Source organism: Thermobia domestica, chromosome 14 (assembly GCF_964235325.1).
Source record: "Thermobia domestica chromosome 14, izTheDome1.hap1.1, whole genome shotgun sequence".
Taxonomy (NCBI): Eukaryota; Metazoa; Arthropoda; class Insecta; order Zygentoma; family Lepismatidae; genus Thermobia; species Thermobia domestica.
In genome coordinates, this window is record NC_137467.1 from 35018712 (window position 1) to 35162890 (window position 144179).

The 144179-nt window shown below is 37.8% G+C and overlaps 1 protein-coding gene and 1 long non-coding RNA gene across 2 annotated transcripts; both read right to left on the minus strand.

Annotated features, from left to right (window-relative positions):
- Positions 1-16400: 16400 nt before the first annotated feature.
- LOC145670589 (uncharacterized) lies at positions 16401-23618 on the minus strand. The gene is made up of 3 exons (XR_014128349.1): positions 23319-23618; positions 19312-19480; positions 16401-17437 (listed from the first exon to the last, which is right to left on the minus strand). It is a non-coding gene; the product is annotated as an uncharacterized LOC145670589 (long non-coding RNA).
- A 12690-nt stretch (positions 23619-36308) lies between these two features.
- LOC145669624 (uncharacterized) lies at positions 36309-65501 on the minus strand. Its single transcript, XM_081737861.1, has 2 exons — positions 64942-65501; positions 36309-39414 (listed from the first exon to the last, which is right to left on the minus strand). The coding sequence occupies exons 1-2, from the start codon at positions 65292-65294 to the stop codon at positions 38328-38330; spliced, it is 1440 nt and encodes a 479-aa protein (XP_081593987.1). The 5' UTR covers positions 65295-65501; the 3' UTR covers positions 36309-38327.
- Positions 65502-144179: the final 78678 nt, after the last annotated feature.

The window sequence follows — 144179 nt, forward strand, 5'->3', positions numbered from 1 at the left end:
TTTAAATCTGCCCCCCCTGGTGAATCTAGTATGACCTTGAAGTTGAATTGGTTTAAAACTATGAATGAAAACTCATCGCCGAAATTTTGTGACAAAGCATCATATTATTTAGAACACAGGGGCGCACAGGTCTAACCCTGGAAAAATAACATGTTCAAAAAGTTACGTTAAAGCTTACGTATCGTAAAATTTACGACTGGTTACAAAAACTTAACTACATATATATCTTTTTACTAACTGGGATTTTCATGATTACAGTTGGTAAGAATACATATGAGTGAACATTTTTGCCGCCAGTTTGGTTGTTCAAACTTTTTCCGCGCAGTACACACAGCATTTCCCGCGATGTTCTCCGCAGATCGGCCTGTTGCAGCGGCAGCAATACATTGACGTCATTCTCGTCTTGGCTGATGGGCAAATGCCACAAATTTTGCGAGGCTGGTTTTTGGACTGGACGACACTCTTCTCTGGCACCGGTATTTTCAGGATATCAGCAATGGATTGCCGGAGTTCCCGGGGCAAATTTGAGTATTGAATCCGTTCTTTGGAGTCATGGCTCAATAAGACTGCCGTGAATTTTCATGGCGAATTTTCTTCTAGAAAGAGGCTTTTGACCCATTTTCATAACGTTGTGAACAGAAATTAAGTAGGCATTAACCAAGGTTATGTTTATCATCCCAAAGAAGGCACACAAGGCCGATCGTTTCGTCTTACGGCTGCACGACACATTTGGTCAAGTGCATCAATGCCTCCTTTCGTTGCATTGTAAGTCTTGATAAGGTCACTGTCACTAATACTTGTTCGATTCATTTTTTTAACTTTCCTTGAATAAATACTATAAAATAAAACCTACACTTGCACTAGAATGTATCTGTAAGTACACTCAAGAAGTAGAAAATAATAGTAAACAATATTAAAAATCCAAGCGTTATTCCTAATGTATCGTAAATCTTACGACCGGCTAACGATTCCATATAGAAATACAGCCGGAAACTAAGCAAAGTAAATACTGCCCAACAATGCAGGCTTAGTAGAAAACGGAACTCAGTGGATTAGTCAATTTTCGCCGGGCGAGGGGGAAGGAACGTCAAAATAACACAACTCGCTCGTAAAATTTACGACACGTTAGCTTTCTCGGGCTAATACGGGTGCGATGAACGCCGTGTACTACTTGGGGTATTTCTTACTTAAGAATCCGAGGACAGCGAGTGTGGTTTCCTGTCTCCCGAAATCTGTGAATGAGGTTTCTCACACCATTGTAGGAATATTGGCTCCCTTTCGAGGTGTAGCGAATTAAACTCCGCAGCCACCACTCGCGTTCAGCGATTTCCACACATCGGGATGATTTCAATACTTTCCTGGATCGTTAGCACCATTCTCCAGTCACTGGAATCTGCAACGATAAAACAGGCCATAATTCATCAACGTTTAGTGATATTAAAAAAACATTGACAGTAGCATTGCATTTCTGATCGAAAAACGGCCTTAAAACATGTGTCGCCTCCCTATCATCCGATTTTTAAAAATAGTGGTATTCAAAGTGATGTACTTTAAAATGGTGGTCACGTTGCTTTATCGGCTCCCCCAACCCTACTTGTCATCTATGACCAACATGGATGACTTTTCTGTTACAAGACGGTCACCTGACTTTTTGACCAATCTGTACATTAGAAGTATTCACAGTTTTGTTTATACACTTCGTCAATTGTCGACTTCATTATTTTAGTTTATTTACTATTTATTCATTTACTTGTGAACGTACACCAGGTTGCCTACATTTGGACGCCATTTTCACTAGATAACAAAGGGAACAAACAAAAACAAAGGGAATGAATTTCGGACGGTATAGACCAGTGCCTGTATGCTAAGTAGCATCCCGATATTTGCCTAGTATGACTGATGGAATCCCTGGAAAACATTGAGGGTAGTCGGCCGCGAGACATGAACCCACGACGACCTCCCAAATGCCAACCGAACTCGTTCTCTAGTCTACATAAACCACCACGAAGACAGTGCATACGTTACTGTTCGAGATTTAAATCAGTTACGTTTCATACAACTCCCACATACCTTGCAGTAAAAAGGTGTAATGTATGTGACATTTACAATATGATAGGGTCATCATGCGTGGAAGTATAGAAGTTCCTACAAGCTATCAGAATTGTGCTACAGTGTTGACAAACTACGTATGTTTTTTGTTCTTTTTGCTTTTTTCACATTTTCATTGTTGCATTACAACAAGTTATAGGTTTACTCTTTTATTATTATCTTGTTTTAAAGTCGGCAAGGTGGTGTATCCAATGACTGGTAGAGGTTTTCCCCACCCACTTTCTTTTTCCCGTTTCGTTATTTGTTCTGGTTTGGAATGAATGTCAGCCAGAATTGTTGATGGAAACTAACTCTTTTGCTGTTAGTACAAACTTCGTGTTTAGGGCTGTAAATCCTGCAAATTTTACTTTGATGTCATTCATAATGAGGAAGTTCTGAGACTCTGAAAACGTGCCGCGGGCAACATTGCTCATTTCGGCAAATATTGGACCTACGCACTGTGGTGCATATCTTATAACTTTGGTTTTATTTACAGGAATGCATTCAAAATTGGTATTTTATCTCTTGATACTACCAAGCTTATGTGTACAACTTTTCATAAAAATCCATGATGGTCACTTGGAAGGGGTGGTTAAATTGAGATGGAATGACTCCATGGCTGCTGGAAATACGAATCTGGCGCCTAACTAATTTAACTCCAAACCATGTACGCCTAAGTACCAAATTTGCCACCACGTTGGAATTTTCGATCGTCAGGTGAAGATAGACATTTCCATAAACTATATCTTGCAATACAACTCTATGATCTTGTTACTGGATTCAGACTTTAGGTTTGGTAGTCTGCCTATAATATATAGCACAGCAATATATAGAAGTCGATACATATACCGGCCTGAAAAGGTCAAAAATATTGCGTTTGAAGCAGTATTCGTAATGGAAAATAAGAAGAGGCGGTATGTTTTATTACGATTTTGACTCGACATACCTGCTCTCTAAATGTTGAAATACAGTGATGGTATGTTGCTTAAAGAATGTATTTCTATTTACATAATGACTCAAAACCATGGAAGAACTATTCGTAGTTACGGATGGGGTTGGGAGAGACTGTGCACCCCGTCCCAACTTTCTATGAATAATAATAAAAACATCCATTATGTTGTATTATAGACAATTATTCACGGAAATGGAATATGGATCAAATTTGTTCATAATACAGTTTTTAAACAATTTCTCGTAGGTAAACTCCGGAACTCCCCACTCGACTGAGAGGTATTCCGGACCCCCAGAAAATTGTTACCTTATTATTGCAAAGACGCAAAAATACGTCTTAATGGAGTTATGTAATCTCTGGCAATTTAATCTTAACATACCGCACAATAAGTGAAGACTTAAGTAAAATATCAGATTTTTTTGATTGCGTTAACTATATTTTTTCTCATAAATATCGGACTCAGTTACGTATTTTTTATCATCATTGACAACTAAAACAAAAGATAAGAATAATATAACCAAATGTTGGTGTTGTCAAATTAGAAATTATTTTTACATAAGAAATAGAATCTTTGATGTGTAGAGCAATTCGTCAATTACCGTGCATAAAAGTGGATTTATTAAACGTATATTAGAATCCACTTTCTAATGACGGTATGTCTTGATAGCTGAAAATTCAGAGGCGGTATGTCTTCATCACTGAAAAATCGGAGGGGATATGGCATACCACCTCATACCGTCTCACTTCGATCACTGGTTTGAACCGAATAACTGACCATATATAGGGCCAAATCAAAACATTGTCGCACCCAAGACTATACTTCAGTCCCTCCCCCTTCCGTCAAAGAAAATATATTCATAGTTATTGTGTTGCAAATTGCACTGATGAAGTTGTTGGAACAACGAATTAACTTTTTAGTCGCTACTACAGAAAATTTCACCTTGAATACATGTTTATAGGTATGATCACTCTATAAGATAACAGAGAATTAGAATGTAATACAGAAACGTCTACACAGGAAATTTCTAGTAAAATTTATCAATGTATTTCGTAATGCATAAGGCGAAGGACAAGGAGTGATATATGTGGCCATATGTTGGAGCCTAGGGCACAAATTAAGCCTGACCACTAACACATGTACTTATATGCACCATATGACTGGCTAGAGTAATATTATTTTCAGTCTTATTTAGTTGCATGATGTTGAGAAACTGATGAAACGAGCAGGTGGAGCGAAGTTGTGAACTTCCTTTCGCTAGAGCCCGTAAAAATCTTTGGCCATCCTAATGGCGCTCTTTCTACTCGGTGATGCGTAATTAGCCCATCACCGCCCAGACGCTATTATGTTTGACTTCGTGGACTGGAGTTTGATAGTTCTTTATTCAGATAGCATCCCAATTGCCTCATTATACTGAATTAACACTGAATAATTTTAGTGCTACCACTAGGAATAATGGACCCTTCACATCAAAGTAGCGCACACAAACAATTCGGCTAAACTCGAGCTCAGCAATCTAAAAAAAAAAAAAGCATACATTTAATTTTAACATACTTTTTTCGTTTAATGCTATTTGCCATCCAAGTTAATGAATTTCGATACATATGTCACAGAAAAAGGAATCGAAAAGATTGAAGGACACGAAATATAATAATGTGTTGAAATCTTATGAAGGGCTAAATACAGTGGTGTACTCAGCCGGTTCGCTAGATATTTCGAGCTCTCATAACCGTTTGTTATACCCGAAAAAAAAAGCACACACACTGTTTTTGTGTTGTAATAAAATGATATACAGGGGAAGAAGTTTCAAAGCAAATAAAAGGCCAAGGAGCAAATATGTCGAATGATTTTTTTTTTAAAAAATTATTAGCATACTCGACTTCGCTGCGAAACATCTGAGTTTGAATTTGAAAGTAAATCCGGGTTCTGAATCTGAAAACGCATATGGTTTATTATGAAGGAAGATATTTTATTGGGAATTTTCTAGAGGAGGAAGACCAATTCACTTATATGTAGCGCTTACCAAGTGTAACACTCGATTTTGATAAAATTTAGGAGGTAGACACTACACATGAACGAATACGTGTTTTTTTCTTTTACTTTCTGCGGAACAATGGTTTTAGAGGGCAAAATCCCCCATCCAACGTTTTGAAATTTAACGCCCGAAAGGCAATAAGAAGTCGACCGAAGTGAATGAAATTATGCACAGATATTGTAGGCGTAAAATGAGGGAATAAGTATTCTGTATTTTCATGACAGCGCCTCCGAAATTTTACAGTAGACTTGAAATTCTAGAGAGACATGCCATTCGTCTTGCATTTAGGATCAAACTTCCGTATCATAATAATGACTTGTTTGACAAAATTACCTTTCCTCCGCTTGTTCAACACAAAGCACAATTCATAACTATCAGTCTCCATGATCGTAAAGATATCTTTCTTGACACCATATTTACTGATTTACAACAAGCATCTCAATCTACGTACTGCTATACACCTCTCAGAGTTTTGCTTTTCATATACATCCGCACTCTTCCAGCAGATCACCACCATGCCACCTTCTTCGGTGACCAACTCATCCGTCAACATCTTCTACATCTATTTCCATCATAGCACTTGCTTCTCTACAACACTAATCTGGGCTTACCCCATGTTTCTCATCAGTCCTGAGACGCCCCAGGACAGAAGATTAATCTTCATTTGTTTGTACTAACATCTATATGTTGTGTTGTGGCGTTACGAGCACCTCACTCATCATCATTTATCCATTTTTTTAATTTTCTACGTTATTCATTAGTTTCAGAGGTTCTTCCGCACCTTTTGTTATCTTTTTGACACTAAATAACATTCAATATCTCGCCGTATTACTCGTTTTTGGTGTGGAAAAAAGACTATGCCACACTTATTTTTTTTAAAAAAATATTATAACTGGTTATTCTGCTCTCTCTCTCACACACACATATATGATTTACGGAGCACTTACGAGGAAACGGTCTTAAGTGTAACAACCGATTTGGCTGGGGTCGGGATATGTGTTACGGGAGACCAAAGTAGGAGACACGTATTTTGGCGTTTGGGCCCATACGCAGAAATTTCAGAAATACGGGGCCCCAAATTGGCCCTACATGCTATAACTAGGAAGCGAATGACGTTACTTGTACACAACCGATTTGGCTGGGGTCCGGATATGTGTTACGGGAGACCAAAGTAGGAGACACGTATTTTGGCGTCTGGGCCCATACGCAATTTCAGAAATACGGGGCCCCAAAGTGGCCCTACATGCTATAACTAGGAAGCGAATGACGTTACTTGTACACAACCGATTTGGCTGGAGTCGGGATATGTGTTACGGGAGACCAACGTAGGAGACACGTATTTTGGCGTTTGGGCTCATACGCAGAAATTTCCGAAATACGGGGCCGCAAAGTGGCACTACATGCTATAACTAGGAAGCGAAAGACGTTACTTGTACACAACCGATTTGGCTGGGGTCCGGATATGTGTTACGGGAGACCAAAGTAGGAGGACCCCAGCCAAATCGGTTGTTTACACTTAAGTTCGTTTTCTCGTTAGTGTCATATATACAGTTTCGATTCATGTGTCAGTTCCGGTTCCGATTGAGCACAGGAGCAGACTACGCAACGAGTTGCCTTTTAAGAGCACTTTTTTCAACCCCTAAAACAGCTGAAATGGTTCAGTGGTTCGTTCTCAGCTCGCGTGTGGTGGATAAACCATTCTTATTTAGCTTATTCGGCATAAATGTGAAGCGTAAAGCTTTAAAATTGCATTTTAGTTGACACACATACACACACACACATGCTTAACGAGGTACTTAGTGACGTGTGTTCAGTTCCAAAGTCAATTTCAGTGTCAGTTCCGGTTCCGAATACACAGGAGCAGACTACGATCATATCCAACATATCAAAAATTATAAGAGACTATTACTAAAAGATCATGCCTATAAAACAAACTATTACTATAACTATTACGTCCCTACAACCTTCTATGTAGAGATTTTTATAAGGTTATGGCATATGTTTCTAATTCCTATTTAACATACCAGAAATTACATAACCGTGGCCGCAAACTTTTTCCAGCTAGAAGCGGGTTTTGTGCTACAACAGGGGAACTGATATTTGTGCTGTATTGTGGATCTTTTTGTATTCTGTACGTAAAGATAGAGGACATACATAATTTCGATTTAATCAATTTTGTAGTTTTTGTGGTGCTGCGCGGAGCATACCCTCATTCTGCAGTTTAAGACTATCGCATTTTGGGACTACTGCAGCGTCCCCGAGGAAGTACAGGGTTGTTACAAAGCCCCTTTCTATAGACTACTGCATGCGAATTGGGAGAATGAGCTGAGTAATAGAGCGCTCAGCGATAAAGAACCTTGGAACTACTACTACAGGTAGCATAAACGTACCACCAACTACGCAAAAAACTATATCTGTAACCAGGAGGCTACTCCACCATGCATATGGTCGCTGTGGCTGGTAGAGCGTTCATCTCAGGTGCATGGTGTCCTGGGTTCAGTCCCAGCTCCCGCCAAGTGAAGTTTGTGGTTGACAAACACCGTGTGCGTGGATTTCCTCGGAGTTCTCCCGTTTTCTCCCAGTTTCTACATTCCATCATTTCATTCATTTATCAACATCACCGTTATCTTTAGCCTAGCCGGCATAATCGTGGTACGTAAAACTCAAAGATTTCATTTCATTTTCCACCATACATGATTTTCCTATATTTCATATGCGTAAACTTGATATAAATCTTTGTAAAATTTTAAGCTTGGATATCCTAATAGCAAATAGAGATGGGTCGTTCGTGAATGATTCGATCCAAAAGATGGAATCTTTTAGGTGAACGAAATGAATGAATCTCAAAAAGGAACTGATTGATTTGGCTGAAACGATTCGTAGTTGAAAGTGTTGAGGTCGTTAAGGAATGAAAAGATCGAGTTTTCACAAGCAATAGAATGGAATGAGAAACGGAAATTTTCGGGCATGCGTATAAACCAGAAGAAAGCATAGCAAATGGTACTCACTTCATGTGTTTTCCTCCGGTAAGTCTTTGTTCAGTGTCCTCTTGCAAACTCCGTTTGGACATTTTTCCGGCTTATTGGGGGTCAAGGCTCCAGGAGTGGCGGATGTCGCGAAATATCACTACAGTGATGCATCATGCCAGTAGCGTAGCCAGGGTGTGCGTTTGGGGGGGGCAAGTGCTGTTATAGGTACATATAGGAAAATTACAATTAAAAATATATAAAAAATTACAAACATCAAAGTACCAAAGTACATTGTCGGACCTGTTTGGGAAGCCCGACTCCTCCGGGCCCCCCTTTCCTTCGCCACTGCATCATGCCCAATGAATGAAACATTCCGCATTGTTTTGCTTTTAACACCTTTTAGAAAAAAAAATACTTAAAAATGAGTAAAATGACAGGTCGTAATGACCAGTATTGTCTTGTGGCTTTTACATAAAAATAAAAAATACGTTTCAATTTCTAATATATATATATATATATATATATATATATATATATATATATATATATATATATATATATAATGGGACAATTGTTTAACAGAATTACGATGTGCAAATCACGCACAAGCTATAATGTTTTACAAATTTGAATTTAGAAAAAGGATCTACCTAACTTTGTTTGAAATTAACCGGCTTCTTCTTTTTCTTATTATTTGTCCTTCCTTAGAAAAAGAGTCTTTCACAGGGTAGAGACGTAGGTAATGAATATAATCAGGCCCGTATCCAGGGGGTATAGGGGGGCCGGGCCTCCCTAAATTTTCACTGCCTCCCTAAAATTTTGACGGTAGAATTGTCAATGAACTATAATATGGTGATGAACTATATTATGGTTGGATCGGGCTACCCCCTAACTTCTGCAGGGACCCCCTAAATTTTTGGGTTGGCTACCAGCCTGAATATAATTAAACTAATTATTGTAAACTTGGAGGAAATTAAAATATTGCAGCATAGCTCTCGATGTGTTGATACGTCTTTGAGGCTATGGAAGGCAGAAAAGAAAATTTATGCGGTGAAATTATTCGTAACATAGGGCCCCCTTAAAATAGACGTCTCCAGGGCCCCAAATGCCTTAATCCGCCTCTGAGTATTGAATGTAATGGTATATATATATATATATATATATATATATATATATATATATATATATATATATATATATATATATATATATATGCTATATACCGTAGTGGGAGTGCCATTGACTGCTCTGCTCTCAAACTCTAGTATGGTTCTGATCCGATCTTACGTAAATGGTATGTCTCGTGCTTAAAACTTCCTCCATTCGGATCACAAATGAAACTCCAATTTTAGTTCGACTTACATTCAATAGACTGTCTACAATTTGAGATCGAGTTAGTTGTCAATACATTCCCCAAAATTGATTCAATACAACGATACGAACATTGAGTATGAATGAATACGGTATTTAATAAGTAAAAGGTTGGGTCACGAGCATTATTAGCTATTTAATTCTGGGGATGTCAGATGGGTTTAAAAAATCTGATAACTAAAACACATATTTGATTCTCCCTTTCCAGCACCAAGATATTTTCAGAGCCGATTGATCGATTAAGCAATCGATCGGAGTATGTTTATGCACATTTTTTTTTGCTAGCCGACTACGACTAGCGCCCGTCCAAAGGGTACCGCCCTTTATATCGGGAAGTGGGTTACAGGGAATAGCTAGGAGTGGAGAACGATGGGTGGGTTTCTAGAGTTTCATTCAACTTTATTAAATCTTATATTTTACATAGCAAATTATAACTTGGTAGCAGTTATTTATTCATTCATCATAGAAGTGGGGAAATAATTACAGCGTGGAGAGTTTGTGGACATTATGGCCATTAACCATAATCATTATTGAGGTAGGATGATAGGGATATTGGTGAGGTGCACTAGACATCACAGCATCGGGTTGTGTTAGTAAAACAAATCCAGGTTATCTTCTGATTCGGGGGCAGCTCCGAATCTGATGAAGACAGTGGGAAGCCCTTGTAGAACAGTAGGACTACTGTGCAAATGATGGAATGATGTATGGTGGGGCTGGATCGGTGATAAAATCATTGATGAGAATGAGATCGGGGTTATCAGGGAAGAGAGTATAGCGGTAGAGTGTAAAAAGTAGTGAGAGGGGAGAGTGACGGAGTGGAGTGTGGGGTCGGATGAGAGCGCACTGATGCATTGTATCGAAAAGCAGAGGGTGGTGAAATTGATATCGTTGTGAGATGTAGCGAAGACGTAATGTTTCGAGGTGGTATAGGATGTGCGGAAAAGGTGTTTGATTGTAAAAATCTCGGGTAGGAATGGGAAGGCGAATGCGAAAAGCAAGACGAAGAGCATGTCTTTCAAGGATTTGCAATCGAGCGTAGAATGATGGGGCGGCCGATATCCAGGCAAGAAAGCCATAGGTGAGGACGGGGCGTAAGAACATTTTATATGTAGTAAGAAGTGTGTGGGCAGTGAGTCCCCAGGTAGTTCCGGTTAGGCGGCGCAGGAGGTTAATTCGATTATAGGCTTTCTTACAGATGGTCTTCAGATGAGGCGACCATTTGAGATGCCGGTCGAAGGTGATGCCAAGATAGGGAGCTGTATTCTGTGGTTGCAAGGGAACATGATCGACATGAACGTGAAAGTTAGCTGGATTGCGGTACACTTTAGTTCGTGTGCCAGGCGGAAGGAAAATGATGGTTTGTGTTTTAGCGGCATTGAGTTTGAGGCGCCAGTATCTGCACCAAGAAAGAAAAGTATCGATAGCTGTTTGTAATGTACGGTTAATCTGATGAATGGTTGGGGCAACAGCAAGAAACGCCGTATCGTCAGCATATTGATAGAGATTGATGTTGGGAGGAAGATTGGGAAAATCAGCCACATAGAGCAGATAGAGGAGGGGAGAGAGTGATGAACCTTGAGGAACGCCGGAATGAAGAAAAACGGGATGCGATAAATGGTTGTTGATGGAAACATAGCTAAGGCGACAAGTGAGAAAATGAAAAATAAAACGGATATAGCAGAGTGGAAGATCAAAGGAAAACAGTTTATAGATAAGACCAAGATGCCAAACTTTGTCAAAGGCTTTTTCTAAATCAAATAGAACTAAACAGGACGGTTGATTGGAGTTAAACTGATTTGTAATGTGAGTGGTTAGGCGAAGGAGTTGGTCATTAATACTGAATTGGGGACGGAAGCCTGCTTGGTGAAGTGGGATGAGATTACGTACGGAAAGATGGAGGTGAAGACGGGAGACGAGGATACGTTCAAGTAGTTTACTGAAAACAAGTGTAAGCTGTATTGGGCGATAGGAAGAGACTGCATGAGGTGGTTTGCTAGGTTTCAAGAACATTAACGTGATAGAGGTTTTCCAGGGTGTTGGTAGGAATCCAGTACGTAGTATAAACGTGTAGATAGTAGCCAGAAGGTAAAAGAGGACATAAGGTGCTTCTTTAATATGGCAATAGGATATGCGGTCGGAACTTGGTGCAGAGTTTCGTTTGCCACGGAGACTATGTTGAATATCTTCGACGGTAATAGGTGATGTAAGGGCAGAATCTGCAGGGAGAGTGTGAGTTGAATGGGGTTGGAGTGCAGGAGAAGAAAGCTGTAACATATCTGTAGGGTGACGACGCAAGGTAGGATCAGGAGGGAGAGGAGTAAAGATGTCTTGCAGATAAGTGGCGAAAGCGTTAGCTTTGCTGAGATCATCTTAGAGTGGCTGGTTGTGATCAAGAAGTGGATAGGAAGTACAAGAGCTTTTGCCTGTTAGTCGGTGAAATCGCTTCCAGAATTTGAAAGGATGAGATGTGGTACTAAGTTGGTTGCAGGATTTAATCCACTGACGGCGTTTATAGGCGACAAGGTAGTTATGCAGTATCCGTTGATATTGGCGATGGAGGCGGAATGCTTCGAGGTTGCCAGTACGAGTGAAATCTCTAAAATGTTCGCGAGCGCGATGGATGAGATGAAGATACTGTGGGGGAAAAGGTGGACGAAAGGAATGAAGAGTGCTCTGAGGAATATACTGTGCAGAAGCAGAATGAATGGCGGCAGTTATAGAATCAAGAGAGTGATACATTTCGTCTTCTGTTGTAGGAGGGACCATACAATCTAACTTTGTTTGTAGGGAAGTACGGTAGGCAGACCAGTTAGCTTTGTCAAAGCGAAGTACAGTGCGAACTAATGGTGCTGGACTAGGAGTGCGTTGCGGAGTAGGTGTCAGAGTGAGAAGAATAGGGACGTGGTCACTGCCTAGGGGATCTAACACTGTAAGAGTATGCCGGGTGAGTAGATTGGAGGACGTTATGACGATATCGGGTGTTGTGCCACTTTCAGGGCGTGTGGGTTGTGGTAGATCGTGAAAGAAACCTGTAGTATGGGTAGTGAGGTAAGTTCGAAAATGTTCCTGTTCACGGGCAGTACGACTGTGAAAATTAATATCAGCTAAAATGACATAAGTACGAAAATTATCAGAGATATATTGAAATAAAGGATATGGTATGGGGTGACCAGGGCGAACATAAATTGTAGCAACGGTGATGTTAAGGGTTTTGAAATACAACGTAGTGATGAGATGTTCGGGAAGAGGAGCCAGATAAGTAGAATGCTGTCGATATGGAATGGATGGTGAACTGTGTATAGAATGAAGTGGAAAATTGTGAGTAACCTGAAAACCACAGGTAATTAATTGATTCTGACCAAATGAGTAGCAACCCCGACTTTATATATAGCCTGAGATTGGTGTCCCGGTTTTTCATTTACAAAATCTGGGTAAATTTGGAGAAAGGAAAATTTAGTGAGGGGGCAAAGTTATAAATTTGGAGAACAGAATTCCAATTGGAGAGGAGAGTAATAAATTTCGAAGGTGAATGTTAAATTTGAGTGTGAATAATTTGTTGTGCTCTGGCCTTTGGAGAAATAGTCGTCCCTATACTGACTTCTAGGTTAGTTGGAGAATACCTTCACAGCTGAACCAGTCCAAGTTAGTTTTTGATTGATTTTGTTCGTAGGTTTACGTCAATTTCTTCACCGAACTTATACCAGGTGTGTCCCTAATGTCATTTTCACACCAAGACACTGAGTGGCACGTGGCTGTGGAGCACCACGAAGCAACTTCAGTTGCCGTCACTGACCGCTCTCGCGCAACTATATTGAGCAACTCTGTGTCCATCACTCGAGGAAAACATTACTTTAAATTGTGGCTTTCGAATGGGGACACTGCAGGGATTGTGAATATATATAACGAAACATGTACGCTTGATTTAGTCGCGGGTCTTTTACCGCTCCCCAAAAGCGGAAATTTTTAACACAGTAGACAATAATAATGATAAGAGAAGCTTATTTTATGCATACCTTTATTTCGTATTTGTATAAATTTTAATGAATTTTAATTTTGCATATGCTGTGAAAGAAGACCTCAATTTCTACAAATTCTTGATCTTTTTTGTTGTTTTAAATAAAGTTACAGAGAATGATGAGTTTGAGTTTTACAATATGCGTTGGTACAATAATAAAAGAAATTCGTTCTGAATTTTCATCTGTAATTGTTTATAATTCAAACACTAAGAACTTCATTAAGATGAATAAAATAATCGGATTGTTGAAATTTATCTAGACTGATGTTATGACAAGGTGTTGAGGGGCACATCCGCAGAAGGGGTGCGGAGGAAGTGTATGTAGTACACGATACTCAACCGACTCTTCGATACTGTCTACTGTAAGTACAACGTTAAAATTATATTTATCTTCGACGACCAATGATTGAAGCCAATAGACTTACTAAATCAATTATTATTTTGAGACTGTTTAATTTGACTTCAGTTATTATTGTTATTATTATTCAACTTTTGCACTTTTCTTCGTCTTGCTTATTAAATTTTCGTTCAAAGTGCGCCGCAATCCCGGGTCTAGTGGTAAACCCAACATTGCCTAGTCGTTTATTATATTTTGCTATTTTGATATTAGTCACTTATATTGATCATCAGGTTTTCAGCCAGACCTCTAATGCCAAATGAATCATTTCCGGATCTATTATTATTATTATTATTATTATTATTATTATTATTATCACGTACCGGAACTTATAATATTGTACTATTAGTACGTCCGTCCGTCACTCGCACGATAAATCTTGAACAAATGCCATTTTTTTATATTCTGTTTTTGCAACAGATATGTTGAGCTATCCCAAGCAGCACACCGACGTCGAAAAGACGTGGTTTTTTTGGTGTAAAACACCGTAAAATACACCGAACATGACGTGATTTACACGTCTTTTCCCACGTGGAAATGTCCGGGAATATGACGTGATTTTTATGACGTCTTTTTCACGTCATAGAATATGACGTGATTTTTATGACGTCTTTTACACGTCATAGAAATGACGTGTAAATCACGTCTTTTTTACGTGATTTCCACGTGTAAATCACGTCTTTTTCACACCCTTCATGTGAATTGGGGGGGGGGGCGTTCTCGAAATGAGGCAGCGAGAAGCAAAGGGGTGTAAGTGATATTTGCAATAAAGTATGGATGTCTCAAAAATGGATTCTGCACAGCTAAATATACAAACTGGATGGTGAAGCTCGTCGCAGTCCAATAGAAAGTCTACCCATGAATGCTCTACGCCGAACTTCATTATGCAGTTTGTATATTTTGCAATGCAGAATCCATTTTAGAGACATACATACTCTATTGAAAATGTCACTTACACCCCTTTGCTTCTCGCTACCTCAAATGTCATGGAAGTCTGACAGAATTGTTCAGTTCCAAATGTCAAAACCATTAGAAATTGATGTGCATCCGCAGTTTTGATATTAGGAATTTCAATCCATGTACTACCTCGATTATTCGCCACACTTTTGAGGCTATTTATCAGCCCCTATTCAACCGTTTTGCACCAAAGTTAGGGGTTAGGCTACTAGAGCTACCTAGTTTTGGCCCCGTAAATTTTGAAATAGATCGGTTGAATAGTGGTTGAAACAAATAACCCTGAAACTGTGTCGAATAATCGAGATCCTACTATACATAGATTGAGATTCCTAATGTCAACACTGGATACACATCAATTTATGATTATTTGGACATATGGAACTGAATAATAATAATAATAATAATAATAATAATAATAATAATAATAATAATAATAATAATAATAATAATATCTATTCTAAAACACACAGCTTACAACACATTTTTTTAAAAAAATGATAAAAAAGAAAAAAATCATACTTTTTTTTTCTTAACTGCGTTTTTTTTCTTGACAGTTCTGAACTGATCTCTGGCCGCAACACTTTTCGTGGGTAAAAAAAAAGTCTACGAATAACAACTGGACAACGATTATTATAAGTAAAAACAATAATGAAAATAAATTTATCCTTGTGGCTACTGCTTGATTTTTCACCATTGTGTTGTAATTTGCATAATAATTTACAAGCTCCTATACCAGATAAGTAAGACCACTAGGTTATTGTAATAAATAACAGATCAGGATAGACCCTAAGAACCCTAGATCTTGCCACAGCGAAATACATCACCACCCTCTCTCGGAAGCACACATTGGGGAACGTCAAAGTATTGTGGTCTATTTGATTGGTCTGTACCAAGAATTTGGAAATTTCGCTTCTCCGAAGGTTCGTATTATCTATGGATTGGGGATTTCCATATCCAATTGACCACCTCTAGTGTTGTTGATTTATATTTTTTTAGTATTTGGATAGTAACCTATTGAAGAGTATATATTCGCCTCTTAATGTGTGGTATATTTACCTACACATTAAGAAGCGAATATACAATAGCTGTCAAGGAATAATTATATACGTAGTGCTACAGAAAAGAAACGGCAGCGCTTGCTCCACGAAAGGATAAATTTAAAGCCATACATTAAACAGAAAACCGAGACGCATTGGATCGACTTGAAAAACATAAAAAAAAGCCCTCGAATGTAAGACTCACCCTTGGTGGAAAAAAAACCTACATAACTTTTAAGAATGAGAAAAGACGAATAAACATTGTAAAAACAAAGAATGAAATGGAAAAATAAAGGAACATTGTACGTCCTAAGAAAATGAAATGAAATCTTATCTTTAAGTTTTACGTCCCACGCTTATATCGGTTAGGCTAAAGGAGACGGTGATAATGAGAAATGAATGAAATGGTGGAATGAAGAAAGTGGGAGGAAACGGGAGAACCCCGAGAAAACCCACGCACACGGTTTGTCTACTACGAAGTTCACTTGGCGGGGGCTTGGATCGAACCCGGAACCCCAAGCACCAGAGATGAACGCTCTACCACTGAGCCACCGCGGCCCTTGGTACTAAGAAGAATCCACTCATTTCGTCACTGGAATTTATTCATGTGCATTTATTTGTACCTTCTTCTTAATGAAATTACGGTACAACACGTGCTTCGATAAATTTTATAGCTATCCATTATTACGCTAGTATGCGCACACATACACACAAACACAACCACCCACATCCAACACACACTCACATACACAAGAACAATGGGTTTTATTGACAGTGCAAAATTTAGGACTAAACTTTTATAACTCCAATTTAAGACACCTTTATTTTGGAGGTGAAAAATCGAAAAAGAAAGTACATTTTAAAATTAATTAATCTCTGAGGGATGAAAGCGAAAACACATAACCATTAATTTGAATTCTACATTTATTAGTTATATGTACAATGTGCACGTTTTGTCGTATAAAATAATATTCATACTATTTGTAATGCAACAAGGAACACTGATTGTCTATATTATTTGTAATACAAACAAGAAATATGTAGACAATGCAAATCTGTTGGTTATAATCTAAAACTTACAGAGATCTTTTAATAATATAAAATAAAAAGAATTAAATTTTCCTATAAATTTCGTATGAAGGAAAACACCTTTCATAGTTATTGAAAGTACAGAAATACAGCATCATATCAAAAAAGCCTCACCAGCTTAAGTAGGTTAAAAATGGGGACTGCAGTAAGTATCCCACTTCTTCATCTATTATACCAGTAGCAGTTTCTTCCATCTTTTAGTTTTCGAAAGAGATGCCTTTACATTGATTTCCAAACAAAGCGAGGAGGAACAGGTCAACATGTTTCAAGCATGCCGAATCCTTTTCATCCTCAAACAACAAGGTAGATGGAAGTGAATATCTTTCTACTAACGTTTTGAAGATTTGTGGCATTTGTTCATTTGAAGATCTTTATTTTTACTCACGAATGATAAGTGTCTTTAAGGCTAGTTTGCACAACGTGAACTTTGCTCTTTTTTTCCGCGGGAGTTAAACTTCATCGCCAGCTCTTTGGAAACCAAGTATCAGAGAAAGGTCCCTTTTCCTCCCAACGATGACAGATAGGAACACTGAAACAGAAAAAAAAAATCATGAACAATCATAGTGCAATTTTTCAGGTGGGGAGAAAATTTTAAAAAACAATTACAATACGTCATGTGTAACTACAATCAATACGCAATAAAACGATTAGTTACTGCACTCGCTTGCATGAAGTCCCACTTTTAACGTCCTTCCATACAGCGAAATTAAACTACCATTAATTTATTTATTCTGTAATAGCTTAACTTTTGATTTTATTGCAGCTGTTAACTCTGATTGTTTAGGAAAATCAAACAAGTTGGGGGATATAAGACTTTATATATACAGATACATGAGAAATAATTCTGAAACGCTCATAGAAGGCTACATTACGTATGTGCTCACAATATAAAATGCCACTCCAAGACCAACTTTAGGATGTGAGCTAAAAGTGACGATCAAGTATATTTATACGATATTACAACTGATGAAAAAAAAAAACTTTGAGTTTTACGTCCTACAGTTTTGTCGGTTAGGCTAAAGGAGACGGTGATGATGAAGACTGAATGAAATGGTGGAATGAAGAAAGTGGGAGAACCTCGAGTAAACCCACGCACACTGTGCTTGTCCACCACAAAGTTCACTTTGCGGGGACTGGAATCATAACTGATGCAGACTCATGCAGTAAGAATAGTTTTTATGGTATGAAACAAAGAACTTTCTAATAATAAAATAATATAGCTACTCATTTATCAAACACAACTAGACAACGATAGAAATTACATGTATTATCTTTCACTACTGCTATGTAACCCCCAAAATGGAGTCAAAATTCCGCATTTACATATCGTGACAGAACTGCGCTATCGGATGCAGCAATCTGAAAAGCTGCACACAGGTGGAATTAACCAGTAAAGGTATCCTTCTACTGTCATAAGAAATTTCATCCTGATTGGATACGACTTAGTAAGTTAAATTTATGATGCAAGACGAAACATATATTAGCATTTCAAAATATGACAAAAAAGAAAGTGAAAATTACAAACAAAATGGTGTATAACTTATGTATTCCGAAAAATAAAAAATTGTGAGCAAACGCCCCCTCACTTGTTACTGGAGTATTTTTAAAAAATAAGACTTCTAGAACCAGAATTCTGTCACAAGCAGTAGGGTGAAAATCGTCACATTATTTGTTCTGAGCAGGGTTAGAAGTTGCGGCAGCTATTAATAATAATAATAATAATAATAATAATAATAATAATAATAATAATAATAATAATAATAATAATAAAAATAAAACTTCTCTTTGGTGAAAAATATATATAACCCCTTTGTTCAAAAACACATTTTCGGAGGAGTACTTTTACCCATTCAAAAAAAAAAAGCGCGAACACTATAACATGTGATGCATTCCATATTAAAGCTTTGCTTATATATAAATACTCAAGTCAAATAAAATAATTGCTGAAGGAATAAAAATTAATAAACAAGGAAATCTTTAAAAATCTAAAATAATAAATAAATAAATAGAGTGTATCTGAAGAAGACAAGGGTAGTTGCTGAAACAGTTACATTTAAATAAAATTGGCGCAGCTGTGGCTCGGTGATAGAGCGTTCACCTTTGGTGCTTGGGGCCAATGGTTCGATCCCAGCTCACTTCAAGCGGCTTTTCTTGGAGTTCTCCAATTTTTTCCCACATTCTTCATTCCACCATTTAATTCACTTCTCATCATCACCGACTCCCTTAGCCTCAGTGCCTGATCGTGGAACGTTAAATTGAATATTTCATTTACATAAAAGTATTGCCTTATTCAACAATTATTTTATTTTATAAGTACTAATAAAATATTACTACTTTCTTTCTTTTCTTCTTACTCGGCATTTTCTTACATGGGTATTATAAAATAACATGTCAAAAACTCACCTGTCGCATCTTTGGTATGTATATCATCCTCCACAGTGATATTTCTAGACCAGCTCGACGAGCAGAAAGGGGTCAGAGTTACGGCTTTCAAGTTCAGTTAAGAAAGATTCCGTGCTAGGTGGTCTGCTGTTGATCAATTCATCATTTGCAGGAGCATTGGCCACACGCTCTGGAAAGTGGGAGTACATGCAAGGCTTATTTTGGGAAATAACATGTATTTACACCTAGGCTTATTACAACGACTAAATACATTTAACATCAAATGAAGCAGTTTAATTTCATGTAAACAGTAAAGTGGGTTTTTACTACATTTTGTATCATAATAAAAAAGAGCTTATAGAAAGAAAAATTAGTTGGCAGGAAAATTAGCCATAAATTTCACATGCTTTCTGTTCTGGATATTTTCAGCGTAAGGACGGTGTGAAGAAGAGTCCGAAATCATTCCAACCTCGTCGTGGAATGGTGCAGGAATGGCCACTTTTTAAATGGATAAAAAATAAATATTGACAAACTTGTGGACAGATAGATTTTATGGATTATTGTTTGCCCGTTGTTAACAAGAAGCAGGGATCGGAAAATCTTTGAGTTTTACGTCCCACGGTTATGCCGATTAGGCTAAAGGAGACGGTGATGATGAGTAATAGATGAAATGGTGGAATGAAGAAAGTGGGAGGAAACGGGAGAACCCCGAGAAAACCCACGCACACGGTGTTTGTCCACCACAAAGTTCACTTGGCGGGGGCTGGGATCGAACCCGGGACCCCAAGCACCAGAGGTGAACGCTCTACCACTGAGCCACCGCGGCCCCATAAGAAGTAGGGATCGGATTTGAGAACGGAGTGAGAGCGTAAAATATCGCATCTTGAACACAAAGAACACAAATGACTACCTGCGTTTTCGAACGCGGACATTTTCTGACCAAAAACACCAAGGCAAGTAATTTCTATTGCTTCATTTAAATTCTGCAACGTGTAAAAAAAAAGTTTTTATCTTACAATTATAATACAAGCTTGAAAAGATCAAAAGCTCAAATTCTGGGATAGGTTTTATTTTTTAAAAAAAATAAAAAATATCCTGCTCTGGATCCGCCCCTGTTGTGTACACACCTTCCTTTTGGTGGCAGCAGATATGTAAGCCCCGAAGCAATGAGGTATGTTTTTTACTGATGGGGCTTCAGTTCCTCACTGGTAGAGCGTTCACTTCAAGTGCGTGCGGTCCCTGGTTCGATCGCAGCTCGTGCCAAGTGGGCTTTGTGGTGGACAAACACCATGTGCCTGAGTTTTCTCGATACTCTCCCGTTTCCGCCCACTTTCTTCATACCACCATTTTTCACATTTCATTATCACCATCTTCCTTAGGCTCGGTGCTTTTCCTGGGGCGTGAAACTAAATATTTAATTTCATTTCTTTTTAATGATGAGGAATTGGTGTTCCACCTGAAAGCAGGTTTTTGACCCAAAGAGACTTCCGTTGTTAATGTGCGCATAAACATTAGGAGGATATTCCCTATGTCAAGAGCTCTCTTAAACACATCTGACTGTAACCACCACCAGCCCCCAACCACGGTACCTAAATAAGACATTTGGTTTCCTTTGAATCGTTTCACAATTAGCAGTGGAAATCATAATAATATAGTCATGTAGAGGATACTTAATTGAGCTGGAATATATTTTTTTGAACTTCAGTGGCAACATTGATAAGTATCCATCATCACATGCTGGCACTGGAGTAAGTACTGTAATCTAAAATGCGAGGGAGCTGTCTACTCAATTAATGAACAAAATATTCTAACAGTCAAAAATCCGTTACATTATTACGATTTCCACACCGAATTCTGTAGCACAGTTACGGTAGCCAAGTGTCTTGTGAGGGTGTGTAGGTACAACAGGGCGATGGTTGCAGTTTGAGAGTGCTCTCAACTGGGGTAATATCCTCCCACTGATTATGCACATATACAATGGGGGCACTACTTTAGCAAACGGGTCTACCAAATATTCATCGATTTTGTGGATTTTTTCACTAGATTTAAGACAGTAGTGCTACAAAAGGCTAAACAAAACATAACTTAGTGAGCGAAGGGGTTAGAACTCCCATAGGGCTCGTTGTTTCTAACTTTGAAGTCATACACGATGGCATTGCAACAATTGCCGAGGGTCATTTCCTCGACCCTCGAGCAGTCGGTTCTACCTAACAGAAAATTCATAGGTGACATACGATGTGAAACATATTTTTTGTGAAGGAATAAAAGTGTGAATGTAAGTAATTAATGTCAGTACACAGCGAATTGAAGTGAATTTTGGGCAATATTCGAGCAGACGGTTCTACCAAATTTTGACATATTTCTTACAGTTTCATATCAGGTTAGAACAATGCATTTCTTTTAGCAGAGCATGAACTAAATCAGAAGCTTCATTAGTGCTTGAGATTGACTTCAGGCGTCAGTACAAATACAGCGTGGACGTAAAGCGTAACAATTTCAGTGAATAAAACACGAACCAATTTATATCAGCTCCCCACTAAAAAGCAGGAATACTATATAACCGAGTCAGGGTAGGAGCACAGCAACAGGGTCCGAGCGGCAGCGACGGGATGCGTCCGTAGGGAGCAGGCGCGTCAGTGACGGGGAATATACGTCTAAAAGAGAATAGTGGAAGACCACACTTACATATGCAATACTTTAACTGATCACTTAAAATTCATTTCAATATGTTGTACACTGACAGTAATTACTTATATTCACACTCTTATTCCTTCACGAAAAATTTTTCTTATAATATTTTACCTATAAATTTTCTATTTGGTAGAACCGGCTGCTCGAATGAAGCCGCATTTTGAGTGATAGTGAAATCATTGTAAGCGTAAGTGTGCTTTTCCATTATCCTTCTTTACGCACATAGTTCCCGTCGCTGACGTGCCTGTTCCCTACGAACGCACCCCCTCGTTGCCGCTCGGGCCCTCTTGCTGTGCTCCTGCACTGATTCCAATAGAATGCATTTGTGCTTTTTAGTGGGCACTTAGCAAAAGTTGTTTCGTGTTTTATGCACTGTACTTAATATGCCACGCGTCGGCAAGGTTCTAGAACACAAGTCCCCCCATATAGGTTAACAGCTAGATTGGTTCTTTTCTGTATCAAAGTTTAACATTTAATTCACATAGTATTGTTGAGCGAGCGTCAGCGAGTGAAGGCGGGTTAGAGCCCCGCACGGCACGTTATTTTCTGTCTTTGTTACAATTAAGTGGGAAGGGGGACCTGTGTTCTAGAACCTTGCCCCATGCGTCTACTCTATATTTATACTAACCCCCGTGAAGTCAATCTGCAAGTAGTAATGGAGCTCCTCATTTAGTGCATATTCTGCTATAGGAAATACAATGCTCTAACCTAACCTGAAAATGTAAGAAATGTATCAAAATTTAGTAGAACCGTCTGTTCCAGTAATGCCTCCAAAAGCATACACTTACTGTCATCTCGTTGTTTGCTTGTATTTAGCAGTCTTTCGCCTTGGCAAATAGTACCACAATGCGTACAGCTTTTATTATAGGATTCATAGTAAAAGTGGTAGTAGTAGGAACGGGTTAGAAGCCCCGCGGAGGTTGGTTGGTCCTGTTCTCGACATGAAATAGGCAAATTAAAGACTTGTCCAATTTTTTTCGTACATTTTACAATCTCTGGATCTGTATAGTAAAACTGCACCACAGAATGACATACTTTCCCATGCATAGTCACTCCCATATACGGTTTATTGAGAATAAAAACACATACATTATCATTTTACTACCTTCACTATTAATATTTTATATAGTATTCTACCTAAAATATTTAATTTGATACAGGCGTCTGCAAATGTTAACCTAATGTATCCTCGTTCTTTCTACGGTATTTTAATACACTGTAATAAGAAACCGTAGGCAACGCTGTATGAGGAGCTAATCTTCAAAATTACAATACTCAATCTGCTGAATTTTACACAGACTGCACCTAGATAGGAATAGGATAGGAATTATACTTACTTGTCTTAAAGCTGACCTTTATCACAGGTGCCTTTCACAAAACACATTATTTATATTCACACAATCATAACACGATTCCGCAAATGGCTCACGATTCCCAGCATGCACTGCTCAAACTGCAGTTACAGTACGGGGAACGTCCGCGCTTTTTAGCACCTAAAAAAGACGTCTATTTTTGGTGATGTTCGACACGTGATACTTTGTACCATTCTGGCACGTGATAAACACGTACAATTTAGGTCATGTTTGACACGTCATTTTTGTTACCATTTTGGTACGTGATAAAGACGTTCCAAATTTTCAAAAGACGTCATTTTGAATTCGAACCTCAAAAAAAGACGTGTTTATGACGTGACTGTGCTACTTGGGATTATGGTATCTGGTCCAAGTTAGTTAATGGAGGCAATTGATGAACGAAACGTGGTAGAAATCAACCATTTCCGGTTTTAACGTTGACATTATAGAGTGAAAGCCGTAATAGATAGCGAGAAGGGGTTTCTTCAATCGATTAAGCGTTCCAAGAGTAATTTCCATGTCCATCCTTAATACTGTATTAAACCCGGAAGTTGTAAAATTCCAGCACGACTTCCGGTTTCAATATTAATCTACACAGAGGAAAATCGATAAAAAAGCGAGAAGCGATTTCCTTAGAATCGACTTAGCGCTCTAAGAATAGTTCACTTATTCTCTCTTAACACTTTGTTCAAACCAGAAGTGGCATAAATCAATTACTTCCGGTTTAAACGTTGATCACTATCAGGTAAAAACGGTAATAGATAGGAAGAAGCTATTTTTTGGAATCAATTGTGTTCCGAGAATAATATACCATCTCGACTCGAACCTCTTTACTAAAACCATATGTGCTATAAATCTACTGAAATTTTTGGTTTTAATATTAATTTGAAAAAAAATGCTGGCGTGCTCCTCTTTATCGTCTTTACAGGAATTATTATTATTAAATCATTAAGCAAAGAAATAAAGGATGGAAATATGTTGTTGACAAAATCAAACATATATTGATGGGACTCTTTGTGGCTAAGTGCTTAGAACTTTGCTGTTCTTGCAGGAGCCGGGTTCGATTTCCGGTGGCAGGTACTGTTGTTTGTAGATCTACTTCCATATAGCCTAGTAGAGTAGGTGTTGAAATGAAGTTGAACTCTAAGTAATAAAAATATATACACAAAAATATTAGTAAATAATTAGAAAGTATGATACAGCTCAGTTTTCAATCTCGTTGATAACATAGGATAAGGATGCACAGTACACACATTCTTTTTTCCCTCTACGTTTATCCTTTTTGAGCACCAAAAGAAGAAGCGCTCACTTACTACTAACAGCCATTTCTCAAAGTGGAATAACTTGAGACGGTGGAAATAGTCCTACGAACTACATAAAGGGAATAGTCGCCAATTGGACACTGAAATCTCGAACTAGGAAATTCTATATGTGTTTTTCTGCGTGTTCCATGTATTTCCACGTATCCTGGGAACCATCCATATTTTGGGCAATAATAATTAAAAAAAAAAAAAAAACAGGAACGAACAAGAAACCTTGGTGTCTGCTGCCGGTTACCTGGTTCATATTTCTTATCACAATCAGTGACGCAATTCCGTGACGTGATACGGCTTGCAGAATATCACTGTTTGCTGTTTGTATGTAGTCTAGGTATATCTTCTTCCACTTGCGTGGCATTTTTCTGAAACACGGATGTGAAAAATACTAAATAAATATAGCGCTAGCCAAGCGGAAACACGAATTATAATAAAGCTACCTAATGTTTTCACACTTGTGAGTAGAAAGGAGTAGGACAGTGTTCCAATCCTCCTCAATTCATCATGTCGTAATCCTCCGTGTATACCCACTTTTACTACTGTCACTATAAAGCTACGAACTCTGGTATTAGAATCATACAAAAAATGTTCTAAATATACTTTCAATACCTAACTCTCTATTCTTATATTAAATCCTCTACTACCTCTTCATATTGTCAATTATTTTTATAATATAAATCTCACATGATAGTTATCAGCGATGAAGGAAAATTTGACTTTACTTCTTAAAACTTGTGCACATTCTTAACCTGGTACCAATGCTTTTTAAGTGTTGCCACCACATCTGGTAGCAATCACTATGGCTTAACACAAATCACAATAGAGATATATCACTCTCCCACATCTCCAACTGTCCCAAACCTAACACTTTTCCCCTATATTTGTGTGTGCTCCCTGATACGGAATTTTTATAAAAAATTCATTATCTGAAAGTGCCAATGGGGTACATATTTAAGCAAAAGTTTACTTTCGGTCTTACAGCGCCTTCAGTCTTTCGATAAAGGTATAAAACAAAGATCTCTACGTTGCTTCAAGACATAAATTACCTATAAAACACCCTTTAGAAATTATAACGTAAAGGTATGGCACATGTTAGTTTTAGCTAACCACCCGCTCGAGGGTTATGCCCTCCATGGGGGAAAGAGAAGTCAAGGGTAGTGCGAGAAAGGAGTTAGACATGGTCTAAGGGATTTCCAACATTTGATAATAACTTTATATCATAAATAACGTAAGCAAATAGGACATTACGGTCTTTACAATCGTAATCATAATGACAGTGGAGAAAAGAAATTGTACAATGAATTATACACATCATGATTAAAGTATTTGGATTTACATTTCATGATATTGCGTTGATGAGTGAAATATCTATGAGATGAGGTGCATTTGGACGAGACAAATGGGATATTGTATTGTGACGGATATAAGCTATTCTTCTCCCTTGGGGTCTGCTTCAAGCATTATTCAAAGGGATGGGAAGCTCTGTTAGTGACAAAGGAATATTGTGTAGAATATGTATGATATTGTGTGGAGGGTGATAGAGAACAAACTTTCTGATGAGCGGAAGATCTTGATGATTCGGTGGTAAGGAATAATGATATATTGAAAAGAGGAGGAAGAGGTAGAATGACTGATGCTGTGAACGATATAAAAGTAGATATGGGCGATGATGGAATCGAAGAGGAGTGGATGATGGGGATTGAGCGTTCCGGAAGAATTTGCGGCAAAGTTCTTCTACATGGAACCAAATGTACGGAAAAGTCACGCCAGTATAGAGCTTTGGAGCAGAGCTCGGGGGTTTGATGTGGTATGGAATTCTGAGTGTGTGATGTTCGAGAACCTTAAGTTTTTGATCAAAGGGGGTAGCTGCCGAGTTCTAACGGTATGGCCATAACTAAGCACAGGTCGAAGGAAGACTATATAAGTGTTTAAGAGTAGCTTTGCATAAATACTCTTGGTTGTGCCACTAATTCGTTTTAATAGATTGAGTCGATTGTATGCCTTTTTGTTGATGTCCTGGACATTAGTCTTCTATCTTAGGTGTCTATCTATGGCGAGTCCTAAGTATTAACGGCTTTGGGGATTCTAAGACGGTTGTCGTTAACAGTGATGGAAGTAAGTGTGTATTACTGTGAAATCTGGAGCGTTTCTTAGGAGGCAGAAATACTGTAGTTTTGGGATTTGGCACCTTTGGATTTCAATCGCCGTTTATTGCACTGCAGAACAAAAGGGTGTATTGTTGGTTGTAAGGCGTTGTTTACTTAGTGTATAATGCGGCAAATTGCAAGAAAAGCTGTATCGTCAGCGTATGGAAGTAACTGAACATTTTGTAGGGGAAGAGGCATGTCAACAACATAAAGTAGATATAATAAGGATGATGGTAAAGAGCCATAAATACGCCTGTGTGCATAAATATAGTTCAATATAACTGTTGATTAATGTATTCGTAAGTACGGTGGCCAAACAAGAAATTGTAAATAAAACGGATATATGCGATAAGAAGGCGAAAATGTAGCAGTTTTAGAAGCAAACCCTAACGCTACACCACATTAAATGCCTTCTCTAAATCAAAGAGTACCAGACAGGATAGCTAGGTGGTATTATACTGCTTACGGATGCAGTTGAGGAGACGTAGAAGCTGATCGTTGATGCTGATTTGTGGGCGGGAGCCTGCTTGATGGTGCGGTAAAGATGGTAGTGAGAAAGATGAGCATGAAGTCATTTGACGATATTTTCTCCTAGGATTTTGGTGAAGATTCTGTTGAGCTGTATCGGACTGTGTTCTTGATTTTAAGGAACAAGAGAAATTTGGATTATTTCTAATGAGCTGGTACATAATTGTTCCGTGGAATAAATATGACCAAGATGATTGAGCAGTATTGGTGGATTGTCTTACATGTCGATAGATGTTATTGATTCCAGGGGCATTATAACGTTTATGATAGATGACATTAGTGATTTGTGTGGTAGAAATGGAGGCAGTGAGTGCTTTGTGAGTAGATATGTTGTGCACCATGTTGGGTTGAAGATGAATATGTGGTGAATTGAAGTTGAAATGGTCTACAGGAAGATAAAGAAAATGCTAAGTGAATGATAGGGGTGTGAAAATCTCCTATAATTAGAAAGCGAATGTTTTAGCTTTTTCTTGGTCTCTGTGCAATGTGTGATCGTGGTGTAAGAGAGGATAAGAGGTTTACTACTTAATGCGTTGAAACGCATCTAATATTGCGAAGGGAGTGATATGTCAGAAATTGTGTTTCAGGTTTTAATCCACTGTCGTAATTTGTATACTCTAAGATAATTACATACTGTTCGGTGGAGGGCTCTACGATGCTCAAGAGCTTCGCGGTTACCTGAGCAAACATATTCTGTATAGTTTCGAGATGAGTGTTTAACTAGACTAAATTAGCGCGGAGGGATTTTAGGATGATGAGGTTATATAAATGCACTTTGAGGGATGAACTGCTCGGTTGCGAGTTGAATGATTGCTGGTAGAAATTAGCGTCGATTAACCCTGAGAGTACCAGACCTACAGTGTTAGGTAAAGTACTAAGCGTGGGTAATTTTGACCCATTCCTGGTTCTTGTTAAAAAAAATGTCAAGTTTCATTCAGGGAGTTAAAATTTCTAACTTATAATGAAAAGGGCAATGTACCTGATCGTTCTTTATATTCCAGTAAATTTCATACGCTGTATACACTGTCAGTGGCGGCTCGTGATTCTTTCAAACAATACCTGAATTACAGTACTGTAACATTAGAAATGTATACATAAAAATACACTGTCTTTATTAGGAATAAATTCTGTCGCACATTGTATTTTAATTACACCTGACAGTCCGTGCAGAGCGGTTTGCTGGTGCAATGCGCTTTCCAAACAAGCTTGTGACATTTTACATGCTTTTGAAGAGTGAAGAATCACGTGTCTTGCTAAAAATAAAACCAGATATTTTAGGGAACTGAACAAAAATATAGCAATTGCTGAGAAAGAAATGTGTAGTGCGGATGGGATGGGGGAAAGAGTGGGAAAAAGTATTTGATAAAACTTTCTACTAATCTCACCCCAATCAAAGCTCGATAGAACGGGGAAGTGATTGTTGCAGGTAAAAGAAAAAATACCGTTTCAATAAGCATAATAATAATAATAATAATAAAATATGTTATTTTTGTGTGCCGTACCACAGGGTACCAAGGCTAGGTCAAAATGACCTAGCTACCTTTTCTGTCATTTTTTGGGTATTTTGTGTTTATATGATTTCCAAAAGTAAAAATGGTTGTTAATGGAGGAATACCTAAAATATTAGCCCACTACCTCTCTTTGATATTATAGCATTTCTTTATAAAAGAACATCTGGGCCAAATTGACCCAGTCTTGGTAATCGAAGGGTTACATTCATATTCAGTAAAAGAGGGATAGGACGCTGAGAGTGTATGAGTTTAGTAAGTTTAGTAGCGAAGTATGAGAAAAGGGGGTTGTGAGACAGATGAGGAAGTAGTGAAAACTTCTAGAATGAGTGTAATGGGCACATGTTCACAACCAGGAGATCTAGGATGTAGATGAAAATACTGTGGGCGAGAAATGAAGTGATCATTATGTCAGGAGTAGTGTTAGATCAGGAACGGATTGGTTCTGTTAATGGGTTAATGAAGCCTGTAGTGGAGGCAGTAATAAAATTGTTAAAAGCTGTTTCTCTCGGTCTGATCGGCTATGGGTGTTAATATCAGAAGATATCAGCAATGTCGGAAATTATTAGACATATATTGGAATGGGAGACGAATAGGACGACCTGGTCGAACATAGATGACTGTCATTGTGACACATAAAGATTTGTAATAAATAGTTATGATTAGATGTTCTGGAATATTAGGTGGGGAGTCAATACTATAGCATGTGTAAGGATAAAATACTATGCCACGCCGCTGGTGGCGCGTCAACCCGGAAGCTTCTTATCGTGTCGAATGAGTTGATAGCAGGTAAATTTTTAACTAAGTTTAGGAGTGAGATGCGTTTTACTGATAAGTAATGTGTGAAATTGTTCCTCGTGTAATAGTTGTTCAAATATGAGTATATGAGGTAAGTACAAGAGAATGTTGAGAAATAGAAATAAAAGTCATAGTAAAATACCTAGGTATATGATCACTATGAGGTAAAATAAGTGTTTCGAGTGAAGATACATGAAAGTGCACGTACGAACCATTGTAAGTGGCATGAAGATCAAGGTGAAGAATGTTGCGAGCTGTGTGTTGAACGTGTTGTAATATTAATGGTTGTACAAAAGATGAACGTTTAAGGAGTGTCGGTGAAAAATGTTAATAGTTTATGAATATAAAGAAATTTATTAGTCTCTCGTGAAGTCTTACCTTTTCGATTTTAACATAATGAGTCAATAGTGGTACTACAAGTTTCGGCTTCAATTCTTCTGGAGCAAGCCAAGACTTACACTTCTAGCTGTATGTCGGAGGCGGGAATTGATACCAAGTGTTGTAGGTTGGAGATTCGGACAGCTTTTGATAGGAAGAGAAAAAGTGTGTACTTCTTAGTAGGATAACAAGTTTATAGGATACTCCTGTTAATAGGATGATCTTTGTATTCTTGACAGCGTTTACCTCGGAGAGGAAGTGGTCGTAATGAGCAGGATGGTTCAAATCGGCGTCCCTTCTTGAAAACGAAGATTTGTTTGTGCAAACGGTCGTTGATAGTATCCTGTGATGTTCTCAGAATTCGAACTATGTTCGTTGCTCCCTGATTGTTCCGAATACGGATGCATTTTTAAAGCTACTTCTCACTTCAGGTAGTTCAGCTGATATATCGTCATGTGTTATAGATGGAAGGACCCCTCGTACTACTATTGACATGGTATGTGGCTGAGGTTGCTAGTGTCGGATGTTGTTAAGAGAAGTTAAATTTACAGTTTTTTTGAACATTTCAAAACTGTATTGTCACGAATCATTTTAGGAAGTTAGTCGACTGTGATTTAATGATTAAAATCCATTTTTTTCCTACCATTTGCGAAATATCTTTGCGTTGCCGATACTGGAGAAGTTACAGAAGTAAAACTTCGAACTCAAGTACTTTGGATTGTAGTTTTGCAGTAGGAAGCTGTAGACATGGTGCAGAGAACGATAAGCCGGTCGGAGTGAGAGTCAGAGCTCGAGATGCTATGTGCATTTGTATTCTTAAATGGTGGTGAACTCGTTGATGATGCTTGGTGGTTGGCACTGATTGGAGAATGAGAACTCGGATAATTTGGTTCAGTGTATGCTCTGTCTCGTCGATTTCTCCGCTTCTTGTTTATCTTCAAAGGACGCGTAAAAGACTGTCCATCGTCAATTATCATATGGGATAAAATAACCGAACTGAAGCAATATCCAAAACTATGAGATGAGATCAGTATAAGAATGAAAACGGTCATAATGATGATCAAAAATTATACTACTTGTATACTCCAGCTAGCTTCCGCTCGTGAAAGCTCTCAATTTCTTGCAACCTCTCGCCTGTTAATGTGTCAGCATCACCGTGCACACACACGAGTGCAATAAACACAGCCTAGGCTTGGCAACTACGCCTCACTACATGTAATCCAGCTGGGAAAGTTTGCGAATGCACTACTTTCTACCGGCCAGTCAAAATGGCTAGCAACCTATGAGAAGGTTACGCCCTCTATACCGTGAGTGCTGAAAAGGAATTTACGTGCAAAGTGTAAGTGCTGGTTTGTGTTCTATCGAAATTTTACAATTATACGGTATAACATCTAACAAAAAATCAAAAAGAAAAACAAAAAATTGGGCATAAGGAACTTTGATCCTTAGCATTATAAAGGAAGTAAACATATATAACACACAACTTAATATAGACAGATTAACTCAATATAAATACAATACAACTAGAGAAAATGAAAAATTTGTAAAGTGATATCGAGGATGGAGAATGAGGGGAGGTGCGAAGCACAAGACAACACATGGGTATTTTAATCAGACAAGTGAATGTGTCTTCTGCGTAGGGTCATCTCTATGTGATTATGGGAACCGGGTAAGCCAAACTGAGTAGAAAGTGATTACTGTGCAGGATACGATGGATCAAAGAGTGGAAGATGCTAATGAATAAAATAATCAGATATAACCTTCAGCCCCAGATTAGCCCCAATTTGTGGCTTTTCTTTTAATTATTTTTGAAAAACTGCAACAACAGTTTTCTTAATTGGTATCTTAGCAACTTTGGATGAGACACTTGTCTGTTTCGGGGGAAGATGTGGATTTCGTATTATATAACCAAAAGACTTGCAAAATATGGAATTAAAATGTTTAGTCTTGTTGGGGAAACATTATACTACACAACAAATATGGAAGCGTATGTGGGAACAGAACCAGAAGGTTCGTTCCAGATAGATAACAAACCTGAGGAAGTAGTGAAGAGATTGTGACAACCGATTTATGGTTCATCTCGCAACGTGACCTTTGACAATTATTGGTTTACAAGCTACAATTTAGTTAAATCAATGGAATGGGACAATAAGTTAACAATTATAGGGACAAATCCTAAAAACAAGGAAGAGTTGTCCCCATGTTTGTGAATGCCAAAAAAAAAAAAAGGAAAGAATACAGGAGTGTGTTTGGTTTTCATTAGAACTGCACCATTGTCTCCTACGCACCTAAGAAAAATCGGTGTGTAGTGATGATCTCAAGTATGCATAATCACAACAAATTAGATTAGAGTACCGGAGATAAGAGGAAACCAGAAATCGTCACACTTTACAATGAAACTAAAGGTTTGGTGGACACAATAGACCATATACGGACTGAATATAACGAAGACAGAAACACTAGACTATGGCCAATGGCGTTATTTTATCATTTCTTAAATGTAGAAGCGATCAATGGTAAAGTTATACATTCAGCGAAAAGAGTGAGTAAATTATAAGAGAGAAAATACCTAAAGGAACTGGGAAAAGATTGATGAAACAGAGAGCACTGAATAAATGAAATCCCATAGAGCTTCGAAAATCGGAGGCAAGGTTTTCTGGATTGATTCTAGAAGATGTTGCTGTACCTCCTCAACTAGGAAAACGAGGACGATGTTACATGTGTAAACAAAGTAAGAGCAGATACTTTTGCCAAAAGTATTGTAAGTGGATTTTCTAAGGCACGTAAAAATGATGTGTGGAGACTGCTGTAGAATTGAAACGTGAATTTCCCTATGTGTAATACACCGCTATTAGGAGGAATACTGGTTTACTTCCTTCTAGTTAATAAATATTCTATTTTGAGTGCCGGTATTTAAGCAATAAAATAGTCACATAGTTATCGAGCTTATTATAACAAGAAAGATATTGCTTCAAGGAAATGAATGTACAGTTTCGCTTAAAGTGTATCTACTGCCTGGTGTATTTTGTATTTAATATTGCAAATATAATAAAAATTTAAATCCTATTTCACATCTTATCAGGCAAAACTGTTTCTCGGTCCAGGAGGCAAAATGTTACCATTCATGAATTTTTTTTTTCACATTACCACTGTAGGTTAAGAACGATGAATCTCAGAAGGGTAAAGTGTACTGACAGAGCGTAAACATTAGAGACAAGGAATATGCTGAAAGCGATTTGGTGTGGGGTCTAAAGTGAGATACTGCATCAATAAAGGATGCTGAGTTTGGAAGCGTTTGTTGATATAGGTGAGATTGTTTTTCGATATGGTACTGTAATATGGGGAAAGTTGTGCGTTGGTATAGCTCCAGAGTGGGGCTAGGTAATCGGACAAGGAAACCTATGTGGAAAACTTATGGTTAGAAGATCAAAAGTTTTTGATAGATTTTGGATGATGCGGCTATCCACACCGGAAATCTGTTTTCGGCACTAAGAAAACTTTGAATGTACTTAGGATCGTCTATGAACAAAGTTCAAAAAGATGGCATCAAACTGGAGAAAAGTTAAAGTTCGTGCTCCTGTTTCAGGAAAAATATTTGTGCTTTCTCTGTGCTTTATCATTTTCATTGTGAATCCAGTAGTAAGCTTACGACTAGAGTCTGCGTTTGACACTATCTCCAGCTGGAAATGCAGTGAAATACCGTTAACTCTTATTGCTACATAACACTCAAGTAATATAATTTACAATGTTCAACACAGATGCCAAGAAAAGAGTGAGAGTGACTTGGACAACGTGATCGCACGCTAGAGAAGTGTGCCAAATCAGGTGCTCCATATTCTCTGTTTAATGTGGTGATGTACAGAAGAATGCTGATCAAAATGCAGTGAACAGAAAACCACGTTTAAAGTATAATACCAAAATACACAAAGCGTTAAAAACAATTTTACGGACTATGCTATGAATATTAGTTTGTTGCCGGAATATGGCTGTTTAGTGGTGAGTGAAGCATGTTTGAAAGGATCGGTAAGGAACAGTGGAATGCCGTTTCTCCACCAATTCTCTACATAGATAAACGACCGCAAGACCATAGGGGCGGAGTGTTCGTAGTATTAAAATAAATGGGGCAGCAGAGCACAGAATCATCTCGTACGTGAGAGTGAAATTATTTGAGCTGAGGTAAGTCTGTCCAAAAACACAAACTTAGTCGGTTGTTTCTGCAGACCATATGGAAACATTCCTCAAAATTTACTTGAAACATGTCACGAATCACTTTCAGTTGCCATCACAGGGTGACAAAGTTGCTCATTTTGGTGGCTATAACTTGGGCTTAGATATCGATCGACAGTAAACATGGGATAACATCAGACACAAATGACATCCCTTTGTCGACAATTCTATTCAAGGAATCGATTTGGGATAATACAATGTTCATAACGCGCGTGAAAATAACAGCTTAGGTTATGTCATCTCTATTTTTCCCAAAGAATGTGTCATTTCATATAAAGAGTTGCTTCTCCCAGACCGCGATTTCCCCGTTCCATATCTTACTCCCAATCCCAGAAGACAGCAATCCAACTCAAAAAGAAAGTTTGTGCCTGCCTGAAGGAAGGCGCCTTTGGATGAAATTTGTAAAGTACTATGGTGTTACAGTGGACACTTTTACTAGATGGAACAATAGACGAGACAGTGGGTTCTTTCGCCGACCTTCTTAATGCAACAATAAACACTTTGTACTGTTCAAAGAGTAAAAACAATGAAATTTCCAACAAGGCACGGCGAACCGAGTCGCCACACATTCCCAAATAAGAAAAAATTTTGGGAACTGTGGTATGCATTTCCAAATGAACACATATCTTTAAAAGAATTTCTGATATAGGACTTCATATAAAAAAGCTATTGAGATGCAGCAAATACCTAGACTATATTTTAAAAAAATCAGACACCAGCATCAACAACATTAAACAATTTTGGTCTTAGGTCTAAAACTTCTAGGATACCTCTTGTAATGTACAACGATGCAACAGGTGCAGAGGTTGAGGGAAGAACAGAAAATTTTAAAGAATTATTTTGTAATAAATTCTAAACTCCATAATCAAGGTACTTCCCTGTTCAATTCGCTTGCTCGTCCACTTTATCTCATTTATCTATCACTTCTCCAGAGGATGAGTTATTTTTATTTTCTCTCCGGCCAGGACAATTCTGCGTTCGACTTCATCTATTATTTCTTTTCCACTTTCGCTCATTTTTCATAGATGTTTCAGGGAAACCTGTTTTTCCTGTTCTTGGAAAACAGCCCGTTTTTCTCCCATTTATAAATCTGGATTAGTAAGTTATATGTCATCCTAAAGCAATAACTCGCTACTCTGAAACATATCAATCCTGTACGACAAAATTATCAAAAACATTACTTCCGGTTCAGTACAATCTTAAAGTTGGTATTGGAGGGTGGACGGCCTATCTGCCGTCAGAGAGAGCCAAAACGTGATTTTTTTTGTTTCGCATTTACATAAAATGTAAGTAAAACTTCCATTATTTTTCAGTCGCTGTTTCATTTTTAACATTCCTAACATCAAAAATAATACAAGAAGACCATATCTGTATCAGTTAGCATTAGAACTAATAAATGAAAACCTGAAAGCTCGTTCTGAAATCTCAATAGAAAAAAAAAAAGTTGCTGTTCTTGGCACTATACAGAAATCAAACTACAGATGATGAACTGGTCTAACCAATCCGAAAAGATATTTGCTACATCTCCGCGTCAAGAGAAAACAGAACTTGCCTTGAATGTAATGATTGTGGGAAAAACGTGTTCAGAAGGCAGTCAACAATTACTACTACTTTCAATACATGCCAGCAAACTCAGAAAGAGTGCAGTGACGTGGATGTTGATTAACTTCGAACCCGCCTTGAATCTACATATTGTGGAAACACATGTGCAAGAAGCACTCAATGATTACTGCTCCCTGCAATAAATATCAACATCATGACAGCTAGCTCAGTGACATAGTTGTTGATTAGGTTGTATTCTGTTCTTTAGTGTTTTGTTCAGTGTGTTCACTCATATTTAGCAGTGTTGTAATTTAATTTAAATTAAAAGTATACTTTTGGTCAACAATGATTTGTCTTAATTTACTAAACCTAAATGCGCTTAAACATACACTTTGCATCATGCACAATGCTAAAAAATGTGACTATTCGACGACGGCCGAATTGGCGTCGTCACGAGCGGAAACGTGAATTGGCAGTACGTGAGCGGATCAAGGGAAAGGAACGTGATATTTAATGAATTTTATCGCGAACTTTTGACAACTAAGATGTTTCGCATTTGTATATTTTATCACGTGTGTAACTTGACAATACCATTTTATGTACAAACATTATTTTTCAGTAAATGTTTCACATATCTTACAATATCTTTCCACTAACAAATTGTGGACTTCATGTAAACGGTTTTCACAATTATGCATAGCCATCTTTTACCTGTATGAGATAGAATGTTTACTCCCAAAAATTGAACTTCGATTATACCATTCTTCAGTCTTCACACGAGCAGATCCTCCCCATCTGTATTAATATATCTGTTGCAAAATATAAACTTTAATTAAGTCATTTCTACACACTTGGAACACTTTTGTTTTAATAATATGTTTTATCCTGTGTGTTTTAACATATGTATTGCAAAATGTGAGCTCCATACGTATCTTATTTTCAAGTGTTTGTTGTCATGCGTGTGAGATTTTCATCTGTGTATTAAAATGTCCTGCCAAAATTTAACATACACCAAAAATACTTCTAAACTCGTCGTATGTGTGAATTTTTCCACTTGTGTAATTAAAATTTGTCTTGCCAAGCTTGAATGCGCATCAAATGACGCACTAGAATCAGAAGTTGCAAACTCATTATTTCTAGATTTTACAGGATCACGCTTTAAACTTTATAGAAATATGTTGTAATACCGACATATCAATACAATCACCTAAAATTTTGTGTTCTGGTTCGTTTTCGACAGGTATGCGATGTCTTGCAGTACCAGATACTTATAAGGTAAACAGAACGTTTTTGAATAAAGTTTAAAACCTGATTTAACAACTTTTCTTATAAAACGAGTGAAAAGTTGGTAAGTCAGTATACTCAACAACTTCTGAGTAAACAACAAAGAATAGGTAAGGAATACGAAACTGCTACGAACTTTAACAACCCACATGCACATTCACTTTAGATCATCATTCCGCGCTTCAGAAACGACAGTGATCGAAAAAGAGTGGAAGATACTGTGTACCGAAGTTTTGGTACACAAACTCTTTCCGAACATAAACCACGAATTCCGTTAACGTCATTAACACTTTAGATAAGAATACCGTTAAAGTCGCTTTAAAATCAAAGACGTTTACAACTGGAGTGAAATCATGTTCACTATTATTAGTGGGTCTTCTTTTGACACATACAACCTTAATACGATTTTTGCGTGAAGTTCGTCTGACCAATTTAACCCATGTGGAAAGTAGGACGACTTGATTTTTGATCGCTACTTTTCTTCAATTTGCCGTTTCCGTCAATGAGCATGAAAAAATGTCTTGTGAAATATAAATATATGCGGTGAAAACGGACCTGCGCAACTATTAATCGGCCAGCAAGATGGGGCCAAATCGCAGATGGTCCAGAAGGCCCTAGTGTTGGAATCGACATGGAACATGTTTTTCCGCTGGATCTACACTTGTAGCTGATGAGGAAGGTGCTCCTTATTATCGATGTCGCTTAAACTTGTTACCCTTATCTCCATTACATATATGAAGACTCAAGAAGGGGTATATTTGGAATCATTATTATCAGATAAACATTCACTTGAGGAATCGTCACTCGAATCTTCCACGGCGTCAGCCACTTTTTCACTATGCTGCAATCCCTGTGAGGGGAAGGAAGAAGCGCAGCTCGTAGAGTAGATGCGGAACCAATTTGCCGTAATATCTACCCCCAAATTACGAACTTAAAGCTTGTCTTCCAAAACACATTCCTTTACAAAGGGGAGGTATATCATTTGAACGACTTATTGTTTCCTTTCATATTTAATATTACTACAGACCATTTTTGTAGGATATTTATCATGAATTTAAGATTTTTTTCAAAACTTAACATCTTGTGAGTGCGTCAAATCCCTTTGTATATCCTATGTCTAGTTACATGTCTTGCCAAAGCTGATTCGAAACTAAATCTTATTCACTACCATTTGCATGTGTTTGGTTATTGAAATGTGTTTTAATATTGCCATTTGCCAAACGTGAACTTCCAGTAAATGTTTTCCTACCCTCTTCGCACTTGTAATTATTGTCCTGTGTGGATTAGCATGTGCGTAACCAAATTTGAACGTTGACTAAATGTCTTAGCACAATCTTGGCATGTGTAATGTTTTTCCCCTGTGTGGATTAGCATGTGTCTAGCCAAATGTGAACGTTGATTAAATGCCTTACCACACTCTTGGCAAGTGTGACGTTTTTCCCCTGTGTGGATTAGCATGTGTGTAGCCAAATTTGAACGTTGATTAAATGCTTTACCACACTCTTGACATATTTCATGTTTTTCCCTTGTGTGGATTAACATGTGTGAAGCCAAATTTGAACGTTGATTAAATGCCTTAAAACACTCTTGGCAGCTATAAGGTTTTTCTCCTGTATGGATTAACATGTGTTTAACTAAACTTGAACGATGTTTAAATCTATAACCACATACTTCGCATGTGTAGTGTTTTTCTCCTGTGTGGATTAAGATGTGTGTAGCCAAATTTGAACGTAGAATAAATCCCTTACCACACTCCTGGCATGTGTAATGTTTTTCTCCTCTGTGGATTAGCATGTGTCTAGCCAAACCTGAAGTTTGATTAAATGCCTTAAAACACTCTTGGCAACTGTAAGGTTTTTCACCGGTGTGGATTAACATGTGTCTAGCCAAAATTGAACGTTGATTAAATGCCTTAAAACACTCTTGGCAGCTATAAGGTTTTTCTCCTGTATGGATTAACATGTGTGTAACTAAACTTGAACGATGTTTAAAACCATAACCACACACTTCGCATGTGTGATGTTTTCCTCCTGTATGGATTAACATGTGCTTAGCCAAACCTGAACATACACGAAATTGTTTTCCACATACTCTGCAGATGTGGGTTTTCTCACCTGTATGAACTAACTTACCCCTTGACAAATTTGAACTTTGACTAAAGTGTTTATCACTGTTTTGGTACGTATGACGCTTTTCACTTTCCTGTGTCAGCATATGTCTTGACAAACGTGATCGATGAAATCCTTTGCCAAACTGCGGCAAAGTATGACGTTCCTCATCTGAATGAGAAATGGCTTTGTTTAATGTAATAAACGTTTTCTCTTCTCCGTGGGAAGCAAATACACTATCGGGCCTGTAACATATTCAACAAACAACGAAATGTGAATGGAGATCATGATTAAGTAGCAGAAAAAAGTAATAATTCGCTATATTTCATGATGAAATAACGCTCAATTTGTTTTATTACATGAAATATTGTAGAAATATGAAATGGACTACCACTGAAAAGTCTCCATATCTTTCTTTTTTAAGAATAAGAGGCTGTAGATTTTTTTTCATTATATCAAATTCAACAATCGTTTATATTGTGGCGGTCGTAAGTCTTTGACCATGTAATGGCGACTCCTTTGAAACAAATGGAGAGTATTAGAAATAAATCTGTAATATCAGTAGTATCGTGTGAAGAAAAAACAAAGTTCTGAACCAAAGGTTTAAGAACAACTCAACTTATTATCATAAACTGTACCTAAGATTATTCACTTATATCATCATAAGTGGAAAACGAAAGACGTTTTGGAACGAAGAAAAAAGTAACATACAACTTTAGAAGCTGAGGCAGAGAGACTTAACGTAACCAGACTAAAGACGAATCGTTTACAGCGTAGTGTTCGTGGTTCAGTGGTCTAGACGCTTGACCAGTAATCTGGAGGTTCTTCCACCAATACACGTCCAGCAACTTTTTTTCTCTACTTTAGGAATTTTGATTGCGATTGATCGGCAATGACACACGTTTTATTACATTCAAATATTTGAATACTCGTTGTTTCAATGCTTGAACTATCAAATTTTTAGGAATAATACTAGTAATAATAATAATCTCGTGAAATATTTAAACAATAAAAACTTATTATCGCACAGGTCACACCATTACAAGCAGAACGTGACGATAAGCAAAAAAAGATAGTTCGGTTTTGTGTAATGTTGCCTATTAGAAGGGGAATTTCTCATCTCGATTCTAAAACATACCGAACAAAATCGGGATGAGGCCCAACATTTTACTTCGGACGGGACAAGGCTAACTCACAATATCGTCACGCTTTGGAGATGAGAATCGAGACGAGACGAAAAGTATCGTAAACATTGCTCGTCTCATCTCGATTCTCGAAAGAGTATATGCTACTCTTTAGGTAACAATTGCTCTGTAGACTGAATCTTATATATTATTTTGTTACCCTGTATTTCAGTGCTCACTGAATTATGGTCTATGTATATATTTTTGTAGCAAAGCTTATAGAATTACATCTGCAAACTGCACATGTTTATTATAACCCTTAGTGTTCAATGATATTCAGTTCTTTTTATTACAGTTATTTTCCTAAAAACGTACAATAGAATATTTTCTACAGGAAAGTTTAGCGGAAAATTTTCGATTAAATTTGAGTAGCTGCAGAAATGTCTCACGAAGGTACGGAACCCCTTCCCCGAAACCTCTACGTTTAAGTAAGTTTTGCCAAATTTTAGAGCAACTTTAAAACTTTTAATACCATTATTATTATTATTATCATTATTATTATTATTATTATTACTGAAGTGTTGTAAATTTAATGGTTCAACCTGTTTCAGCCAAGTCCCGCCTAGTGAGTATTGTGCTGAACAAACACAGTGTGTTTCGTTTTTCTCCGTGTTCCGCTTCCTCTCCCTTTCTTTATTCGAATATTTCTTTCGTTCTCATCATCGACGTCTTCTGTAGCTTAGCCGGCATAACCATTACTTAAAAACAAATTTTCTTACGGGTCTTGTGAATTCAGAATCCCTACTTTCTACACGAAATTTGTCTCGAAACTTTCCGTTATACCATTTAGCTAGTTGTAGGGATGTATGGAGAGGGTATGTCCTGATGGTCCTGACACTTCTCTTTTATCCCGACTATATTGAAACTTCTGGCTAACGCTACGGGCGATTTTACAGGCTTTATACAATGTGCCATCGTATGGAATTTCTTATCTATATTATTATTATTATTATTATTACTGAATATTTGATACCTCAATATTGCGTTCTACTGCAACGCAAATAAGCATACTGAAATTACGAAAATGGAAATAAATTCTTTGGACACTCTATAAGGAGGAATTGAGTTATAAGAGATACTTTGCAAAGAGAGGAAAAAGGTGTCAGCTACTTGACAATATGAAATTCGAAACTTCGTATGCCTTAACAGAAGCTAAGTAGGATTTGTCTTCATCACGATACCCTTTCGAAGTAACACCCTTTATTTGGGTAATAGACGTTGGATTATGGTTGCGTTATATTGAAATATCATCAAAACGTACAAAAAACAATAGTTAGTATTTATCAATTTTTCTTGAACGAATATATGGAACGTGTTGAAAATGGAGAAGGAAAACATTATTATTGTTTCTAGTAAGAGTAGAAGAAAAGTTAGTAACAATTCAGGCAATTTTATGACTCATAGAGCTCAGGGATGACCCATTTGTATTCATGAATTGTTTTCGAAACAAGCGAAGTTTTCAGACAGTAGGAATCGAGATTGTGACGTCATGTAATTAGTTTTCCCTGTGAAAGAAGTCGTTTCAACTCTAGCTTGTAAGAACAAGAGAAATTGACAATTCTTCATTTTATTATATATCAGAAATATTAACATTCTAAATTATATTTTTTTCAGAATATCCTCGAAGACAATCGAACCGCGGACCCCTAACACCCAAAGCGAATGATCAAGCCACTACCTTAAGACCGCTCTTTTAAGTAAGAGTTGCGAATTCCTCTTTTATGTAAGAGTTGCTATGTAGCGAATTGCAAACATTTACGATTCCAATTTTTTTATTAACCATTAATCACTGATTTTGGTCAAGATAACATAGTGTAGTCCAGTGAATTCAAGATTAAATTTTAAGAAGACCCAAAGTATCTCCGTAACTTATCTCTATTTTATTCGGTTATTCTTGTTTTACAGGTGTTTCCAATAACCTATAACGACCTGGACACGAACACAGATACATCGAGGACATTTAATATTTAAAAGGCTTTCCCAACGGGAATCGAAAGTGAGACCCAGTCTAATAAACAATCTGATGTGTGGGGTGCGTGGTTCGTTCTCAAGGCAAACAAGGTTGAGAGTGACATCGTGCTCGGGGGTTTTCTCGGGATACTCCCACTTTCTCATTTCACCAATTTGTCTATTATAATTCACTTGCTTTAATCATAGTCTTCCTTAACCTAACAGGCATAATCGTTGGACATTAAAGGATTTTATTTTCAAGCTGTTAACCCAAACCGATCCGAATCGAAAAAGTTGTATTTTCTATTGCTCATTAACGTTTTCTCACGAAAAAATATGTAGAAAAACGCCACGGCAAATCGCAATTCTATTCAAAGATGAAACGGTAGACTAGCAATATCTTAACCTAAAATGTAACCATTACATATTGTTTGGAACTTTTCCCAAATCTGTACGGATATTCCGGAAAGTCCCACAGTTGGAGTTGTTTATTGAATCGGTTGGTAAGTCAGTCGTGGGTCAACAGCATATCACCCACTGCGACCCACCAACACCATGACACAATACAACCCACCACTCACCAAGAACCACTGCGATCATGACTTAGAAGTATGTTTCTTGTGCACATGAAAATACAGATATGAAAGACCTAATTCTCATAAGCTGCATTTGTTTCAAAGCAGTTGCCATTACCTGGTCAAAGACTTATGTCCGTCACGATATATATGTTATCAGAGTTAACCTGGTACATACGAAAATACTTATTTTGTGCTATGTGGAATAAACATTTCATTATTATAAGTGAAAATAGAGACCCGTTGTCACTAACATTAATTATATATCATTACTTTTTGTGTCAGAAAATTTAAAAATCGGAAGAACTTGTTGCAATTGCAGCAACCAAAAACTGTCGCTATGATTACAAAGAAACAAAGTGACGATATAACAACTTTTAAAATTTTGCACAAGATACGTGATTTCCGTAAGTATACAAATTTCTAGTTGCGATTTTATAGTCTGATACCTTGAGATAGTAAAATTTTGCCTATATTGATATGTAGCTACGTAGTTACATCTGATACATTCTTATTAAATAAATACTTTTGAGAAGCATAGAGTTTTTAATTTCTTGTAATTTTTATCTACTTATTTGAAATACATGATACAACGATTCCAGAATTCCACGTTAAGATAATGTGGACAACCATTAAAACCTTCGTTACTCCTAGATTATTACAAGTGCATTTATCTCTGTGCTCTAAAGATAGAATTTAAATTTATCATAACCTGGTGTAATGTCATTCGCACAAATCGAAATATATATATTGGGTTTGGAATCTTGCTATTACAGGGTTTTTGCAAACAATGCCTCTCGAGTGTTATTAGCATCGTGAAACACTCTAGTCGTTATTGTTCTTTACTTTAAAAATAAATAGGGCGTACGAAGATAAATGCTACACTCTGAATACCGGAAAATTGAAGAAATATGTTATGCATCACATTATAAAATACAGGCAGCTAAACTGTTTAATATGTTGAGCGTCTACATTTAAGTGGCATTTTATTACGTTACGTTCATTGAAATGGGTATCATAAAGATGGGAAGAGGATTAAATTCGTACGTCAACTCTTATAATCTAAGTGGTCTTTCCTGTTAGAGAAAGGACAACTAGCACAATAGCTTTTTTACTTTTAAAAAAGTGTCGCGAGCAGCAGCGTTCTCGGAGTTGCAACATTCAAGAGTGAGAAGACGAACAATCTGCATATTATACCTCAGTACAAAAAATTGACATCAACCTAATCTGGTATTAACTACAGAAATGGCTGAATCGATTGAAATTAAATTTTACATGTCTGGAATTAGCCAGACATGTATGGTGTATCTCATTTAGAAAACTTTTTATCTTTTCTTACGTTACTGTCTCTAGAATGAACATCCTACGAATAAGAGAAAAGCTATAAATCTTACGCTAAAAGCAGAGTATCTGATGAGTGGATTATGCTTGGGAGGTGAAATTTATCATGAAAAATCTTTACTTTATACCAGTAAGCATGTTATCTACGACTTACGAGATGAAAACGGACAATTTTGCGCAGATTTCATAATACATAAATTTACCATATGATATAAAATGAATATGCAATGTACAGAACTTAATCAGGCTTTGTCTGATGCACTCAAGTATTCACAATTTTGCTAGCATAAAAAAATGTAGAAAAACTACGTTTTCAAGGGGATGTTGTCAAATTAAGCTGAAAACTTCAAATCAACGTATGGACTTCTTTAGATGTTTTAACAAGAGCAACGCCAAAAACAGCAAAAAGGCTTGTTGTATACGACTTTAAAAAATTACTCCGAAACAAAGTATTTTCATCATTTGTCATTCAAACAACGCCTTTATCATTTCCGAACGTTCTTCTTTACTTTTATGGAGCAATTTACTTATATGGAGAAGTATATCTACCTACTTCTTGGGAAAAAAATATCGAAGAATCACTATTTTTTCCTTGATAATTTACAGTAATATTTCCTGTTTCATTCCCGCGTTACTACAATACAATATTCAGGGAAGAACACTTACGGACACTCTTCACTAAGTATATCTACGTACGTTTAACGGCATCATACATAATATACCTTCTTTAAACACGCACTTGGAGGAACAGAATTACGTAATACTACATGACTAATGTTGTAACGAACACTGGACATTTATAAACACTTACAACGTGAAAACGACAAAATAATAATAATTAACATATGAAATAAATTTTCAAGAAAATCTTTTCCCGACTTTACCATCGCATTTCGAAGAAAGTATACATTTTGTTTATACTATTTCAGTCAAAATATGTTTTCTTCGCATAAATGCGTGCTGAAACTAGTCCGCATCTCAATAAAGTACGAGTTAAAATCAAGTTCGTGCACAAATCCTGAACCAGGGACAATAAGCATAAGCTTCGTTCTGGTTGTATTTACTGTACTATCTGTGAAATTTCAAAGTTAAACTTAAGCATTGGTTTTCTGCACACTTTGTTGCAGAGGTAGCACCCTCGTGATCAGGTGTTTGTTTCGCTGGTTACAAGAAAGTACAACATACTGAACATACGTTCGCAAAATTGTGAATGAAGGCCGAAAGAGTAACTCAATTGCAAGAAACGTGACCTTCATTTGAAGTGTTCATAGTAATTTTCAATGTGTAATTTTAGCAGTAATAGCTTAAAAAGTAAAATATATATTCCACTTTAAATTTTAGTATACATTCAAGAATATACGAAACTCATTCACCCAGTGATTAACCAAACCCGAAGTCCCACAACTCATAAATTTAACTTCTCGACTGGGTATCATCCCACACTAAACCATGCCAACTTCGATCATTATAACCCATTCTTAGAGTATCGTGTCCTATAATATTATCTTTTCGTTTTTGACACACCAAAATTTCACAAAAGTTTTACAGTTCACAAGCATATTATTGACGCAAGCGACGTGACACGCCTATCGTAGACATATCGATTTCATTATTTGTGTAAGAATGTGATGTTTTTTATTGTAAATGTTAACTAAATATATAGCACGTAAAATTTCTTTTCCTTCATCTCACGCTACGTAAGTTATTCAAAATTTAACATCTTTTTCCTGGTTGTTAATAACCATCTTTAACTCTTTCAGCACTGACCTACACAATTGTGCAGGTAGGTAGAATCACCAACATACACAATACCGGCCGAACATTATGTTTACAATAAGGTAACTATAATGAAGAAGTTCAAAAAGTTACAAAATTCGTAAAATATCTCTGTTTATGAACAACTGATACGGTGTTAGCGGAATGTGTGAAATAACCAACGTAAATGTCGGAATGGTAAAATCTTGTACTGGTTAAAACATACAATATTGGCTCGAAAACGAACAAATAACAGCAGTGCCTAGTACTAAAATAATATTTCAAATCAGGATAAAGGTTAAAATTCATGCCAGTAAAAAAGAAAGTGTGAAGGTGGCACATTTTTTATTAATCATTCACGTAACTTCTGCCATATATCTGTTACGTAGCTACAACTTTTTTATGCATGGCTAAAAGTATCAACCTGGTGGGGTTTATTAAACATTTTGTACAATACCCAAAATTAAACAAGGGAATATCGTTTCACAATCGACTTAAAAATTATGCGAATTCAATATTCAAACATGAGGTAGTACATCTGTAACAATATGTTCCCATATATTAACAAGATCGAAGAAGGAATCTGTTCCTTGGGCGCTAGATCTATCAAATATCTATTACTAGCTATCCGTTACTCTTTCATTTCTATAGAGATAAATGTTGAAAAAACTTTTAATTTGAAGCACTTCTAATCTGAACAGAAAGCTAAGGAAGAAGACAGAACATATCGTTGGGACGCTGACCCGATCGCAGAAGAGCTGCTCGACAGCTTATACAGTTCTTCTCTATGAAAATCCAATAACAGGATTACTAATCACTTACAAAACCACAGCTGCTACATACCTGTTATTATTTTCGTTTTATAGCGATAAATGTTGAAACCGGAGACGGATAATTTTAACCATGTCCAGTTGGAATTGAATTTCAACGGAAAAAATGAACATACTTTTTGAATGCAGAATCGATTACAAGCAACTGCAACGTGATAGATTTTAGCACTCTTCCTCTAATAAAATAAGCAATAAAATTGGATATAAAAGTAAATTTGAACTACTTCCGAATAGTCGAAAAAAATAGTCGTGATATTACGCCAGATTCGACACCAGTTTTGGAATATGTTAATTTTAAACTTTGTTAACGAAGCCTCGTATATGGAGGAGGACACTGATCACGTGAGTGCTGCATTTCTGGTGACTGTTTCTTTATATCTGACTTTCGGGACAATCACCCTCCACCTACGCACTGCTATAACTAAAAGCTAATAGGACGATAATTCCGGTCCCGATGCTAGGAGTGAAAATCGGGATTTTCCCGGCTGACCATATACAAGCTTTGGTTTGCTAAAAGAACCTTGAGTGCTTTGCACGAACGCCTGGTCGTCGCTCGGAAGGGCACACACGAAGGCGAGTGGGGTGCATTGTTCTAAAGTAAACACACATTATACTCTTATGAGTGCTCCCCTTGTACGGATTGAGCTTCGCAAGCTAAATCGCCGCTTGCATGCGTTAGGGCCGATTTTTTTTTAGTTTATCATCAGTGATTGTACGATATTTGCATACTCATTCGTGTAAAATAGTTTTTTCTAATATTGTGCAGAAATCAGTAGTGAAGTGACTAGTACATATGTGTTAGCACCTTAACATTCGTTTGTAATTTCAGTTTTGTGTGACAAACTCTGGCTCCAAATCATTGAAAAGGAAGGAATAATTGTGCCGGCTTGGACGATCGTTTATTACTATCAGCAAAGGACTCCAGCGGACCCTTGGTATTATCCGACGTGGAACGTCTGATATTGTTATAACTGCAACGCCCCTGAAGGAGTTGACCGGTCGAAGATTATTTTGAGTACGTGAAATCTTAATTTATCAATTGTGCCATACGGCCATCTGTATTAAAAGAAAAAAATAAGACAAAGGTGGAAATAAAGAAGTCGAAACGGCCGTAAACATATACAGTAAAAGCTACTTGTGCATTTTTAAGCTTTTGATGTTCTTTTAATTTGTATGAATTACATTCAGTATTATTAGATTTTCTATACAGTTTAACCAGGTTTTGTGATTTTCACCGCAAGATAATTTTAGTTTTTTAATATCTGAGCTTAATTTGATCATTTGCTCACTTTTCCATTTTTACGATATCTACGCTTTGTCTACCGTTCTCCCCAGCTTCGGTTTATGACAAAACGTAGGTACGGAAGTAATCGTGATATGCCGTAGCAAAGCTGGGATAAACGGAATAAACAAGTGACAGAGAGAGAGAGAGAGAGAGAGAGAGAGAGAGAGAGAGAGAGAGAGAGGGATGTGAAAACTTTTGGGAAAAAGGTGAAAATCAATATGAGCGTTACGATTATATTTACAAGATTCTAACAACGACAAAAAACACGATTTCACGGCCACAGGAATAACCCATGCAGTCAAAAGAAAGAAATAGAAGTGTATAGATATTTGACCAAAACTAGCTTCAACTAACCACTGGTACATAAAATTAAGATATCTACAAGAAATGCAGAAAACAAATTATTAATAACAAAACAATGTTTTGAGAATTAAATATAGCTTGTACCAGGCGATATTTGAACGCGAGTTATTTTAAAAATAACACGACATAGTTCCGATGTATTCCTGCGAGAGCTTGCGCATATTATTTTCGTAGTTTTATTTACACTGCACGAACATTACCTAACGAAGATACGAAATGTCATTCCCGCATGGATTATCGGTGAGGACACCTCCTTGAAGAGGTAGAACTGGTTTCGTAGATTTATGGAATCAACTTTCTAATCATCCTTAAGGAAGTAGTGTGAATATCGTAAATTTGAGAGATCCCTCTTCAAAGCATCGGTTTCTTCCTGTTCTCCCCAACCATAGGTAGGTGGGCAACATGGAAATTATGAAATTTTTCTCTACCATGGAAGATAAGTTCTAAAATTTCATAACGTCTCTTCTTCGTAACTGTATACATACTATATCCTTGGTCTTCGTTTTCCTGGAATTCCTATTGCATTTCCCGCTATCAGCATGGTGATAAAATCGGAGTGCCGAATAAGGTAGCCAAGCATGCTTTTTCTTTTTTTACTATTATTTTCATGATCTGTTGTTCTTCATAAGCGTCCCTTAGTCCTTGCTCATTTATTTTTTTTTTCTGTCCATGTTATACGCAACATTGTGCGCCAATACCAAATTTGAAGTGTTTCTATCTTGGATAGATTAGCTTTTCTCAATGCAAGTCCTCGATTAATCCTACATATATGTAGACGCAACAGTAAGTTCTGAAGATTGTGGATTACCTTTTGCCTGATCTTGATCTACAGATCCAAGGTTTTCTTTCTGAAGCCACATGTTTATCCATAGACATCTAAAAACAGTAAATAAAATTAAAAATTGAAATGGAACCGGGGGCAACTATATGGCAGTGTGCAGTTATATGGCTGTTTTCAACATACGCCTTAGATTGTTCCTCTATTTGTACTGTGTGTGAGACTCATTCTAAATATTCTACGTTCCATTCGCCTACAGTTTGTTTTTTAATGAATTAAGCATTGTAAATTATGTTCGCTATTTATTTTAAAAGCAATTTATTCCGTAAGGGAAGAGAAAACCCAAACAGAAAGATGGGGCAGGAGAGAAATCCAGACTGTCTATGCTTAAGAGTTAAAATTTTGTTGTTCTGTCCATCTTTCTCTGTCTCGGCATGATGCACATTATTATATTCATTATGTTTGCACTAATTTTCATATCTTAGAACTCAACGTGACTAAATTTATCCTATCTATCTAGTGCTTCTCTAAGTGATGCCGAAATATTAATTCTTTCTTGCTCCAATTTGAGAAATATCCTTGCGTGTCATGGTCGGTGTCCAGCTATAAGACATACACTGAAACAATTCACCTGGATGAAGGAGCTACTATTTCTTAGAACGCCAGCCTCCTTAAATGTTAATGGTTAGCTGACTAGGACAAGTAATAAAAAAATTGGAATTAAAAGAAATAGGTGAACATTTAAGAATTGATTCTAAAAATTCCTATTAGTAATGTACCTAAAAACATTCATCAAAAGAAAATGCAAAACATGGTGAAAATTAACCATAAAAGGAAAAATTGAAATAATACATTCCGACTATTAAAATTAGGAAATGTGAAAGAGAATTATACAAAGAAACGATGGAAGTTGTTACAGGTCATGGATCATGCAATTTTTATATTAGAAAATTAAACATCAAATATGACTAACATGTTACTGCATGGTAGACCAAACGCCGTACTAACCTATCGGCCATGGGTTTACGCTCCCTACAAGCAACGGCTTTTGCGTGAAATATAGTGAAATGCCACATGATCGTTTTTCTGAAGTTTGATTCCACAGATATAAAATAATCAATCTATGTGACTACTCTATCTTTGAGTTATATTATATTCAACTTTTCAATTTGGAATTCATGGTAAAATTTGTACATGTTTAAATATTTGGTTCTGTAGCTATATTTTGCACATTTCAACTTGGTAGCCTTGTTATCCTGGATGTGTATATAAAATTGCCTTCTGCCAATTTTGATGACTCACTACGGTACCTGTGTTTCGAGCAGGTGTGGTTCCAAACCTAGTAACTCATTTAGAAATAGCTATCATTTCGCTGCGATTTTTTTATTTTTTTTATTTTTATTTTTATTTATTTATTTTTTTTTTTTGAAAGTAGAAGCTAAGATGAATATTGTGTAGAAGCTGTACCGTATACTGTATGAATAGTGTATAGAAGCTGTACCGTATAAGAGATGTAAAGAGTAGTTACCAACCTTATCTCTCAAGATTTGTGTGTTTCTAAGATTCCTGAAGACAATGGTTTCATGGTAAATTCAAGGTCCAAACATAATAGTGTCTGGAGGAAGGTAAGATCATTATGTCGTTTCATTAAGTTTCTGGTTTCAAGTTTGTTAAAGTTTAGTTCTACGGTTAAATACAATTACTATTGATGCGAAAACAGTATATAGTGAATATTTCTGACTGGGTATATACTACTCATTTCACTCCGTTTGCTTGTTTGGATATAGTTCCGCAGCTGTGCTAATGATGACACTAGGAAAGTAGTACCCAAATTATGTGCTGTCCTATCATGATATTATTGCCACCTTGCATACAGTTTTGATATTTCGTGACTTCTCACGTCACACTCAGTTAAAATATAAATTAGTTGTTTAACAAATTGTTCAATACCATAAACAAGTAATAAAAATATAATTCAAATTACTTTGACGATTCTCATACTACTTGGATACAAAATAGAAAATATCTATGTTGCAAGTGTTATGTTGCTACTTGCTAGTATCCTATGAGCTTTGAGCTCTCTGCAAGTACTAATCGAACAAATGTCAAGCATGGAATATTTTGCTGGTAATTTATCAGTATTTTGAGAACCTTTAATTTCAAAACTGATTTCGAAAAAATTTCAGCCTTCCACTTTTTTTCGCCAACTGGTAATACTACTTAAAATGTAAAATTTAACTCTAATTTTTGAGGCTTCACTCGTAAACTTCCTGATTTTATATGGAATAGCTCAGAGTTTACATCTTTAAGTGAAAAAATATGGAACTGTCCAAAAAGGCAATATGAAGTATGATAAAAGCTATCAATACACACAAGTACTGACAAAATGGTAGAAAACTCATATCTTGGTGGAATTCAATCGAAAATAGTGTGAAAAAAACTTTTCAAAATTGAGAAAAGGTTCAAATTAAAGAAAGGAAAATATACGTGAAAACACAAAATATATCAAAAAACTGATACACAAGTAAACTATAAACCATTAGCTCCATAACCTTCTCGTCAGTCTTGGTTCCTTGTACTCTCACGTTCCTGCACTTTCGATTGGATCATGGAACATATTCCCCCGTGTAAGAAATATAATAAAAGTGGACAATAGTTTTTCTTAAAGCAGTTTATATCTTTCTCTCATAAAACCTTGGATTCATAGCCATCATCGTGCTTTCCTAATGTAAACTTGCAACCCAGAATGAAATTCAGCTTAGACAGTGTAGTTTTCTATGCTACTAAAATATTTTGTTCGAAAGGCGGGATGTACTTAATAATTTCGTATTTACTATTATATTTCTAATCTGGACTGTACAGAGCTAATTTATAAATAAATAAAAAACGCTTCGCTGGCACTTTATGAGTACATCTCATTAACCCAAAATGAAATTTGACTTAACATCGTTCTGAAATAAATTTAAATAATAATGATGATGTCAGGCTACAGGAGTTCTATATATAAGAACGAGAAGTCCATTATAAAATACAGTTCTCAAATGTACTGCGAGAACATTATCTGATAAAATGCTGCTGCCCTTTAACAAAAATTGAAAGTAACGGGTTAGTCAGAAATCGATTAGTAGTCATAATGACCACTTCCCTTTAGAGGAAAACTAAAAAGAAGAAGCCGACGTTGGGCACATTTTTAAAGGTACTAACAAGTAAACCTTACGTTTCGGTGAATCGAGTTGCTGACTGAGACACATATGAGAAACTACTAAATGTGGTCAGTATTTCAGTGAAGTTGTGGTCAGTATTTCAGTGAAGTGCAAAGCTCCAGGGGTTTAGGAGATACAGCTACCAGAACATCACATGGAAGTACAGTATATTCTTCATACAGTTGGAGGTAAAAGCTCTGTAAGACCTCTTGTAACGACAAAAGATGAATAACAAATATGTGGGTACGTATTAGGACTAGGGGAAAGTCATATAGTAAGAGTATACCTGACGGCGGCCATCTTGAAATCCGCCATTTTGAATTGAGGTAAAGTTTTAAAAATAGGAATAGGGTCATGTAATACATGATTTAAGGCGCAAAGTTAATCAGAAGAACAATGGTGACGTTAGTTTTGATTTACGCGCAATTGGTAAAAAGTTACAGGGAAATTAAATACTGTTACAGCATATGTATTAGTCCTTTACCCCACCTTGTAAATTTTGTGTTAATGATAATAAATAAATTATAAGCAGGTGGAGAAATACTAGGTCTATGGTAAGAGTTGCCTTGATGGCGGCCATGTTCAAATCCACCATTTTGATTGTGTCAAGGTGACTCGATTGCCTTTGTCAGGTGTGCTCACTGTGAGGAGAGCATTTGTGCAGGTCGTGCACTCTTTTCTGAACTACATATTGATTGTACTAATTGAGGACTTTTCTGGAAGAAAGACCCAAGTTCAATTATAATCAATTCCACTTTGGTCATTTTTCCTTAAATTAGCAACTTGTTAATGCGATAACAAATGCTGGTTAATGATAAAGCAAAAATAGTTATACCGTTGGATTTATGGTAAAATTTGCTATTAACAAGGTGTCAATGTTAAGCGTTTTGTTTAAAACTTTTGTCTGATTCAAAATAGCGGATTTGAACATGGCCGATATCAAGGCAACTCTTACCATAGACCTAATATTTATCCACCTGCTTTTAACTTAATTATTATCATTAACACAAAATTTACAAGGTGGGATAAAGGACTAATACATATGCTGCAACAATATTTAATTTCCCTGTAATTTTTTACCAATTGCGCGTAAATCAAAATTAACGTCACCATTGTTCTTCTGATTAAATTTGAGCCCTAAATCATGTATCACATGACCCTACTCCTATTTTAAAAACTTAACCTCAATTCTAAATGGCGGATTTCAAGATGGCCGCCGTCAGGTATACTCTTACTATATGACTTCCTCCTAGTCCTAATACGTACCCATGTATTTGTTATTCATCTTTTGTCGTTATAAGAGGTCTTACAGAGCTTTTACCTCCAACTGTATGAAGACTATTCTGTACTTCCATGTGATGTTCTGGTAGCTGTATCTCCTAAACCCCTGGAGCTTCGCACCTACAACTTCACTGAAATACTGATCACATTTAGTGCTACTTTCTCGTATGTGTCTCAGTCAGCAACTCGATTCACCCAAACGTAAAGTTTACTTGTAAGATTCTATTTTGTCAAAAAACATACTTTACATAGTTATTTTGTAATGATAAATCTATTCTTAATCTTCTATTCCAAAGCTTTTCTTAAATAAAAAATACAAAATCCTGCGGGACTTGTATCTAGGGCCATTCTCACTTGACTAAAATCTAAAAGCAGAATAACAAAATTTATTTCACTCAAATAGTAAGAAATATCTTGATCTTAAATTATATTCTCTGCAATTAGAAGCAAAATTACTGGCAATAGCTGATAAATTTTGCAATATGTTTCAAATAGAATGGTTGGGAAGTTTATCAAAGTTTGTACCTGGGTTATTCTTACATTCGTCTATATTCTAGAATAAGATCTCAATTCATTTCACTCGCCTAAAAAAAAATGAAACGGTCTCAAATTATACCATCCGCAGAGTAGGAGCCCTTCTGATCACCAAGTTTGAAACAAGTTTAATGCTACGATCAAAATTTCTTTCATTGTTTGTCAGTACGGACATTAATACATTCTTCTTCATTTAAAAAAAAGCACTCACGAGTTACTTGCGTCTTATACTAGGAATAGCAGCATGTCAAATATCTGCATGTAGGACAAAATCCAAGCGGACAAAATCCAAGTAACAGTATCATGTGCGTAGCTGTGGTATGTGCCTGTGAACACCCTAATTAAATTGTATATTTGTTTATTTCTTCAATTGTCGAATGCATTCTAAAGTTTTATCTGTAATTCTTCAATTTATTGAAATAGCATTTCATTTACTTTTAAAGAACTGAAAATCCAATAAAATATGAAAGATTGACACAGTAAAAGTGCAGATGCAGATTATTCATAAAATATTCTGGCTACTGCTATGACATGCCCAGGTGGATCCAATTTAGGGTGATCAGAAAACTTTTGACTAAAAAGAGTATATTCACATAAATAACCAGAAAATGAAGGCACTGACTTGCTAAATCGGAGATAACAAAAAACAGCAAAGCAACCCAGTCTTAAAAAGAGTGCACTTGCGTAATTCTATTCTATTCATTGAGAATTAAAGTAGAAAAAATATTAAAAAGATATAATTTAAATTTAAAAAATTTACTTCTCTACTTTCAAAGTATTTACATCAGTTACACTTTTGAAAATAACAAATTATGTATACATTTTCATTTAGTTTGTCTAGACACATTTTCACATTTCGATTTTCTAGATAACACTTCAACATTATTTAATTCACAGACTATTACATTATTAAAAATACATACTTCAATAGCTTTCAAATATAATAAATGGTGGATGACAACGAGTAAAAAAATACTCAGCATTCAACTATTACCATATTCACATTTTGATCTTGATAGGTACATCTATATTTCACTTATTTAGAATATATAAGCGAAACACGAGAATACAAAAAAAAAAAAAAAAAAAAAAAAAACATTCTACAGCTACCGTACATATTCCACATTTTGATCATTTCTGACGGAAGTTTGATCAGTGTATCAGAATTACTTGTTTCAAAATACTGTGTATAATAAAACTGAGATGAAAATACATACTTTTACAATGTATTTGTACATACATAATACTTTTATATAGTTTTATATGGATGCGATAAGTAATTAAAGCTAATCTGCACTCTTACTGTGACAATCTTAAAAGTTCTATTGGATTTTCAGTTCTTTAAAAGTAAATGAGATGTTATTTCAATAAATTGAAGCATGACAATTGAAGAAAGAAACAAACAAACAATTTAATTAGAGTGTTTACATGCACATACCACAGCTACGCACATGATACTGTTCCTTGAATTTTATCCGCTTGGATTTTGTCCGCCTTGCAAGAATTTAGCTTGGATTCTGTCCTCTTGGATATTGTACGCGCCCCGTCAAATATATACCTCTACGATAGGCTCAGAACAACGCAAAAAAAAAAAAAAAAAAAAAAAAAAAAAAAACGAATTGGAAAGCGCTTGAAATAGAACGAGTTGAAACTTTCTTTGTAGTTTCCAGCTAAAGATATTCTTACAAATTTCTAAATTGTAGAAAGCACAAACTCCTAATTTGTTACAGTTAACTACTAAAAATGAAAATAAATAAATTATTTATTCCGTAAAGTTGGTTGTAGAATAGCTGCAAAGTAAAGGGTACAAATCCGAAACAAGGAAATCCGAAGTCAAGAAAATATTTCCAATCCTTCTTCTTGAAGTATTATCAAACTTGTGGTTGGTAATAATACTTTTTCCCCTTCTCAACACAAAGGATATAATTTGAAATTGTCTTATCCGTAATAACTGAGGGAAACACATTTGTTGCTATATGATACAATATAAAACATACAATTATATCTGTAGATAACAGAAACTAAAATCATCTATTTCTTCTATTTTTTTACCTACTCTAAATTTTGAACTCTCATTTACGCGCTCTGAGGAACTAAGTTGGAGTTGTTTCACTTCAAATCACATCGCTACCCGATGAGTGAAATAATAAGTTATCATTTTCTATAATCTAGGAACTGATAATAATATCCTAGGTAAGAGCTATACAATTATACCCAATCGTTTTATTTGTAACATATTTAGAATTTGGATCTATTAATGGCGTGCGTTCTGCTTTTCACAATAGGGGTTATAATTTGAAATCACACCATATAAAAGACAAGTGAAATGACTAAAATTTTCGAGGGTCTTACAGAAGGAATGAATCAAACAATTTCTTACTTTTTTATTTCAGATCCTGAATATTCCAGGATTTTCTCCCTGGCCTATAAAATCCAGGGAAAAAATTTATTTCCATTTCTTTACTTTATCTTCCAAATTATAAGAACAATATGACTAATTACTTTAATATATTATGATTTACTTCTAGGTTTTAAAGAATTTGGTCGTTAAAAAATTTAAAATCATTTGAGTGTATTTTATATAACTAATAATATGATTTTCTTAAGTTCCATTTCCATTTGAACTAAAAAGTAGGGTATAGGGGCCAAAAACTAGCAAAACGTAGGACAATTTACGGAACAAAAGAGTTGATAGTGATGTTCAAGTACTCAAGAAAGTATCGAACAAAATTTTTTAGGGCGGTAGGGGATTTGCACAAACCGTAAGTGTAAGAGGAAGTGATTTATGTGAGAAAAGAAAGTGAATTGCTGGTAACGAAGATAGAAAACAAAGAACCCTGCGAGGCTCTATCCCGACTTCACTCGCTAACGCTCGCTCGGCAATGCCGTCTGAATTTAATGTTGGTAACATAATTTAATATCTTCATCATCATAGTTATTCTACCTTTATTGGCAGGTCACTTGCCGCCTATTGTTTTATATGAAGCCATAAAACAACCGCATCAGAATAAAATATCCCAAAAATTAGGCTCATATGATGGTCCACCAAAGATAAACAATAGCCAAAATAGCAACGTACTAATTTACAAATGATGAAAAGAACCTTTTTGATTAATTTAAAATTACGTGGAAATAGAGATGTAGCACTATTAATAAACCCTGAATCACTGATAAAATTGACGTCGGTCTGTCTCCTGCCTCAGGCTTGAATTTTTAATGAGGCATTCGGACTTCCCAACCTAATTTGTTTATAACATGTAAAATTAATTATGTTTATATCAGTAGTAGAGTCAAGTTTAAAAAATCTACTTACAAGTAAATTTAAACTTTTTAGCAGTTTAAAAGTATGTGGACTTACTATACCATTTTTGAAACATATTTTCTTTCGTAGAACATTATGTAAATAAATATCCATTTATGCGTACTCTCTAAATATAATAAAATATTAATAAAATAACATCGTTCAGAATATAAATTTTAAAGACTCCTCTGATGAAAACTGTAATAATATACTGTGAGATAAAAACGATTTTAACTTTGAACTGATATATAGAAATAGAATGCATTTTTATTCGTGATTTTTCATAAATTCCCAGAAAATTCCCATTTTTGGGAATCTTTCCGAAAAATATCTTCCCGGGAATTTGCGCATCACTAGTCTTGTCATGTTCTCGTCATAAAACAGTTTGTGCATGTGGATAAAGCCTTCGCCGTTGTTCGAATTGCTAGCGTGTGCCATTGGTGCACGTGGTCCCGAGTCCGATTCCCGACGTAAAAGTGCTACAAATTAATTTTACAATCAGTTACATTAATTAATTACCCGTCATCAGCGCAGAAGTTAGAGGGAAAAAAGAGACCAAATCTATTATGCCAATAGTTTCGAGTAGCATGTTCTAAATTATATCATATTTTAGTTAAATTCTGAATTGCAAAATAAATTAATATCAGTATAACATATGTATTATAGGAGAGCTGTACAGTGGTACTATTTTATTTTTATTGTAGGCACGGTGGCTAAGTGGTAAAGCTCTGCTAGTTCGTTTAGCTTCCGTCAATCGGGTTTTCTAGTTGAGGAACAAAAACGTGTACCTGGGTTTTCGCGGTATTCTGACGTTTCCTCCCACTTTTTTCACTCTACCGTTCATTCATTGATGTCATCACCGTCTGACTTGGTGCATAATTAAGTAACATTAAAGTAAAAGTAATAAAAACTAGAACACCCTCTTCTTAATCAAAACTAAAATGTCTTGCATAATACTACTTTGAAGTACCATAAGACGGGGTTACTTTGCACAAAATTTGAAAAGAGATTCACACTACTCTGTCGGTAAAACCATGAACAGTAGAGAGGAAGTTTCAACTGCCACCGTAAGATAGTACATGTAACTGTATTTCGGCTATAATGTTTGCGGTTAATTCAGTTCAAATTACCGGGAAAGTTTGTTCTAGTAGAGGTAAAGGCTGCAAAGTCACTGTAAAGGATGATAAAATTTAACAGATATCATCTATAAGAATTTCCGTCGAAGTTAAATTAGTTCCGTAGAATACTACCCTGTATAATGGTATAACCGCCACCAGGTTATAGAAGGATTTTTTTGGACACTCTGTATATTTCGTAGACAGTGATTATTATTTTCAATTTGTACTTTATTCTGCAACGCACATAAGTTCTTTCTTCGGTGGGAATTGCTTCTTTCCCAAACAATTGGACAAAGAAGTCTTTCATCGTTTTCTCATATATATATTTAAACATCGCTTTTGCTGAGAACATTTCAGCGAATGACTAACCATTTCAGTGTTTCTCCCTGACTCATTATATACACAGTATATATTCTATAGTTATTGGGAACTGAATTAAGTGTTTTCTTTAATCGCTTATGGAAACATTATAATAGATAAGAGAAATACGGGCTGACCAGATGTTTAGCAACCAAAGTGGCACCAGCCTCACAGTTTTTGCAGTTCGTTATCTGTACTTTCTCACGCCAGTGTTATCGCTGTGTCTAGTGCATTATGGGCAGTTGACTATAATTAACATAAATTGTTTTCTATATTCTGTTTGTATGTGCATACAGGTGAGTTAACTGAGTGATTTTTGAAATGAACTGCCAACACTTTCAGTGGATCATTGCAAACCGTAGCTTGAGCTTGGATGCTCAGAGAGTTTGACTCCAGGTCTGGAAGCCGTAACCACGCATGTCGTGTCGAGCTTCAGATACGACTTATTGTGAAGGGACACAAGCTATTTAGCCGGTGAAGGACGCTTTTTTGGCTAGCCCCAACTAGTGAAATCCCAGGTCCGCAGACCTTGTGCGTTTAAAATGTTATACACGCGCCCACCCACATCAGCATTCTACTTTGGAGATTTTTTTTTTCTTTAATTTGCTGAAGAATCACCTTTACGCTTTAAGATTGTTCAGCGTAACAACTGGATTCATCGTAGGACGATCCAGACAACTTTTCCCAAGTGCTAATCCCCCAAGTGTGTCAATGGTGTGAGAGAAGCATTTGTAGTGATATCTGAATTATAATCATATATATATATATAAAGGGCTATATTGCCCGAAAAGGGCAAAGTGTGATTTCAGCGACGAAAATTATTATATATATCTAGCGTTCAGTGTTGTGTTCATTCCTCTTCGCTATTTTTTTTTTAAATAGTGTTCTAATAAATAAGTATAGTGTTATTTAATCCAGTGTGTTTTCGTTGTTTGTATGAGTGATGTTTGTGTGCGTTATGGTCTGGATGACCGTCTGATCGTCCGTGAGGTTTTCGAGACGAGACACCCGAACCTCTCGGCGCCTAATGCTCATCTCATTATTGAGACCGACGAGCCATTTGGAAACAGTTTGTAACTTTTCTTTCAGAGGTCCTTTATCGTCCTGTCCAGGTAAGTCCAAGTAACAGGAAGATACTTACTGGTAGAGCCACGGACAGCGACCAGATTACACGGAGTGGTTACAAAAAAATGTCCGCCAGAACAGCGACACGAACACTGGGCGATTACAAATAAATGTTCGCCCAAAGAGAGACCACGAACCCCTGTTGATTACAAATGAATGTTCGCCCGAGCAGTGACTTGAACTCAGGACGGTTACAATGGGACTTCGATGCAGTAGTTGAAATTGAAATGCGAAACGTTATAAAGTCATAAAAAACGTAAAACGGGGAGAAGGCGTTTAAGCGTTTACTAGCGGTTAATTTGCATCAGTGCAAAATACCGCTCAGACAGGAAATTATTACCACTGGAGCCTCCTCTGTTTTAAATTTAGGTAAATTTCCTATTTAGGTAGATGCTGTAACGGATTGCTTGTTAGAAAACAAATAATGAACAGTGGCAGATCCAGAAAAATAGTATGAGAGGCGCTTCATTTAAAAATACTTTTAAAAAAATCACTAGACTTCTGGGGACTGGGCTTGCAGCTTATACATGTAGGAAGCACTAGCAATAGATTTTCAGGCAAATCTTTACTTTGACTCAAACAGTGACTGCAACGATTTATCTGATCCGGTGTCGGAAGCAGTTTAGGAATGATTCCGAAAATGATCCAGTTTGCTCCCGGATCAGTTCAATCGGTTCCGAGTCAAAATAATGTACAATGTTAAGAATTATATCATAAAGACAAGGGCCAAAATGTTACTAAACACCATTCTTAATCAATCCAGGTGAAGTGCTGACTATTAATATTGATATCTATATGGGGACTACCACCTCACCCACACCCTACTCAAGCACCATAAAAACATCCAAAAAAATAATATTTAGTCAAACCACTACTATAAAGCTAACGTAAGGACAAAAATTAAACAAAAAAAAAAAAAAAACACTCATCACTAATTATAAATCAGTGAAGCATGGCAAGGAAAAATAAATTACATTTCATCAAGATAATGAAAAAACCAGCAGCAAAACAAATCCTTTGCCAAATACTCAAATGCAAAGCAAATCAAGAATAAAAATAATATCAATTTAAAAACGAAAGCACTCGCCGTTTCGCCATACCAGAACACTCATGAGTAATGAACTCATAGTTTCTGATTCCCGAAAAAGTAAAATGGCAGGAACGCATGAGCAATACTCAACTACACATTACCTTTCTGCACAGACGTCGATTTATTAAAGCGAGCAAACTTGTTATTATTACAAACAAGACTAACCAATAAACGACCACTTTTACCATACGTCGGGAATATCTTCAGCGTTCGACCACAGCCATCACAGGTTTTGTCTGACTCAATTAAACCACAGTGTTGAATAGCGATATGAGTTAGTATCCGAACGTAATACAAACTTATTTATAAACGACAAGTACAAATTCTTTGAAACGAAAATTCAATTACGCGCTCACCGCATTCCACTAGCAACAGCACACACATACAAGCAGACAGAACATGTGACGTCACAGTAACAAACTGCCATATGAGTGTACAGAGAGACAGTAGAAAAAATATGAACTACCACCAATCTCTGAACTAAGACGTCACACCAAAGGCACGAACAAGTGACTCACGCAGAAATAGTTCCAGGAAGTGACTAAACCTGTAAGAACAGATTAAAGTCACTGTTTGAGTCTAATTGCAGACTTGCCGTTAAAAAAAATATAAAAAAATCATGCAATTTTGGGTGGGTTTCAGCCTGAAAGTTACAAACCCCGTAAATCTTAAACTGATTAGTGTTCGGATCATATTCTTGGACAAAGGGAATAACCAAATCAAATCAGTTTACAAAAATTATTTTTTCTTTTCGTCAGCTGGCACGTTTGTGGGACATATTTTAAACTATTAGAATGAGGTTTCAGAGTCGGTACCAGAAAATACATAATTTCCTTTACAAATATCGATAATTCAAAGTAAGTACTGATACCGATACCATCATTTCAATATCAATGTTAATAAAATGCAGGCAGTTTTGTGTAGAGTCTAAAATGTTTGGTAAGAGTGCACTTTATGCCGAACATTCATTGGAACCGATTCACCTGAACCGATTCCTCGGAACACTTCAGAGATCTATTCCCAAAAATAAGTCCATGAATCGAAGCAATCGAAAAGTAAATTCTGCAGAAGTTTTGCAGACCACCTAATAAGCAATCGTAATCTAACTTCACCAGCAAACTAAGATATATCATAACAATGATAATAGATTACGATTGCTAACCAAAGGATCTGCCACACTCATTATGAATTTACTCTTCAATTACTAAGTACAAGGGCAATATCTTCGAGAACTGACGCTAGTCTTCCGAGAAATCAATTCAGGTAAAACGGTGACTATCAATTTTGAGATCTAAATGGGGGGCTACAGCCCCCCAAACCCTCCGCTTAAGAACTTAAGAACTCGTAAACCACAATAAATAATAAAACCACTACTATAAATCTAACGTAATACAGAAAAATTAACAGCAAAAAAATAAAGTAACACTCACTACCAATTATAAATCAATCAAGCATGACGAAGAAAAATGCCAAACCCACGTACCCCTTCCAACAATCAGTAATAATCAGGATTTGTTAATTCTTAGAAATAATTTTTAAAAAAGAATCAGCACTGCGAGAGTTCTCACTACACTCCCTCAAAAATATCTCATTAGTTTCACGGCATATATCACCGCCTATCCACCTTTGACTACAGCGCATTCGACCAACATTAAATTTGCGTCTACCGAACAAACTCTTTTCAATGTTAAATCAATCCACACAATATTCCGAAACGATACGAATTCACTTCAGTATCACAAACATGTTTAAGCAAAAAAATAATAAATATCAGAACAATCAAACTCGTAAAACGGTTTGTTCAAATCCTGGACAATATTACAAGAACGAACCGACATCGAAATTAACTTCAGTTGGCACACTTCACTACCTTCTCTTTCCTTCACCAAAGTAACACATGTTCAACTACCAAATTCAAACATACAGCATGATCACTCATTAGTACATAACAACCAATCAGCGACGTTAACACAACCAACCAATTACAGCACAAGAGACTATATCACTGACACCGAGCGCTAAAACACCAAAACAACATTCCCAACAGAAGGAATAAAAACGATTCCGTACCTGTTCCAGTGACTGTGATTCTGTTTCTCCAATGCCACTTTCAGTGACAAAATCACTTGTTCGGCATAAACTGCACTCTAACCAAATGTTTAAATACTGAATGAAAACATTGCACAGTAACGTATGTTCAACATACTTTTTTGTATGTTGTTGAAAGGAACCCCACGTATGAAACGTCTCACATTTCAGTTTCAAGAATTGCATCAAAGTCCAATTATACGCACCAGTATTCTACGAAAATCACATAACTTCGACGAAAATTCTTTTAAATTTAGGCTGTTTTTACAGTAACTGCTTTTCATACCACTACAACAAACCCTCCTGGTAATTAGAACTGATGCTAACCCCAACATTATAGCCAAAATACAGTTACATTTTCTATCTGTTTACAGTTCAGTTGAAACTTCCTGTTTACAGTTCATGGTTGTACCGACAGAGGACTATGAAACTCTTTTCATATTTCGTGCAAACTAACGACCGATGTGCAAATTAACCCCGTGTTACGGTATCTAGTAACCACTGTAAACGAAATGGAGTATCATAATTCAATGTGTCAAATCATGACACGGGACTAGAAAAATGTTTGGGAATGAAGGAATCCATATAATTAAGAAATTACGTCCCTAATGTATTGTGGTACTTCGGAACAGAAATATGGAAGCAAGGAAAGCATTTCAGAATGTTACCTAAAAAAAACTTAGGAACGTTCAAGTACACATTCAACACGCAAGACATGTAAGTTTATACTAAATACAGTATTATGCGCTATCCTCGTTTACCAACATTCCGCGTAATGCCCTAATCTGCATAGCAATCTTCTATTTACTGGCCATCTAGCGCATGCTCGTTATATTTGTTTGTACAATAATGCATATATCATGTACGTTTACTAAGCCCCTAAAGTGATCCTATATTGAGAAATGGAGGTCCATACCCTAGAAATGATTGCTGAGAATATAAAAAGTCGACTTCCCTGAAAGAAATTAGTGCAGCTATGAAATGGATTTGTGTATGGACCTCTACAATTAATGAACATCCATTGTTGGTAAAAATATTCTTTATTTTGTAGTTTGCTAATGTCGTTCTAAGCCCTCCGGAGAAATGAGGCTAGACCCATTTGAGCTAAATCCCGAGTAAAATTACAAACGTTCATAGTTTTTGTTCCAATATAATACATTCCACGTTTAATTTAGAAAATTTTAGGATGAATATCATTCTCGCGATTTCTTATTTTACAAAAGTCTCTATATAAATAAAACAATATCGTCGAGTACCTATATTTTAAATATGTGCAACAATTAGTGAGTAATGTGCAATCAATAATAAAAGAATCATTTTTTTTATGAAGATATAAACTGCATAAGATTTGTATGAGTAGTAGTTTATATCTTAAAAAAAATATATATTTCTTTATATCTTGACAAAAAAATCGATTTCTTGTTATTATTTGGTATACAGATAGTGTATGTGGGCCACGCCATTTCCAAATTGTAGATTTATTAACTTACGTTCGAGATATCTCCCATACCTAAATACTTCTTGTGAAGCATTTCTTTTAACCAATTTTCCAAACCCATGTAACCGTATTATCAATCTGAACCAATTAGTATATGAAAAATTGAACATTACCTTTCTGGCCGAACTGAATTTAAATTTTTTGTGGTTAATTGTTGGGAGTCATTAGAGTACGACGCGCAAGTCTCCTGAACCACTATTTTTCTTAGCGTTTTTATATTACTTTCTAATGCAGGATCTGATTCTGCAAATTCTGATTTCAGCATATCAACGGTCACTTTCACATCCAAAGCTGTACCCTTGTCCATTGTTTGCTCTCCTTCCGTTGTAGATAATATTAACTCTTTGTTGTCAGTCATCAGTTCGTATGTCCACCCCTTCCCTTCGAGTGGATCTTCCTGAGGTAAGTCATAAACAATATCTTCTTTACACATCAATTCCAACTTAACAGACGCCTCACCAGCCATTGTGAATTCAAATTATATAAGAATTTAACACTGTTCTTATACTTCCCTTATATTCTTTGCCAGTGTTTTAATGAAATGATTTACGAGAACTTTCAGAAAAGTAACTTTATTTTTCCAATCTTCTTCTTCTGCGGTTGCGTATTTCTTTCTTAAAGTGATTCAAGGATAATAGAATGAATAAAGTTGGGTTATGTCGGTAAAGGGACACTGATTGGCTGGTGAAATGACGTCACTGCAGGAGCAGCTAGGATAGCGAGAAAGTGTAGAGGATCAGACACGCGAAGCGCACAGCTACAAGCAACACAAGACAAGGTTTGCACAGGAAATAAACAATAATAAATAATTTTAAATAATAAACCTACGTGCCTTTTTCTGCTTAGTTGTTTGTTGTAGGCCTCACTGTGGCTGAGGCATGCCTAGTCGAGATTTTCTTGTGTGGGCATTTGTTGGTTTTAGAATTTTATTTCTATTATTCATGTATATTATGCGAATGAACGACCTATTTCTTACATATATCTTAATTAAATGTTCATTCATATCAGGATACTTTTCACTTATTTTCGCGGTTACTCTTTTTACAATGTTTTTTTTTTTCACCGGACATAGTGCTGGTACCATTAATGTCATTGAAAATAAGTTCAAAACCTTTCATTTTTGACATCCATTCCTGGAACGAGGAGACCACCACGCGACAGAAACTCGATCCAACCTTCAGATGCAGTTGTTGATTTGGGGTTTAACGTCCCGTTCAGCAGCAAGGCTATATGAGACGTGGACCTACTGATTAACGTGGAATCCGAACCACCTGTGCTCCCGCGGGGAATCGAACCCGACTCTCCCACGCCAAAGGCGCGTACGCTAACCGCTTAGCCACGGAGGAGCTCCCTTCAGATGCTGTACCGGGTATGGAAGAATCAATCTCTAGATAGTGTACCCATTGATGTGTCGTATTTTCTTCCTTGATGAGCGATGTATCCAGCAAGAAATCGAAACCCTTCCACTGAGCAATCTGTCTGTTGTTCAATAGCCGGCGATTCGGTAGGTGTTTTGTCATCTGTTACAAAGATATTTTCGATTTCGGTTTCGCCTTCAATCATTGGCAAGGGTTGTGTCATATCTGGTACAATTCCTTCTAATAATTTCGATGTCAAAAAATCTCCATCATCCTCTTGCGCGATAGGAACTTCATTTGAACTCTTTGCGATAGGAACGAAAACCACACAAAACGATGACTCTTTGCTTTCTAATCTGACCGAATGTAATATATTAAACAACTTTCAATTAGATGAAATAAAACTCGAAGAAATAGAAAATGCTATATGAGCGTTGAAACCAAAAGCATCTTGTGGTCCTGATAACATTCCACCTTATGTTGTAAAAGGTTGCAGTGATGCATTTAAATACCCAGTCCGCATTATATTTAATATTTCTATAAATATTCCTTGCTTTAAAAACATTCTTATATATAAATATAATATTGGTTTAGTTTTTATTTATAAATATTAAAATTACATAATACAGTAGTTATATTTTACATCAACCATGATGGTGCAAGTATTCAACATTCCTAGAGCTACTCTTGTTTACTTTTATTTAAACAATCTTTCACTAGACTTTTCCATGAACTAACCTGCCTCAAACAAATACCATACCTTCATAATAACCATGAAGAGTCGGTTTATTTATCGAAGGTGATTGAAGTCCTTTGAACAATAAAATGACAGCTCAGACCCTAAGATTTTTTTTTTTTTTTGTAAAGTTTTTCAATCTTCCTTTTCAATTCAGCAAATAGAATGCGTTTCTTATCTTTTTGACTCTGAAGCAAATGAGTGTACGTGATTGCGAACTGAGCGTGGGCTCGCCATCAATTGAGCACGCGCTCATTAGGGCTCACGATCACTTCCGTCAACTGGGCACGCGCTCGCTTGGGCTCAAGATCCCTGTTCTCAATTGGTCTCGCACTCACTCGGGCTCCCGATCACTTCTCTCCACTGAGCTCACGCTCACTTGGGCTCGCACTCACGTCTCTCGATTGGGTTTGCACTCACTGGGGGTCTCGCTCACTTATTTCATTGGGTCTCGGGCTCACTCGGGCTCGCGCTCAATTATTGAGCCAATGGACGGTTGAACGCGAGTGCCCAGCTCATGAGCGTCCGGCTCGCGAGTTTTGACACCTATGGTTTGATTGTCATACGAAGCAGTAGGGGCATAAGTGATATAACCTCGGTGCTGAAGGCAACTTTAAACTACGAACAAATCAATTAAGAACTAAAATGGAATGGTTTAGCCATAATGGTTTTCACCATCTCTCCATTTAATCTAGAAGTCAATATTTCTTTCCTTCTAATATATCAGTCTGCTCTAAAATTATCGATTCACCCCCACCCAAATTACAATTATCTTCTCCAAATTTACCATTTTGCCCCCTTAAATATGCCTTCCTCTGTGAAGTTTACCCGTTACCAGTTTAGTTGTTCCGTTTTCGAGGATAACACTAGGTCCTTTAAAATATATTTACAGATGTAGGCTACCTAACTCCCCAAAATCAGCCTGTGGGAACCCGTGGCAACAACATAGCAGAATAAATACATAAATAAATAAAAAGATTTTTTGGTGTGTTATATTGAAAATAGAAACCTTTCACAGTTCATCTCTTTTATATACGTATGTATGTATTTATTAGAAGAAGAAAATTAATCAAAGATCCCATATAGAGTACGCGGTCGTAGACTATTTATTAAAATTGGTAAAATGTCGATAGATGGCAGTACATGCTGCTTGTATTTTTTTCAAAAAAGCTCCTTAAAAGTACACAGATTAAACAACATTTTCCAGAAACATTTTCTCTAAAAGGTGTATTTAAAAAGTTTACTCGAATTACACATACTTCAAAGTGTTTGTATTTGCTAAGCGTGAAGCTCCAAACAACCCTTCGTAATTGATTATAACTTGTGAATTGGCATTAGAGCTAGGAATCATTGGTGCGTATACTTTCCCAGAGCTTACTCAGAAGCGTTACCTTGTTAATGGTGACAATTTTTGAATTATCATTCCTTTTCCAGACAATGAGCTCCTTCCTCTGTTTCTTTCTAGAGATCCATCCGTCAGACTTATCAAGCCAAGGGCGCCCGGATCTACGAATCGAGCCAGAGGAGTTGCTGGTCCTGGACAACTATCCAAACGGGTTGTCCTACCTTCATAATATTCATCACACATCACCACCTCATTTTAGGGTCTCATGGCTCTCCAGAATACTATCGGTCTCTGCTATGGCAGATCAAGCTGCTTCTGGACCAAAGGTGGTTGGACGGCACGGTGGTGTTCCTCCGGTATTTGTCACTCCGTTCATTTTGAGCATGAACGTGGTCAAGCGTAAGGAAACTGGCAGTCGGCAGCAAACCATATCCGGTAGCTCTACTGCTTCATCAGCTTCAAATGTCTTCACCCTTCCTAGGTCCCCATGAAACTCACAATTGTATGCTGATACTATCAAGCAGCCTCGTCATCAGTCGAAGAAGCAGCACAGAGACGACATTTCTGCAACTTCTGATATAGATGCAACCGATGAGAATAGCAATACATCTATTCTAAACTCTCAAACATCTCTCACCAATAATCAGCCTCATAATCGCCACATTCTTCATTCATTCCTACTTCAAAATTATGACGCAAAGTACAGTAATGAGAAGTTCATCACATTACAACTACGGAAGTATCTACCAAGCATTCCACTAGCAGAATTAATTAAGACACGTAACGGCTACATCATAAAGTCCATAGACCCGCAGTTCGCTATCACCGTAAGAAAAAAGGCCTCGTTTGAGATCTTCGGGACAAATGCTATTCTTACATCTCTCTCCTCTACACGTCAGAAGCTAGCACCACCGCCTAAACGTCCACCATATCTATCTGTTGTCATCCGGGGGGTTCACCTAACATATTCCGACGTCGAAATTCATGAAGAGCTTCAACATGAGGGACATAACATTCATAAGGTCATCCGCATACAGAACAATCAAGGTGCAACTTTTATGGTACGCATTCTCACCTCTTCCCAAGATTCAATAGATGCATTACTCACTACTGGCGCATACATCTATAAACGTCGCCACAGGGTTGAACCTTTACGCTCTCCAGCTCTTCTTCCAGTGAGATGCGAAAACTGTCAAATCTACAATGATCACAACACTGTAAATTGCAAAAATCAGCCAGTCTGTGGACATTGCACAGGACAACATCCTACGCGCCTCTGCACCAACCTTCAACAGCCAGCTGAATGTGCCACATGCCACGAACAACATCCGGCCTATAGTTATAAGTGCAAGAATAAACCTCAACCTGATCAACAACATCCTGATTTAGTCGTACCGCTCCGGATGCCAGACTCTCCACCTAAAACCGATCTCCAAACCACTGATCCAGTTACCATCCAGCAGCTTCTTCAATTTCTCACGCTCATCCTACAAAATATTCATCCTTTTCAACGCAATCCTATTCTACAACAACTTACCAAAGCTGCTAAATCAGTCTTCAATGTCAATTTCTACGCCACCTATACCAACAATTACGTTCATTTTCATACATCCCGTCAAGAAACAGCTGTTTAATCTACCCGTCATAATGGATTTAGTCTTTCTTTTCATGAATATTCGCTCCTTACCTACCAATAAAACCCTTTTCGAAGCACTGTTACTCGAAGAAGACGTATCTGTATTTTTGCTGAATGAGACCTTTCTCACCAAGTCTACCATATGTACTATTCCTCGCTACACACTCACTCGTCATGACAATACAGCTCCTGCATTATGGGCCAATGGGGGAGTAGCAATTGGCTTTCGCAATCACATACCATCTCGCCAATACATTTGTCCTGTTCCACACCTCCCTGAGCATATCATCATTACATTGTACTTCAAGTTAATCATCATCACTTTTGCTACTATCTATGTTCGACCCGGTCACCCCACCCCACTTGAATTTTTCATTCATATTTCTAATATCTATAAACATTTCATCATTCTCGCCGATATCAACTTTCATAGTTGTACTCCCAATGAACGCACACGCTTTACAGACCATATCACCACTCACACTACCAGCATAATACATACTCTCCCATCTGCTACTAGACCCGTGTCCAATACCACTCCTGACATCGCAAACACCTCAAACACACTCGCCGCTAACAGTACAATCACAGTCCTTGATCTTCGTGGTAGTGACCACACCCCGGTCAAACTTTCATATCATTTTGGCACAGCTCATTCATATACTGCACCTCCATCACTTCGAACGCCTCGCTTTGATAAAGCCAACTGGAATCAATATCGCACATATCTTACCCATTCTGTCGCAGATCTCCACCCTCCTACATTATCGGACGAGCTATATGCCCACGTTTCTACTATCACTTCTGAGATCACCCATGCATCTGAATTGTTCATCCCAATTTCTAGTTCCACTCCATACCAACCCAAATTACCTCCGCACTACCTAGCTCAGATCAAACACTCTCGTCAAACATATCGTGACTACGTCCGGGCACGAAATCCCGAAGCTCTACTTCTTCACAACCAGCTTCAACGTTCTGTAAAAAGCTATATTGAAGCGTACAAAAAGCGCCAGTGGATTAAAACTTGTAACATTCTTGCCGACACGGCACATCCTACACGTTTCTGGAAACGTTTCAATGCGCTCTGTGGTAAATTCAGTAAAACCTCTTACCCACTCATCATCAACAACAGCTAAGCTGCTACCGATCAAGACAAGGCCAACGCTTTTGGCGACTTCCTGCAAAACATCTTTACCCGTCAACCCTCCGATCATATTTTTTCTCACCCAGTAGACAAAATCAACACTGCAGCTTCTCTCTTCCAACCTAGTGCTAATGATATATAACCGCCGAATGAACTCAATTCTCTTATCACTGTTATCGACATCACTTCTGTTGTTCAGACTAAACGATACTCTCTCCAGGTGTTGATTCAATCACATATCGCCATATCAAGGAAAGTACGCCATCACTCCTCCTTCCATTAGGCTCGATATTCACTTTCATCCTTCGTACAGGTTTTTTTCCCGCTGAATGGAAGATGTCTAAAAGACTCATGTTCCCGAAACCGAATAAACCCCACAGCGCCATATCTTCCTATCGCCCTATCCAACTAACTGCAACCTTTAGCAAAATCATTGAACGCATTTTCGTCAATAGGCTTCATCCTTATCTCAGTGCACGCAATCTCATCCCATCTTACCAAACCGGTTTCCGCCCGTCATATCTATAAACGATCAGATCCAACGGCTAAGCACCCTTATTGCAAATCATTATAACTCTGTGCGCCCATCCTTTCTTGTGCTTTTTGACGTAGAAAAAGCATTTCATAAAGTGTGGCATCTCACTTTCATCTTGAAACTCATCAAACGTAAATTACCAGCACCATACATCCGTATTATCTATCACTTTTTGGCCTGCCACATTACTTATGTTCATATTAACAATCATTTGTCTCATCCAATATTTCTACATTCTGGCGTCCCTCAAGGATTAGCTTTGTCCCCCTTACTCCACTTATTGTTTGTTTAAGACTTTTCGATTCTACCCGCATACGTCCATACATTCCAGCATGGCGATAATACCGCTTTACTCGCTCTCGGCAGTACCATCAGACACATCAACCTAATATTACAAGAATCAATTGATCGTTTCTCTCAGTGGTGTCAAAAATGCACCACTATCAATGCTTCAAAAACACAGGCCATCGTATTTCTTTCACCATGCAAACGCTCCAAAATTCACAGAAATCCATCACTTCTCTCTCTCTCCATTCAGAATTCGTCAATTCGCCTCACAAAACAGTAACTTATTTCGGCATTATATTTGATCAACATCTTACTTGGACTCCTCATCTGAATACGTTGAAACAAAAGTCCTTAACCGCCTCAATCTCCTAAAACGTCTGACTGGCACGACATGGGAACTTACATCGCACATCGTTCTAAATACGCATAAGGTTTTTCTCCGTCCTGTCCTGACCTATGGGTTCACTGCCTGGGTATCAGCTCGTTCTACTTCAAACTGGCAACCTTCGAACAACATGCATTTCGTATCGCTCATCGTATATCTCTTCCTAATCCGACTCGATACTTGTATTCTCTCATAACATTTCCTACATTACTTTATCACATTGAATCTCTCTGCCGAAACTTCATCACTATACAATCCCAGCAAGAGCAAACATTGCTTTTCGAAACCATACATTACCTCGCCCTTTCTTCTGTTCAGCCACGATATTAGCATCTAACTCTTAATTTACTCTTCACACTCAATTGCTATACATTACCGCCTAATCATCCAGACTTCGCACTTGTGCAAGATCACCGCCTTCATGTCCATTTACTGCATATCTACCCGTTATATGACGCACAGTAACTCCTCTGTCACCTAACAGGGCCTCCTCTGTCTGCATTGGCCTAGCGTCGCCCCTAGGCGGAAGATAACCCGCATTTGTCTTTATTAACAGTACCTATTTGTTGTGACGTGCATCGCACCTCATTTCATACCTCATATTCATTTATACAGATTTGAATTATTTCCAGAAAATTATTTTGTATCATTGTAATCATAATTATTGTATTTGTAACAATATATAATTTTGTTAATTACCTAACCTATAAAATGATTATAGTCGCAAAGACTATAATGACTCAGCATATAAAGTAATAAATAAAGTAATTCCTTCAATTCCTTAATTTCCCTTCCATTCCTTTCCTTAAATAGGGTGTAGCCCTCTACAAGGTAGCTAGCCCAAGGGCTAGCAAAATAATCATTGATGCCTTGAAATATGTTGCAGAAATAGCTTAACATTTTCAGAGAAGCAAGCTACGGGTAACTTATACCCTTGCTTCATAATTCAATTTATAATTGATGTCAATTGGTAGGAAGTTTTCTGTGAAGCCCCTAGATCGGAACTTTGACGGAAATAGGTCTCGAAAGTAGGCTATATGAATACGCAAATTTGACCATCTGAATTTCTCTACTAGGATTTTCATTCCTTAATTATCTATGTCTTTCATTCACTCTGGCTCTGACTCATACTTTCTTTTCCTGATACATCTCAATGCTAATGGATTTCGCACACATCTAAGCAGGCATAGCTAGTAACCAAAGCAGAGAACGAAAACATATTGGAATCTTGCTGCGAAGTAACAGTAGGTAAAATTCAGGTTTTTTCGCTCTGTTTCCTCGTATTCCCGTTTCCTCGTATTCAGATTTGTTTGCTGTTTATGAAACAACTTGAGATACTTATCTGGTGTTTCCGCGTTTTAGCATAAACATAGCTTCTGTGCTTCTATGGTCACTTTAGCAGATCAACTGCTACTACGCGGTTGTTACTAGGTGTATGTAGGAATAGACAAGTATTTTGGCAGTGTTGCTAAGCGGCACGAATCCGTGTCAAACTTTTCGCCCTGGGAACATACGCCCCCTGCCCTGAACAGCCTAAACAAATATGTTAGGACGCATTCGTGCTTTCTGACGGCTGGTCACTGCATGGAAAAATGTTGATGTGAAAATTGGGCTGTTACTGGTCGTATGTGTGGGTATAGACATGTATTGGATAGTATCTTGATCTTAGGTGCCTTTATAAATAAAATGAAATATGATTTTCCATTATCTTCTCGTGAAAATTGGTCATCGAAGCTTCCCATAGTATTGTATATTTATATATTGATTGGAATTGGGTCTCTAGTATATGATAGGTGAAAATGTGGTTGAGATATTTATTGATCGAAGCTCCTCGTTTCGAATTAACATAAGTTTTTAAGTGTTTAATGCTTTCTTTGTCATCGATAATTGAACCCGGACCCACACGTGGGTATCAAAGGCAAATGCGCTAATCAGAATAGTATTCGAGTATTTTGTAAATGGTCGTAGAACACAATCCTTTTGTTTTCGGCGAAGGTATGAGCTTGTAGAGAGAGAGAGAAAGAAATCATGTTCGTACCGAGAATCGAACCGGGACTCCATGGAATGAGTTCAAACCCTAGACACACTTTCTAACCATAGCAAACGAAGAATAGGAATGACCATTAATTGGGCATTGATTTACTAATGGCAGCACTAAATGAAAACAATCCTCCAAGGAAACTTCCATTATCATGTTTAACGTGATACGAAAATAAATTCTGTATAACGAAACAGCCTAAAATGTTGTGTAGGGTCTCGGACACAATCCCAGCTCTCGCCAAGTGAGCTTTGTGGTGTAGAAACACCGTGCATGGGTGCACAGTAATCTGTGTGCATAGTGGAGTTAGTTTGTGTTGATCAGCTACTGTAGTAACAAGACTATGTAAATCATGTGTCAGCGTATAATATTGAAAAACTCCTATTAACTGGAAATATTTGTTTTCATACTAAAAATAAAATTTTTGAGTTTTGCGTTCCACGGTTATGCCGGTTAGGCTAAAGGAGACGGTGATGATGAGTAATGAATGAAATGGTGGAATGAAGAAAGTGGGAGGAAACGGGAGAACCCCGAGAAAACCAACGCATATGGTGTTAGTCCACCACAAAAAACATTACTTGCCGGGGGCTGGGATCGAACCCCGGACCCCACGCATTAGAGGTGAACGCTCTACCACTGAGCCATTGCTTTCATAGATTTCGTTCATAATTTACCATACAAACGTAAGCATGATTTTATTTAAACAGACGATTAGAAAATTACGAATTATCGGAGATTAAGAATGGAACTGGAACCGAATTCTGTGTCTGAAAAAATGCCATTCCAACAAGTGAAAGAATCACCATATACTAATGCATATAAATGTTTTGGTCCTCAATATAATCAGTATTGTACAAAGGAATTACGTCTCGTAGGTATCGGAATCTCGGTAGTAGCCATAAACTCGGAATCCTTCAATAAACACCTCCCTTTCTCGAACTGCATGTATGATTTGTTTCCCTTCCATTTTCTCAATGTAGGCCAGCCATTGAATTGCAATAATTTATTGGGTACTTCTCCATTGGTAACCATTTGCAGGTAGAATTCCAATCGTGTTCGGCTTGAGAAAATTCGGCGGAATACTTGATTTGAAGCGCTTGCAATAGTTATCGTCTCGAAGAAGGGATTCACTTTTTTCTGCTTCAAACGACGTCATAAACGAAACACATGCTTGACGAAGTATATTGACATCTTCAATGCAATAGTTGACAATTTCCTTCTGGAAATTAAACGTGTTATTACGATGTTCGTTGTACCATTGCATAAACTTGTTCCTGTCTTCAACGAACATTTCATTTACACCATAAAACTTCTTTTCAGGAAGTGTTCCAATATACGTCTGATTTTCCTTGGCGTTGAAGAAATGTGGGAAATAGCCTTTAGTTGCTGGTAAATTGAATGTTTTTGACAATTTACTTAATGCAATAGGTACGAAATTCAGAGTTCATGAATGTCAGGTTATTTAGTGATAAAAATAAAATCTTCGTTCTATTTAACACGAGGGCAGGTTTCCATTGACATTGTTCCACCATTGACTTTAGGACAAAATATGCATCATAGCCTTTCGCGTTGTGTACGAGACGTACACTTCTATTAATGTTCGGACGACGTTCCCTCAATTACTGAAGAAAATAATAAATTGGACCCTTTTCTTTAAAAATATGCTGTAGTTGCCCACAAGTGCTGGATATTGTCATTTTGCAGGCTTACATAACATACGTGTTCAGCAACCAATAAATTCGGGACATCCACGAACATGTTCTCGTCAATTTTCTTGTCCTGCATGGATTCTATACCAAAAATCAGCATCGCTTTCTTTGAATGCATCAGCGAAGGAACATCGGGTTTGAAAACTTACCGATTGGGTTATCATGAAACATTGATGCGACGCTGGAGGAATCTCCTTACATACATTACAAAACGTTTCGTTACAATCGTGAATACGTTGAACTGTATACACAAAAAAGTATAATCTAAAACATTTGGTACATTGCCTCACCATTTTACAAACAGGTTGTCCTTGATAATGCGGAGCATTACGATGTTTGTTGAAACATCCTACCCCATAAAATTGTTGATTACATTCATTGCATAGCATCAAAGTTTGGTTCTTGTTGCATGCAGGTCATTGGAAGCATTGTCAAGATGTTACATAACAATTTTTACATGTCTGTTACGTTTACTGTATTTCTTATGACCACAGTGTGGGCCGGAGCAATCAACACACTTGTGCGCTTTCCGACATTCGCAAGTTGAATGTGTGTTATATTGCTGGCGTTTTTCGCAGCGCATGGGCAAGGGTGGTGGTGAACGTGATGGCTCCATTCGATGCTTATGTTGATAGATTACAGAACCGTTCGCTAGCAAAATGTTTGTAACTTTTTTAGTGTTAAGCCCGTCAAAAAGTTACGCCCTTTGTTCGGGACGAGGATTATTGGTATGCGGAATTTTCCTTATTTGTAGGCGGGCATTGAGGGTTTGGAGCATTATTGTATTTTATTTTTTTCTTAGTTGTGGGCATCATTTAATATTATTATTATTATTTTAAATATATCCTTGGAGACATCAATTTGCAGTAGGTAGTTGGCATTTATTAGTCCCTGTTGCTGTAACGGGATATATGTTATGAGAGATGAGGTGAAGTGCAGTTGGAGTATAGACAAACACAAGGGTAATGTTAGTATGGACGAGTGAATGGTTATCTTCTGCCCTGGGGCGTCACAGATCTGATGAAGAAGCCCGCTACTAGCAACATTGATGGAACACTAGTGCAGAGATGGATAAGTGAATGGTAAATGGCAAATAAATTTAGTGTGAAGTGTTTCTAAGTGTGGAAATATTGTTGGAAAGCTGATTCGGCGATAGAGGTCGGCAGTCGGTGCTGGCAGTTTGATATGATAAGCAAGTCGGAGATGATGAGTCTATTATATAGTTCATCAAGGGCAGAGATCCAGCAGATATGCCATGTGTGAGAGCAGGTCGGAGGAATACTTTATAGGTCGTAATGACGGTGTCGGTATGTAAGCCCCAGGTTGTCCCCACTAGCCGTCGGAGGAGGTTTAAGCGGTTCGTTGCCTGTGGTAGAATCTTCTGTAGGTGGTGTTTCCAACTGAGTTTAGAATCAAAGATGATCCCAAGGTAGGTAACTTGTGATGATGGGCGGATGAAAGTACCATTTACATGAATGTAAAGAAGTGAAGGATTGCGATGGATTCGTGAGCGGCAACGACGTGGGAGAAAAATAAAAGCTTGTGTTTTTAGAGAATTGATAGTGAGGCGCCATTTTGAACACCAGGAGGTAAAGGCGTCACTTACCTGTTGGAATGTTCTATTTAAGTTTTGAACAGTATTAGATGTGGCTAGAAAAGCTTTATTATCTGCATATTGGAATATTGAGACATTTGTTGGGAGAGGGAGCATGTCGGCGACATATAAAATATATAGAAGAGGTGAAAGGACAGGTCCCAGAGGCACGCCATGGTGAAGAAAGATCGGATAGGAAAGGGATTGGTTGATATTAATATAAGCCATACAATTGGAAAGGAAAGAATGTATACATCGGATGTATAAGATACAAAGATTGAAAGAGTTAAGTTTTGCGATGCGGCCGGCATGCCAGACTTTGTCAAAAGCCTTCTCCAGATCGGACAGCAACAGACAAGATGGTTTTCAGGTATTATAATGATTTGTTATAGCAGTGGTGAGGCGCAGAAGCTGATCATAAATACTAATATGTGGGCGAAAGCCGGCTTGATGTAGAGGGATGAGATTCTGGTCGGAAAGATGAGTATGCAGTAGGAAGTTTGTTTGGTTTCATGAAAAGTAGAGTTTTTGAGATTTTCCGTTGGGGAAGGTAAAATTCGGTGCGAAGAATGAAGTAGTAGATGGTTGCGAGAAGTGAAAAGAGGATGGGAGGAGATGATTTGATGGATTTATAAGTAATGTGATCAAAGCAGAGGGCCGTGTTTCGTTTGGATCGGATGATGGAAGAGATATCTTCAGGAGTTATGAGATTGTTAAGAGGGGAAGCGGTAAGTGTGTGATGAAGATTGGGTTGGAGTTTGGGAGCGTGCGGCTTTGCAAGATGTACCACACGGCGGGTGAGAGTTGGATGTAGTGGTAGTACAGTTGGGGTAAAAATGTCTTGAAAGAAAGAGGCGAATGCTTTGCTTTGTCAGTATCGGTTTGAAGAGGGTTGTTATGTGTGATAATAGGGTATGAAGTATGACAGTTTTTTCCAGTTAACTGATGAAATTTTTGCCAGAATTTGGTAGGGTGCGTGGTAGTGGATAGAGTTGCAGGTTGAGATCCAACGTTTTCGTTTATACGCATCTAGGTAATTGTGGAACATGCGATTCCAGCGACGATGATGTTCTAATGATATAGGATTACGTGTACGTTGGAAGTCACGGAAAGAGCGTCTAGAAGCAGCAACGAAAGACTGACATTGTGGAGGTATTGGAGGTTTGTGGCGGATGAAGTGTAAGAAGAGGGATGTTGTTTTGGGTGGCTGTGTCAAGGGAAGTTGTGATTTGGTCCACAAGGTTATAGAGTTATTCACTAGTGGGCTGCTTAGATTCTGAAATGAAGTTTGAGGTCGGTTTGAAAATTAGCCCAGTTTGCATGATTGTAACCAAAGAAGTGAATTGGCGGGGATTGTTTTTTAGGGGGTGTGGTGATAATAAGATCAAGGAGTATCGGAGCATGATCGGCACCGAAAGATGGTAGAACTCGGAGGTTGTGAATAGTCAGAAAAGGAGTACTGATAACTATGTAGGGTTAAGTATTGCTTATTGGGCGTGATGGTGATGGTAGTGATGGTAGTCGACGGCTAGAATATTAGAAATATAGTTTTGGAAATGCTGTTTCTCTGCCTGTGAGCGGTTATGAATATTGATGTCCGCCATGATTATATAATGTCTGAACGTATTATCGATGTATTGAAAAAAGTCATAGGGAATGGGGTGGCCTAGTCTGACATATATGGTACAGATAGTAATGATTTTTGTGCGAAGATAGAGTGTGACTATGGAATATTCTGGTAAATCATGTGGGTTTGGGAAAGTATGAGAGCGTACAGGAATAATATATGTTCCAATTGCTATGCCACCATTTGCTCGTTGATAAGGTCGAGAACAGTCATGACGTTGTAATTGAAACTGATGAAGGTGGATGCGATTGGTAGGTTTGAGATAAGTTTCATTTAGGGCAAAAGCCTGTACTTTTCCCTTTCAAAAACTGCTTTGTAAGGTGACTGCTATGGTGAATGATAACATGAGAAAGGTTGTTGGGATATGTTTTGTATTTACAGAGATGACCATTGTGGATCTGTTTTGGTGGATGTTATGGAAAAGTGAGTCCTACTATCTGTATAAGTGGAAGAAAGTTGTAGGCCAAATATTTGTTGAGTGATTTGATCGATCTGCATAAGAACGTGGGAGCGTAAGAAGGGGTGGATATTTTGTAGAATGAGCGTCATGAAGCGAAGCGAGTCTTCTACTGTTACGGGTTCTCTTAAGGAGATCTTATATCTCTTCGCTTAGGTTTCTAACTCTCCATTTGATAACACGTAAATTTTAATATGGTAATTTCTAACAAAGTATTACAGGTAATTCTTTAAAATTTTTAATAGAAATACACAATGCCCATATAAATCCAACCGCGGTCTCCAATTTACGTTACATCTGTTAGATTAATTGCAATATATTCTTCAGTAAGTTGTTCAACAGTGAATAAAAAGTATGCTGCAGAGGGGCGAGGGCTTGTTAGGGGAGAGGGCTGACCATCTGTTTGCTTGTTAGCTGCATTTAAAAGGACGCTGTGATTCTCACTTCTCAGTGGTTAGAATGGTTTGGACTAGAAGAGCCCAAAACCACTTCTTTTGTTTCCTTTCACTGTTTGTTTCTTCCACCCCCTACTGTCACAAGAAGAAAACTTGTTTTGGTAAGCTTTTTGAATTAGTAGCGAAAAGCAATAACTAAAATCAGAATGAAACCACGAACGGATTAAAGGGATGGGAGGTCACTCCCTCCGATAATTCCCTCCGATACTTTGAATAATCGGAGTAAGAAACTAGAGATTGCGTAATCTAATAAGAAAGGTTTGTTGAAGAACGTATACAGATCAAGACGTATTTCAAGTGCCACAGTATTGTACTCCCTTCTTCCCATCCCAATTCCCTTCTGAATAAGTTCTCTTTTGTTTCTCTGTTCCATATTAGGCTTTACACTTACACTTTCACTATCCAGTATTGATTTTGACCATACCATCTGCAGAGCAAGGCGAGTAATGTTTAGTTCTTCCTGCCTCCGTTTTTAAAAATTGCCAATTATGATTAAATTTATCGAAAACAATTCAAGGGCTCGGGGCAACAAGTGGACAAGCCACACTTTTGTGAAAATCCTTTTATTTGTTTAAATGGTGTATTATAAGCATATCTACATTTTTAAAAATATATTTCGTCAGATTCCGACACAATGGCAGCACTATCGTGACAGTCACGTTGTTGCCTAAAAGGTTTTTATTTCTTTTTTGATAAAAACAATGACATGCCACAGAGGAAGATGGCGTCTTGCAGCTGGGATAATGCTGCGAGCAGAAGAAAATTGTTCAATTATGATGATTTGGAGAGCAAAAGTGGTGGAGATTTGAACGTGTTTGATGACATAACAGATCAAGACTCAGATTACGAACCGTCCGCAGACAATGCATCAACATCGAGCCAGGTAATTAAATCATATTATAAATTGTGGCATGTCATAGTATTATATCGAAACTTTTTGAGTTTTATTTTGCTTGTGGCTTATATTATAATGTTGCTATGATAGCTACAGAGATCGACGACGTGTTCATTTTCTTTTAAGTTTACTGGGCTAGTGAATCATTTGGTTAAGAAAAGTGGAATGTCTGAAGAAAAGAAAAAATTTCTTCTACTCATCACTCCTTGTACTTCTAAATATTCGCATTAAGCAATTAAAAAATGCAAATCACATGGCAAAGTTTTTCCTTACTCTAGGCACTCATCTTTAATCAGGAAGTGGTACTAGTGTTCTGATTCCTAATCACTCAAGTTGACGTTCCTCTGCTGCATGATATGAATGAAATATTATTTAAAGCCTTCAATACAGCCCCCACTTTGCCATTTATTTGGAATCAGAATTGTCACAGGTCGGAACATGTTTATCGTATCTCTATGATTCTTGTTAAGTGATTCCTGTAAATGCAACAGAGTAAATTCCATTTTTTTCGCATCAGAAGTAGGGGAAAGAAGCCAGAACATAAAATGTGTATATGCCTAATTAGTATATTATACAAAGATAAGGAGTATGTACTTAGGAGCCTTGATCCAAAAATAAGAGTTCTTGGTCTCTAGTCGAGTTCTTGGTCCCCCATGTTCTTGCAAAAAATTGTGCAGATCTAAACTGTTAGGTAAAGAGGTAGACATTTTTAATGGATTTTGAGATCTTGGTTCCTATGACATACAAAATGCTTACTTATTTGGTTGCATTAAAGTAAACCCTAAGAAGAGATCATATCCTAAAAAAATTAAAAAACATATTTCTTCACGAAAATTTACAGCCGAATACAGTTAAAGTAAGTGGTATGGAAATCAAAATTTGCAAAAGTGAGTTTCTGAGTGTTCATGGATTGCATAATTCAAAAGTAAGAATAAATTCTATTGTCTCTCAAGTTTCAAGTGGAGTTACAACACCCAAAGCGGATAGCAGAGGCAAGCATAAGAACAGGCCAAACAGAAAAGACGGAAATCGACTTCAGTCTGTTAGGGATCACGTAAACAGCATACAAAACTACCAGAGCCATTACAGCAGATGGGATAATCAGGAAAAATTATTTTTTGACTGTGATTTATCAATTTCCCGGTTGTACGAAGATTTTTACTTACCATGGTGCGCGGAAAAAGGGCATTCAGAATCCAGTCAGTCAAGATGCATATCGTAGAATTTTTTTTTTTTTTTTTGCACCGAATATAATATTAGTTTTAAATTGCCTAAGTCAGATACTTGCAAAGTATGTGATATGTCGAAGGTCCAAATAGCTGCTTTTAGATCAGAAGGCAAAGATGATGAAGTAAAAACTATCGAAAATGATCTGAAGTTGCACCAGAGGCGAGCTGAAGCCATGCAGGACATTCTAAAAAGGGAAACTCTGAGCAAAGATAGTAAGAAACTCGTGATTAGCATGGACTTGCAGCAGGCCTTACCAGTCCCAAAACTCACTACCAGTATTGCCTTTTACTGTCGGAAACTTTGGCTATTCAATTTCAATATTCATCATTGTACGAACGGGAAAGGTTACATGTTCGTGTGGAGCGAAGAAACTGGTCGCAGAGGCTGTAATGAAATGTGCAGTGCTCTCATAAAATTTATAGCCACGAAGCCCGAAGTGGAGGAGCTTGTTGTTTTCAGTGATAATTTGTCCAGGCCAGAATAAGAACTGGACTATGATGGCTCTTTGGTTCCATCTTATTAGGGAGAGACTTCAAGCAAATAACTCATTACTTTCGAATATCAGGACACACCATTCTACCATCTGATAGAGACTTTGCTGTTATTGAGAACTTTCAGCGGAAACACCAACAAATTTATAATCCTAGTATGTGGATGGACATCATTTCCAAAGCTAATAAAAAGAACTCTTTTCACGTAACACGAATGACTCAACAGGACATATTAAATGTTGAAGCATTATTACAAAATTTAATGCTGATTATCTTTGCAGCTTTTTCATCAAGCATGCAGTTAACGAAGAGCACAAGAGGTGCAATTCCTCAGAGTTGGTCGACCACTTTCAATTTCATTGGGTAAACTGAAACCAAAATACGATACGCCACTAAGGATGAATAAGAAGAAATTTGAAGATGTAACAAGTCTCTTACCATTCATTCCTTCCATCTACAGCACCTACTTCCAAACGCCTATGCCAAATGATGATGATGATGAGAGCAATGTGGAACTTATTTAGTATCTATAGGGCAGGCAAAATTGAGTTTGTCTCTAATATTATACAAACATGAAAAAAGTAAATTTAACTATAAGTGTAACAAAGAAAAAACATTGTGTAATTGTTTTGAATGTATATAGTTATTTCAATGTTTGGTTTTAGTGTTACAAAACTGCCTAAATAAATATTTTTCGTCCAGAAAAAAATGGTTTTGAAAATTTATTTCATGAAGCATGTCATAGTGTTGCCCCAAAACTTTCATTTCATGTGTTATCTCTAAGCAAGAAAGTGACAAGCCACAAATGTTAACATTTTCTGCTCCAAAATAGCGATTTTTGCAAAAATTTATTGGTAAATCAGACTTTAACTTACAGTAACGTATTCATGGTATATTGATGCGTAAAGTAACAAATAGTGGCACATATAGAATCAATAACAAGAATTATGGAATTTTTTGAAACTTGAAAATCACTGTACTGTAAAATTTGTATATTGAGGCTTGTCTACTTGTTGCCCCAAGCCCTTGAATTCATCTTAACGATAAAGACTTTTACACATTCATTATTCCAATCTTAAAATAAACTCGCCGCCTGTCGCCTAATATAAGTTAGTTTGAAGCCTTATGTGTTTTCTTCTGTAAATAAGTCCGAATTCCTATTTGTATCTATTGTTGCATTGACAAAAGTGAGTGCCAAATCGTTTCAGGTTCGATCTTTGCGAGATTCCTAAAGATGCAAGGCCCTGCGCAGTCGTCCACCACTTGAGACGCCTCTGCACTGGAGGTCTACACGGGCTCGGACCTAAGCCCGACCCGGCTCGCGGGCAGAGTTCGGGCCTACAAAGCATCTATCACTTCGGGCCCAAACAGGGATCGGACTGTAAATTTTTAAATATACAACTATATTTGTGGGGATTTTTTTGGGAATAACTTTGAAAATATACTGTAAAACGATACAAATTGCACCGTTCTTTCTGGAAAACTTTTAAAACACAACTGCAAAATTAAACCTCGAATTGCTGTAAAGAAAAATACAATTTTACATTAATTATTAAGTTTCTGTAATTTGGGCAAATTTGATTATCACAGAGCTCAGTTCGGGCTCGGGCCTAAATGCTAAGACATATTTCAGACTCGGGTCGGGTCTCATATTGTAAATTCACGGGCCCGCCGCGCCCGGGCTAAAAATTCCGTGCCGTGGAAACCCCTACTTTGCACCGGCACACATTCCTTCCTAGTCCAGAAAATCTTCTCCCTTCCACATCGTCAATAATGGTAAATTTGTTTCTCATATATTTGCTTATTATTGTAAGACAAGTTCAAACCAGAACTCTAACATTTGATCGTTCTCTGGGCAAGGGCGCCGATCCCGGGGGGGTCAAGGGGGCCCGGCAGCCCGCAGATCATGTGGGCCCCTTACTGTATTTGTAAAATTACAATATTTGTCATAATTTGAATGCAATTTGTTTTAAAATCCTCACATATGCTTTCTTCATCTGAATCCTCCCCCCAAATTTACAGAGAAATCGGCGCCCTTGTCTCTGGGGTAATGTGAGTAATGCAAATTAAGAAAGATATGCGTAATATACAAATGTTAGAAAAAATTGATATTTATTTGAATAGACCTTTTACGTAATGTTTATTTTAAAACTGATAAACATATGCAAATATATCGAGGCATCTTAAATTTAATGTTAAACATTGGCGAATGAGCCGTAGCTGAAAACTATAAACTATTTATACCAATATTGAATTAGTCCAATTTGTAAAAAGTAAGATAATCATAGTTGGAAATAGTGTGTATATTTTTATAGAAGGAAACCAGAATGATATTCTCGGTAATAATAATAATAATAATAATAATAATAATAATAATAATAATAATAATAATAATAATAATAATAATAATTATAATCTTTCTTCTTCAAGTATAGGTTGATGGGCAAGAAGGAAATTTTAAAACTTTTCTCTCCATTGAGAGAGCTGTTTTATAATTTGATAAGGTCTCTTCTTCGTAACTGCATCTTGATATTCTATCCTTGGTCGGACCGCGGTGGCTGAGTGGTAGAGCGTTCACCTCTAATGCATGTTGTTCTTGGTTCTATCTCAGCTAGCATCAAGTAAACTTTGTGGAGGACAAACGCCGTGTGTGTGGGTTTTCTCGGGGTTCTCCCGTTTCCTTCCGTTTTCTGCATTCCACCATTTCCTTCATTTCTCAACATCACCAGCTCCTTTAACCTACCAGGCATAACTGTGGGACGTAGATTTTTCTATACTTTGTATTCCACTTCCTGGTGTTTTCTTCTGCCTTTCCCTCTATCAACACGATGATCCAATCGGAGTGTGGAATAAGATAGCCAAGCATGCTGTTTATTCTTTTTCCTATTATCTTCATGATCTGTCGTCCTTCACTAGCTTCCTTTAGTACTTCTTCATTCCTTTCCATTATTATTATTATTATTATTATTATTATTATTATTATTATTATTATTATTATTAGTATTATTATTATTATTATTATTATTATTATTATTATTATTATTATTATTATTATTATTATTATTATTATTATTATTATTATTAATATTCCTACGGGTACATCTGGCTTTTATGGCAAGATTTGCTCATTGAAAGGTTTTAAACTTTCGCTCTTAATTATAAAAATACATTATACATTATAAAAGTCTATATAAAGAAATGTATAGGTCTACATCCTATAAATTGTACACACACATTCTACCATTATAAAATAGTATACAACTTACAAAAAGAAATTATCAACGAAATACTTCACTACTAACAAACAATATTTGTACTGTGTATATATATTTACATTAATTATATAGACTTTCATGTCTTTCAATCACATGGCTACCCAGTTTTCCTCACGACGATAGGCAGACGGCAATAATTTGAGTATTGTAGCAGGGAATCGAACCTAGAACCAGATGATCAGGAGTCGAACGCCCTAACAACTAGACTATGGAACCCCTTTGAATGACTATAAGCTTAAAATTCTAATGATTCTACAAACAACAATTATCAACGAAATATTTCACTACATTTCTAACAGTAATGACATTTATACTATTGATACATTTGTATTAATTACTTTATGAAAGCAAGTAGAATTGCTATATATATCTGAAATTAAAATGATCCTACAAAAAGCATTTTTTCAACGACATACCTTACTATTGTCAAACAACATTTATACTCTGTGTACACATTTATGTTAATTACATTATAGAAATGAATTGAATGATTATATGCCTGAAGTTAACTCATCCAAAAAGCAATAATCAATAAGATATCTTAATATTGTACACTGATTACATGTACTGTACACTTTGTATATTACCAGCACACTACTTTCTGAAAATTGAATAAAAATATTGTATGTATGAAATATTAAATTGACTCCACAAAACAAAGTTTTGCCAAGTTTAATACCATCTTTCAAAGACATTACTTTTAGTTTTATTACAAAGTAGAGCATTTATAGCATCTTATACGAGAACAATATAGATCTTCTTATCATGATATAGTATATTTAACACAAATACGTTATTTAGATACAATATTTTTGTTCGTTCCAATTTTTTAATACAAACTACTGCTGCTGTTATCTTTTTACATTTCCTGTCGATTCTAACACTGAGGTTCACGGAGAGGAACTGATCGTTCCAACCGAGAATCAACAATTTCAGGGAGTATGACTGCTATTTCTATAGAGACAGCCGACAAAAGGACAAAGCTGCCCAAACAAGTTTTTGAAAAAGAAATAAAGAAAGAAAATTAGAAGGAAAGTAATAGAGACAACATTGGTTTTAAGCCAGGAGCGCTCGTAAATCACTACCACGTGTCGCGAAGACTAGTAGAAGCTAGAGGTTTAGATGGCTCTCAATTCTTGGAAAAATATCTATCCATATACTGTATATAGCATACTTTTTATTCTCTGTTGCCAAACTTACTTAAGAATATATTGCAATTAATCTAACGCTTGTAACGTAAATTGGAGACCGTGGTTGGATTTATATGGGTCTTGTGTGTTTCTATTAAAAATTTCAAGCCATTACCTGCAATACTTTGTTAGAAATTACCATATTAAAATTTACGTGTTATCAAATGGAGAGTTAGAAACATAAGAGAAGAGGTATAAGATCTCCTTAAGGAGTTTGTAGGAGGTGTAGTGAAATAGGCAGTGCGGATTGGAATTGATAATTCAGGTTTGTCAGTAGGTGGAGCAGGTTTTTGATAGCATTTTTAACTGTAGGTTGGGTGTTGATGGTAGGTATTACATCGAGGTAGTTTTTTAAGGTTCGGGCAGTTGTTAGTTGTATGGTCTTCATTGCAATGTCCGCAGCTGTGTGAGCCATACGTTTGACAGCGTTTGCAGGGTATAGGAAGTGGGGGCGATGTACGGGATGGTTCTACCCTGTGACGTATGCGATAAATATAGGCACCATTTTGAAGCAGATGGTCTACTGTTTCCTTCGATGGTGTAAGAACTTTTACAAGATAGGTGGGGCCTGATTGACACTTGATGCGAATGCATTTATGTACTTCATAACATTCGAGTCGTAAATCGTCAAGGATTTCTTCGTCTGAATAGGCTGGTGGAACGCCTTTTATCATTACTGCAAACATGTGCTGACATCTAGGTGGTGGTGGTTGCTTTTTTTCTGGTTTGTGAGAGCACTTGAATGTTGGCTTTGTCGCCAAGAATGTGAAAGCCTGCTTTGTTCCGAATTTTAGTAACGAAGTTTTGGTCTGGAGATTCGATGATGATTCCGTTTTCAGTAAAGACTATTACTGATACATTGGCTCTTGGATAGTATTTCTGAGTTGGATGAAGATATGTTTAGGATTCGAGTATTTGGTGTCAGCATTGGTCAGAAGATAACTGAAGTTTGGTGGAGTTTGGATTCAAGCAATGTCTATAGTTTGATCAACTATGTCTCGGATGTTTGACTGAAAGGGGATCGCGATCGAGTTTCTTTCTTCTTACGTTGTGATTGTAGTGCATCACCTGATCGCTTTTGAGGATTGGGTCCCGTTTTTGGTTTGACCCCCTTGGACTCCATCGAAGTCAGAGGGGACACACCCACGGATCTTGAAGACTATGATATGGCCGAAGCCAGTACAAAGTTTTAGACGTATGGAGCATGAGAAGAGAATAAGAAGGATCAAACTGTCAGATGTCCAAATGAATTGAGATGATCAGACAAGGTACAATGATTAAGATGATGGAATTCACACGTCAGCAGTGAAAAGTACTGTCAATCCCAGTGTGAGTGTGGGGGTGCGGTGGCTCCGTGGTAGAGCGTTCACCTCTGATTCTTGAGGTCCCGGGTTCGATCCCAGCCGCCACCAAGTGAACTTTGTGTTGGACAAACACCGTGTGCGTGGGTTTCCTCGAGGTTCTCCCGTTTCCTCAGACTTTCTTCATTATACCATTTCATTCATTACTCATCATCACCGTCTCCTTTAACATAACCGGCATAATCGTGGGACGTAAAACTAAGTTTTCATTTCATTTCCCATCTAGAGCGTATGCGTTGCTGGTCTCAATTGTGCGTATGCTACACAATGTCCTGGAAGGCACTTTAATACTTCCAAGCTACGCTAGGCTTGGTCAAAAACACAGCTTGTGATGTATGGTACGTCAAGCTGATGAGAGAATATGATTGTATTCTTTTTACCTTCTAGCCAAAGTGGCTAGCAACCTTTAAGAAGGTTACGCCCTCTGTGAGGTGAGTGAAGAAAAGGACTTTAGGTGCAGAGGACAATGGGTGGTCTATGTGTTTTTTTCAAATTATTAATATCAAATGTTACAATAAATAACAAAACAACAAAATGAAAATAGCAAAACAATAAAATGAAAATAACAAAACGGGATGAATTAACTTTGATCCTTACAAATAATAAAAGAATGAAGTATACATACATATATAGCAAATGTTAACTATAGGAAAATAAATAATGTAAAAGGAAAGATTCAATAACGATATACAAGAAAAATGGGAAAAAAGGAAAAAAAGGAAAAAAGGAAATGAAAATGTGATGGAAATTTGATAAGCTTATAACAAGGATGAACAATGATGCGAGGTGCAAAGCACAGAACACGTGGGTTTTGTTTCTCAGACAAATGAAACTATCTTCTGCCTAGGGGCAGCTCTAGGCGATGATGAAAAACAGGGGAAGCCCAAGTGACTAGAAAAAGGTAATTACTGTGCAAGAAATGATGAATGAATGAGTGGAAGATGTTCATGAATAATTTAGTCAGAGATGATGAAAAATGATGGATCTCTCGTGGGTAAAGTGTATTAATACCGCGTAAACAGGAGAGATAATGGTGGATGATAATAACGAATTGCTGTGGGATGCAAATCCAGGTATCGCATAGTGTCATCAAGTAAAGGGTGTTGGTTTTGGAAACGTTTGTTGATATAGGTGAGAAGTAGCTTTTTCCATGTAATACTGTAAGTTAGGGAAAGTGGTGCGTTCGTATAGCTCCTGGGTAGGGCTAGGTAATTGGACACGAAAGGCTATGTGGAAAGCATATCGTTCTAGGATCAGAAGCTTTTGATAGAGTTTAGATGATGGGGCTATCCACGCTGTGTATCCGTATGTTAACATTGGCCGTAAGAAAACTTGGTATATATTTAGGATTGTCTTTGCCTTAAGTCCCAATGTCGTACCAGTTCAGCCTTTCAAAAAATTGAGTCTATTGTAAGCTTTTGCTGTGATAGTTGCTAAGTGTTTGTTTCATGTTAGGTGACGGTCGTAGGTAATCCCAAGATAGGTGACTGTGTTACTGAGGCGTATAGGTTCGTCATCTACATGGAGTGCAATATTGCGAGGATTTCGACGGACTTTTGATCTTCGGTGTGGTCTATAAAGACAATAGAATGAGTTATAGCCGCATTTATGGTGAGTTTCCAACGAGTACTCCATGAGGTGAAGCAATTGATTGCAGTCTGAAGAACTGAATTTATTTGGTGGATGGTGTTACACAAAGCAATGAACGCCGTATCGTCGGCATATTGAAATAAATGGATTCCCTCTGGAAGCCGAGGCATGTCCGCAACAAGTAAAGTAATGGGGACAAGGCCGATCCTTGCGGTACGCCTGAGGGGAGAAAAATAGGATGTGACAGATTGGAGTTAACAGAGATGTATGTGATTCGGTTTGAAATGAAGCTGTAAATGAAACGAATGTATACTATGGGAAGCTGTAGAGTAAGGAGTTTGTATACATTATACCAGAATTTATCGAAAGCTTTCTCTAGATCGAATAGTACCAACAGGATGGTTGTACGGAATTAAAGTGCTGAGTGATGTGTGAGGTAAGTCGAAGAAGCTGACCATTTATAGAGAATGATGGTCGGAAACCGGCTTGTGTGAAAAGAAGAAGATTACGACCGGCCAAATAAGCATGCAGTCGTTTAACTAAAATACGTTCCAGGGTTTTGCTGAATGTGGAAATGAGTTGTATGGGCCGGTATGAAGCAACATCCTGTGGTGGTTTATGAGGCTTCAGGAAGAGCGTATTAGAAGTCTTCCAAGAGGTCGTAAAGTATACGAAAGATAAAGGTGTAGATATGAGCAAGTAAGATCAACAAAGTGCCAGGACATTCCTTAGTATGGTCATATGTGATAGTGTATAATCCAGGCGCTCTATTGCGTTTGTAGTGAACGACTGCAGTAATATCCTGTACTGTAATCGGTGCCGATTCAGGTGTATTTGCTGAAGCACATGATTATTACTGAGCTGGAATTGTGGTGATGAAATGTTAAGTCTGTCGACGACATGGGGTGTTGCCCAACCATAGTAAGTGTGAATATGGTATGTAAATGCGTTTGCTTTGTCAGTGTCAGTATTTGCTAGTATGCCACCGAGTAAGAGAAGGTATTTTGGTTTGTAGAACTTGCTGCAAAGTGCATCAAAGTTTTTCCAATACTTGCTCGGATGGGTAGTGTCGGAGATATTATTGCAAGCCTTAATCCAGCAACGAAGTTTATAGGCCTTAATATAGTTATGGACCATACGCTGTAGTTGTCGGTGGAGACGTAATGCTTCTGGATTGCGAGCATGCAGAAATTCTCTATGTGCCTGACGTGAGCGCTTAATGATGCCACGGGAGATGTGAGTGAGATATTGGTCCCAATTTGCTTTATCAAATCGTAAACTAGTCCGTGGGGGTAGTGGTGAACGAGCGACGTTTTGTGCACGTGATTGATATGTTAATTTAACAGGTACGTGGTCACTTCCAAGGAGATCAATAACTTCAACGGTTCAGTGGGATATGGTATTACTTGAAACGATAACAATGTCAGGTGTGGTATCTGAAATTGGGCGAGTAGCTTGAGAGAGATGAACAATAATGCCAGTGGTGTTAGCCGTGATGAAGTTCTGAAGAGTTGTTGTTTCCTGATTGGTACTGCTGTGCATCTTGAAATCGGCCATAATGAGATACGAACGTTAGTTGTTTGAGATATATTGCACAAATTGATATGGAACGGGATGGCAGGATCTAATATATATATATATATATATAGTAGCCAGTATAATGACGATACTTTTGAAGGAAACTGTGGCCAGGAGGTATTCTGGCAAAGGTGTTGTATTGTAGTGGTGCTGCCGAAAAGGTAAAGAAGGTGATAAACCAATGGCTACTCCTCCATTGACTCGGAGTACCGAAACAGTGTTTTCTGCACGGATCATTGTATAATGTGGTATTCGGCAGGAGTGAGACGAAGAAAGAAAGGTTTCGTTAAGTAAGAATGCCGTGACGTGCTGTTCAAGGAGAAGTTGCTCAAATAAAAGTTTGTTTTTTTGGCAGAGAGCGTATATTGGGAAACACAAAGACCAGAGCCATAATAAGAAAGAATTTAATCAATGGCTTAAGCATGGCACTTATAAAAGTGGACAGTATTGCCAGAATAGGTGGCAGTGAAACTAATGTGAAAGTTAGTTTTTGCCGCTAGTTTAACTTGCTGAAGATTGTGAGGTCTGATAAATGGATATTTTGTAATGCCAATGTTAAGAAAGTAAGAAGCTGATCCAGATTTACAGGAGAATCGAGCGGATGTAGTGTGTTATCCAGTTGGGCCGGAGGCCTCAATGGATCGATCAACTCAGGACGTCCCGGAGCAGGTTCTGGTTTTGCTTTACACCTGTAGCTGTATGTTGGGTGTTGCTCATTACACGTAGCACATTTTGGAGGTTGCGTAAGATTGTTACAGGCGCGTGTATTGTGAGGTCCGGCACAGTAACCATATTTACCAGTATTCTTGCAAACTGTCGTTTAATGTGAGTTATATAGCTGACAACGTTCGCAGCGTAACGGCATAGGAGCGGTAGACCGCAAAGGCTTTACACGATGCTTGTGATTATAGATGTAGGCTCCGGAATCTAACAGTACATCAATGGTGCCATGATGTGAAGTGAGCACACGGACCATATAAGTAGGGCCGCGGTCATTTCGAATCCTAATTATTTTGGTGATCGTGTGTCGTTCGAGCGTCATTTCTCCTTGTATCTCTTCATCGGTATATGATGGATCTACTCCACTTATGACCACTGAAAGTAGTACTGGTTCTTCTCGGAGGCGGAGGTTGTTTATGGCGAGATACGTTGAGTGCTTCCAACTTCGCATGTTTGCCAAATATGTCGATCGGCACCTTGTTCATGATCGTGCTGTACAGTGTTGGATCCGCTGTCTTCATAATAATGCCATTTCTGGTGGGGATGATGGTAGCAATGGATGTCCGTGGTAGGTACTTCCGGAGTTGAACTGCAACCATCTTTGGGGTGCTGTATTTCGAATCGAAGTTCGTGAGTAGCATGGAATGAATAGTAGTTGGTTGCTGGTTGTCGGTGCTGGATGCTGAGTCTCCGATGTCCATTCGGCCAGAATCTGATTCTCTGGATGAATATAGATGGTGCTTCTTTGCAGGAGGAGATCGTTGCAAATGGTCGGCGTAGCTGATACCCTTGTCTGATTGAGGTGACCGTGATCGGATGGAGGAATGAGATACTTCAGATGTTGTCGATTCGATGGATCCTATGGAATCTGTCCGTTGATATTGGTTCCTAGTTGGCTTCTGAGGACGAGCTGAAGATTGGTCCTTGCGTGGTCTCGTCTTAGTAGAGCTCTCGGATGGTCCGTTAACGACTTCGGGAGGCCTTGGTGTTTTCCTTCATCTTACGACTACAGACTGATCCTGGGTCTGCCATGAGGAAATCTGTCCGTTGGCGGTTGCCCAAATCAACAAGTGTATTACGTCTATAGATGTGTGATGAATGATTTGAGCAAATAGAGCGTAATGATGATGATATATGACACCCTCCAGCACTGAAAAGCGCTGTGAATCCCAGTGAGAGCGTATACGTGCTGGTTGCGATTGCGCGTATGCAACACAATGTCCTCGAAGGCACGCTAACACTTCCCAGCTAGGCTAGGTTTTAACAAAAGACAGCTTTTGACCTATGGTACGTCAAGGTGATGAGAGAGTATGATTGTAAATAAAACACTAGGTGAAACTATACAGTTGTGGGCACTCTGATAGAAATGGACACCTATGCCAATTATTTTCAAATAATAAGAGTCTGAGCGCCTGTAGCGAGCTATTGACGATTTTCAAATGTTGGTACGACTTTCTTCTTTACGCTCACAGTTTGTCAATTGTGTTTCTTCTTTCGTGTGTGTGGTGTGGGGTAGAAAGTTGCTCGATGTGAAACGCTGTGATGGTTGTTGTTCATTTCTAAAGAATTTTTTTAATCAGATAGATGTACTAATTAAGGTTTTGTTTCATTATAAATCAATTGGAAATTAAAATCTTGCGTTTTGAGTGATTATTAAATAATAAACTACGATCTATTATGGAACAAAAAGTTCTCAACGCGTTAGCAATTTTAAAATGTCAACAAGAACTTTCTGCAGGACTCGATCTTGACCTTATTGCAGACGAATTTATAATGCGCATCGAAATCGACAGGCAAACCTTTGCTAAGTTAAAGAAGTAATTCTCCGTTTGCTGCCTACAAACTTGCACCTGGATGGAAGAAAGTGTCAATTAAACACAAGTGAGTTTAGATTAACATAATATTAGAATTTAATGAGAAATTTAAATTTTGGTAGTCATATCTTGATATTACATCTATTTTACAAGTAAATATAGGTGCAGAAAGCCGCACTGTATCATTCAAATATTGGCAATATTTTTACAGTGAAACATCTCTTAACGGACAGCCCCATAGTGTGAACAAACTTTTTTTTTGTCCTTCCCTGCAAAAATATGTGTGTTGTGGGAAAAAATACTTTCTTTTACGGACACTTCTCATTTAAGGGCAAATAGTCATGTTCCATCGATGTCCGTTGAGAAGTGCGATAAAAGGCTAAACAGTTTGTTGATTATAATGAATTATTAGCCATTGTCGTTTCTGAATTGTTGCAACCATATTGTTGAATTGAGTTGATTATCATTCAGCGTATCTTTACAGCTGCGCGGCTATATGAGACGTGGACCTACAATTTAAGGTGAAATCCGATCCACTGTCGTTCAATGCTATCCCACCGAGAATCGAACTCGGGACTCTGCACCAAAGGCACACGCGATATCCACTAGACCAGCAAGGCGTGCTACAACTGCATTTTGACGAGCTGTCAGTAGTTCATTGTTGGCGCACAGAAACGGGGTGCTGAGGGGGACATGTTCCCTCCAATCTTGGAACTAGGGGAACTGTCCCCCCAATAATCCGATTTGAAATGTGTTTTTTGCCTAAGTAGAAACATGCCAATTATAAATATGTATGTATTCAGATCTCAGAATGTGTTCACGGCACTGATTTGTAATACTGATGTATGTACCACTACTTCATCGCCTGATATGTAATATACAACAGGTTTACCTTAGAAATCAGATTAATCTACCGTAATATGAGTTTCATCTCCTCCATCCCCCAAAATAAGCCTCAAATCTAGCCACCTCTCAATGTTGAAGACAACTCTGCTCCCCTGATACTCCACAGCATTGTTTTTCAACTTCATAAATACTTTGAACGTCGCTTATAAAAAAAGTCTTGCCCGTCCCTCGATTTGCGCCGCTGGGGAGAAAACGAATGAAAGCTGTTAAACAGAATTGGTGGTGGTGGGGAAGGGGGCCTCGGGCTGCAAGGTGCCTAAATCAGTTGGTTTTCAACCAACTAATGCTACATCTAACAAATTCCTTGTTCCTGTTTACAGTGGTTGAGCTCCCCCAATATTTTCCTTGTGTCGGCGCCTATGCTTAGGGTAAACTGGCAAGAACTTTGTGGAATAAATAAAAGGAATGCTTTTGGCTTGTAATATTTAAAAAAATAGTTTCCACATTTAGACGTACAGCCTCATCTATTTTGTACACATATATAGTTAAAGAGAAATAAACAACCCGCACCATCTGTGAAGTATCTTATCAATTAGATTGCGAGGTAGTACTTTTTAAAAAATCTTTCAGTTTAAAATTCGTCACTCGATGTCAGAACATTCTACTGTCATGTTTCTTGGAGAAACTGGATAAAAGGTATGCAGACATTGAAAAATATTTCCAAAATATTATTTCCTGCAAAAGTTGCGTTTAAATAATTTACTCTAACTACAAATACCTTGAAATCTTTATATATCCTAAGCCTCAAATTCCAAATAAACGCGTGTAGAAGAATATATTAGGTGAATTGAGGTCAAAGTAGGGGGGGTGAAAACACGATACACACTGCTCAGACGTGACACAACCATACCCATGTGCCGTGCAAATGGCGGAGTCGCCCTTGGGTTTTCTCCATCAATCGCCTATCGCCAACATTTACTGTCAATACCAAACATCCCGGAATACATCATTACCACTCTATACTACAAAGATATATATGTCACTTTGGCTACCATTTACATCCGCCCTGGTCATGCCATACCTCTAAAAATTTTTCAGTATATCTCAAACACGTTCCGCACCTACATCATTATGGCAGACATAAATTTTCACAGTCGAACAGCCCGCCAAAAGGAAGAATTTCTAGATTTCATTGCAACCGAAACATCCGGCACATTCCATACCCTGCCTCATTCTACCCGACCGATCTCGGATACCACTCCAGACGTTGTCATTACTTCAGCCAGTATCTCTGCACGGTTTACTCTCACAGTACTCGATCCGCTTGGTAGTGATCATGTTCCCGTTAAATTATCACTTACTTCTTCACACCGTCCAGCACCCCACTTACCTCCTGTCACTCGTACCACGTTGCGCTTCGACAAAGCCGACTGGCCAGGGTATCGAAATTACCTCAGTATCATTTTTGCAAACTCAACTTTATCAGAAACGGAGGAAGATCTTCATAACTCTTTGGATAGAATAACTACAGCACTCCATGACGCTACCAGCCGTTTTATACCGACTAGTACATCCCATAGTTATCACCCAACGCTCCCACCCCATTATTTACCACTTATCAGACGTTCACGAGCGCGTCAATTTCAACGTACCGTTCACAATTATGTTAAAGCATATAAACTCCGTCAATGGATAAAAGCTTGCAATAATTTGGCAGAGGATGCACATCCATCCAGATACTGGAACCGTTTCAACATGCTCAAGGGTCGCAAGACCCACACTACCTATCCTCTTCTAGAGAATGAAAATCCTCTTCACACAGATAAAGAAAAAGCAGACGCCTTCGCAACCTATCTACAATCAATTTTCACTCCGTCTGAAGCAGCCATTCCTCGCAGGCATCCCACACATACCTTTAACATAAATTCACCAGAACTTCAACCCAGCACATCTCATGTTTTACCCGAACATCCTCTTACTACGCATATCAGTGTAACAGATATAAACTCCGTCACGGCTCGCAAACGCAATACTGCCCCTGGTCTGGACTCAATCACTTATCGTCATGTCAAAGAAGCGCCTCTCGCCTTACTACACCTTTTAGCAACTATATTTACGTTTATTCTCCGCACAGGTTATCTTCCCCCTCAGTGGAAGACTTCCAAAACACTCATGTTTGCTAAGCCACACAAACCACTAAATTCAGTATCATCTTACAGGCCCATACAATTAACTCCGACTTTCAGCAAAATATTGGAACGCATCCTTGTCAAAAGACTTCACACTCACTTAACAGCGAAAAATTTGCTACCTTTACATCAAGCTGGTTTCCGACCAGGATATAGTATTAACGATCAGTTACTTCGCCTCACCAACATGATCACTAATCATTACAATTCTTCCAAGCCTGCCTGTTTAGTTTTATTCGATCTCGAAAAGGCATTTGATAAGGTATGGCACCTGGGACTTTTATTCAAGCTTCTGTCTTTCCGTCTTCCAATCACGTACATCCGCTTCATTTTTAATTTTCTTTCAAACCGCCTGGCTTACATTTACATCAATGGCAGTGTCTCTTATCCTGTTTTTCTTCATAGCGGCGTTCCGCAAGGCTCTGCCTTGTCCCCACTGCTGTATCTGCTTTATGTCGCTGACATGCCGTCCTTACCGCAAAATATTCATACATTTCAGTACGCCGATGACACGGCTTTCCTGGCGTTAACAAAGACTGTCTCTCAAATAAACACTGCGATGAATGAAGCTATCCGTCGCTTTAGCGATTGGTGTCGGACGTGGCGCTTAACAATAAACGCTACCAAAACTCAGGCCATAGTCTTTATTCCACCGAAACGTCGATCACGAGTTCATCGAAACCCAGCTCGTCTTGCCCTTACCGTCAATGATGCTGCCATACAGCACTCAAAGACAGTGAAATACTTGGGTATAACATTTGATCATCATCTTACATGGCGTCCACACCTCGCTACCGTTGTAAGCAAAGCCAAAAATAGATTAAATTTACTTAAATGTCTCATAGGTACAACGTGGGGTCTCCATTCTTCTCCGCTCATCAACACCTACAAGGTCTTCCTCCGTCCCGTACTTACATATGGTATTACCTCCTGGATATCAGCAAGCGCAAAACATTACGAAAAGCTGTTAATAATGGAACGACATGCTCTCCGCCTAGCCTACCGCATTAAATTACCAAGTCCAACCCGTGAATTGTACGACCGCATCACATTTCCTCACCTACTTTATCATATTGAAGCTCTTCGTATTAAATATATAACTCAACGGTATGACAGCGAACACGCTTTATTTTTTGAAACCGTTTACAGCGACGCTCCCTACACTCACAGCCATCATCACACGTCTACACCTCTGTCACTGCTTTTCGCATTATATAAATATACCGTACCTCCAAATCATCCGGACTATAACATCATCAGTATCCTCAGCACATCACACGTACCGGCCCATATCTCACCTTCATATCATGCACAGTAAACCCGCTTGTCACTAACAGCACCTCCTCACGTATAATAAAATAAATAAATAAATAAAACTTGTGGCGGTTTAATACAGTTCATAAATGTCTCTTTGCCCAACAGAAAATATTTTTTTTCCGACACAAATATGTTAAATCTCTTTCCCAAATAGAGGGTGTAGCCCTCGCAATGGGTGCTAGCTACTCCATAGCTAGCTAACTTAATAAAAAAAAGGTGAAAACTGAAATCAAGGTTGTGAGATTCCTGTATCTAGGAATTTTTTTCAGAAGCAAATTGTGGGTGAGTTATGCCCTTGCTTCTTTCTTTCCATTAGACTAAATTGTATATTAGTCATTAGGATCTAAGATGTTGAAGATTAAAAGAAACGTTGCAGTGATGTTCTTATGGTATGTCCAAAGAGGTGGGAAATTGTGTTCTTTTCATTCTATTCATCTGAAATATTGGTTAAACAGAACGTATCATTTCATTTCTGATCGATTTCTGTGGTTTGCTTCTTTCTTTCACCGATCTCATTCTCATTGCAATTCCATTCCGCTCATCGTTTTGTCTCGGAAATAGTCGTGCTTCTTCGGGCTATCCAACTAGTGATGGGCAGTGGGAATATTCCCGGTGGGAAGGAATTTTAAAAATGGGAATATTCCCGGTTTTTTCCCCTGACCTATAAATTCCCGGGAAGGAATTTATTTCCATTTGTTTACTTTATCTTCCAAATTATAAGACCCATATGGCAAATTACTTTATTTTAATATATTATGATTTACTTCTAGGTTTTAAAGAATTTGGAAGTTAAAATCTTAAAAATTCTTTGACTACTTTATATAACTAATAATATGATTTTTTAAGTTCCATTTCCATTTGCACTACAAAGTAAGGTAACTGTTATAATAATACTAATATAGGGGGGCAAAACTAGCAAAAAGTAGGATGATTTACGGAAGAAATGAATTGATAGTGGTATTCAAGGTATCGAACACATTTTTTTAGGGCAGTAGAGGATTTGTACAAACCGTAAAGGTAAGTGGAAGTGATTTATGTGAGAAAAGAAAGTGAATTTTTGGTAACGAAGATAGAAAACAAAGTTCCATGCGGGGCTCTAACCCGCCTTCACTCGCTAACGCTCGCTCTGCGGTGCTGTCTGAATTTAATGTTGGTAACGTAATTTAACGTATGAAACCATAAAACAACCTCATCAGAATAAAATATCGCAAAAAAGTAGGTGAAAAAGCTGCCCCCTCCCAATGCTAAACAATAGCCAAAATTAGCAAAGTACTAATTTACAAATGATGAAATGGAAACATTTCGTAAAGTAATGTAGAATTATGTAGAAATAGAGATGAAGTACTATTAATAAACCCTGAACTACCGTTAGTAATAGACGTCGGTCTGTCACCTCTCTCTGACTCGAATTTCTGAAGGGGTACTCGGACTTTTACATGTGAATTAATGCATGAAATTTCGAGAAATGGGTAAGAAGAAAGGTCGTGTATGGCAATGTTAAGTGCTAAATTATAAAGATAAATCAGTATCTTGCAAATTTTTTGAACATAGCTAAATGCGTATGCGCAAATGTTGATAAATTGCTGAAACATGTATCTTAAGGCAGTTACCTAATCTAATTTGTTTACAACATTTAAAAATTTAATATGTTTATAATATCAGTAGTAGAGTCAACTATAGAAAATCCACTTACTTATAAATTTAAACTGTTTAGCGGTGTAAAAATATGTGGACTTATTATAGCATTTTTTCCACATATTTACTTTCATAGAGCATATTGTAAGTAAATATACACTTATGCGTATTATCTAAACATAATAAAATATTAATAAAGCAACATAGTACCCTTTAGAATATACATTTTAAAGAAACCCCTGGAGACAAGTGTAATAATATACTGTGATAAAAGACGAATTTAACTTCGAAATCTTAATATAGTAATAGAATGCACTTTTCTTTTATTGTACATAATTTCCCAGAAAAAAATCCCATTTTGGGAATCCTCCCGGGAATATTACCTGGGAATATTCCCGAAAAATATCTTCCCGGGAATTTACCCATCACTATGTCCAACCATAAACATACACATATAGTTCTATGTACTTTTTGTATGTGTTTGTGCACGTGTGAGTGAAACAGAAGGAGAGGATTATATTTCTCGTCACAAATACCTAGCATCTCTCTTCCTCTTATTCTTTCTTAATTTTCGCTTTGCGCGAAACTGAGAAACAAATATGTTCTTGATGTTTGAGAGATAAGAAGCAGAAAATCGCTGGCTGAGCGGGAGTCACAGTCATAAATGGACTACAGAGAAAGGACGAAGGACAGATATACTCTACTCATGTATCATGTTCTTTCATTCGGAAATCGGTTCTTTTTGTCATTCAGATTTTCCACCATCTGAGTGACCTTCCGAAAATTGGTTCGCCTTCCACAGAACCAGTCTCGTTCCAGCCAAATGAATCCAGTTGTCTTCTGAGGTCATTTCAGAAGGAAACTGTTCTGCTACTTTTTCTTTCGAAATACCGTAAATACAGCTTGATAATAAAAGATGCAATATAAATCTGAACTTCTCTCTCTCTCTCTCTCTCTCTCTCTTTAATAAAAATAGAAAAATCTACTTTTTCAGTTATCACAAATTTTACTAGTTGCACACTGATAATTGTACAAATTTTGTATTTATCATGATTGGTTTATTCATTTATTTATTTTTACTTATTTATTACTAGGCTACCAGATACAGCCTCAGGCCATTCTACACTGGAGCGATCAGCAAAGATAACAACACTGAGATCGGAAGCACGAAGTAGACGACCACGCCCTGTAGGTTAAGGTACCATCCCGGCATCTGCTTGTTGGAACTCAGGAAAATCCTGGAAAGTCTCAGTCAGGATGGCCGAACTCTGGATTCGAACATAGGACCTCCTGATTGCAAAGCAAAAACGCTAACTGCTAGCCTAATTGAAAAGAATATATTCATAACAATAAAAGAGAAGGTACATTTATTAATCCTAGCTGATATTTGTTTCTTTCTTGCTATAATAAATACATTATATTGTAAATGCCGTCTCATGGGATTATTTAATTTTATTAAGCAACAGAAGATATGAAAGTAGGCAGCCCCAGCCAATATTTGGGGGATTATCTTGGTATTAACTAGGTGGGGTAAGGAAAATTCCAGCGACGTGTATCTAATCCACCCAACCACGGGCGTCGTTAACGAGGGCGTCGGGATGTTCATGATCCCTCATTTTCTTTTTAACAAATGCAGAATATGTAGAGAAACTAAGACAAGAATATATAATAAAGGCTATAATAAGCTATTGCTTCAACACAGCCTCTCTTTAATTTGACGCGTGCATTACACTAACACTGGATCACAATAAATGTGCATGGAATGACTGAAAATATCTTGGTGCGGCAAAGGGAGAAGCAAATATGTGTTTTAGTGATCATATTTTCTTAAACTTATCCGACACCCCCAGAGTTAAGGAGCTAACGATGCTTCTGACCCAACCTTCTACTTATACAATCTATTCATACTCAATGATCGTATGGTTGTATTGAATCAATTTTGGAGAATGTAATGCCAACTAAGTCTATCTCAAATTGTAGACAGTCTATTGAATGTAAGTCGATCTCAAATTGGAGTTACATTTGTGACTATCGTAAGAATGGAGAAAGTTTTAAGCTCAAGTCATACCATTTATGTAAGATCGGATCAGAACCTTACTAGAGTTTGAGAGCAGAGCAGTCAATGGCACTCCCACTACGGTATATACCATTATATATATATATATATATATATATATATATATATATATATATATATATATATATATATATATATATATATATACCATTACATTATACTCAGAGGCGGATTAAGACTTTTGGGGCCCTGGAGCCGACTATTTTAAGGGGGCCCTATGTTACGAATAATTTCACCGCATAAATTTTCTTTGCTGCCTTCCGTAGCCTCAAAGACTTATCAACACAATATTTTAATGTCCTCCAAGTTTACAAGAATTAGTTTAATTATATTCAGGCCGGTAGCCAGCCCAAAAATTGAAAGGGGCCAGGCAGAAGTTAGGGGGTGGCCCGATCCAACCATAATATATTTCATACCATATTATAGTTCATTTGCAATGCTACCGTCAAACTTTTAGGGGGCAGTGAAAATTTAGGACGGGCGGCCCCCTTGACCCTCCTGGATACGGACCTGATTATATTCATTCTCAACATCTGTACCTTGTGAAAGACTGTTTTTCTAAGGAAGGACAAATAATAACATAAAGAAGAAGCCGGTCAATTTCAAACAAAGTTAGGTAGACCCCTTTTCGAAATTCAAAATTGTAAAACATTATAGCTTGTGCGTGATTTGCACATCGTGATTATGTTAAACAATTGTCCCATACATATATATATATATATATATATATATATATATATATATATATATATATATATATATATTAAAAGAATGAAACGAATTCTTTATTTTTATGTAAAAGCGACAAGACAATACTGGTCATTAGGACCTGTCATTTTAGTCATTTCTAAGTTTTTTTCTAAAAGGTAAATGAAACAAAAGGTGTTAAAAGCAAAACAATGCGGAATGTTTCATTCATTGTCATGATGCATCACTGTAGTGATATTTCGCGCCACTCCTGGAGCCTCGACACCCCTAAGTCGGAAAAATGTCCAATAGAGTTTGCAAGAGGGCACTGGACAAAAGCTTACCGAAGAAAACACAGGAAGTGAGTACCATTTGCTATCTTTTCTTCTTCTTGATACGCATGCGCGAAAATTTCTGTTGCTCTCATTCCATTCTATTGCTTGTGAAAACTTGATCTTTTCATTTGAACACTTCCAACTCCGAATCGATTCAGCCAAATCAATCAGTTCCTTTTTGAGATTCATTCATTTCGTTCATCTAAAAGATTCGATCTTTTGAATCGAATCATTCACGTACGACCCATCTCTATTTGCTATTAGGATGTCCAAGCTTAAAATTTTACAAGAAGGTTGTAGGGACGTAATAGTTTTAGTAATAGTTTGCTTTATAGACATGATCTAGGTCATAGTCTTATATAATGGTGCTGCAAAAACACCGCCGCCAATGTCATACTCATTCTTCTATGTTCGTAGTCTGCTGCCACTCCTGTGTTGTGTATACAGAACCGGAACTGGTACTGGAGCTTAAGTCGGAACAGTAGTCGGAACTGGAACTGCAATAGGAATCAGAACTGGAATATGAACGGGAACAGTTTAAGCATGCGTGTAATTTCTACTAAATTGAAACTGCCCATGCGCCACCAAGTGCTCCATAAACCAATTGTGTGGTGTGCGAGAGAGAGTTGCTATCACTCTTGCCAAATAGGACTTTGACCCCTAAATTTTAAAAAGAAATCATTTCTTTGTATGTAACTCGGTGCGCTGATTACGAATTTCAAACCACCGATTCGCTACGAGGTCATCTTGACCCATAAATCCCCACTTCCGGTCACGGTTTTTGAGATTTCGAATTCCACACCACAAAATTGTTACCAATGTAATATACGCTGATCACGAATATGAAACCGCAGAGTCGCTACCACGTCATCGTGGCCCATAAAACCGCACTTTCGGTCACGTTTTCGAGACTTCGTATTTGACACCACCAAATTAATATATCGATGTCATATACGCCGAACACGAATTTGAGGGTCCTATATCTGTCACTCTTTGCCAAATTGGACTTGAGTCCTAAATTTTGGCTGTCTTAAAAGAGAACAAATACACCTCTGCTATGTTACAGTGAAACTTGTCTATGTTGGCCACCATCGGTTCCATCGAAAAGTGGCCAACTTAGACAGGTGGCCAACATACAGAAAATAAGTGTGATTTGTGTATTTTTAGAATAGGATTTCTAGTATTACTTAATTGTGAAATTTTAATAAGCAGTGACAGCTACTTATAAATAATGTATATAGAGTAATCATAAAAATATAAGTATTAGAAAATATTACTATAGTATGCGAGAGCGCCGATTTCTCTGTAAATTTGGGGGGATCCATTCAGATGCAGAAGGTATATATATGAAGATTTTAAGACAAATTGCACTCAAATTATACCAAATATTGTATACTCATAAATAAAATAGGGACCACATGAGCTTTGGGGATCCGGGCCCCCTCGGTCCGCCCAGGATCGGCGCTCTTGATAGTATGTTTATTATATATGCATACCTTTCTCTTCCTGAAAACTAGTCTGGTACATTAGATTATTCGGATTAAAAACACAATAACACAAAAAACCATGAAATAGAAGTGTATGTACGCAGTTTATTGCAATTGATATTATAGCAAACTGAGTTATTCAGATTGAAAACAAGAAAAGCTAAGTTATAAATTGAGAAATTCATATGCAATTTATATGACTTCTTTTCAGTTATTACTGAATGGTGGTTCATTCTAGACATATTTGGTTTATTCTCTTTGGCAGATATGCACATTCTAATATTGTAGTTAACTACCTCTAGTTAATGACATAGAAGTGTTTCCTTCGGAGCAAAAGATGTTTTGAGAAAATCTTGAGGGAATTCATATCTCAAAACCTCCGCTACTTTAGACATGCAGTCAGGTGCCAATAAATGAAAATTGAGCTTTAACCTTGAGAATTTTCCCTAATTACTAAAGCTTCGCACTGATGAAAGGAGCCGATATAGCTAATGGTTTTACCAAAACAGACAGGGTAAACAAATACGTACAACCATTTCCTGAATTCCTGTACGCGCTTTTTCTTATTCACATCTTCTTTCACCACCCTTTTATGAGGGTAGTGTTCTGGCCATTGACCTCCAAGAACAAATCGTGCGAATCTATGCTTCTTTATGTCCAGTCACAAATACAGAACATCTGCCTCTCATATGGGAATTCGAAAGGGTTAAGAAAAATAACAAAACTGTATTTTCGTGGCCAAGATACGAATTATCAATTTAGGTAAATTTATCATTATCATCATAGGGTAAACATTGCTTCAGTGTGGCCAACTTCCAAGATAGACAGGTGGCCAACTTATAGAGTAGTAAGTAACAAATGTCTTATGGGATAATGCAGGTTCAAGACGAACTAGGTCAAGATAAGCAGGTGGCCAACTTAGAGAGGTGACCAAGTTGACAGGTTTCACTGTACATATCTCCTAGAATATATGCTCATTTAAATAGGAATTGGAAAGTGGAACGAGGTTTTGGGGCTGGATAATACGGTCCATGCGTATAAAATCTATGCATGTAAGGGTTAAAAGGTTGTAATGTTACATAAGTGTTCAAAAGTTGATCATTTTCTTTTATTAACTCTTCTATTTGTGTAGACTGCTGCTGCTGTGTGTTATTGGCACCGGAACTGGAACAGGAGTCCTAATCGGAACTGTACTCTTTCTGGGCATGCGTGTCATTAATACTAAATTTGAACTTTAATTTTACTGCGCATGTGCCATGAAGTACTCCGTAAACTGTGTGTGTTTGCTTTAATCTCTGTTTCACTATTTTCGTCGTAAAAGAGAGAACGAGTAAAACGGGGCACCCTTTGTATGGTATTTAGCAAAAATGAAGAAATGCAGCCACTTCTTCATTTCTGCCAGTGGTCATAGCTTTTGTAGACTGGGAGTTGGGATATGTGTTGCGTAGGCTTTCTTGTGTAATCTTAAAACGGCTGTTATGGTCGTAGTCGGCAGCAACTGCTCCTGTGTTGTGTGTTCGGAACCGGAACAGGAAGCGAAACTGGAACATGGACCGGAACAGTTTGCGTATGCGCCACCAAGAGTCCCGTAAGCCTAGTGTGAAAGTTTCTATGTGTGTGTGCGTGTGATTTTTAATCTCTGCTTCAGTCTTTTGCGCTACCAAGTGTTCCGTAAAAATAGTGTGTGTGTGTGTGGGTGTGTGTGGGTGTGTGTGTGTGAGTGTGTGTGTGTGTGTGTGACAAAGAAAAAGAGAGCATGCAAGCGGGGAGCGAACACTGCTCTTCTATGTTCACAGCAAAATTGTGTGTGTTTTATGGAATGAAAACAGTGTTCGTAAAAGGCTATAGAAACACCAGCTTTTCTAAATTGCGTGTAATTTCTAATATGTTCAATAGGAGTTGGAATATGTGCTCATAGTCCTATGTTGTAGCCTTTGTAGTCTTTCGTAATCTTCTATGTTGTAGTCTGCTGTTGGTGATGGTGTGTTTAATCGGAACTGGAAATATGAGTTGGAACTGTAATTTTTCTGCGCATGCGTGTAATTTCTACTAAACTGGAAATTCAGTTTTACTGCGCATGAGCAACCAAGTGTGTGTGTATGTGTCTGTGTGTGCGGAGGGGGATAACCAGACTTATGCTATATTGTTAAATTCTTTTTTTTTAAATCTCTGCTCTACTATGTTGTCATAGTCTTTTTTACATCAAAAAAGTGCTCGTAAAACGGCCTGTTTTGGAAGCACATCTGTGAAACTTTTACCAGAGATAGAGACGAAGCTTAGCTTTGATTTTCTGCCCATAATTCAATAAGGGCGATATATATATATAGTAAGGATCCCCACATCACGACAAAAGCACATGTCAACACAACACGTGTAATTGTTTGTAAACAAGCCTAGCAGACGAGAGTCCGACACGGAAGACACTGAGGAAAGCCGAAAGAAGACGGACCTCACGAAAGGACCCGAAGAGAACAGACAAAAGCTCAAACTCCAACCAGTCAGCCAAAGCCAACATTCTCAGAAAACGTGCCCCCCACCCCATCAACGAGATAAGCAAGAAATACAAGGAGACATTCACCTCCCTTGGAGAGGGTCCCCGCAAGAGACAGACCCAACAACGCACTGCACCATTGAAGGCTCACCTGATCAGCCAGGCCATTCAGGTCGCTGGTGACAAAGTCATGCCCCCCTCCCCCAGCGACAAGTTCAATACAAGTCTTCCCCCCCTGGAACCTCCAGAAAGACCAAACACAAGTGAAATGGCAACCACCTCGTTCAACGAGATGGAAGTCGCAGACGACGAATCCCCCCCACTGAAGAGGCAGTCCCCCCGGATTCCAGCGCCCAAGGAAGACAGCAAAGCCAGCACCCACAAGACTCATCTCCTCTCTTATACAATTTAAAAACAAATATGCCCCCCTGGGAAACCCGAGAACCAAAGCCCACCAAGAAGACCACATGGACCAAGATCACATTGAAGGCTCTGGCTCAGATGGAGAGCTAGAAGAAGAAGAAGAAGAAAGCGTGCTCTCTCTCCCCACCCGCAGAATTCCACCCATTTACATCTACGAGGTCCAGAAACCATACACGCTCATCAAAACACTGTCAGCCACGTGCAAAGTCCCGCCAGTGGTACACCCCACCAAGGATTCCCTGAAAATCCACTGCAAGACCATGGAAGACTTCACAAAAATCGACGCATACTGCTCCCAGACCAACCGCTCCTACTCCACTGAACTGCCCAAAACAATGCGGCCAATGAAAGTGGTGATACGGAAGCTGCCCATCGACACAGAAATCCCGGACATTCGAGCTGCCCTGCAAGAAGAAGGGTTCACACCCGCCGACGTTTCCCAGATGACCGGAAGAGCAGACGGCCAGGGCAACCGCCCCAAATTCAATCTATTCCTGATCAGCCTACCCAAAACTGAAGCAAACGCACGAATATATGAATTGCGCACCCTGCTTTGCTGTCGGGTCGTGGTTGAACCCTACAGAGGCACTGAACTTCTACAGTGCTATCGGTGTCAGAGAACCGGGCACTCGCAAACTACGTGTCAAGCCATGGCAAGATGCGTCAAATGCGGAGGCCCACACCACACAAGAGAGTGTCCAAAGACCAACAGAGACACACCAGCCACTTGCGCAAACTGTGGAGGGGAACACCCCGCCAACTACCAGGGATACGCATACCTCAAGGCCGCCAAAGCATGGAAAGGCAACCCAAGCAACGCAACCTCCAACCAGCGCACCAACCAGAAGAGGGCCAGTCAACCGCCCAAGAAACAGACGCCCGGGGACCCTACCCCCCCACCAGCAGCTCCCTCACCACCAGGCAGCAGCGAGACACAAGAACCACCAGCAGAGGAATCCAGATCAACCAACGTCCAAGAACCCAGAGATAGAGTTGACCCTCCCAAGGGAACCAAGCCCGCAGCCAGCGAACGCACCACCGACACTACGTCTAACGCATCGACCGACACGACCAGCAGTGAACCATCCTTGGCCTCCACCATCAAGGAAGTCATGCAGCTCTTCCACGGACTGAACATCAAGTCCTTCCTTACGAAACTAAAGTCAGGCCTACAGAAAATCTCCACCGAAACAGATCCAATAGTCAAAATGACAACACTCCTAGAAGTCTTTGCAACACTCGCTGATGATGGCTCGTCCTAATCACCATATTACCAGGCATCTACGTGTAGCGAGCTGGAACGCTGCAGGCATTAAAGACAGTAAAGAAGAACTCACCGACTTCCTCACTCGGGAGGGGATCGACGTTGTGCTCCTCAGCGAGACCCACCTCCACGAACCAACACCCTTCAAAATAAGGAACTACACGTTGTACAGGACTGACAGGCAAGGACCAAGGGGCGGCACAGGAGTCCTAATTAAGCAGCAAATTCCACACGATTTGATACAACTTCCAGCCCTCCAGTGTATCGAAGCAACTGGTGTCTGCATCCATTCCCCGGACGGCCCACTCCATATGATCTCAGTGTATAAGAAGCCAGACGCACCGCTCCATGCACCAGACCTGCACCAGTTACGGCAGCTAGGACAACGGGTTGTGTTGGGAGGAGACCTGAATTGCAAGCATCCCGCTTGGAACTCCAGGGTCTCCAACACCAATGGAAGAGCGCTCTACCGAGCCCTCCGACATCTCGACTTCTTGGCAACAGCACCGCCAGACCCAACCCACTTCCCTCGGAATGGAGGCAACCCCGACGTGCTGGATATGATCCTGTCAGCGAATACAACAATAACGGACGGCCCCCACGCGGTGACAGCATTGCAGTCGGATCACATTCCAGTGGTGTACACAATCACAGTGCGCACCCATGTGTCACGAGCAGACTTGCCTCCAATCCGCACTACCAACTGGAACGAGTACACAAGAAGTCTGGCAGCCATGGTGGACCCAAGACTACCATTGAACACACCTGAAGACCCCGACGAAGCCGTAGCATCACTCACTGCTTCCATGCAGTCAGCATACAGGTTGGCAACAACAACAAATCGAGTGCAACCACCGACACAGCAGAAGCCAGAAGATCTTCGAACGACGGTACTTATCCAACTAAAGAGATGGGCGAGGAAGAAGTGGCAAACCACCCGCCACCCAAGGTATAAAACACTATGGAATGCTCTTACAGCTAGAGTGAAGAAGAGGCTCCTCAGGCTCCGACTGCAACAATGGAACCAACGACTCCAAGACCTTGAAGCACCGTCACGAGACTTCTGGCGCCTACTCCGTTCTCTATCCAAGACGACCGCACCACCCAAGCTGCAACCAATACGGGGGCCGCATGGACTAGCGTACACCCCAGAAGATCAAGCCAACTTGCACGCTGACTACCTGGAGGAAGTCTTCACAGAAAACAACACACCGATACAACCACACATCCAGGAAGAAGTACGGCACAGCCTCCAGCAGATACGATAACAACCATCACTTCTTCCGGTGGAAGACCGAGTCACACCCAGGGAAATCAGGAAGGTCATCCAGAAGCTCAACGCGAACAAAGCAGCGGGCCCAGACAGGATCCCACCGCTAGCTCTGAAGAACGCGCCAAGGAAAGTGGTGGTACTCCTCAGCAGACTGACTAACGCAATCTTCAGCATGGGATACTTCCCCCCAGTCTGGAAGGAGGCTCGAGTCATACTCATTCCTAAGCCAAACGCCACCAGGACTGATCCAAAGAATTACAGACCAATCAGTCTGCTCAGCTATACGAGCAAAGTAGTAGAGCGTGTGCTACACCGAAGACTGATGAGGAACATTGATGGTGCCAACATCCTACCTGATCATCAATACGGCTTCCGTCCAGGCCATGGAACGACAATGCAGTTGGTCAGAGTAACGGAGCAAATCACATACCAATTTAACGAGAAAGGCCACACCTTGGGACTCTTCCTAGACATAGGAAAGGCCTTTGACAAGGTGTGGCATGAAGGTTTGCTCCACAAACTCTACCAGGCACGACTCCCGCTGTACCAACTCAAAACAATAGAGAGCTACTTAACCGACAGGACCTTCCGAGTCTCCCATGCACAACACCTAACTGGACTACGGAGAATCAGAGCCGGAGTACCCCAGGGATCCTGCCTGTCCCCGATACTCTATAATATCTACACCGCAGATCTACCCAGAACTAGAACCACAACCACCGCCACATTTGCGGATGACACGGCGATCTTCGCCAGCCACCGCAACTTCAGATATGCAGAACTTTATCTCCAACGCCACATTAAGCTTCTGGAGACCTGGACCAATAACTGGAAGATCAAGGTGAACACCGAGAAGACAGCGCTGGTGGACTTCACCAAAAATATCAAGGCAAAGGACCACCACTTCACCCTCCATGGAGCTGCAATTCCTCCAAAACTGAAGGCTAAATACTTAGGAGTAATCCTGGACCGACGTTTGAACTTAGCTGACCACCTGGAAGCAACAGCAAGGCGAGCCACGATCCGACTCAAGCACCTCCTTCCCATTCTCCTCAGCCCACAGCTAACCCTAGAAACACGACGTCATACATGCAAGATGTGTATCGTCCCTATCCTCATGTACGCCCATCTCGCATGGCAACATACCTAACCCACATACATCCGCCGACTCCAGGTGGTCCAAAACAACGCAGCCCGAACCATCACAGGGCACTCCAGGGACACAAGGATTGCCCAAATCCACGAGGACCTGGAACTCCCAATGTTAGAGGATCTACGTCAACAACACTCCGCCAAATTTTGGAGGAACGTCCGGAATACAGACAACCCAACAGTCAACAGCTTAGGGACGAGAGAACCACCGAGAAACATGTACAGGATGCCAAGAAGTCAAGAGTGAACACCAACCACGATGAAGAACAAGGGATCTGCGACAGTTGCGATCCCCCAGCTCACATACGTTAGCTACACCAACGTCAAGCCACACCACACATAGAAGGCATGGGCAACAGCCCGAAACTTCGAACACAACACAACCGCCGCCAAGAACAAGCCAACCAACTGATCAGTTAATCATTACCTTCCTATGTCGCTGTGGACTAAAAGCACCTCTTCCTTTACCCTATGTCGCACTGGACTAGGGATCCCATCTTAAACTTATAATCCTAATCTAACCTACAACCTGCTACAGTAAGTGTTCTGGAAACTGCCATGAGTGGAAGGGGCACCCAGCAAACATCAATATTCCTTCACTTGATCATTGAGGAGGAGACATTCAACTAGAAAAATTTGTATTTATTATATTTTATAATAAAATTTAGTGAAGGGAAAAAGTCGCCCAGATTATCATTTAGACTACCTATAAAGTCATTGCGTGGTGTAGGCACCGGAGTTTTGTACGGTGCGCTCTTTTTATTAACATCTTACCAAGGCACTGATGAAATCAGTATCAAAATTCAACTGAATTTCATAAACCCTCCCTCCTTCCCCTTTCTTCTTACCTCCTCTAAGTGCGATTTATGCCGAAAATTAGGTCAGGTGAACGAACATACAGATCAGGAGAGAATAACACAAATATGACAGAGGGTGCATCTAATATATCCTTTAACATGCTACATTTGACGAAGTATTCTGGACATGTGCATCAGGACTCCGTCAGATTTTTCATGCTGTTTGATCATATGGCAACAATGGAATCATGATCTTCAGCTAAAAGGAAAGAGATTTTGCCGATATATCTACACGACACGGCAGTAGATCTCGTGTTACAGCTTGAAAACCAAAATCAGTTTAGTACGATGTTGTATAACGATTTATAAACTAAATTAGTAGCATTAAGTAGGCCAATGGTCCCATCGTATATAGAAGAACAGGAATTGAACAGAGGTTCAACACGGAATGGATGAGTCCATAGACTCATACTTTTTACGTAAACTCCGAGCAATCAGGCAGCTACTACCGGAAGCGACAGAGGAACAAAAAATACATCATTTATCCTTGGGATTGCAGAGGATGTCATTAATAAGATAGCATTGGAAAGGTTTGCAACAGTAGATGCCCTACAGACTAAATTAAACACTTTGGAAGCTGCCAATGACCTTTTAAGGAAAAAAGAGCATGCAGAGCTATCAGAAAAACTGCACATGCTATACGGGCCTAACCCGCAGAATGTCTTTCCAACCGAACAAAAGACAATGTATACTGTACAACAGCTATATCACTATACTTATCCTGTACAAACGAAACCTGTTACACAACCTATGCACAGTTATTCACCTTTGTATCAACAACAATTTAATCCTCCTATGACGACTTCTCCACCTAATTCTCAAGAATATCAAAATATAATTCAAGAACGAAAGACCGTTCCCCACCGCGAACAAAATCCTCCACAAAATGACCTATCAATCTTGGCCAATAAATGGCAGAATTGTCGCTAGTGATAGCGCAGACAAATTACAGAAACCGACCGAAGAACAGGAATCAGGGAAACAGAAGGAGCAATAACAATAGTAAGGGAAAGATAAAACAGGGAGAAGCCAAGAATAGTCAGCAGGCTACACCCATGGAAGATCAAATTTTGGAATGCGCAATATGCCGGAAAGGGGAACACGGTGCATCCGTTTGTTATAAGCGTCAAAAGAAAACGTGTAGGACAGCCCCTTGACAAGGGGTAGATAGTCATCATCACTCGGAACAGGGAGACCAAAGAGAAACTAGCAAGCACAATAGCTTAAATTACGAAATTCCTGTGATAAGAGTACAATCAGGGCATTTGCCAGAAAAAAGGGAGAACAATGCGTTAGCAGACGAAAATAACAGGTCACATTTAACAATTACAACCAAAACAGGACCTCAGAATGAAATAATTGACACGGGAAGTACGATATATGTCTGGCCGTCCTATTTATTGCCCCCTGGGACAAGACTAATTCCACTTCAGACAATAGTAAAAGGAATTTCGGGAAACAATATTTAATTAAATCAAATAGCATTAATAAAATTTAAAATAGGTCAGACAACATTCTCTTATTATTTTCGAATTATTGAAAGAACTATGCCAATAATTATAGGATTTGACTTTGTACAACGTTCGCATTCCAGCATTGATTTAAGCAGGAACATAATGTCATTCTTTAAACATTCAAGGAGATCCCAGCTACTACCTGAGAAGAAATAAAATACGTTTTCTGCTTTTACCACTCATATATTATCGTAGACCAAACAAAACTGTTTGTGCGTGACTAAGCAAATAACTTTATTTCCACAATCACATGCGTTCATTCAAATAGCAGGAAAGAAATAAATAGCTAACACAGAATTCCTGTTCATATCAGTGCATCCTGGAATACTCGATAGGCATAGATTAAATGCTCTCGACCAGGAAATAGAAACAAACAAAATGACAATTTTAATTTTAAACCCTAATAGCAATAGCCCCACTTTAAAAGGAAATACCCCAGTAGTTCTTGAGAAAAGGAACGAAATTTCATTTAATGCCTTAGAAGATCCAAATTTAACAGTAAAAGCGTAGCTGTTTAAGACAAAAGAAGAAACTGAAGAACGTTTAAAACATACACAGATACTTTTCAATAAAGAGCTCTTTGACAAAAACCCCAACTTAGACGAAAAGCAAAAACAGGCTGTATGCGACCTATTATTCAAGTATAGGGATGTTTCTACATATGCCTCTGACCATATAGAATATTTTAGGGGATATGTTCATGTTCATAAAATTAGGATTTCTAAGTCTGGGGAATTTCACGACCGTTCCCCAACAATTCCATTACATATCAGGGGCCAGGTAGGCAATCATATTAAAGAGCTTATTAAGTCAATATAATTAGACCCACTGTAGTCGGGTCAAGACTTCACTTAGGAACTAGTATGTGTTCTATCCAAAAATACATGTTTTAGAATCCTAAGGTACTCACGCAACAATTTTTATGGAGGTAGTTGGAGAGTACTTTATATCATAGGCTCGTAGTCAAACTCCCTCTATAAAAATTGTTGTGGAAGCAGGATCCTGAAACACGCGTTTTCGGATAGGGCACATACTAGTTCCTTAGTGAAGTCTTGACCCGACCAAGGTAGGTCACATAGTTTTGGAGCTATGAACCTTTAAAATTCATTTTTTCATGATTTTGGAAGCCTATAACACGTAAAGGATGGGGTTTTCTCCCTGTTTATTGGAACTTTTTTTGTTTGTTTTACTCTCAGGAATCACTCATCTGCTTTTGCACAACGAATTTAGCGCCATACTATATATATATATATATATATATATATATATATATATATATATATATATATATATATATATATATATATATATATATATATATATATATGTATGTATGTATCTTAAACACCATAGTATAACTTGATTCACTAGATAATAAGGCAAATAGATGCACTCAAGCAGAATAACTGAGATCAATATCATTAAAACTGCTATACTCCTAATAAAATGTTGAAATTACTTACATACCATAACATAGCATTCGTAGAAACATAATTGTAATAAAATTAACACTAAAATCAATAATCAAAGAAGTACATATTGTAATTGGTAATATAAATGACTAATGACTAAAACTTATATCACATAATGCACATATAGACTAAATTAGGAACAAATATTCGTCATAATCAGAAAAATAATGTGAAAATAGAAAAAAAAAAACTAGTCAAAATAGGAAAATTGCAGTTTCCAAGTCTTAAGTTGGTAAAACTTAAACGTCATAGATCAGGGTAAAATACACAATCAGGGAAATATGTAATATATAGATCATGAACCAAAAATTATACTCGAGTAATATAGTCATTTTGAAAATTGCAAAATAAGTAAACAAAATAAGTACTAGACCATCTAGCATAAAATTGCCATTATCGTATTTTTTTCTTAATTTAGTTTATAATCTGAATAGAAAATAAACTTACATCATATCAAAGTATAATAAATGTCTAAATCAAGTTTCTCTTTTTCTTTCGAGGTAAGTGAAAGAAAAAAAACATCGTCCAGGATTAAAATAATTCAAAATAGTGATTGAGAGTCAGTACGTGATATAGTGCAGTGGAAAAAATACTCGTGGTAAGTGGAATATATAAAAACATCACTGATAAATCAAATCATTTTTTTCCTCGAAACCAATGATCCATCTTTTGATTCTATAAATATATGTAAGGATAGCTGTAAGAGCCCCACTAACCTTCATATATGCCCTACTAACCACACTTAAATAATAAAAAAAAGATCCGCACTGGAAAATAGGCAAACATATTGCTTTCAAATAATTGCCCGTTCTCTTTATCAAAAATACACAGCACAATGTGATCGAAATCTTGCAAATTAACTTCCAGAACATTTCGAATCGTGGATAAAGCAATCTTCATTGCTTGAAACTTATCAAAATTGAATTTCCCAGTTCCCAAGTTAGGGAACGCTATCGTCCGACAATTATTCTCCAGAGCGCGTTGATGACAAGTGGTGCACCATTATCGTAAAATTCTCTTATTATTATCTCTTGGCGCGCAAGTGAATAACACATATTCCGCTGGTAAATTAAAAGCCGAAGAGATCTTAGCTTCACCAGGTTTTAAAGAAAATAGCTTTTTAAAAACTTCAGCTAGCTCCTTCCCAGCTCCTCTGTGAATTGCTCTGTCGACTCCAGACAAGGGTTTAAGGGTCTCATTCGCTACGTTAACCACGATGCCACACTTCAGATCTGCAATATTACCATAATATATACTCACTTTCTTGTTAATGTCCACATTATAACTATATAATGGCTTCTTGTACGCGAATTTCTGAGACAAATCCATTAAAGTTGGGAGGTCCAACATATCTACAACTCGCTGAATTTCCACGGGATCACTCAGTGCAATGGTCAAAGTTAGCTGGTTAAAATCTTCATTATGTTCAGAACAATCTTTGCCAACATTTATCACTTACGAAAAATTCTGTCCCCTACTCATCGTTTATTTTTCGGTTTCGTTCAAAGATATGAAAGGTCAGACACTTGTAACGTGAAAACAAAGATGACAATTTTCTTCTTTTTACTAAAGCTTTCTCTTTCTTCATTCAGTAGTAATACATATTTTCTAACTGTTGGCTTTGTATATTCTCTAGGCTCCTTATTAGGTAGGGATGGACCGCAGAACAAACTACTACTCTGGTTGGAATCACTATACCTTCGAACATGCATTGACGCGTCCGTTACACCAGTTTCTTTCCGAGGGTCACTGTGGCTACTCTTATCAATGTCATTCTCTCTCTCCCTCGTCTGACACTCTATCATTTATCTCTAACGTTTGATATTCAGTATCAATACGTACTAATAACTACATTTGTGGTCTTCTGTACAGGCATTATTGTCGCAGGGGGCGCGGTTGCTCAGTGCTAGAGCGTTCACCTCCGGCGCTTGGTGTCTCTGGTTCGATCCCAGCTCGAGTTTTGTGGACTTTGTGGTGGACAAACACCGTGCTCGTAGGTTTTCTCGGGGTTCTCCCGTTTCCTCGCACTTTCTTCTTTGCACCATTTCACTCATCTCTCATGATCACCGTCTTCTTTAGCCTAACCGGCATAAGCGTGGGACGTAAAACTTAAAGATTTCTTTTAATTTTTCATTATTGTCGCACATTCCCAAAGTCACGCGCTAATAATGACACAACTACATGGGGATTCATATTAATGCCCAGAAAAAGAAATATCTTTTCCAAATAATGAACTGGAATGTACCTTGTCACTTTCTTGCACTTCTTCAACGGTGGATCACCGATCAAGGGCATGTTAACCTTCCTATCAACCACTTTATCTTACTCGTCTACTTCACTGATAACGTGGGTATTACTTATGAGATTTCTCGCGTATTTTCTGTCTGCAAACAGTACACACAGTAGGTGGAACGGCCTCATCTTTGGTCTCTTTTTTCCCTGTCGTCAATGACCATTTTTCCCTTACTCGCAACTATTCTGCATGTAAACACACTTTTCCTTTGGTCTGTATGCAAACTAGAGTTCTCCAAGCTCTAGCGTTTGCGTCATATTGGTGCACAGAGTTTCTATGCGACCTTCTTGCATGTTACGTCTCACCTTACAAGAGTTAACACCAATGCATTCCTGGTAAAATTTCACTGCTATTTCATATGCCACATGATCCACTTTCTCTTTTATACTGTGAATCCAAATTCAAGATGGCCACTTTCAATATGGTGGCCATGATGTTCACTATATATAGGAGACCTTATTATGCATCTACTACTGAACACTTAACCTTCATTTATGTGACCATTCACGCGTAGAATGAGTAATTCCTTACCCTTATGTGTTGCTGGGCCCTACGGTCGACCGGATTTCTTCCGTCTCTCCTGCTTTTCCATGTTGCCCTTAGCCGCTATAAATTTGCATGTGGACATAGTATAACACCCTCTTTCATATCCGATACATGTCGTTCAGCAACTCGCGTGCCCATTCGGACACCTATTATTGTCAGTGGCGCGGAGTGGGCAGAGTAGATGTGGCGAAACTGTGAAGTAGGGATTCATGATTTTGTTGTATGGACAGATCCTCTATTTCATGAGATCCTTGACTATTTCAGTCTATTCTAGTTTCTCAATTGTCTTTGGTGTAGCACAGAAGTGATTGTGCTCGCCACGATTCGGTGCGATCCCCGAAATTAACCTAAAAAGCAACAGAGAAGATGCCACCACCCAAAAATAATGAATTCCTAAACTGATATGCCTTTCAAAAACATAAATGTAGATGGCTACTTGAATGCCATTGCCCTCTAATTTTCGAATAGAATCGGTCTACAATTTCTTATGACTCTCGCTAAAATTATGCTCTTTTGAATCAAAAGAAACTAAGCGAAATTTTTGTGTTACGTCCCACGGTATGCCGTGTAGGTTAGAGGAGATGGCGATGATGAGGATGACTGAAATGGCATAACGAAGACCGTAGGAACAAACGAGAGAACCCCTAGAAATCCCATGCACATTGAACTTTCTCCACCACAAAGGTTACTTGTCACGAGCTTGGATCGAACCCGGTACCCCATGAATTCAATCGAAAGAGAATAAACATTTTGCTATGACAATTATTTATTTCAAAATATGATACTAAGTTCTCATTCACAGTTACCTATTTGTAATCATCATTATGATACAATTTTAATTCCATGTGGCATTTTCAATGAAAAAATAATATCTCTCTCCCCCAAATAAAGGACGCATAGACGCAACATGGTGAGCACCTCTGTGTCTATGAACGCTTATGATTATATGAATAGAAGGAATAATATTTCTTGCGACTCGTTGTCCTAATACCAAGATTAGATCTTTTTTAGATTAGAAGGTTAGTTTCTTTTTACAATTAGTTTATTATGTTACTTTTCTGTTCGTTTCTGTAAGTCAAATCTTTTCTTCTATTTATTAGAATGGGCTTTGTTACGTTGCTCTTGTATTTGTTTGCATACCCAAATCTCGGAATTTAAATTTGAGGCATTTTCATAATAACTAGAGCTCTGTAACTTTCTATAGGCTCTGTAATAATTGATTCCGATGTCAATACAATATTTCTACTTAATTCTCGTTCTCACTTGTAATTGTGCTGTAAAATTTTAACTTATTAGAAATGTATTTAGATTATGTCGACCTTTTGTCGTATCAGTTGTCAATTTCCGATTCCAGTTTTATCGTACCTTGCTTTACTCGCTTTCCTTATCCTGGTCACTCTTCTCTGTATTATCAAGCACTGTTTCCGGATCCGAAGATCAAGAAATAGCGGATTTGAACATTTGTAACCCAAACATAAAAATGAATTATTTTGCAGCTATAGACTTTTACTAATGATATACATCACTTTAATAGAAACACCTGAAGTTGGAAATATGTCGGGTGTCTGAGTTGGCAACGGTCAGGAAGGGACCGCAGTTCCGCGATGGTGTGTTAGGACAAACTCCATACTACCTCAAGAGCAGCAGAATTTGGAATGAACTAGGTAGACGGTGATAGTATATAAGACGAATTTAAAATTGAGATATCGAGTGGAAATAAATTAACACTAAAGGATATAATGTAGACTTCCTGTAAGTTTTCACCCTCTTCTTCTTCTCATATTCTTGTCTTACTTCTTTTTCTTCTTTTTCTTCTTCTTCTTCTTATTCTTCTTATTATTATTAAATAAGTCCAACCGTGCATATTGATAATGAACACAAATGAAAATGTATTATGACAGATAAATACAATGGCTTTGTAGAATAGAATTTTCGAGACAGGACGAGAAGCTTTTTGAAAATCGAGACAAGAGTCATAAAAACGTATGAGGCGAAACAAGATCATTTTATATCTCGTCTCGACTCATTTCGTGAGCAATCCTAATTGCAATTATTGATTAATATTTGATCTGTAGATCACGTCTTTAACAGCCCCAGGGTTGAAAGATAAATGTAAACTCCAACCTGGTTAATTAATAAGTTTACATTATTCAGTTTCCGTCATATTTTTTTCAAAGTATAAACGTCTAGAAGCTTTAAGAATGCAAAAAAAAAAAAAAAAATATCTTCAAAATAGGGTCAAGGTCTAGATATTGCAGATCACCCTGGAATTTTTTAGTACAACTGAGGTAGAAAGTTTAAAAATAGAAATCACAATGTTATTGAAAAATAACACCTCTCGTGAATGAGGTGAGGTCCTACAATTCACTCAAATCCATTTTTTCATGATGTAGTTTAAAATAATGGCTTCTTTGCTGTTATGAGCCGATGTCGGTACTCAGCTTGACTTGTTTTGGTTGGTTTGTTTTATGGTTAATGTCCTTTTCTATGACCGAAGATATATGAGATATAGACCAACAGATTTATCCAGAGAGCTCCTTTGTGGCTAAGCGGTTAGCGTACGCGCCTTTGGCGTGGGAGACCCGGGTTCGATTCCCGGCGGGAGCTCATGTGGTTCGGATTCCACGTTAATCAGTAGGTCCACGTCTCATAAGCCTCGTTGCTGAACGGGACGTTAAACTCAAAATCAACTCAACTCAACTCAGATTTATCCAGAATTGAACCACTTTTAATTCGTTTAACTTTCAAAGCTGTCATGGCAGATATTAGACCCAGAATCTCTTACAACAAAGACACTCGCCCGAGCTACTATATCAGTGGGAGAGCTTTACTCAGATTATGATATTATTATTTAACAACGTCTTACGATTAAATTCCGAGGATGAGCGAGCCTCTTACGTAATATTTTGACTTCTTATGTATCCCTTCATGCATAAGACAAAATCCAAAACTATTTATATATATATATATATATATATATATATATATATATATATATATATATATATATAGATAGATAGATAGATAGATAGATAGATATATAGATAGATAGATAGATAGATAGATAGATATATATATAGATAGATAGATAGATAGATAGATAGATAGATAGATAGATAGATAGATAGATAGATAGATAGATAGATAGATAGATAGATAGATAGATAGATAGAATTTAGAATGTAAAGTTACAGTACATCTTATTCATTCAGAAGTGTATTTTTCTATTGTAGAACAATATGACTTTATTTAATTACAATTCCACATTCATAAATTTCACAATACATTTCCAGACCACAGAATCTTTTTAAAAAGTAATTCTATTGTGAAATTACAAACGTAAAGTTTAAAATTAGAATGTAAAACCATTACTAAAAAAAAAATCTCCATAGTTGTGCAAACATCGTAATTTAGCACGTTTTTCATTCGCTAGGAACTCAATTAACTATTTTTCATGTGTTGTATGGATTTGGTTGTCTCAACATTTGAACCGAGAGAGACTGATGACCAATCTTCTACTCCCTGAGATAGAACATTCTTTTCGCATGAACTGATTTTTTTTTTTTTTGGTAAAACAAGTCATTATGAAATATTTTCTTTCCTGACTTCCCTTTCTATATGAGTCTTTACAATCAACAATAAGTATATCGTTTCTTATTTTATAATTTCACTCCAGAAAATAAAATATATTCCTTATAGTGGATTCGAACCTTTGGCCTACGGTTTCTTGCTTTCTTAATCTCCCAGTATTTTAACACTGGACTAGTTCTTCAGTTAATAATATCGTTCTGTTATATACTTCAAGTAAATAGACTGGGAGTGAAGCTTGCAGTTCATCAAAACCGGGATATTTTTTATTTGCTTTGTGGAAAATCATGCATAATTAGAACAATTCAGATTCTGCAGACAACGTATATAATTATTTTATGAGACAAAAAAAATACTTAAGAATTTATGAAAGAATGTTAAAATGTTCCGATGATCTCTAAGTTCAAAGTTGGAAATTATTAACAACGGAAAATTCGTAGAGAATGGACTGCATTAAAAGTACAATATGAAAATATTTTAAAAACAGTTAAGTGTCACGTAAATCCCATGGAACTTACATTAAGCTTTTTGTGCTAGCCGCAAATGAAAACGAAATTAACAAAAATTAACATAAATTTATAGGTTCGTTTTTAAAAAAATCTTTTCTGGAGGTCTCGTCATTTTATTCTGTTAGCAAAAGACTCCCCGAGATCGACTGACAGCCATTTAAAAACGTAGCAACATATGGTAGACATGTAGGTTAGGGAGAGTCGGGAAAAAAAATGAAAGTTATCCAATTAAATAGGACTAGGCGTCAAAATTGTGTATTAACTAGTATAACATTTGTTGTTTGTTTTTTTATAATTTTGTACTTCATATATTTGTATAATTTTTAGAAAATACTGTGAAACTGAATTTTAAAATTTGTTGGAAGTAACGAAAATAAAGGAAAAATATCTTTAAAAATTGTACTAGTCACACACAAAGCTTGACATCTTGTAAGATATTATTTCACTATTTTTGGAAATTGTCAATGTCTTCAATAAATGTTGAGATTTACCGTATAAATTCCAAAAGTTTAAGGTTCTGCAGGAAATAAGACAAAGCACAAACATTATTTTAAAACCATAGACCATTTTCAAACTTGAACGACCAACTGGAGAAAACATGCAAAATGAAGATAAATAAGAAGAAAACCAAAGTGATAAAGTGCACAAGAGCAGGACAGGAAGGAGGCAAACGTATAGCTAGAGCAGTGGCGTATTTAGGAAGGGGATTCCGGGCTTAAAATCCCCCCGAAATCTTACTTACTATAGTAAAGTATATGAAATATCTTGCAGAATTTTCACATTTTCAGGCAAAGCCCCCCTCGAAAGTTAGCAAAGCCCCCCGAAACAAAATCGTAAATACGCCACTGAGCTAGAGGGAGGGAAAATCGAAGACGTTAAGACATTTCCCGATTTTGGAAGTCGGACGGAAGAAGTGAAAAAGACGTAAGTTCCAGAATAGCGCAGGCCAAACAAGCATTCAATAGGAAAAGAGAACTGCTAACACCAAGAAACGATTTTTTAAGACTCTGGGATGGAGCGTATGCTTTACGGATCAGAGACGTGGATATTGACAAAAGCTGAAATATCCAAGCTGGAAACATTTGAAATGTGGTGTTGGAACAGAATGCTGCGCTTATCATGGACCGAAAGGAAAAGGAACGAAGTAGTACTAAAGGGAGCTAATGAAGGACGACAGATTATGAAGATAATAGGAAAAAGAAGGAACAGCATGCTGTCCATCTTATTCGGCACTCCGATTGGATCACCGTGTTGATAGAAAGAAAAGCAGATGGAAAATCAGGAAGAGGAAGACCAAGAATAGAATATCTAGATGCAGTTACGAAGAAGAGACCTTATCAAATTATAAAACAGCTCTTCCAAGGAAGAGAAAGGTTCTAAAATTTCCATCTTGCCTACCAACCTATGGTTGACGTGAACAAGAAGAGTGTTATGGTAGTGAACCAACTCCTTCCTAAGCTAGTGTGAACTGATTTAGTGGATATTAAAACTTTTGTTCAAAATTTTAAGTAATATTTCGAAATTTACCTTAAAACTGAACAATTTCAGGCTCTAGCGGGGAATGAAGATGCAAATTATTTTTAAAATCATAAATGGTGTAGTCAATCTAGTCATTATGCAACTTTTATGATCTAGTTCGATTTCATTGGGCAGCTAGAGAAACAATTTCAATATTTTCAACAGTTCAAACTTTCATAAAAAATGCAAAACTTTAAGTCCCTTGCGGGGAATGAAGATGGAGTATAAAAGTTATGAAAAAAAAACACGAATGTTACACTAGTCAATACACAACTTTTGACACCTATTGCTATTTAACTGAACAAGTTTGATTTTGTTGGATCCACCACAATGTAGATCCCATGGAATGTATGTGGCTTTTACAGAATTGATCCTACAAGTCCCGTGGCAGTTCTCTTATTAGGGGAAGGTCGGGTAGTATCGGACACTTAAGGAACATGTGATGTAACAACTTTATGATAATCAGAAATTAAATAAAAACCTCATATGTGCAATCCTCATACATATCTTTATAACACTATATAAACCGTATTTCACTTTTACTACAAAATTTAGAGAAACTGAAAAAAATGTAAAAGTCTAATTTTTCAAGATATAAAAAACTGGCGGGTTATATCGGACAGATCTGTTATTACCTTCTTAGATTCCTTACATGTCTTCTTACATACCTTACAAACTGCAGATTGTTATGTTGTATTGCAAATATAACATTTATAATAAAATGCATCTCTCTCCCAAGACTTCCACAGTATTCATGTGCCCAACCTTTGCACGAATTAGAATGTATCCAGTTCTCATCAAAGTTTTCCCCACAAATTATGCAATCAGTCTTTGTTTCACCGTCGAATTTCAGAGACTTCTTTGCTGATCCAACTGCTTGGTTGAGCATCAAATACGGCTTCCTCCGGGAGCATCTTTCGTAAGTTCTTTGTCCATTCTTACTCTTGGGAACACAAATAATGGAGAGATAAATTGATCACCTGACGCGTTTATACACAGAAGAATTGTTACGTTTTTGCTTCTTTCTCCAGATGTTAATTTCCCTACCTGCTTTTTCCCTTTTATAGACACAACTTTTAACTGATTTTCATGAACTACTGACACACCAGTTTCATCAGCATTACAAATTCTCGATGGTTTAAAAGAATATTTATTCATAAGTTCAGAGAGTTTGTGAAAAAAAAAATACCAACGTGCTCCTTGTTGAATACTATAGCTCGCTGCAAACTTGTGGACTTCGCGCACCTCAAACTTAAATCGGGATGTCTCTTCATAAAAGAATAATAAAAATCTTTCCCGGCTAGTCCTTTATTTCTGTTAAATTTATGGTTCAGTTTCAAGTGTTCAGCGAAATGAAATGCTAGTTTCAAAAATTCTTTCTTGTTGAGAGGCATCAACTGGCTGTCCAGATCTTTGACAAGATTATACAGTAACTTATCTTGTTCATCCGTAAAAGTGTTTTGAAATTTACCCATTGGCGGTTTTACTTGAATTTCTTTTCCCAAGGAAAGAAATCTTACCCTGTCACCTAAAGTGCTTTTCGGGGCGGAAGACTGTTTACTTGTTTCTCTTGTACTCATCCCACCACTTATTACTTTTTCAATTGCTGTTTTTATATTTTCCTCTGACCATTTACCTCTCTTTTTGTCCATTCCTACCTGAAAAACATGAGAGAACTATAAGATTTCGCATTGAAACTTCGAATATTGCTGTCCGATATTGGCCGCCAACACCCTGTCCGATACCACCCGACCAACGTGCATGATAATAAAGAGTCCTGAAATAATTTGTCTTGCAATGTAAGCAATGATATAATGCCAATTAGGATACAAAACTACAACAAAATTGTACAACTACTTAAATTCATATTTCACTTACCTTTGTTTCTGTAATTAGCCGATAAAATTAAGTACGTGCAACCACAAACCGCACAAAAACTACAAATCGTTGCACCACATATACACCTTTCAACGTACTATCTCAGAATGTTGGCGCCACGCTTCCCTCACAAAGAACTACTAACACGCGGCTAAAGAGTATCGCCATCCTATTCCGAAAATAGTGAACTATACACTGTCCGATACTATACGCTGTCCGATACTATCCGACTTTCCCCTAAATAGAAAAAGTAATTCGGCAGGGACGAACGCAGGGATAGGTTCTCGAGACTAACCCGATGAAAATGTTGCCTAATTTTAGTTACAATTCTAAAAATGTTAATACAATTTTCCCTCATATTTAATTTGGTCTCTCCGGGGAAGCTTTCGATTCCTGGAAAGAAATTCCTGCGTACGTCCCTGTATTGAATTAATGTTATCAGAAAAGCAGAACCTTTTCAAATACTCTAGCCTTTATTCTGGTAATTTCGATAGATTTTTTCATAAGTTGCTCCTTGGTTTGCCTTCAATGAAACTAACTGTGCAAGGTAATGCTTTAGGGAAAGTCGAGTTGGCAGTGAAATAAGAAAAAAATCGTGTGAAACAAATTGTTTATTATTGTAGTCTTTTTGTAGTTGTGAAGTGGCCTCTACTCCTATGACGGTCTTTCTAATAGTTTTAGATTAAAAACTTAAATCATAGATTAAATTTTCCTAATAAATTTCTATATTCACCTATGATGGTAGAAATATTTGATCTACAAGTATAGGAAACCAAATTACATTGTTCGTTCAGTAATATTATCTTTCGATTTCCACCTGTGTCCGCTACAGAAATCCAGTTAAAATGAGCCAGAGACATAAAGAAAATTAGCAAAGATAAAAATTAATCTTTTCGAAATAGTTTTTTCTGGCCGTCTAGGATTCTGTGACCAGGACTCCTCCTTCTGTGACCAGGTTTCATTTTCAATGAAAATCCTTTGACCTGCAATATATATATATACTGTATATTGGAAGGAAAAAAGTAATAATAATTTCTCAACATCAAACAAAAACAGGGTTGATTTCTGAAAATTTTCTTACGCTTCGCGACAACTATGGGAGCGCTTCGTGACTGGTCTTTTGACCTCACTCATATGTACGTAGTCGCAGCCATATACTCTCGTCATGAACACTGATTTTTCAGGACACGGCACTGCGTACTCAGCTGCCCAAAACCTTCCGGACAAATAAATGGAAAGCATTTTTTTTCGGTTTTTTTACATTGAAAACAGATGTCTTGCACAGTTTCACTTACAATCCCACCTTTTCTTTGTGTATGTATGTAGAATGGTCAACACTCCGTACAAAGATGAAGGTCGGTTAAGTAGCCAGTCGTTCCTTTCTTTATTAAAGGTGAAAATTGAATTCTCAGAGCAATGCCGAGCGAGCGACAGTGAGTGAAGGTGGGTCAGAAACCAGGTTGAATACCTCCTTAGTTACAAATCAATGTGGATAAGGACCAGTGCTCTACAACTCTACAGAAAAATAAGAAAAAATATAACATTAAACATATAATATAAAGTACCTTACTATGTAGACAAAGTGCGTGGTAGGAATTTTTAAATTATAGTTTTTAATCGGTCCCTAGATAGCAGAACAGTACAAATGTATCTGTTTTGGAAAATCTTAATTTAAAGCATAACGACTTTGAATTTTTTTCTAAAATCTTATTACCTGTTAAAAGGGTAGTTAAATAGTATTCTTAAATTACATGTAATTGAAAATATTTCCATTTTGCTAAACGTAAAATTGCAAACAACGATGAGTAAATCTTTAACGTTAGTGAATTGGAGCTTGACGTAGGACAATATGACACATCTTCTCTAGTATCCAGCTTTCTCACTGGAGGCATTGCTTGCAGTGTCAAGTCTAGGCTAGGATTATTACGTGCTTGTGGACGCAAGCACGGCAAGTCTTAGTTACGGGCGAGAGAGTGAGAGAGACTAAGGGTTTCACCCAAGTGGAGACTACCTTACCGTGCACACCAGTGTACAAGATTTTTGGAAGCTTAGCTTCATCATTCATACATCATTTCTTCTTCTTCATCATCATTCTCACTTCAACTTAGTACAGGACGGAGATCATCACGAGCTCAGACGTGCCTTATGGCATCTCAACCCGTGAGTGGCCAACACTCTGGTTTACCACCAGTTGTACAGCAACCCTCATGTTCTTCCGGGACATCGGTAAGACGGAGATGTCATTCATTAGAACGGATTTCTGCCAGCCAGGGTTCTTCAGCTCGCTCCCGTTCCCCAGTGGCATCAACAAAACTTCCGCCTGCTAAAAGACAACATAAGATCAGTGACGCTAGTTCCGAATCTTCAATGAATATCGACATTCACGACAGTAACCAATTTCCTAATTTGCCTCCACCGGGTCGACCAGCTCTTTATTCTTATCTACTTCAAAACTTTGATCCGAAATTCCTTAATACGAAACTTCTTTTTGTTCAGATCACTAAGTACATGCCTCGTGCCAATATCAATCAGATCATAAAGACCAGGAACGGGATGATAATCAAAACACCGGATCCGGAATTTCTCCGTACAATCCGGAACAAATTCAGTTTCGAAATTTTCGGAGTAAAATCTACCATGACAAAGCTGAATGACCAACGCACCAAACAGCCACCACCACCGAAAAAATCGCCCACTCTATCTGTTGTTATTCGTGGTGTAGATCCGAGTTATGCTGATGATGAGGTCCTTGAAGAACTAAAGTTAGAAGGCTACACTATCATCAAATGTATCAGGATCAAAGGCGACCATGGTCCGACATACATGGTGCGCGTCCTTACTAATTCACAGCAGACTATTGATGACTTGCTTACTCGCGGTGCCTATATCTACAAACAGCGCCATCGTGTAGAACCGTCTCGCACCTCTTCCCCATTACCTCTTCGCTGTGAGCGCTGTCAGGTTTATGGTCAGCACTCTACTTCTCAGTGCAAATACCCATTTAAGTGTGGCTACTGTTCAGGTCCACACCCTACACGCAGTTGTACAAATTTAAAATCACCTCCGACGTGTTCCACATGTCAAGAAAATTCACATCCGACATATAGTTACAAATACCGATCCAAACCAGCTCCTGAGCCATCAAAACCAGAAACAGTAGTGCGACTGCGCATACCTGAACAAATCCAACCACCTACAAATCCAGCACTTCAACAGCCTGTAACTATTCATCAGCTCTTAACATTTCTCACTCTCTCTTTACAAAATATTCATCCGTTCTTACGTAACCACATCGCTCAACAAATTCAGTATGCAGCCAAGGCAATTTTCCACGCCAATATCTGTCCTACATATTCTGGTAATAATGTATATTATCATTCAAATGTATTGGAAACCGAAGTTTGAAAGCCATCTTATCTTTCTTCATTGCACTATGGCGTTCTCTTTCTTGTTTTTGAACATACGTTCTCTACCACAACACAAGCCGCTTTTTGAAGCGCTTTTGCTTGAAGAAAAGATCCATGCATTTCTTCTAAATGAGACTCATCTCACACACAAACTGACATGCCGCATACCTCGATTTCAATTGCTGCGACAGGATAGCACTATAGCAGCTAGGCGAGCTAACGGGGGAGTAGTGATTGGATTCTCACCTTCCATTCCATTTCGCAGTCATTCTCCAGCTTTTCCAAATCTTCCTGAACATCTTGTCACATCTTTATACTATAAGGAACTTTACGTGACCGTTGCTACTGTGTATATACGTCCTGGGCATGATATCCCTCTTAATTTCTTCCAATACATCTCGGATAACTTTCGCACCTACATAATCATGGCAGACGTGAATTTACATAGCCGACCAGTCAATCAGCGAGATCAGTTCCTTAATTACATTACTAGCCATACTACTGGCGTGACTCTGCCACTACCAAAACATACCAGGCCTTCTAGTCAGACTACCCCGGATATCGTTATTGTGTCGAATAACAAATATCATCGTAGCAGTGTTGAGGTTCTTGATCTCATTGGTAGCGATCATGCTCCTATTAAACTACTTATTACAACTCGCTCAGCCAATAATTCTCAGGATACACATAACCGACCTACTTACCGCTATCGCTATGATAAAGCAAATTGGACTGCATATAGATCGCATCTCACGGACCATCTTTCTGATCTATCGCCACCTACTACTGAGTCAGAACTTTACCATTCTCTCGACTCTCTGGTTACTGTCATGCAAAACGCTACCGACAAATATGTTCCTAAATCTACTGCTTCTATATTTCGGCCATCCTTGCCTCCTCAATATCTGCCGCTGATTAGACGTTCTCGTCAGTTTTATAGGGATTTCGTTGCTACTGGCAATCTAGACTCCTTGCATCATCACCGACAACTACAACGTACCGTTCATAACTACCTTAGAGCTTACAAACTACGATGCTGGATAAAAACTTGCAACCATCTTGGTTCTCTTTCTCATCCAACGCAGTATTGGAAGCGTTTCCGGCAACTCACTGGTCAAACTACACGAACAACTTACCCTCTGATAGACAACAATACGCCTCTTCATACCGATACTGAGAAGGCAAATGCTTTTGCACACTATCTTCAAGGCATATTTACACCACTCGCACCTGATTTGCCTCCTCGTCGTCATCCCGTCGACAAACTAAACCTTGAATCTCCGCATTTACAACCAAATATTCAACACACACTTCCTGAGAACAATCCTCTTACTGAGCCAGTTCAAATTTCTGACATCACTTCTGTCGTTTCTCATAGGCGCAACACTGCTCCAGGCATGGACTCTATCACATATAGGCACGTTCAAGAAAGTCCCTACACTGTCTTATATTTGCTCTCTCTCATCTATACATTTATTCTTCGCACCGGCTATATCCCAGCTGACTGGAAGACGTCCAAAACCCTTATGTTTCTCAAACCAGGCAAACCGGCCCACACTGTCAGCTCTTACCGGCCTATTCAGCTAACATCAACTTTCTGCAAAATTTTGGAGCGTATCCTTGTCAAGCGTCTTCATTGCTATCTGGCACTTCACAACAGTCTTCCTCTCGCACAAGCTGGTTTCAGACCCTCCTTCAGCATCAACGATCAATTATTACGTCTTACAAATTCCATCTACAATCATTTTAATACAGGACATCCTTCTTGCTTGGTTCTGTTTGACTTAGAAAAAGCATTTGACAAGGTTTGGCATCCTGCTCTTCTATATAAACTCAAACAGCTCAGATTACCTCTTCCATATCTTCGCTTCATTTTCAATTTTCTCACCTGTCGCCTGGCTTACGTTTACATAAATTGCAGCTCCTCATTTCCAATTTTTCTACATTCTGGGGTTCCACAAGGATCGGCTTTGTCACCGTTACTGTACATTCTATATGTTGCCGACTTTCCTGCTGTTCCAGCCACAGTACAGCTATTTCAATATGCAGACGACACTGCTTTATTCGCCACTGGTAACACTATCCACCAACTCAATTTGGCCTTACAAGAAGCAATCAATACTTTTGTCGATTGGTGCTCTCACTGGCGCTTGAAAATCAATCCGACGAAAACTCAAGCTATTGTATTCCAATCTCCAGCATGCCGTTCCCGTATACACCGTAACCCCAGGCTCTTAAATCTCACTGTTCAAGATGTGCCACTCAAGCCTTCTCGTACTGTTAAATATCTTGGCCTTACTTTCGATCACCGCCTTAACTGGTCGGCACATCTACAAGATATTTCAAAAAAGGCGTATGGTCGTCTAAATCTGTTGAAAAGTCTTGCCGGAACAACCTGGGGACTCTCTGCGACTACTATCTTGAATACCTATAAAGTGTTTCTGCGCCCTATACTTGTCTACGGTCTAACAGCCTGGTTATCCGCACCACCGTCATATTATGAAAAACTACGCATTCTGGAACGACATGCCTTGCGTATAGCTTTTCGCATTAAGCTGCCCAGCCCAACCCGGGACCTCTATGCTCGACTCACATTTCCGCATATCTTATACCATCTGGAAACACTTCGCACCAAATATATTACCCGCCGTCTGCAATCGAATCATCCACTTCTCCAGCAAACATTTGAAGAACACGCCCGTAAGCTCTCCCCTTCTGCTACTCTCCTTCCTCCGCTTTCATTACTGCTTACTCGGTACCGTTACACCATTCCTCCTGACCATCCTGACAGCCGATATTACGCACTATACTCTTCAGATGCTCATCTCCCTCATATCTGGCCATCATATGCACCGTAACACCTACTGTTTTAACAGGGCTCCCCTGTCTTCATCAATGCCTAGCGTCGCCCCTAGGCGAGAAGATAACACACATTCGTCTTACTAACCGAACCTCTGTGTTGTGATGTGATCTGCACTTCATTTCATCTTTCATCCAAACTTGATGCTTCTCCTCTATCTGTACCTATTGCACTTTAACAATGATTATGGTTAAAGGCCATAATGACCTATAAATTGATTATCAATAAAGTATTTCCTTTAACCACCCATATCCCATCTGTATGTTTGTTCTGACTGCCATAATATTTCTGAATCTCTTCCCCTACAGAGGGCATAACCCTCTTCGGGCAGTAGCTAGCTTTTGCTAGCGGACAAAAAAAAAACAATATGACCGTTCGAGTAGTATTTCTTTAAATTTGATGTTTAAGTTATTTTTGAAGAAGCAAAATATGGGTGACTTATACCCTTGCTTTATACTTCAGATTTCCTACTTCAGTCTTCCTCGTGAGGGAAGTTTTGCAAGTATACTTAACGAAAGGAGGTTTCTATCTTTAACTGAGTGACCAATGTGAATGTTTAAATTGATCTTTGTTCTTCATAAAAAGTAGCGAATACAATAGCAATAGTTTATTCTGCGATTAGGGCCTGGGTTTGTTCAAAGTACAGGTAGCATAATTTCCATTAATTGTTTGATAGCTGTATTCAGTACCGGCGGAAGGGCCGGGTGAGCCGGGCGACCGCCCGGGGCGCCAAATTTTAGGGGAGTTTTGGGGGCGCCAAAATCCTTGCTTAATTTATATTATTGTAAACGGTGAACTAAAAATTAACTTTTTCATAAATTGTGTAGCAACATTGGTTACCGTCAAATGGGGTGAATAGAAACAAAACTCCCAGATTAGTTTTGGATCTATCTGAACGATAAATTAATCAAGACAACTGAAATTTCTTAACATAGTCTTATATGGCTAAGGTGTTCAGGGCAGAGACAAAATATTTTACTGAGTTGGGAACACTGAGGTAGACGGCAGTAGCATTAATGTGTTACTGAAATCTTACACGGTATTTTAGCGCTCCTCAAACTTTCTTGGTAAGTATGACATGTTCATATTTGTTGCATTTGAACATATGCCTATTTTGTAGTTTGTTGTTTCATTTACTGACGTTCATAGTAAAAGTTTTCCTTTTGTAAATTATTTTTAATCAAAATTTAACTTTACTGGGTTATTGTTATGATTTTTAATTAGTGGGGTGAATAGAAACACTTCTTGAGGAGTGGAAAATTTTTGACTAGCGGAAAAAAGGACCTGATAGGAATGTATCAACCATCTCTAAGAACAAATTTCCAAGTCTTCTGAAAAAAAAAGTGTAACAAACTGAAGGAGGAAAATATCAGGGCTGGATTTGAAAAGTGTGGAATTTTTTCCCCTTTGTCGAGACCAAATACTGAGGATGCTGCCAAAAAGAGACAATGAACGAGAAGAAACAGAACAGCAGAAGTCATCTCAGACTGTAAACGGTTCCCTTATGGATTTTTTCAAGAGCATGAGAGAAGATGAAAAAATTAAATAATGGAAGAAGAGAGTACGAATAGATGTTTCTGATAAAAGTTTTGGTTTGTTTTCTCAAAATGATACATTTTCATCAAATCACAACGAAACTCAACCTACCCTTGTATTGTCGGAAGAGGAGAAAGACAACATTCCAGACGATTACGAACTAGATGATGGTTTTCTAAAGCTGGTGATTTTGCTGTGGTAAAGGTTTATGAGAAGCTAAAACTCGATGAGACTATTCACTACCCAAGTGCGAAAATGTGAACATGATGGATATGTGGGAGTGTTTTATAAGAGACCACATAAACAATGAAATTTTCAGAAACTTCTGAAGAATCGTTCTTACTACATGAGGATATTGTTACGAAACTGTTGGGTTTTATTAGGAGTTCGTCAGCACGCTTTAAGTATATGATAAGTTTCGGGCTCCTTCGTGGCTAAGCGGTTAGCGTACACGCCTTTGGCGTGGGAGACCCGGGTTAGATTCCCGGTGGGAGCTCATGTTGTTCTGATTCCACGTTAATCAGTAGGTCCACGTCTCATATAGCCTCGCTGCTGAACGGAACGTTAACCTCAAAATCAACTCAACTCATGATAAGTTTCCCTGATGATTTCAGTGGTTTAAATCTTATTCAAATATCATCAAAACTGTATGGTCGTTTGTACCTATATTGTGCATTGTATTGTTTTATAAGTTTGTAACTTATGTAATACTGGTCTTATTGAACTTATATCTTCCAGGTATCAAATAAATAGTTCGTTTCAACAAATACGCTGTTTCTTTTTACCTTTCCAATAGTATAAAAGAAACAACAATGAAAATAAAGTCATTGTTTATATTCACCCCATGGGTAGGGTGAATAGAAACATTAAGAAAAATCAAGGTGAAGAAAAGTGGAGTTGATAAATTAATATGACGTTTACTGAACTTCATTAGCATATTAAGACCTTTTTTTTGGAATAATCTGATACGCGAAATCTTTAACATCACCATACTTATATACTCATATAGCCAAAAATGTGTTTCTATTCACCCCATTTGACGGTACTACCTCATGCCATAGGTCTCACTCTTTATAACAACCCCGGTTTCTTCTTGAATCTCCTATAAAGGAAATCCCTTCACCTTATTTGTTTATAAAAAAAAATCTCCGCTCACAAAGCTAAAGGCTGTTGTTGAGAGTTAGGAGTTTTGAGAAACAATAACACGCTCTGACACTTACAACCGCCGCGGTGCCGACAATTGCACTCCTTGCGACAAAGCTATGTCGGCCGCTTTAACAATACACACAAACAATATTGAGTTATCGGCAACCAAAAAGAAATTAGTCCTGTTTATACTGTCAAATGTCTCGTGAAAGAAAATTATAAATCAGAAGTCATGTACTCCCATGCGCAAAAAAAAAAAAAAAAAAAAATTGCGCGTATACTGTAACTGAAGATTTTTCGTATTTATTCCATTTTCCTTACGTTTATAGGTAAAATTCAGTTATTAGTATGTGGAGATAATAGAAAGCAATCCATCTAAGGAGATATTTCCAAAAAATATAATAAAATAATAAAAATATAAGCAAAAAACAAAATTATGCTCGGTTTTGTGTATACTGGCAACGATGATTTCTAGGGATTTTTTCAGTAGCAGAGCATGATTGCGGAGGGAATTCAGTAGGGGAGTCGAGGAATTGGATCAAGGAACTGGATAGTGGACTAAAATGTTGCACTTATTGGTTAAAACCTAGTGTGTAGATTGCCTGCCAAATATAAATTAGCTTCTGTAACTAAGATGTCGTACAAAAATATAGAATTAAACAGAAAAACTCTTATCTTAAGGTTCGAAGCGATATGGACCGTGGTTATGAAGATTATTTCTTTTTTTTTAAAAAAAAAGAACCAACACCACGTAAGCTCCGTGGTTAGGTGGATAGAGTGGCGGACTTGTAGTTGTTTCATTATTTTGACACCACATCGAATCCCATCTCATCCCATCCCATTTTTTTACAAAACATTATAGGAAGTGTATAATTTTGATGTTAATAAGAACCGAAACAATATAATAAGGAAATAATTTATTGATAGAATCCTTTAATCGACGTATTTATTCTGTATTAGAATACGTGTACTATTGGAAACAGTTATTGTTTTCAGTTTATAGTATACTATGTTACTTCCCGTTCTTGAACAGCAGACAACTCACTTCGGGTTTGAGTGTCTGGAACAGGAAAAAGAACATACGCGACCTTGACAGCCTATCCAGTCTTACCCCTTGTTACATCGACCTGACGTTAAATTCAGAGCCCTGCAAACCCAGGCCCGAAGACGGCCCGGCCCGACCCGAATGGATCTGAATTCTGTGCCCGGTTCGACCCGGCCCGGCCCGAATCTCGAGCCGGGCTCTAACCGGGCCGGGCACATTTCGGGCCGAAACGGGCCGGACACAAATCGGGCTGAAACGTGCCGAGCACAAATCGAGCCGAGCCGGGCCGGCCCGACTCGGCCCGAAAACTGTGAAAGACGGATCGGAAACTAATGTTGGCAGCCTGTGTTAATCGTAATGTGTTTGGCATGGGCGGCGATTAGGGGGGGCAAAGGGGGGAAGTTGCCCCCACACTTTTTTGAAGTAACCAATTAATGTATATAGTTTCATTTGGAAATGTAACGATTTTGTATGTGTTACTGATTAATAGGAAAAAATGCTGCCATATAATATTTGATGTTGCGTGAATACGTATTGGTTGTCTTCCCGTGGAGTAAAGAAAGCTACAGTAATTGCGTTTTAATCGCCACAGAAAATAACCCCAAAAAATAACCTATTGGAGCACAATTTCAGCATACTTTCATTTCTTCTTACTAGGGCTCGATATGTTAGTGAGCCGCTTTGAAGATAATCGAAAGAACATTATGCAAAATAGTATTCTATTTCACAAGTTATTCTTTAATTGCACAAAAATTGACAGTTCCTAAAATATCTTTTGTTCTTTCTAAAGTAAGGAATATCGATTAAAAAGAGCGTGATAAGAAACAACTTCTATCTTTTCCATTGTTTTGTAGTGTAATATACGAGTGAAGTGTTGTGTTTAAGGATGTACGAGTGTATATACAATAAAATTTAGTAAATTGAACATAATTCTAGGTTTTAAGTTTATTTTGTATAACTGAAGTGTGGATTGATTCTAAGTATTGTTGTGATTTGATGTGTTCCAAGAAAATGAAAACTGCACCTAATGGCAACAAACATATTTCAAGAAGTTGCAAAATCAAATATTTCTTTAAATGTCGTAGCATATGCTTGTAGTATTTACTGCCTTTCATTTTCTAAGAGTAATAACATACATTTAATAGCATGTGTGGAATTAAATATTAAGTTTTTCATTAATCCTCAGTTTCAATATAACTTTTGCAAAACAAGCATCATTATTCATTACTATGATTAATATTATCCTTTCTATTTATTTGTTTTGCAAATTTATTAAATAATCTGATCACACAATTTTCCAGACAGAATTTTAAGATGTTCATGAGCAGGGAATCAAATCTCTTCTTACACTTTCGTTGTTTAAGAGTACAAAGGACTAGTATCTACTTGCGTTGTTCTTCTCAATTTACTTAATAAAATATGAAATATTATATACGGTATTTTAACTGAAAATATAGTATCCTATTAGTTATACAACCTTTCGTCAAACAAAATGTTAGAAACAACCAGGAAAACTAACATTTATATACAAATATTCAGATCATGTTTTGCCCCCTCACTTTTAACGTCCAACCGCCGCCACTGGTATTTGGGAAATTAACTCTTTATTCAAGACTGTAAAGTACTGTACTTCTACTACTCTTATTACTACTACTACTACTACTGCTACTGCTATTATTGTTATTATTATTATTATTATTATTATTATTATTATTATTATTATTATTATTATTATTATTATTATTATTATTATTATTATTATTATTATTATTACTTCTACTACTACAACTGCTACGAGCGTCAGAGTTGACATGTCTGGTGGTACATATTTTACAATCTAAGTACAGAAAAAATCGAAGAAATACTAGTTATTATGACCAGTCTGCGTAGTCTGGCCAGTAGAATGCATTCCCATCTGGTGCTAGAGGTCGTCGGATCGATCCCTCCTCGTGTTATGTGAGCTTTGTGGTGGACAAACATGGTGAGCGTGGGAGTTTTTGGATTAGCCCGTTTTCGTCCACTGTCTTCATTCCACCAATTCATCCATCATCATCCATACGTCTTGAGCCGTAATTGCCTAAAGAACATGAGAAAGTCAAGTCCTTGACCTACTAATTAGAATTTGTTCCGCTACCATTAGACCACGGAGACCGAAACCATGAACTGGCGTGTTCATAAGATTAGCGCAATTTGTAGTAATGTTCAATTAGCACGGCAGATTCCAAATCATATTACATCTTCCTGTATTCTTTATAATTCGATGCTACAATAATAATAACAAAAAACAATGATCAAATAAATCACCCAGACCCCAGGATCGATGAAGTGCTCCTGGAACGGTGCGTAACAAGTAAGTAACAGCTATATGACGGAATGCGAGGCAGTAAATCAAAACAAAATCCACACATATCATTGTAGATCAAAAAATATCTCAAAAGTCCCCTGAATGAAAAATGTATAGATATCAGCTATCAAAAATGCCTCTTAACATCACATATAATAGAAGGGATAGTTGATATTAAGAAAATGAAAATATAAGGTTTCCTAAGAAACCAATAGTGCAAAATGAACATCGCTTTACTGTATGTCCTTGTACGCATCGAATAGCACGGAAACAGATTCAACAGTTTCAAGCTTTAGAGCATTTCTCCGTTCCTGAGTACTAAAATCTCTTTCAGTAGGCGCACTAGAAGCAGGGATGACGAGATACTGACGCGTTAATTTACACAATTTTATTATTGTTTTTTTCTTGTTGCTTCCACCACTGCAGTATATCTAGTTCTCTTACACATGATGACATGTTGAGGTAGATGTCTACTTCATCATCAAATTCACCAGAGACTGAATGTCTATTTTCCCAATCCACTAGTTTATACTTCTTGGTAGGTGGTTCCAAGTTATGCCAACTAGCCTAAAGGAGACGATGGTGAGAAATAAATGAAATAGTGGAGTAAATAAAGTGGAAGGAAACAGGAGAACGCCGCGAACCCCCCCCACGGTGTTTGTCCACCACAAAGTTCACTTGGCGAGAGCTCGGATCAAACCAGGGACCCCATACACCAGAGGTGAACGCTCAACCACTGAGCCACCGTTCCAGGAACACCTAATCGACCCTGGCGATTTGGTGATTTATTTGATCATTATATTTTGTTATATTTGTAGCATCATACTATCAACAATACATGAACATGTAACACCATTCGAATTTGCCTTGCTAATTGAACATTACTACAAATTGCACTGATCTTATGAGCACACCAGTTTATGGTTTTGCCCTCCGTGGTCCAATGGTAGCGTACCAAATTCTACTTACTAGGTCAAGTACTTGACTTTACCATACGTTCTTTAGGTAACTACGGCTCAGGCTGAATGGATGATGATGGGATGAATTGGTGGAAAGAAAACAGTGGAAGGAAGCGGGACCACCCCAGAAACTCCCATGCACACGATGTTTGTCCACAACAAAGCTCACATAGCATGAGCAGGGATTGATCCGACGACCTCTAGCACCAGATGTGTGTTTTTTCTATTGAGCCACTATTCTCCCTCGTAGATCAAGCATCGGTTCACATTCTACGCAGACCGGCCATAATAACTAGCATTTCTCAATTTTATTCTGTACTTTGAAGGTAAATTCGGTACCACCAGACATGTCAACTCTGACGCGAAGTCGTAGCACTTGTAGTAGTATTAGCAGTGGTCGTAGTAGTAATAGTAGAAGTAGTAATAGTAGTAGTAGAAGTAGTAATAGTAATAGTATTACCAGTACATCACAGTCTTGAATAAAGAGTTATTTTCCCAAACACATTACGATTAACATAGGCTGACAGTAAGACCGTACAAACACGGCAAAAATAGAGGTAGTGGAGGACATTAAAAAAACAAATAGGCTGACAACATTAGTTTCCGAACCGTCTTTCAGATTATCGGGCCGAGCCGGGCCGGCTCGGCTCGGCCCGGTTCGGCCCGAAATGTGTCCGGCCCGATTCGGCCCGAAATGTGCCCGGCCCGGTTAGGGTCCGGTCCAGTTTAATATTACTTGAAACGGGTCGGGCCGGGTCGGGCCGGCCCGTGCAGGGCTCTGGTTAAATTATCGTTTGTATGTGTGTGTGTGCTTGTGTTTTTTGCTTTTTAGAGTATTGACTTTCTCTATCTCTTTTTTTTTCATATCCACAAGTGCAAGAATGCTTTCGTTGAACGTAACTAAATTATACAGATCTATGTATGCGGAACACGAATATTCCCAAAAGATAGCATGAATATGAACGATGATCATACCATATTTCTACATTATATAGTAGCGTGAAAAACTGGTATTAAAATGATATAACAAACAGACATAAGCTTTTTTTCTAGCATGGCAACACATTAAACGTGACTCATTAAATTTTGGGAATTATAAATTATCACCTTACGTGTCGTTGTATTCCTATTCTTTCTCACTTTCAAGCGACGAAAGAAGAAATTGTAGAAATAGTGATAAAAATCGAATTCGAGATTTCAATGACTTCACGTTGTTTCAATGACTTGACGTTGTTTCAATGAGTTGACGACAAGTTTCACGTCCCCACATATCGAAAAAGTTATTTTGATGTCTGTCCATCTGTTCGTTTGTCGTTTCAAAAACAGCTGTAAAGATTTCGCTTATTTTTTTTTACAAGTATAGTATGAATCATTGCTCTGAAAAAAAATACATAAGGTGTAATTTACTGTATGGGATGCGTTTTTTCGAACAATTTTCTCAATCACATTTCATAAATAACACTGGTATACAAATTTTGACCAAGGTCGTGCTTATGTTGATTTTTCATTGTTTTCTTAATGATTTGCACCCGCTGAACACGAGTATGGCAGTTATGTTCCCGTAATGTCAAAATTTGTAATGATGTAAGCATATTAGATTTTACTCAAACAGTAATATATTATACAATTGTATCTTAGAGGAACATTGAACTACAAACATAACACACACATTTTGAACATCAACTTTTTGGGTAACAAATCTGTATAACACCTAAATACCAAAATATATGAATATTAAATTTATAAAAAAATTATATATATACAAAAGTACTTGAGATTGGAGGAAAGTGTTCATCAAGTACTGGAATTCCGTAATCAAAAGTGAAGGTTAGTGGTTCTCTTTCTTTTGTGGGAAACGTTTACTTCGTCACGGATTAACCTCCAAATATAATCACCATCATTGCACAGTCCCACCTTCCTTGGTATCTGCTTTCCATTACTTGAATGTCCTTATGGAAACGTTCCCCTGCTCTTCGCTAATATCTCCTAAATTCTCCCTAAAGAAATCCAAGTACGAATGTAGCATATGTAATTTTAAAGACATTCTACATCCCATTGCTCGATATTGATCAATGAGTGTCTTAACTTGGTGATCAAACGCTTCACTTCGGTTATGCACCAGAAATCCCGTCACCAATTTATGAAAGGCCTCCCATGCGTTTCTTTCCAACTCCGTCAGTTTTTGTTTAAGTGTAGCAGTATTAAGCATGACATGAATCTGAGGCCCTGTGAAAATGCCAGCCAGAACTTTTGCCTCTGCTAAAGCTGGAAACATTTGTTTGATTCATTGTAGGGCAGGCCCAGAGCTTTCACAAATTGTTTTGCCAATCCCAACTTAATATGTAATGTTCGCATGAGAATCTTCTCCCTAGGCAGTAATGCTTCATTTATCACATTATGTGTTCCTGGAATAAGCTCCGTTCTTTCAGGCCACACGGTTTGATCATAATGCTGGTTAGTTGTCCGACTGTCACACAGACATAGAAAGCAGGAATATTTAATATAACCACTTTGCAACCCAAGAAGAAAACCAATAATTTTGAAATCCTCACACACGTCCCATTGATGTTCCTCATATTTAGTTTTCTCCAACATCAGCTTCATACTTGAATAACTCTATTTAATCAATTTACAATTCTGCTATGTATCTTTAGAATCTATATTCTCTGTTTCCTACTCCGAACAATTATCTTTAATAACAAATGCGATACCACTAGCGAGTATCGAAATAAAAGCACGCAAATTGCTATGCATAAATCAGTATAGGAGAAAAATAAAACATGCTTATATCACTGAAAATATTGACACTACATAAAAATAAGTGCCAGATTCGTGTTCAGGGGGTCAAAATACATAAACATTCATCAAGAAATAATAATAAGCAAAATTTTGTATACCAGTGTAATTGTATCATTAATAACCTAACAATATGACACAACTCGTTCGTCCTGTAAACATTCAGAAGGGGTAGTTTACTCTTCTCCGACGATTTTCCCATTAACGCCTGACGAAATTTTGTTCATATTTCATACATAAATGTTACATAAATAACCTAACGATATGGTATAATTCCATCATCCTAAAAAGCTAGAAGTGATATATTACTTTTCGGAGCAAGTAATTACCCTACGATTACTCTACGGTTTTGTCGAGAATGACTCTGGCAATTTTGTTCGTATTTCATAAATAGCATAACTCGTTTGTCCTGAAAAGATACACAAGGGATATTTTATTCTTCGGGATGACTTTTTTGACGATTTCGCAGAAAGTACTCAGACGGGTTCGAACATAGTTCACATACAATTATTTTCTTAATAATTCTAATATATGGCATATGTTATTTCTAACAGAAATGTGACCAATGGGTACTTTACGTTTGGACATAAGTTGCTTTGAACAAAGTTTTCCAAAACACATTATTTTATTCGCATTTCCCAAATAAATGTTTCAGTAATAGCTGCAGCCTAACACGAGTCAGTTTAAGAAATTCGAGCGAGAAAAATCAGTGCGTTTCATCCGTACCCATTCTTAAATATGGGGGGCGCGGTGGCTCAGTGGTAGCCGATGGGTGTAGCCGAACGGTCTGAGGCGTTAGGCTGATGATCGTAAGGTGAAGCCCATTGGGGGTTCGAGTCCCTCTGAAGAGCAAGGGTGGAATTTTAACTGTCCTCGATGTTTCTGTGTTCGTGTCCCTGTCGTGTCCAGTAGTTCTGAGAAGTGGTTAAAATAGAAAAAAATAGTCAGGAAGTTTTAAAAAAAGTGGTAGAGTGTCCACCCTTGGTGCTTGGGGTCCCGGGTTCGATCCCAGCCCCCGCCAATTGAACTTTGTGGTGGACAAACACAGTGCTCGTGGGTTTTCTCGGGGTTCTCCCACTTTCTTCATTCCACCATTTCACTCATCTCTCATTATCACCGTCTCCTTTAGCCTAATCGGCATAAGCGTGGGACGTAAAACTCAAAGATTTTCATCTCATTTTCATTCTTAAATATATTTTTAAATGTTACACCTAATCACAATTTTCCTAACAAAATCGAAACTTCTATTTAAATGTGCCTTGTTGTGGCCAAATGGTTCAAGTGCATTGGTTCTGGATTTGATTCCCGGTGAGAGTTAGTGTATTTTTAAAAACGTTAAGGTATAGGTAATAAGTAGGTGCAAAGAGAAAAGTGTTTAAACAAGCTTAACCAAGCTAATGAATAATACAAAGAAATAATACAATATTACGAAATTATAGAAGAAACGTTGTTAATATTAGATATTTGCGTGTGAGATATCCAAACGATGACTGTCAACTCCAAAGGTAAAAAAGTGAAACATCCAATACCAGGTTAATCAGTGGTCTCTAGGTAAAGCTATCCTACTAGGAAGTGATTGAGATACCAAAAAATGTTGTAATCGCTGAGAGACATGTTAGGAGCATACATTGGGTAGGAGCGTACATTAGGAGACTTTAACTCATGAATAGTCTGCACCTTTTGTTGGTGTATTGAAGTGCGTAGGTGGTGTGTGTTTGGCACATCGGGTTCCTTTGTTGTTAGTCGGAGCTTTCTAGACCGGATGCAGTTATTCCCGGTAGAAAATACAAGAAAATATACATTTCTATTACTATTAAAGTAAATAATTACACTCATTCCCTCAATGTGACACTTGTTTGTTTAACTGTATACAGACAGCTGATCCGTGGAAGAATCGTTCATAATAATAAATAAAATAAACTCGACAAATATTCTTGTAAATAATAGGTAAAAGTTTGCGTCACACTGTTCATTTTGCTGGGCACGCCAGTGTGCCCCGTTATCCGGTTGTGGCACACTGGAATATAGGGTATGACTTTCTAATTTTTCCCAACTATTTTAACTGCTTCAATTGAAATGAATTTATAATAATAAGAGAGTGAATTTAATCTTCTTACCCTTCGATTTAGAAATAAGGTCCGCTAGAATTGTATATGCTGTATAAAAAATAATAATACTCAGAATTTTATAGAGTAGTTTGTTTTATTCGAAATGACATACTTCCTGCAACTGTTTGGGTTGGAATTATTTGAAGTCAAATCTTTAAGTTTTACGACCCACGGTTATACCGGCTAGGCTAAAGGACACGGTGATGAGAAATGAATGCAATGGTGGAATGAAAAAAGTGGGAGAAAACAGGAGAACCCCGAGAAAACTCATGCACATGATGTTTCTCCACCACAAAATTCACTTGGTGCGAGCTGGGTACGAACCAAGGATCCCATGCACCAAAG

Bases quoted from the DNA above. Each gene is read 5' to 3' on its own strand.
- LOC145669624 (XM_081737861.1), bottom strand. From the start codon at position 65,294: ATGGCTGGTGAGGCGTCTGTTAAGTTGGAATTGATGTGTAAAGAAGAT. The intron at 39,415-64,941 runs GTAATGTTCAAT...AATATGTTACAG, and splicing joins AATTCAGTTCGGCCAGAAAG to GCCCGATAGTGTATTTGCTT.